The following is a 113,721-nucleotide window of genomic DNA, read 5'->3' as shown; positions in this document are numbered from 1 at the left end:
TGTCCCCCGACGCGCATCCCCAAGAGTCTATGCATAGCTTTTTCTCAAATATATAAAATTGCTCAATGGGGTCAACCTTCCCAGAAATTTAGAGTGCCCGGTCACATCTTACGTCGTAGGGTCAACAGAGTATCGAGTCTCGATCTGGAACACATGGTGACAAGCTACGGTACTTTACCCAAGGAAACTTGTATCTCAAATCAATTGAGTGTATAATGTCAAATAACATTCATAATCATTATAATCTTTGCATAACCATATCATATAAGCCATGGTATCATATATAGACACTCCAAATATACTCATTTCCATATTTACTTCATTAATTTTCCTACTTTACTTCGCCCCTAAGTTACCTCAATTTCCTATCTCCATCTTACTACTAGAGTTAATACTATTATTTGAGGCTAAGAGGATGAAAATAGGGGTTTAGAAGTTTGAAATTTGCCTTAAAAATACAAAGTCCATTTTTGCTGGAACAGGGGCCATGCATACGCGTGGGCGTGCGAAAAACTGTGCTCGCGTACGCAAGCTCCTTGCTTGCGTACATGAGTATCCCAACCCGAAGAGGTTTGTCGCGTCACGTGCAGGTAGTTGCGTACGCAACCCCTTAAAAATCAATGTTCGCATACGCAAACATACTGCTCGCATACGCAAGCAGCCAAACCCGAAGAGTTTGGTCGCGTCGCGTGCAGTGGTTGCGTACGCAAGCTGTGCAGAATCAGCAAAATGCTTAATGCTACAGAATTTTCAGTTTTACCCTTTGAACTTCTGACGCGCATAACTTTTTCGTTTTAAAACATTTTTCATCCGTTCTTTGAACGGCGTAAACTTCACAGACCCAATTTCATATAAAATAAATTTGAAACTTTACCGAATTTCGGCCAAAAATCAATTTTACACAAAAAACTTCAAACCTCAATTTTCATTAAACCAAACTTAATTCATACTTCCATTACATATATTTAACATAGCCACATACCATTTATGTTACCAAAGTCATCCACAACCTGCTTCAATCAATTATACATCAATATGTACATAATATCATACCTAAATTTCATGACCTTAGTCACAACATACACCAACATACCACCACAACTCATATTCATTCATTTTCCCACTTTACAAGCACCAATAAGTCATCAACTAGCATTCCAATTCCAACATCAACAATTAAACCAAAACTCAACATTTATCATTAAATACTAATCAATTTACATGCTCATATATTCATTCCTATCTTATAGTCAACTAGCCTAAGTCTTCACAGAACATTATATATTATATACGTGAAACCTAAACTATACATTGGCTGATTTCCACGTATTTCTTAAGACACCACCAAGGCACCAAACACAACCCTCAAGGTTCAAAATCTTCAAGGCAAGGTCTCCCAAGCTTCACCAAGCCTCCAATGTACTCAAGCAAGCTCCAACATACACATATACAAGCCTAATTCACATATATCACACATACACACCTAATTTCAATACCCAACACACTAAATCCAAGAAATTGACTAGGATTAGTGATTCTTACCGTACCCACAGACCAAACAAACCAAGTCCACTAATACTCGCAAGCTAGACCGAACCTAAAGTACCAAATTCAACAAAATCTCAACATGGGTATTCAAGATTTTTGAAATTTAAGGGGTAGAAAAACTAGGATGATAGAGTAGCTTACCTATAAAATTGTTTCGGTAGAATCGTAGAGCTCGATGCGGTGGTCGCGATGCCACAAATGGTGCGGCAATCGGAGCGAGAAGTTATAGAGGTTGGAATGGATTCAAGGGTTTGGAACCCTTCTTCCTTGCTCTCCCTTTCCAGGAACGTGTTTCCTTGGTTTGAGATGAAATGAGCAAAATCTCATTTGGTTAATGGGTTGTGGGTTGGGCCTTGGGCCCATTTTGGGTCCGGTTCGGCCTGTTTGTTCCAATTTTGGGCCAAATTTTTTAAAATTAGTATTAAAATTCTTGTTTTAATGAGTTCTATCTTAATTTAATATAAAATTCACATTTCTAATTTTCTTTATTAGAATTTAATTTATTGACTAATTATTTACTAATTTAACGAGATTTACAATTCTCACCTTCAATTATACACATTCACCTTTATGAGACTGATAGTATCAGGACCATCAAATAAAACAAGAAAAAAAAGGAAAAATTATTAATATGATATAGAGAATAAGACAATGGAGAAAATAATGAAAAAATTGAAAGGATAAGTCAAGCTAACACATCACCACGAAGCAACCATTTCTCACCCTCAATTATATACATTCACCTCTATTAGGCTGATAGTATCAGGATCATTAAATAAAATAAGAGAAAAAGGTAAAACTATTAATACGAGAGAGAACAAGATAATGAAAAAAATAATGTAAAAACTGAGCGGATAAGTTAAGCTAACAAATCACCACAACGCAACCATTTATCACACTCAATTATACATATATATTCACCTCTATCAGGCTAATAGTATCAGGATTATCAAATAAAATAAGAGATAAAAAAGAAAAAATCATTAATATAAAAGAGAACAAAATAATACAGAAAATAATGAAAAAACTAAAAGGATAAGTTAAGCTAATATATCACCACAACACAACTACTTTTCATCCTCAATTATATACATTCACTTTTATCAGGTTGATAGTATCAGGATCATCCAATAAAACAAGGGAAAAAGGAGAAACCATTAACATGAAAAAGAACAAGACAATATATAATCGTAAAAAAATTTTGTTGAGTATTTTTTATGGTCAATAAATATTAAAATAAATAGTATTGTTGATGGTTAATAAGTATCGTAAAAAAATATATTCTCAAATTTTTGTAACCAATTATTTTTTACGGTCAATAATTATTAACATAAGATTAAATTTTTTCATAATTACTTATATGTTAAAATACTATTTTTTTAAAAATATTTATTAACGTATTTTCATAGTTGAAATAGTGTCAATAATTAATTTTTTTGATAGATTTTATTGTAGTGCTTAAAATTGATTAAATAAAGTTATTTCTAAATTAATTAAACTCCAATTATAACATTAGTAAGAGAGAAATAATAGGACCATATTTTACTTCCATAACTTTTTCGATGCCTCACTTTTCCGCGTGTTGCTCCTTCTACGCTGACACGCAGCTTCAGCACCTAATGAAATCTTCTCCCACAAAAGAATAAAAAATTGTTAGATTTATTTAGTTTTTTGGATATCTATCAAAGAGAAAAATTTTATTAAAATGGAAGGGAGAATTTTCTATTCAGATTAAGAGTTTAATTTTGTTACACTGACAGTGTTAAAATATTGTATACAGTTGTGCAATCACATCTGTTCTTTTAGATGACCATTTACATGGTCAATGTGAAAGATAGTTATTTTTGTTAATGTGGTATTACGTAATTATTGAATACACATGTAAATCTACGGATTAACTATTTTTTCGTCTCTAAGGTTTGGGGTGAAAATCAAATTTGTCCCCGACTTTTTTTTGTTATTAAAATAATTCTCAACGTTACAAAACGTTATAAAATCGTCATTTTTTACTTCAATTTTATTTTTTTGACCAAATTACCCTTAACAATTAATAAAAATAATAAAACTAATATTAAAAAAACAAAAACACCCCATCCTCACACCCTAGTACCCCACCCTCATCCCTGATCTCTCTTCCCTCTTCCTTTTCCATCCCTTTCCTCCTACTCTCTTCGAATTTCCCCTTCCTCCCCCTCTCCCACCCAAAAAATCCCAATTCTTCTTCCCTTCTTTAGCAACAACAACAACCAAATTCAGCAAACAACAAATTGAGCAAATTCACAATAGCAAATTCAGCAACAACAACAACCATAAAAATCAATAGCAACATCCACAAAATAAATCACTAAAAATTTTATATTTAACAAAAATTCAACAATCATCAATCGCAACTTTAAATTCAAAATCAGCAACCACAAAAATAAAAAAAAAATGATGTTTATGTTCTTCAAAAAAAAAAAAGGAAGAACGAAAATAGGAGGTACGAAGATGAACCCAAAATCCCCTAAAACAGACAAACACCACCACTTGAACAAGCACCAAAGGTAAGGATTTTTACCCACTCATACACTTCCTCCACTTTCTGCGTGCCGTTTCAGAAGGGGTCTACGGTTGAAGCAGGAGGAATGATTAGGGGTTCGGAGCATCCGATGAACTGAATCGGGTTGGGGGAATTGGGACTCGGAGAGGTTGAGGATTATATGGTTAGAGGAAGAGGATAGAGGGAGTAGACACTACAAAAAATTTTGGTAAAAACGGCGGTTTTTTTGTATTTACGGCGGTTTGAACCGTCATTATTACCAATAATGACGGTTTCATAAAGCGATGTAATTCTGGGCGCCATTCTGGTTATTACAGCGGTTTCCTGAAAACCGCCACAATTTCCTAGGTTAAAACGGCCATTTTTTGAATAGGTTAAAACGGCGGTTCAAACTGTCGTTATTTCTAAGGTTAAAATGGCGGTTCTTGGATAGGTTAAAACGACGGTTTGAACCGCCATTATTACCCTAACAGAGTGGCGTTTTGGTTGGTTAAAACGGCGGTTCAAACTGCCGTTATTTCCAAGGTTAAATGGCGGTTTTTGGATAGGTTAAAACGGCGATTTGAACCGCCATTATTACCCTGACAGAGTGGCATTTTGATTGATTAAAACGGTATTTTTGAATCGTCATTTTTATCCTGACAGTAGCGTTTTGGTTGGTTAAAATGACATTTTGAACCGCCGTTTTACCCTGACAGTGACATTTTTTATCGTTTAAAAAAATAATTTTTACCGTCATTTTTATCACGTTGAATAAATAATTGTGATTAAAATTTTACAATAGCAAAAAATCATAATCCATAAATGAAATATTATATAACTCACAAAAAAATATTAATATAATATAGAGTAAAGTATCGTTTTTGTCCCCAACGTTTGGGGTAAGTCCCAAAGTTGTCCCTAACGTTTCAATCGTCCTATTTAAGTTCCTAACGTTTCAAAACCGACTCAATGTTGTCCTGCCGTTAGGGATCCATTAACAGAATTGACGGCGGGACAAAATTGAAACGATTTTGAAACGTTGGGGACTTAAATAGGACGAAAACGTTGGGGACAAAAATGATACATAGAAATAAATTTTAATTTTATCTTTAAATAATATCAATTTTTTACTATACATAGTATTCAATTATTTTTTTTAATCACATCTAAGTAAATTACACTTAATCATATTACTTTCATTTTAAATAAATTAATTTTTTTATAATTTCACTCTTAAAGATTTTTATTTATCATGAAATATTTGTAGAATGACTAGTATATAAACTTGTAGAAAAGAAAAAACTAATATATATATATATATATATATATATATATATATATATATATATATATATATATATATAAATTATATCTCTTGTCTCTAATGTATTAAAATTCTTTAAATTAAGTTATAAAAAATAAATTTATTTAAAATGAAAGTAATGTGATTAAGTATAATTTATTTAGATGTAATTAAAAATAATTGAATATTATGTACAATAAAAAATTAATATTATTGAAAGATAAAATTAAATTAAAATTTATTTTTATGTATCGTTTTTGTCCCTAACGTTTTCATCCTATTTAAGTCCCTAACGTTTCAAAATTGTCTCAATTTTGTCCCGCCGTCAATGCTGTTAATGGATCCCTAACGGCAGGACAACATTGAGTCAATTTTGAAACGTTAGGGACTTAAATAGGACGATTGAAACGTTAGGGACAACTTTGGGACTCACCCCAAACGTTGGGGACAAAAACGATACTTTACTCTATAATATATAATTTTTTATTATTGAAAATCAAAAGTAATAACTCCTATACAAAACCTTGTCTTACTAAACTTACCAAAATACAAGCACTGCAATAAATACTAATCAGTCAAATCTACCATCCAGTTTTCTAAACTATGTTAATATCTAATAATGTATTTAAACCATCTAATAAGTGTTGTTTTTACTACTTAGAATATGAATATACAAGACAAGTAGCTTAGCTAAGTGATGATGAATAAGATTTGGAGGCCAAAACTTTCCTCCTTTTGTAATTAACTTTAAAACAAGCATGCCTTAGTTTCTTGGTCTCTTGTGTAAGTTTCATCCCGGGAACTTGCTCCAACATCTTTGTTTCTTGCTCCAACACTCCAACTTCATTATCCAAACTCATCTCTTACAAAGATTTGTAGGAACCTCTCCTGTCAGGAAATTTCTATCAAGTCGGCTGTTATAAATTGAAATTATAACAATGAAAAGATGTCATTAGAAACAACATATAACTAGTCAAATAATATAAAGAGAAAAAATAAAATTAGATTGGTAGAAAGAGTCGAGAAAATTTATTAAAAAACTGAAATATGAGGCAATTACTTACAGAACCTCAAGTGTCTGAACTAGTCCTAATGTTTCTGGTATAGAACCAGATAAATTATTTCCATCAAATAATCTGCATGAAAAAAGAAAAGGTTGTTAAAAATGGTAAAATAGATGACATCACAAGCTTATAACAATAATTTTTGGAAAAATAAAATAAAATATATGAACTTACACATGTATGAGCACCATGTCAGAGCTGAAAAGTTTGGCGGCACCTGAAAGCTGGTTCTTATTCAAATGGCTGCATTAGATTACAAATACAATTCAAAACAGAGGGCATGCAGATACTTTCTATGGGTAGCTGGTTCTTACACATGTTATTTTGTAGTTGTTTTGTCAAATCTTTCTATGGGTAATCATCTTGCTTATACTTTTTTGGAGCTTCTTTGCAACTCTATTTATTGAACAAAACCTCGTGTTTAACCAAGTTCACTAACCTGAAGCAGAGGGCATGCACCCAACAATACATCAAGAGTTTGCAAGTGATACTCATCTGGGAAGACTTGAATTATGCAATCCATCAAGTAAAACTGGGCCAACTCATCTTTGAAATTTACAACCTGTCAAAGATAATCAAGCACAAGGGAAAAAGAAAGATTCAGTTAAAAAGTGAATAACGTCTTTGACAAACAAAATAGAAATAACAAAGCAACAAATAAGACTTGCTCTAATACTATGGGAAGCACAATATCTTTGTACATATCAAGATCAACACCCTTTACAAGATCGCACAGCTCACTCCTTTCTTTCTCCCGTTTCTCCTTCTCCCGGGTAGGCCCCTGCAGACCAGAAAGCCCGACAGCAAGCCTCAACTCAGGGTCAGCTAAGAGTATGAATGATTCGCATGCATTACTAAACCTGCGTGACCAGAAATCATGCCCTCATGACATGCAACTATTGTGACGACATGCATGTCCAAACATGAGAGCAGAAACACTCTACAGGCAATTTAACCAACCTGATATTGCATCTGCACCCAAAGTTTGTTCATTTATGTGAAATTTTGGAGTACAAACTCTACAGCATCAGATACAGTATTTGTATCCCTACAAATAACAGAGTAGACATTCACGTATCTGGTTCAATCTCAAATCAGTGCAGCATAAAATAAACTGAATGACAACACCACTGCCCCATATCTAAGTAAAACACATACTATTTTTTCCTACTAGATCATAAATAGTATGTAGTGAGAAGAAAAATCAAAAGAAGAAGATGAAATAAATACCTATTGGAAGTGACAGAGAAGGCGCAACCAAATTGCAGAACTCGTTCAAGGCAGCAACAACGACATTGTTTGCAGCGGCGAAGCTGGCGAGGAGATGAGGTGCAACAAGCGGCAGCAAAGAGATGTATGAGAGAGGTGGAAGATGAACGGCGACAAGAGATTAGGGTTGTCATTCACATCACTCTCCCCTTCTCAAATGCAACACTAATCACTTTCAGATTTATTACCTCCTCGGTTTGTGAATTAAGATATACAAAAATATAGTAAACAGCATCAGCATAAATATCAAATTATCAATTGACTAACAAAAGAATGATACAAAATAAGACATTAAATAGAACTACTTAAATAGATAAAATTATAAAATAAAATTCATACTTCTCTCCATTGAAATTGTTGTTGCGATAAGAGTTCCATAAATGCATCAGAAAGCTTCAACTTCTCTAGTGTAAGCATTTGCTTTAGCATAGGATGCCATGTCATTGATTGCTGCATTCACCTTCTCTAGTGTAAGCCTACCTCTCATCTATCTAATATCAGTCACAAAGTATTAGATAGTGTAGGAAAGAAACCTGGATAGATATAAATTCATTACCAAAAGCTAAAGCACAAAGGTAGCATCGATTAATCAAATAATGAAAACGGAAAGGAATTTCAAAACCTACTAGATTGCTCCAAGAGATTTCCATTTAAAAACCAGAAGCAATGGAAAAAAATTGAAAGGATTGAAGCTACAAGGGCATATAACAATAAGCTCAAATTACTTACGATGATAAGGAATCTAGTTTACTTGCAGTAACATGGAACATGTTGGTGAACTCAGTTATTCAAGGCAAGACCAAATACCAGATTTTGAATAAACAAATCAAAATCAAACTCTAGGTAATCAGGCATTTCTAGTATGAAATGTATATACATGCTAAATGAATAGAAAGCAAACTTATACCCAAAAATATTCAAAATCAAAATTAAAATAAGCACTCTAAAAGCAAATAATCAAGACAAAACAAGGATTGTAGTGAGGAATAGAAATTGACATGACCAAGTACACCAAAAGCTATGTAAAATTGATTTTTCATAAGATCCAATTACATTCTTGCAATTATATAAGTACATGCATATAGAAAGCAAATCAGGCAAGTGTTTCAACTATTAATTACTAAATCAAAGATCAAAACATAACATAAGATCTCCTACTTCAGCAAACAAAAATGCTCAGAAGCAATTATCTGCCTAATTTTATATTGAACAGATCTTTTATAATCACAAAATTTAATATTTTCAAAATATTTTTAAGCTAATAAGGCATTCTAGTTAGATTTTTGAGTGAAAAAATCTAAGAGCAATTATAGAAGATCTAACCGGAATTGTGATGATCCTATGCCTTCAGTAATACTGATATTATATATCTAAGAGCAATTATACAGAGAGGTTAATCTGACATTAGAAAATTTTATCAAAAGCCTAGAAATCAAGGAAATTATATTCTTAATTTGAAAGCAAACAACAATTGATACTAAATTAGGAATTTAAAAACCCTAAATTTCAGGAAAAAAAAAGTGAACAGAAGAAAAGAAGACCTAATGTGGCGCTAGCGGATCAGGACCTGGCGTGGTGGATTGACTTGGCCATGTTGGGATTGAAGACGAGAGTCTGGAGGTGGCGCTTGAGGAAGTTATCGACAGTGAGAGCAAGGACGTAATCACAAAAGTGAAGAGATTTGTCGAAGCTCGCTAAAGCAGCAACAATGTTGCTTGCGGCGGCGAGGTGATAAACGAAGCAGCAAGGTAGATGAGCGGCGATGGCTAACCTTTAGATCGAAACCAGAACAAGATCGTAGAAGCTCATTGAAGGCAGCAGCGAGGAGATGAACGATAGCGGTGAACGGCGAGGAGATTCTAGTCGGAGGAGAACGCTGCTGAGGAGATTCTTGGTGGAGAAAGTTGTCACTGAAGCAGATCGCGCCGGAGTAGATCCCAGTGGTAGGCGTCGTTACCTTACATAAACAGTGTATGCGGCAGCACGTTAGTTCTTCAATTAGGGTTGGAATCAGATATTGTGTGGTTATTTTTAAATTATGGCCCCAGATAAGGGCGGTTTTAAACCGCCATAATCATCGAAAACCGCCATTTTGCACAAACTCATTATGGCAATAACAGATTATGCCATAGTATCTGAATATTATGGCAGATTTATAAAATCGCCATTTTATTAATGCCATTTTAAACCTTTTTTTTGTAGTGAGAGGGTTGGTGGTGCCGTTTTCCACCATTATGCCTCCGCCTCATTCAGCAGATCCGCGAGCTTCTCTACTTTCTGCTCTGGCCGATTCTCCCTGTCGAAGTTGCGGCGGAGCTGGAACCTACATCGTCGTTGTGGCGTAAAAGGTAACCGTAGCGTGAAGTGCCGTAGCTAAGGGAAGAGCTTGCGGCTTCTGAAGGAGATGAGGGAGTATGGCGTGGAAAAGGGGATGGATTTGGTAATTGGTGGAACCCAGCTTTTAAAGCCTTTTTTTTGTTTAAAGGTAAAATCGTCCAAAAAATGTTGTTCCTGGACAAAAGGATGATTTTATAACGTTTTGTAACGTTGATGATGATTTTATTAACAAAAAAAGGTCGGTGACGAATTTGATTTTCACTCCAAACCTTAGGGACGAGAAAAGTACTTAACCCTAAAATTACTTTACACTGATAGTGCATCAAAATTAAAATTTTAGATTAATCTATATATAATTTAAAATGATAAGATTCTCAAATCTTTTAAAAATATAAATCATTAAAGAGTATTATAAATTTACCTAATTAAGAATGACTATATATGTCAAGAATTTTAGCATAAATTTTTTTCTATTTCTATTTATCTTATACTATTTTTTTATCAACATAGTCATATAAATTTTTGTATTATATCATAAAACTTTATTTTTATCCCAAAAATTTATGATGATAAAATAAAATACATGAATAATTATATTTTAAAAAATATTATTTATACATATAAATATTTTTTAAATTTATATAAAATATAGTTATTATTAATAAAATATATATTTAAATTATTTTTTAATTAACCAAATGAAAAAAAACACATATTTGTTTGTTAAATAAATTATCAAAATAATATTTATTATATTATAAAGGGTATAGATATAGTAAAATTGTGTTTGAAACAAAGAAATAAGAATGTATTATTTAATTGAATTGAACATTTAAAATTATGCTATGGTTTTTTAATGACTTTAAAATTATGTTATGTATATCTATTAATAGAATTTCAATCCATCACAAAAAACAGTTTCAATGTTGAAATAATATTCATATTAAAATTTAGGGAATAAGTAAAAATGGAGAAGTCAATATTGACACCAAATTAAATGCCATTACATTTATTGTTTATCAAAAAAAATAAGAGAAAAAAGAAGAAAATATTAATATGAGAGAGCAAAATAATGGAAGAAATAATGGAAAAAATGAAAAGATAAGTCAAGCTAAGTTAAAGAAGGACCAACAAGATTTGAAATAGCAATTATCATATTAATTAGTCTCTTCTCCTCTCCTTAATATTTGTTCCATATTTTCTCCTCACTTCCATCATTTTTATTGTCATTTTGTTTTTCCTTTCTCCTTTTCAGCACATCTTCTTGTCACTTTGCTTCTCCTTTCTCCTTTTCAGCACATCTTCATTTTTTTTTATTTGATCTATTAGATTCATCTTTTTGTACACATATACTTTTGTCATATTTAGGTAATTCTGTTTCTGTCTTTATCACTGATGGGACTCTTGCGATGAATTTCTCTCCGTCTCCAAGTTCTCCATGAATTCACTTTCTCTGGTGCACCATGCAAAGTTTGCCAAAATTATTAACTTTTTTTATGTTATAAAGTTTGATGGATTCTGTACTTTATCATTTGCTCTGTGTTTTCTCCTCACCTCCATAATCTCTGTTGTCACTTTGCTTCCCCTTTCTCTTTCTCGGCACATTCTCTTCATTTATGGTCTGATCTATTGGCTTCATCTTCTTATCCACAGATACATTTACTACACACTTTGGTGATTTTGTTCCTGTCTTTGTCACTGTGGGGCTCTTACGATGAATTTCTCTCCATTTATGAGTTTTCCATGAATTTACTTTCTCAGGTGCATCATGTAAATTTTGCCAAAATTATTAACTTCTTTTTCATGTTATGAAGTTTGATGAATTATGTGTTTTATTATTTGTTTGAATTGAATGGAAGAACCTATATTTACTTGTTTGACTACGATGAACAGAGAGAGATATCACCAAAGACCTATATATGTTCTATTTTAATTTCATTTTACTATTCTAAAAAATAAATAATTTACTTTATTGAGTATACTATCCGTTCACCTTGATTACAAATTGAAATAGGCACTTGACTGGAAGCCAAAGCAAAATTCAGCTAGTATTTTAAAAGATTTTTATGTCTTACGTTATATATGTTAGGAGAATTTAAAATTTTCAATCTCATATTCTGTATTTTGTTATTTTTTGTATTGATAATCTTTTATCTAAATTGAAAAACAATGTCTTACTCATGAAACTTGTATAATTATATACTTTGTCTGATATGTATAGTCGATTGTAACTTCATCATTTTGTTTTTAAAATTTAGGAAATGAAAAATCTTTCAACATAAGAAAATCTCCCAAATTATCAATTATAGTATATGTTTCTATTGTTAGCTTAATTATTTTATTTCGAGTTTAATAAAATTCTATTCTGCTCATCATCAAACGACTCTTCACTCTTGTCTATTGATTATTTTATTTTCATCTTATCTATGTCTCTGAGACCTAATTGTTATACTAATAAGTTAGAAAACTTCTAATAGTATTGGAAATAATAAATATTTTAAACCAAAATTTAAGCTAAGCAATTGGTAAAATATACTAACTATGAGTAAAACATGATAACTGCACAACTAGTTCAAAAATTTACAGCAAAGTTCTTGGTCTTAAATGTGAATAAATTAGTGACTATGATTTGAAGTTAACTATTTAGTGAAAAATGCTAATAAACTTTGACAGTAAATAATGTTTTCTTTAACTTTAGTGAGATTCTAAACTTTAATTGATGTAGATATTTTATTAATAATGTTATGTTGAATTTTCTTTTCAAATTACTTTTCATATTTCATTTGATGTGCAATTACAATCATTAGCCTATTTATAGCATTTTGTATCATAACTAAATTCTACTTCTATTAATTGGATCTATTAGGGCTAATATCATATCAATCTATATCTACAGATATGATGAAAAAAATCTAATCCAAGAGTGTTATGGTGTTTGACACTATATCATAACAAGTACAAAAATTCAAGAAACCAATTGCTTCAATTGAATTAGGTAATCTTCAGCTCTTCTTGAATATTAATTTTTAGTTGTTTTAGCTATGTCGTTTGGCACTAAACATATATATATATATATATATATAATCATCAGTTAAAATAAACAGTCTTATAAATTGAAAACATATTGAACAAGCATTTATGATAAATTAGCTGATGATAGATTGTTGTTACATACAAAGATCAAGAAAAGCAATCTTTTTAAAAAGATAAACAAATAAGAAAAAATATGAATAAAAAGACTTACTAATGGTGAATTAGAGATTAGAAAATTCACTAATAACAAATTATTGTTATAGATATAGGCGTGTAAATAAAGATTTGAATATAATAAAAATTTAAAAAAAATATATTTATAAAAAAATGAAAAGATCACCTAAAAATATATTTGTCTTTCTAAAAAAAGATTTAGTTATTCTCTCTAAATATTATAAAAATAAATCTTTTTTAATATATTTTATATTAAAAATTCTTTTTAATAATTAAATCTCTCTAATGATTTTTTATAATATTTTTTTAAAAAATAAAAAAAATATTAAAATAAAAAAGAGAGACAATAGAAAAAACAATAAAAAAAGGTCAAGCTAAATTAACACATTACCACAATATATATAATATTCCTCAAGACAATACTAAAGACACTCTTAAGAATCAAGGGCAAAAGAAGGGGAAAAATTTATAAAAAAACACTCTATTCTTCGTTACTGAATTACTGAAACACATCATAACACAATACAACTAATTCTTTAAAATTTGTCTCTCTCCAAAATGTCTTAAGTTTGAGAAAGTATAGGGAGCCAATGACCTAAGCGTACAATGTGTATAATGAAGGTTTAGAAAGTATTAGAGATATGATTATTAGTGTTACATTATCCTGTCAGGTTACGTTTTTGGGATGAGTGATTTCAGGACATGGTATTAGAGTTCCAAATCCGGAAGGTCAAGAGTTTGAACCTTGGTGAATCCAAAATTGGCTTTTTATAACATGAGATGTTTATTATCCCTGGTATCCGGATGATTATTCTGGATAGTATAGGTGGTATCCGGATGGTTATTCTGGATAGTATAGGTGATGTTCATTTTATTCATAAACCAAAGATTTAGTCCATTGTACACATTGTACGCTTAGGCCATTGGCTCTCTAAACACTACTCCTTAAGTTTTATGTGTGCAGTCTATTTTGACCTTACGTTGTAAATATAGATTTTATACAATGCACATGGGGTTAAGTATGTTTAACTAAAAGTAAATCTGTATATTTATTTTATTTAACCACTCGATTCACTGATTGTATACTATATGTTTATTACTCAAATACTCTAAAATTTATAAAACAAAAATGAATTACTTGAATAAAGTACAATAATAGTGAATGAAGATTTAAACCATTTATTGTAATTTTTTGTCAAAGTAATTGATGAGAGCATTCAATATAGGAATATCATCATCAAGTGTTCTTATTTATTTATATATTATTATACAAGAAAATATAAAAATTAACTTTTAATTAGTTACTATTAGTTAAAATAATGATATTGATTAAAAAATGATTATCTAGTATTACTCTTGTCTAGCATTACTCTGTTATTATTATTATATGGCATATAAAAGTATATTTGATAGATTACGTCAAAAACTAGCAATAGTTAATATAAAGAAAAGTATAGGGTACCAACATATTATCTGCCAATTTATTGCCAACAATAATTAATTATTATATTTTAAATACATATATAAAGAGACACATCCAGAAAATATATCTATAAAGACACTTCTATTAAACACAACTATAAAAAAGACATTTTTATTAGACACATCTATAAAGACACTTCCATAAAACACAATTATAAATAAGAGTTAGCAGAAGTTGGCAGATATGCTGTTGGTAACATAGCGGAACCGTTAATATAATTATCACCATTATTAACCATCGTTATTACCCCATTTTTTAAGGGTGCCTGAATCCCTTCCCTATTATTATTAGAGAAAGCTAATATATATATTATCTTCTTTTAAGCATAGTTAGACTACCTATTCTCTTAATAAGTAGTACTCGATCTCTCCATAAAATCTAGGGTCTCTTAAGAATATTGTAAGAATTTTAATTAAGATCTTTTCTATTTTTAATCTAGCGAAAACCTTTATGTGAAAGGTTTTAAAAATGTAATTTTATGGGTCAAATTAAACCGAATTTTGGTTTATACCTTATACTAATATGATTCATCACATTGTAAAGTAGTGACTAAATTTAAGCCTTCTATTACATGTTATTATTTAATCCATTATATATCTTGCTTGTTTAAAGGTCAGATCATAGGGGAATTGAAATATACTATATATCTCCGAATGAAGGACACTAGTATAAAGAGTAAGCAACCAAATTAATTATCATATACTTTTATATATATATATATATATATATATATATATATATATATATATGTATGTATATATTATTTAATTTTTTTAACGTATATCTTATATTTTAATATATATTTTATATTTATAACCGATTTAATAATTAATTTTCTATATACATCTAAGTGAGTCCTTCATATATTATGATCAAAATCTAATAATCTAAAAACCTATTTAATATATAAGCCTTATTATGTCTAACTCGGTTTACTACCGTGTTTATATATAAAACAATAAAAAAATGTTTAGATTTGTTTAATTTTAAATATCTATCAAAGAGGAAAAACTTATTCAAAAAGAAGGGAGAATTTTCTGTTTATATTAATCTGCATATCATTTAAAATGATAAAATTCTCAAATCTTTTAAAAATATAAATCATCAAAGAATGTTATAAATTTACTTAATTAAGAATGACTATAGATGTTAAAAATTTTAGTATAGATTTTTTCTATTTTTATTTATTTTATATTGTTTTTTATTAACATAATCATATAAATTTTTGTATTATGTCATTAAATTTTATTTTTATTCCAAAAACTTATAATGATAAAAAGAGACACAGAAATAGTTATATTTTAAAAAAAATATTATTTATATATTAAATATTTTTTACATCTATATAAAAATATAATTGTTACTAATCAATTGTGTATTTAAATTATTTTTAATTAACAAAATAAAAAAACACATATTTGTTTGTTAAAAAAAATATTTACATCAAAATAGTATTTATTATAAAGGGTGTAGACGTAATAAAATTGTGTTTGAAACAAAGAGATAAGAATTTATTATTTAATTGAATTATTGTACATTCAAAATTATACTATGTTTTTTTAATGATTCCAAAATTAATAGAATTTCAATTCATAAACAAAACAATTTCGGTATTGAAAAAATAGTCATATTAAAATTTAGAGGATAAGTATGAATGAATGAATTAACATTGACACCTAATGTCATTGCATTTATTATTTATAAAAAAATAAAACGAGAGAAAAATAAAAAAAAAAACTAAAAAAGAAGGAGGAAAAAAACACTAAAAAATACTCTATTCTTCATTATTGAAGAAATGTTGACTCATTTTTAAAGATTCAATTAACATTAGCTAATTAAAAATGAAACAGTACTTTTCTATGTATGCTGTGTGTTTTCCTTTATATTTTATTGACTGGTTATGTGAGTTTATTATACTTATTTGGGTGTCATAATTTTGTAAGATAAAATATTCTATTGAAAAGATAAAATTTTCTAGTAACAGTAAAATATTAATAAATGTAATTCTTTTAAAGTTATAATTTTCATTTTATGTAAAAATTATATAAATAAGAATCATATGTCTGTATATAAAAATGTGATTCTGTATATAATGCTTATTACTTGTTGAATGCGATTATTTTCATTTAAAAAAAAGTTTATTGTTTAACCAAATTTTCTTTTAAAAAAAAAGTTTGTTTTGTATACCGGTGTAGAATTTTTAGTATAAACATAATTGGTTTTTTTGGTGACTGTATAAACATAATTGGTTGAATATACATTTAAAGCGACATATTTTAAAATGATTGAAGATTGTTTTTAATAACATAGAAATGTACAAAAAGAGAAGAGAAAAACATTTGAATAATATAATATTAATTACAGTCAAACATAAAAATATTTTTTACCTTTTTAAAAAAAATTAAAATTATTATTTTCAGAAAAAAATCTAATCCAAATTAGCTCATAAATTATTTCGAATCTAATGGTTGAATTGCTTTTACTTCCTCCAGCAGATTCCAGAACATGGTTTTGTAGAAAACCATTATTTTAAGAATAAAACCATCGTTAAGGTTCAAACCCTAGTATTATAAATTCTCTTGCAGTGTCAATCAAATCTCATACTCAAATTTCATCATTTCTCTCTCTTTCTCTGTTCCTTTTGTATCAGTTTTTCATCACCAGCTACTACTATTGTGTGTGAGTGAGTGAGTGAGTGAGTAATTAAGAGCTAGGGTGCTGGTTTTGTGGAAGATCTTTTTATAGCTCTTCCATGTCGAAAGATTCATCAATCTCGAGTTCTGACGATGATTCGGTTGTGTTCTTGGGGGATGTTACACCCCAAGGTAACCGTAACCGTAACCGTTACCGTCGTGTGCGTCGACGCATGCTTGAAGGTGACAACGGAATACCTGCCAACCCTAACCCTAACGATAACCGTAGCCTAATCGTTGGAGGTCATGATCTGCGTGCGAGGAGGACCGTGACGGGTAATAACCAGCCTAACCGTGACGGCAACGCTTCTGAAGAGAGTACTACAGCGACTAAGAAGGCAGCAGGTCAAGTAAGAAAGAGTGGTGATGCAAACTTTCAAGTCGGTGAGAGCAGCAAAATCCAAAAGAGGAAGACGAAGAAGAGGGGGAGGAAGAAGAAGAAGAAGGAGAACGACGATGTTTTGGATGAAATGAGGAATAAGTTGCTACGCGCCGGTTGGGAAATTGGGATTGATGAAAAAGATGAAGAAACTGTTTTCTATGATCTGAAAGGGAGAGCTTATACCAATTGCATCATAGCTGCGTACGAGTGTTTGAAAAAGAAGTATGAGGAGCACAAAGGAAGAGGGATCTATTATTTGAAGAATTTCAAGTTTACTCCCATCAAGGATGATGATTTCGAGAAGCTTCTGTCATGGAAAGATGCTAAGAAGAGAAAAAGAAAAGATGAAGCTCATGACCCAAACCCTAATAATAACGATCGTAATAAGAGGGGAAAGAATAGCAGGGAAGACGCGAACAAGAAGAAGCAGAAACAGAGGGTGGAAACGAGCAGGAAAGGAAAAGAGAAGGTTGTTTACGATGAATCTGATTCTGATTCTGATTCTGATTCTGACAAGGATCCAAATGATAACACGTGTCTTCTCTGTGCAAATGCTCGAGAAGGCACTCTAGTTTGTTGCGACGGTTGTCCTTCTTCTTTTCATCTGAGCTGCTTGAAATTACCTGTAAGATTTCTCAATTTCTCATGCTTCTTTCAAACTTTGATATTGATCAACATGTTTGCTATATACAAATATTCAATCACCAAATTAGTTACTTTCATATTAATTAACATGTTAATTAATCACTAAATTGCATAACACTCATGGATAATAGAGTGAAGTAGTTATATATGTTAACAGGTTGTTACTCTATAGCTACCATAGATTTCGTTATATGTAAATATTATAATTTTTTAAAATGATAATTTAGTTTTGATGTCTTAATATTGTAAATAATTTCATAGGATTATACGTTATAATTATTATTATTATTATTATTATTATTATTATTATTATTATTATTATTATTATTATTATTAATTAGATGTAAGTAAATTTTTTTTAGTAGTGTATTAAAATCAAATTTATATATTATTAAAATTAATTTTTTATTCTCAAATCTCAATTGAATTAAGTCAAAAAAAATAATTTTTAGATTGGTCGTATGCATATTGAAAGAGTGATCAATATTTTAATTGTATTGATTATATTAAAATCTTAAACTTTTTTAAGTATATTCACAAAAGGTCAACTCAACTCATTCTTAATTTCATTCTTATTTTTTAGATTATTAGTTGTATGCATATTGAAATAATGGTTAAAATTTTAATTATATTAATTATATTTTTAAAATTAACAAAAATGTATTATACTACTCTGTTTTTGTCAGAATCAGATAACTCAACAAGAGATTAATATGATATATTTTTGTCAAATTTTAAAAATATAATTAATACAATTAAAATCTTAAACCATTTTAATACATTCACAAAGACCAGCTCAACTCATTCTCACTTTTATTCTTATTTTTTAGATTAGTTGTATGCATATTGAAATAGTGGTCAAAACTTTAGTTGTGTTGATTATGTTTTTAAAATTGACAAAAATGCATCATGTTACTCTGTTTCTGTCAGTATCAAATGATTCATCAAGAGATTAATATGATATATTTTTGTCAATTTTAAAAACATAATTAATACAACTAAAATCTTAAATTATTTTAATACGTTCAAAAGGACCAACTCAACTCATTTTCAATTTCATTTTTATTTTTTAGATTAGTTGTATGCATATTGAAATAGTGGTCTAAATTTCAATTGTATTGATTATATTTTTAAAATTGAGAAAAATGCATTATATTACTCTGTTTCTATCAATATCAATTGACTCATCAAGAGATAAATATTATATATTTTTGTCAATTTTAAAAACATAATTAATATAACTAAAATCTTAAACTATTTTAATACTTTTAAAAAGACCAGCACAATTCATTTTCTTTAGATTAGTTGTATGCATATTGAAATAGTGGTTCAGATTTTAATTGTATTGATTATGTTTTTAAAATTGACAAAAACGTCCTATATAACTCATCAAGAGTAATATGATATATTTTTGTCAATTTTAAAAACATAATTAATACAATTAAAATCTTAAACCATTTTAATACATTCACAAAGACCAGCTCAACTAATTCTCAGTTTCATTCCTATTTTTTAGATTAGTTGTATGCATATTGAAATAGTGGTCGAGATTTTAATGGTATTGATTATGATTTTGAAATTGACAAAAATGCATTATATTACTGTTTCTATCAGTGTCAAATAACTCATCGAGAGATTTATATGATATATTTTTGTCAATTTTAAAAACATAATTAATACAATTAAAATCTTAAACCATTTTAATATAGTCACAAAGACCAACTCAACTCATTCTCATTTTCATTCTTATGTTTTTAGATTAGTTGTATGCAAATTGAAATAGTGGTCGAAATTTTAATTGTATTGATTATGTTTTTAAAAGTAACAAAAAGGTCTCATATAACTCTGTTTCTGTCAATGTCAAATAACTCATCAAGAGTAATATGATATATTTTTGTCAATTTTAAAAATATAATTAATACAATTAAAATCTTAAAGTATTTTAATATGTTTAAAAAGACCAGCTCAACTCATTTTCAATCTCATTCTTATTTTTTAGATTAGTTGTATGCATATTGAAATAGTGGTCGAGATTTTAATTATATTGATTATGTTTTTAAAATTGACAAAAACACATCATATTATTCTGTTTCTGTCAGTATCAAATGACTTATTAAGAGATTAATATAATATATTTTTGTCAATTTTAAAAATATAATTAATACAATTAAAATATTAAATTATTTTAATACGTTCAAGAAGACTAGCTCAACTCATTTTCAATTTCATTCTTATTAATTGTATGCATGTTGAAATAATGGTCGAGATTTTAATTGTATTGATTATATTTTTGAAATTGATAAAAACGTATCATATTACTCTGTTTCTATCAGTGTCAAATAACTCATCAAGAGATTAATATGATATGTTTTTGTAAATTTTAAAAACATAATTAATACAACTAAAATCTTAAACTATTTTAATATATTTAAAAAAATCAGTTCAATTCATTTTCAATTTCATTCTTATTTTTTAGATTAGTTGTATGCATATTGAAATAGTGGTTTAGATTTTAATTGTATTGATTATGTTTTTAAAATTAACAAAAACGTATCATATAACTTTGTTTCTGTCAGTGTCAAATGATTCATCAAGAGTAATATGATATGTTTTTGTCAATTTTAAAAACGTAATTAATACAATTAAAATCTTAAACCATTTTAATACATTCACAAAGATAAGCTCAACTCATTCTCAGTTTCATTCTTATTTTTTAGATTAGTTGTATGCATATAATAGTGGTCAAGATTTTAATGGTATTGATTATGTTTTTGAAATTAACAAAAACGCATTATAGTATTATTTCTATCCGTGTCAAATAATTCATCAAGAGATTAATATGATATATTTTTGTCAATTTTAAAAACATAATTCATACAATTAAAATCTTAAACCATTTTAATATAGTCATAAAGACTAACTCAACTCATTCTCACTTTCATTCTTATTTTTTAGATTAGTTGTATGCAAATTGAAATAGTGGTCGAGATTTTAATTGTATTGATTATGTTCTTAAAATTGACAAAAATGTATCATATTATTCTATTTCTGTCAATATCAACTGACTAATTAAAAGATTAATATGATATATTTTTGTCAATTTTAAAAATATAATTAATACAACTAAAATCTTAAAATATTTTAACACGTTCAAAAAGACCAACTCAACTCATTTTTAATTTCATTCTTATTTTTTAGATTAGTTGTTTGCATGTTGAAATAGTGGTCGAGATTTTAATTGTATTGATTATATTTTTAAAATTAACAAAAACGCATCATATTATTCTATTTCTTTTAGTATCAAATGATTCATCAAGAGATTAATATGATATATTTTTGTCAATTTTAAAAACATAATTAATACAACTAAAATCTTAAATTTTTTTAATACGTTCAAAAAGACCAGTTCAACTCATTTTCAATTTTATTCTTATTTGTTAGATTAGTTGTATGCATATTGAAATAGTGGTCGAGATTTTAATGGTATTGATTATGTTTTTGAAATTGACAAAAACTCATCAAATTATTCTGTTTCTATCAGTATCAAATGACTTATCAAGAGATTAATATGATATACTTTTGTCAATTTTAAAAACATAATTAATATAATTAAAATCTTAACATTTTAATACATTCACAAAGACCAGCTCAACTCATTCTCAGTTTCATTCTTATTTTTTAGATTAGTTGTATGCAAATTGAAATTATGATCGAGATTTTAACTGTATTAATTATGTTTTTGAAATTGACAAAACGTATTATATTACTCTATTTCTATTAGTATCAAATGACTCATCAAAAAAATTTTAATATGATATATTTTTATCAATTTTAAAAACATAATTAATACATTTAAAATTTTAAACCATTTTAATACATTCACAAAGATTAGCTCAACTCATTCTCAATTTCATTCTTATTTTTAGATTAGTTGTATGCATATTGAAATGGTAATTGAGATTTTAATTGTATTGATTATATTTTTAAAATTGACAAAAATACTTTATATTACTCTATTTCTGTCCGTACCAAATGACTCATCAAAAGATTAATATGATATATTTTTATTAATTTTAAAAGCATAATTAATACGATTAAAATCTTAAACCATTTTAATACATTTATAAGGACGAACTCAACTCATTCTCAATTTCATTCTGAGTAGAAACATACATATGATTGATGAATTAGTAATTGAAAAAATGTGTTAAGATGCTCATATATACTTGCATTGCAGGGGGTTCCACCTGGTGACTGGTACTGCAGTTATTGCAGATGCAAATTTTGTGGGTTGATGACTGGTGCAGCTGATGATCCTATGTCACGCACATGTTGCTTTTGCGAGCATAAATGTATCATATTTTTCTTCTTGATTACTCATTGATGTTTCTTATTTTCTCATATGATGATTTTATTTTCTTCTTGTATGTAGATCATAGGTTCTGTTCACCCATGACTGGTGGTATCATCATTGATCTTTCAGATAATCCGTTACACTTTTGCAGTAACAAATGCGAACAGGTCAGGTTTAATTTATGGTGATACTACAATGAAGATTTTATAATTATCTTCGTGTGAATATATTTCTTTTTGACCCTTGGATGATAGATTGTATGGTTAGATTTTGATATTTATAAAAATGTTGTTTTTGTTTAAAGTGTGGCTAAATAAATAAAACACAATTTTAAACAAAGCATCTTTATGAGAAGATATTTTTACGATCTTCATTTGAGTAGTTGCCTCAATTTATTACTCTATCTTAACTATGTTTAATGTTTAATTAATTGTAAAATTGATTGAGGCCTTTCAAATCAAGACCTTTGTTTTGTTCATGAAAAGGATGATAATATGAGATTATTAAATAATATTATTTATTAGATTAGATTGTAATGTATGTCTAAAAATCTATCAAAGAAAGATTGTTTTTTATTGACAATACAATGTAATTAAATAACTTACAAGCCATATATTACTGGGATTTGGAAAACAACATCAACTAAATTTGCTATCAAGTATAAAGTTTATGCTTAGTAAAACCCTAAATCGTGAATCTATCCCTCTAAATTTTGTTACATTAAAAAGTATCACTTTTTACATTGATGATGGTATTATGACTATTATCCATTCAATTAAATGTAGTTAAAAGCTAATGTTCATTTGCTATTTTGTCCTCATAGTTGTTTGCGAGAGTTCAAGGGCTTCTTGGGATCAAACATGAAATTGGAGATGGGTTTTCTTGCACTTTTTTATCTGGATTTGAGAATAATCGTCCTTCCCAACTTCCAGAATGTCATGACAAGCTGTTTAGTGCACTGAAAATAATGCAAGATGGATTCAAACCTGGATATGATCATAGAACAGGAGTAAATTTGATACAAAATGTTGTATACAGTCGTGGGTAAGGGCCACTTAGCCTTTCTTTTCTATATGCCTTCAACTATTTCTCTAGGATATATATATATAGGGGTGGAAACTCAGGTACAGTTGACTTCACGTGAAGTTGATAACTGAGAATTGTTAGATGATTTGATTGATTTGACTAAATTTTCACCTACGACTTTCAACTATCAACTTCACGTGAAGTTGATTCCACCAGAATTTTCATCATATATGTTTATACCTATGGTTCATTAGTAACCCTCTTCTTGAAGGAAAAGAGTAGGTAGGGTTTCAAATCATCAATTTTAATTTGTGCCTTAAAGAGTAGTTATGGACTTATGGTAGCATCAATTTATTAGTTATCTAAAAGTTTATGAAATTAATTTATTCTTCGAAAAAAATTTAAAATTTGTTTTAAGTTAATTAGTTCAAGAGATTAAACATGATTAATTTTAAATCTTTCAGAAATTTATAAATTTTTTTAGCATCAAATTAGCATAAGGACTCTCTACATTAGAAAACAAATCTCTTAACGCAACCATTTCAAGAGCCTTGTTAAATGATTTCTGGCTAACAAAAAATTTGTGAAGGAGGTTGGTTTATTTGTTCATTGGAAGTGACAGTTATATATATGTATATGTATATATATATATATATTTTTTTGGGTCAGGTCAAAGTTCAATCGCATGAATCATACAATGTTCTTTACTGCAATTATGGAACGGGACGACGAGATTATATGTGTGGCATCTCTAAGGTAAAAATGTCTATATAACATAATATATAATATAAAATTTAAAATTGATTCGAATCTCTCAACCCCAATAATCATAGATATTATGCTAGATAGATTGATGGAATGCTTATCTAATTATTAATACTCTAATTATATATTATGAAATGTAAATTTTGAAGACTAAGTTCAATATTAATTAAATGTTTGTTTTTTGCAAACAGGGTTCATGAAAACAAAGTAGCAGAGATGCCACTCATTACAACCCGTGGTATGTATAGGCGACAAGGAATGTGTACCCGCTTCATGACAGTCATCGAATCTGTGAGTTCATACAATAATAATAATAATAAGGTGAAAACTCAGGCGAAGTCGATAGCTGAGAGCCGTTAGATAATTTGACTGCTTTGACTAAATTTTTATCCAATGACTTTCAGGTATCAACTTTACGTGAAGTCAACTTCATCTGAGTTTCCACCTAATAATAATAATAATGAAAATAAGGCCTTCTCAGTTTCATAGTTCATTCTACTAATTTGAAAAACATTATTATCTTTTTTTTTTTCACTATTAGTATATGTTTGTATCAGGTACTAAGCAGTTTGGGTGTTGACTTATTGGTCATACCATCAATCAAAGAACGCGAGAAGATTTGGGTTTCAGTGTTTGGGTTTGAACCCTTTGATCTGGAAACGAAAACTAGAACTGAAAAAATGAAAATTTTAGTTTGCCCTGACTCGGTTATGCTGAAGAAAAACATTAACAGGGTTGTTTGAGAAGAAGGTATGTATACATTTGAAACTGGACAATTTCTTCTTATTATTATTATTATTATTATTTATCAGAACATGTTTTTATATGAAAATAATAGTTGAAAGTCGTTAATAATTTAATATGTTTGATAAAAGGTGGAAACTCAGGTGCAGTCAACTTCACGTATAGTTGATAGCTGAGAGTCAAATCAGTCAAACTATCTAACGACTCTCAGTTATCAACTTCACGTGAAGTCAACTGCACCTGAGTTTCCATATTGATAAAATAGTTTGATATAAAATATATGTACGTTTCAGCTATCATCTCTATATATTCATGTGAGTAATCATTTTTCTTTTTTAAGTAAATTTTGTGTATATTCTCAATTTCTGAACTAATTGTTTTGTGATAATTTGATTGCAGTTCCTAATACTGAGAAGAACCAATTCTAATGCGAATCCTGTGTGTCCCAAATGATAGTGACATTGGAGATGCTGATGATGAACATGATGAGCAAACACATCTCCAAAAGAATAATAGTAATAATAATAATACTTGTTATCTTTAAATAAAATCTCAGACGATGGGATTGTTTTAATGTAAAATTAATGGTTAAAAGTTGTTGGATAATTTAATATGTTTGATAAAAATATTAAGACAACTGCATGTATAAGAGATTTTATCTGTTTTCAATAATCGAAGTAACTTCTTATGTTGTATGAATATTTTAATTATTTATGATCACATTTTAAATTATTTACTTACCTATAATTCTTTTCTTTTTATTAAAAAAAATATCATCAATGTAGTTAAAGTTGTCTTTATATAAAAATACAAATTTAACGATAAACACATCTTATGTTTCAGTTTAATTAAAATAAATTGGTTTCTTTTTAAGGAATGATTTGGATAAACCAAGTCAAATCAATCATTATGTATGCAGCAATTTATTTACTAACAGTAAACTCTTAAATTAAGCTTAGTACTGCAACATATTAGTCCAAATAATTTGGTATATACTTTGGTATTTTCAACATTTGTGGATTCATATATCTACTTTCATAATGTGAGACAAAAACAACACACATGGCATGTTTTGTTCATGATTGCACTTACGTGATGAGGAGCAATAATATTAATAGTCCAATTACTGTGCTTCAAACCCAACGACGACCCTCTTGTTAAAATCGTCACGTTTTCTGGTAATCTATATGAACCAAAGTGTAGCCATGATTTGTAACTTCAATTTTAGACACATTGTATCATTGCCGTGTCTTATTGTTGTTAAATATTCATTATTCCTCTTCGTTGAGTTCATGCATTCAATTATTCACATATCTATCGTACCTTAATCTCACCATTTTATGTATAATTTACTTTTGCCATAACAATTAACAATCACAAGTATTTAATTTACTCATGAAGAGATTTAATTTGTGCGTAGCACTTTATGCAAAATTTCAAGTCAAAAGGGTTTGAAAATTCTTATCAATTTAAAGTGAAAACTCAGGTGCAGTTTACACTGATAGTTGAGAGTTGTTAGATGATTGTTGATAGTTGAGAATCGTCAAATGAAAATTTAGTCAAATCAATTAAATCATTTAACATCAGTTATCAACTTTACGTGAAGTTGACTGCACCTGAGTTTCCACCATAAAAAATTCGTATATTATATATATATAAAATAAATATTTTATATAAGATTTTCATAGGCTTGTTTTAAAGGAAAAAGTATAAAGGAATTAAATTTTAATTAACCAACATTAACTAATTTTAATGTTTGAATTTATAATTTAAATTTTAAAAATAAAAGTTTAATAATTCAAAGTTTAAAATTTAAAATAAATAAAATAATTTTAAAATAATCAATTATTTAACATTACTCAATTTGAAAATATATCTGGCATTCTGGTGGCTTTTATATACTAATTAACCAATGCAATATCCAATACCGAACTTAAAAAGTTCTTGTTAATAATAAATAAAAAGAATTTGCTTCTCTAACACTCATTATTACGTTGTTTTTCAATGTTAACAAATTAAATCACTTCTGAAATTATAATACTATAAAATTTTCTTTATAATATTCTACACCAAAACGTAACCCAGCTAAAATGGTGTAGTGAATCTTTAGGGAGATAATAATTAAATAAAGGACCGTATATAAAATTCACTGAATCTTCTGCATATGACTTGTTATAATTTCATCATTCAAAATTTGAGATACTCGTAGGGAAGGAGGTACGGTTTTCAAAACGAGTTATGTTATATTATATGTCTTAATTTTGCTTTAATTATATTTTTATATTTTTTATTTTTAATATTTAAAGCGATCAATAAAAATAAAAAAATTATATGATAAAAAAATATATTTTTCGAAAACTGTATGCGATTCTCTATGTTCACCAAATTGTTAATTATTTTACTTTGATTGGTTTGGCATTTTTCTTATCATACTATTCACTGTCTGGATCGATGCATTGGTTTTGCACAAATCCAAAGATGATTAACGGATAAACTGGTACGTAGATCTTGTTTATTGATATAGACATTTCATCATCACAATTTTCACTACTGTATACGTCCAACAACCGTAACAGCAACTAAAATATAATTACGACAAATTAAATCGCCTCAATAATATAAATCAACAGTTCTTAATCATATTAGGCCACACACAACACCAGAATATGACAACAAGTTGCACAATAATGAAGGCAGAGTGATAATATAAGTAAAGTAAGATCATCGTGTTAATAATGATTCAAGATCAATAAAGAAACCATGGTTATTAATTGCAATTTGCATATTTTGAAATTAATTAATAAATCTTTTGACCAACAAACCTAAGTGGGATTTGGTGTATAATTAATAGCAGTGGTACGGTGGCAATCATAGAGGGTTCAGCTTAATTAATTAATTTGAATTTAGATCCTCTAAATTTTAAATTTTATTTTAAATAATAAAATATGATCTTTCATTATTTATTTTGAGATAAAAAAAATTATTCAATGATAAGAAGTCACACTTTAACTTCTAAAGTAAAAATTCAAAATTTAGAGGATACGAATTCAATTAGTGTTGTGCTCTTGTGTGGAACTATTGCAGATCACACATATATACCGTTGTTTTTGTATGGCTACAAATGGTTTGATAATAACTTGTGAATTAAATAACAAGCATACTTTAGCTAAATTGAGCTTCTATTAATAGACAATAATCATGTGTTTTAATTTCCCTCATAAGCCCAACCTAGCTAGTTAACTTACCAAGTTGGGGAAGTTTTCCGTATTTGTTTATCTAGGCACACCCTAAATTACATTGAACACGTCAAAATTAAACTAGTTGCACTATATATTATACATAAAGTGTGTATGTATAGACTATAATGGTCCCAGGCCAAAATTGGTGAGAAATAACAAGTGAGTACCCATGATTGAAGAGTTACGTTACCAAATACTAGTAATTTATATGACGTTTAAAAGGGGAGCTAACAGTAATATATAGTTTCTCCTTACAAGATTTAGTGTTAATGCATGTGATTGATGATGAAGGTAGGCCTTGTTGAATTTCCAAATTGTGAAATAAAACAAGAATTATAAATGAAATGGAGATGGAGGGATTGTTACCATAGTACAAAGAGTTTAGAAAAAAAACTTTTATTATTTATTTTTTTAATCTATAATTATAAAATTTTTACTAATATATAAACCAACAATACGTTAAGAGTACACTCGTTATGAAATAATATTCTAATAATTTACATTAATTTTTTTTAATCCTCTTTAATATTTTTTTGATTTTATTCCTTAATTATAATATTCTAATAGGGATAAAGGAGTAGTAGAAGACAAGAAATGCATGGCTACGGGGACCAACAACACAACTAAAATTGGGTTCAGGCTTCACATCGCAGTTCTACTCATCCACCCACAAAATGAAGAGATATATATATAAAAAACGAAAAAATAATAAAAAAGAAAAGACGTTACTTGGCGGTACATACTCACAATTGAATAATAATAATAAAATGGTGAATGGTGATTGGTGAAGGGAGAGCATTAATTAATGAGACAATGATTATCTGTCACCCACGTGTTACCTTCTCAACTTACATATGCAAGATAGAGTAATTACGTTACGTACCCACACAACTTATTATTCTTCGCCACCGCCACCGCCACCGTCAGAAAACGCCATGCGTGTAACGAGAAGATCAGCGAAGGCACCGAGAATGAATTTGTGCGTGCTCTTCGGGTTCAGAGCAAGGTAGCACATCAGAAGCTCCTGCAGCACGTGCCAGTTGGACTTCACGTCCGCCATGAGCTCCGGTCGAGCCTCCACCATCTCCTCCATGGATTGCCGGAAGTCCAAGTAAGGATCCGGCGAGTACGTCGGCACCGCCACGCTCCCCTCAAACAACACCGCCTTACTTTCGTCGCCGGCCGAAGCCAAGGAAGCTTCCGCCGGCGCAGTGGTGGTTAACGACGAAGTTAGTGATGAAGAGGAGGAAGAGGACGGGGTGGATTCGACGATGGAGTTGGATCGGCCGGGGGAGGAGAAGAAGAAGCGTTGGGAGGCAAATGCGGTGGCGAAGTCTGCAGGTTCGGGTTCGGGTTCGGTGGTGTTATTGTCGTAGATAGTGTTGAAGTTCTTGATGATTGAGGTTGATGATGATGGACGGTTGTGATTGATCTGGTGGCGATCGTGATTGACGATGGATGATGGCGGGGAATTATTATTATTAGAGGATAATTGAGATTGATGAAGAATGAAAGGGTTTATGAAATTTGAGAAGCATTGGTCCAAGTGCGTGAGGTTGTTCCTTCTCCTCCTTCGCATAGTTTGTGTCAGTTTCAAAGAAACTAAGAATTATGGAAGATTTAAAATATAGAAACTACTACTAACTATATATATTGTATAGCTAGTATTACTGTTGTTGATTTTCCCACACTAGAGTAATCTAATCAAATTAATGTAAACAACCCGATAGCAAGGCTAAGTTAAGTAGTAGAAGACCTTCTCTTTCAAATTTTAAAGATTGGTGAAAGAAAATCGGTAGTTTTTTTTTTTTGTGCGTACGAATATATGGATATTGTGAGTTCAACGGTGACGCGACAGCCGTAAAACACTGTAGTTTTCCAATTGGACCCCTGTTTGTTTCTCCACTCCCCTCCCTTGCCTCTTAAAGCGCGTACACACACGCTCCTAACTACATGTACAAAAGGGAAAGAAAGATAGATACTTCACTCATAAGTCATGATATGGATGAAGGGGTTGGAAGTTGGAAGTGGTAGCGAGCGCGTAACAGTTAATTACTACTAAAGAGAAGCCGTTTGGATTTTGAGCAGATTTTGTTTGGGATGAAAGCAAGAATAGCACATGGGGAACGGTTAAGAGGTATCAAACAAAATAAAACTCGCACACAAATCATTGCCATATGGTGAATCCGAATTATATTGAGGAATGACCCTCCACCAAAACAAATATACCACTATATGCAACACATGAAAATAAAGATCATCAATTCCAAACACTAGGAGACAATTTTAATGCATTGAAATGTGCTGGTCCACTTTATTTTGAAATCATCACACAGCAAAATAGTGATGATGTACATGTATTGCAAGATTTTATCGGAGTGAGGACTACTACATATCCTAATAATAATATAATCTTGCCGCATGCATGCATATAAGTTCAACCACATACCTACATATATCATATCGATCAAAATCATCTTTATCCATTATGACGACATTGTATTGTACACAATTCAATCGGGTGTTTCAACAAAAAGAAAAGTTTGTAAAAAATAATGAAATAGTAATAAGTAGGATATGGTATAGAGAGATCTAGAGTAACGACATTATTTGATGTCTTATCCATGTTGAAACACGATGATCATATAGGTTGGCCAGCTAGATCTGCATCTTCCTGCAATTTCCGTGACACAACAAAAACCGACCCCTACTTCGTTCTAAAGTCCGATGATATATTAATGTACGTGACACAACAGTAGTGGGAGCTGGATTGGAATATATAAACACACATACACCAGATGAAGAAATAATGAAGTAGCTAAAGACATTATCTTTTGGAGGAATATAATATCCATGCTACTGGTGATTTAATTTATATATATTATGGCTATATTTATCATGTATCAAATACATATATAGTTACTTTTCAAGGAAGCTATATAAACGACAGACAAACCAAATGCTCTAGTCACTTTGATTGGCCATGTGTGTGTTTATATTATGTGGCCTCAAATAGCATGCAGGGCAATATAAGTTTCTTAACTATAGAACCCTAGTATGGTACCACTCATCCACTAATCTACAAAACAGATTATATATTATTTTCATCATAAATGTTGTTTTCCATTCATATATAACTCTATATATAACATAATTAATTATATCTGTCGGTATGAAAAATTTAGAGGTAGACGACGTCTACTATATAATATACCAACAAAGAGTATGTACCACTGTGTTAAACTAAAAATAAATAAAATAAAAAATATCTTGATCAAATATATTCCAATTATATATTTTGGCTAATATAAGCTTAGTTTTTTATTTTTAATTTTAAACTATTTAAAATTTTAAATTCTTCTATACCTAAATTCTAATTGTAAAGAGAAAAATTAAAGACTAATTATAATTTTTTTAATTCCAGGAGAATTTATTGTTTTTTTAAATATTTTTATCAGTTTAATTTTTTTAATTTAATAATATATTTTTAATTCATACTTTTTAAACATTATTTTATTGTTGATAAAAAATAATAAATTTTACTGAATTTTTAACATTCCTAAATTATAAAATCTTAAATTTTCTAAAAATAATAGTTAAAAAAATAATTTTAAAAATAAAAAATCTAATCTTATCCATGTAAAAGTTAATTTCTTATATTATTTTTCTATTAGAAAACATAGAAAAAGTTTAAAGAACCAACTATAATATAAGCCAATTTAAGTCAATTTCTTATATTTTTAATTTTAAAATCCGAAAAATTAGAATAATAAAGAGTCTTTTCCTTTTTTTTATAATAAACATATTTTTCAAATAGTTAACTCTAGTTGTTTTTATTTCTAATTAATTCTTTAACGAAACTAAAAAACATATATACGTGGAGAATTTAAAGAGAAAAAAGAGAAATGTTACTTGTCTTTTAAATTTTCAGTTTTTAGTCAATTTTTTAATTTAAATAATATTATTTAATTAATCTAAATATTTATTTTTATAGAAAGTTACTTATTTTTTAGTTTTTTTTTTTAAAGATTAAATTATGGATAATTTTTAAAAGATATCTAATTGTAGCGGGGAAAACATATGCACGACCTAGTAGAAGTCCTGGATGGTCCAACTAACTTTATAACTGCTAATAGAGTAATAGCTATGTTCGCTGCAAGCATGTGTGTGGGAGTGTTTGGCTTGGTATTAACTACTAAGTTAATCTACCGTTTGGATGAACACACTTTGCTTCAATTTGCATCCAACATCTCATCTCACTCCTTCTGTTGGTCATAACCATCAAATAATCAAAGTTTATGCCACCAAGTCAAAACATTTTTCATAATAATCTTGTTAAACAGTTTTTTTTTTAAAAACGTGAATAATAGAAGTTTGGGTAAGTTTGTTGTCCGTATCATTAGACATTGATGATAAGGCTATTTTTCAGTTAGACATTCCGACGAGGGACTCGTGACATTGTCTTTTGATTTAACAATAAGTGCTAGCTTATTACAAAACTAATTACATATATACCATCTATTAAAAAAGCCTTAGATATATATTATCATTCCTATTTTTGATAATTTTTTATAATGTCACTTTACATATGCTTATATAAATTTATAAAAAAAAAAGTAATATTATCAAAATATAAATAGCAATATTTATTTATTTTGTATAATCTTTTTTTCAATTTTTACCATGTCAGTCAATTCTCATAGCAAACCACGGATTAAACAATTAAAAATTTAACTATGTATGTTAGAATATAATTAAGATCAATTAATATTATTTAGTATATTTGAATATTTATTATAGGAAATTACGTCTTTATTATTAAAAAAAAAGTAAAAATCTACGGTAATTTCACCGCAAGAAAAACAACTTATCCTCTTCAAGGAAAATACCATGGCTCTGATACCATGTTAGAAACAAGAGACTAAACTAAAAAAAAGATTTATGTATTATTGAGTGTATTCAAATTGTCTATTTAAATTGTATAAAATGATACAATATAGAAGGATATTTATAAATGCTAAGATAATCGAAATAATAAAGACGTAATCTCTATAATAAATATTTAGATATACTAAATAATACTAATTGATTCTAATTATATTCTAACAATGTATATAACTCGAAGTTAGTTAGCTTAATTTTTCTTGATTAATTATGTATATTTCAGGGCCTTAATTGTCTGTTTGATACGAACATAATAGGTGGCATGCCGTTTTCAATATGCACTGGGATTAATGAAGTATGGTATGGAGAAGGACATTAACCTGAGTACAGCTGGTAGAAGATAGAATACTCTATATTAATGTTTAACAAGGTGACGTATATAGACAATAAGATAATGTATACAAGTTATTCTTGTAACGATGAGGACATGATTTTTTTTGTTCCACATGATTCGGTTAATTAATTTATACTACAAAATCCGGTGAGGTTCAAAATAAATTATTAGAAACTTATTTTTCTTTGAAATCATATATATATATATATATATATATATATATATATATATATCTACTAGTATAATTTGATCATGATGAAGAAATACTTTGGCTCCAAATTAAACTATGCAATGCATAATTCATATTTTTGCTTTTCACACACACATATTAAGTTGGATTAAGTTTTGGGGAAAGACCGAAAGAGTGATTTGGTGCGTCAGCATTAATTGCAAAATGAAACAAACATAGGGCATGTGCGCGGTAAGTGAAAGAAATATGGTTTTCTCTGTTATGGGAAAAAAGGACACCAATTAATTAAAGATGGAAGGATGATTAGGACGGAAGTGTACGTCTTTCTCAATAACGTCAATATAAGGCCGTATTCACTTGTTCTTATATATATACATATTAATTCTAATTCTAATTGCCTCCTATCCACTTAAAATTACAGACTAATAAATCCATTATTCTTATTTTTTTTAAATAAATCAGCAACATGTAACTTGCAGTTTGAACAAACTAATTTCGCAATCCGTGCATCCAATAATTTTCAGCTTTAAAAAAATATCTTAATGTACGTGACAACTAAACCAAATGCTAAATCTCGATCTACCTACTCTCACTCATGGAGTCATGGGCGAAACACCTGGGCTACGGGATAAAGTCACCCAACATGGGCTTATGGGCCTTCTAACCGAAAGAATGGGCCCAAAACAAGGACAACTATATATGCAAAAATTTGGATGATACTTAATCGAGTATCTATATTTTCCCGTAATATGCTATATGTATGAAGGTAGCAATTAAAGGAATCATAAAATATACGGTAAAAACTCAGGTGAAGTCGACTTTACGTGAAGTTAATATTTGAGAGCCGTTAGATAAAAATTTAGTTAAATCAGTCAAATTATTTAATGACTCTTAGGTATCAACTTTATATAAAGTCGACTGCATGTCTGCACCTGAGTTTCTACCTAAATATATACAAAAGAAAAGTAATTAAAAACACCCTCATTTATTTATCATATATTATAAAATGTACACGCATAGAGAGAGAGGCACAACCAGATTATAACTTAAAAGGGCAAGGTAGAGAGTAATTAAGTTTAAGAAAGTGTGTCACTTATTTTTTGTGAGCCTGATGAGCGGTGGCCATGGATGCTCCCATGCCACCAGGTACGCTACTTGTAGTAACATTGGGATTCTCCTGCCCCCTGTTTCCATGCAATTGCCAAATTCATCAATATATATTGCTATTTCAAAAAATGTTCAAGTTAATAAAGCAGGAACAGAATAATTGATATACCGTTGAAACAGTAGACAGTAGTGTATTTTGTTGTAGGTGGTCAATGGCAGAAAGGCGCGGATTAAGAGAAGTAGTATCATCTTGGTTACTTATGAAATCGTACTCATCATCTTTCGTTGGTTTCACGTGTGGAGCTTGGGTTAAAGCACGGCCGCCGCTACCACCACCATAATTAACATCTAACTCATCCTTTGCCTCATCAGCTTCTTCGTACTGCCGCACAACCTATTTCCCAGAACTAAATAAATACTTGTCGTCGCTTTAGAAAATCAGAAATTAAAGTCTTGGAGGCTAAAAGATTTTAGTAATTTAATCCGGTAATTTACTAACACAAATATTAAATTATCATTATAAATAAATTTTATTAATTTATATGTATAAATTTTTGATAAATATAAATTATTCATGTTCAAATAGTAATTCAAAATAGAATTATATTAAGTGTATACTAAAATTAGTCACCAAAATCAGTTTATGTGTTGAAATATAAATACACATTAAAAATAAATTAAATTACACTTATATTTAACATTTTTGTTCAAAATAAAAACATTTAGTAACCACGTAACATTACTAATAATAAATATTTAGATAGTATAATAATAAAGTGATAAAGAGTGCTAGAGGCCAGCACCTTTTATGTTCTGTAACCATCAATTGGCCATTAATAATATTTTTAATGGTGAGAGATTATATCTAATGGTAGAAGATCACTCACTTTTTTTTTATGGTTAAGTGCTGACTACAAAACACAAAAATTACTAATCCCTAGACTTTTCCTAAAGTGATTGTTCGTTTTTATGAAATTTTTAACTTAGTATTTAGTTTGTTAAAAAAATAATATTTAATAAATTTTAAATATTTAAAATTTTTATTTTAAATAATAAATTAAACAATTTAAACATTAAAATAAAAACATTATAAAATTGTCCAACAAATAATATATAAGAACTATCTCTTTTTTTTTTCCTTTGAATTGATCAAGTAATTCAACTCTTAGCTTTCATCTACTTATGCTTATCTATACTTATGCTTATATACGAATGCTTAAACAAATATTAAAAATTTAAATTCTAACAATATCTATTTCATCAGGTAATTATGAATTTAATCAAATATGTTAAATAATTTAACAATTTTCTTTAGCATATATATATAAACCTGTTTAGCATATATATATATATATATATATATATATATATATATATATAAACCTGTCCACCAAGGGTTTTGGTGACGACACGGTTGCCCCTTTCATTTTTTTTAATCGATATCGTAATCCCTTCGTTTTGGACGATGTTTGTGACGTCTTTGCGGCCAACAATAACGGCTCTCTAGTTTTTTGCCGTCGCAGATTCCATCATGGCGGCAGGGCCACCCTTTCGGGTTTCCCTGAGAATTTAGCCTTCGATGGATTGCAACGTGGCTGCGTCTCTTGGGGTGATAGGCTTGCATGCTAACTCCCAAACACGTTGAACACTTCTCCATACTTGATTGCTTCATCCTCATCTCTCCGTGATTTCTGCTGGCTCATAATTATTATCAAGATATTCTATTCTAATAACTTTCTCTGCCTATATTTCAGCTATTTTATTTTCCTTCATCCTTGCCTTTTCTGCTGGAAATTGTCACCTTTATAAGAGGAATTGAAGTGGATAACTATCACATTATTCTGCACACATATATAGAATTATATATTTTGTGTTGTTGTGGAAACTTTAATAATAATAATTTTTTTTATGTATAAAAATTATTCAAATATATTATTTGTATATTAAAATTTTAACTATTAATAAATTTATATTTTAATATATATTTTATATTATCAATTAATTTTTATAATTAATTCTAATATATATTTCATATAATTGAAAAATTTATATACATATTTTTTAAATAGAAAACTAATTCTATTTATAATATATTTGTTAATATTTTAAATTTTTATAATTAAATTGTAGTTTATCAAATTTTCTAATAAACGGTTGCGTTTATTTTTAAGAATAAAATAGTACAAGACATTAATAGACAAAAATATAAAATTTTATATTCTTATATTTTATTTTGTAATAAATTAAAACAAATTATAAAAATTTAATTTATTTTTATTTTTTATTTAAAAAATTTAAGATAAAAAATATAATAATAAAAAAATATAATTATAAAAATTTAACAAAATTAATAAAAAAAATAAAAAATAAATTATATCCTTTATTATTCTGTCAAGATAAACATAAAATACACAATATCTCTATTCATATCTCTTTTACTAAATATGATTTGTATTTTAGTATCTCTATTTCAATATTCTATCTCTTATTATATATGCTTATTATGCAGTGTTAATTAGCTTTCTTCTCTCCAAAGATCAAATTTCGTCATCGTAGTTCGTTGCAGTCAAACAGTGGGTTTGACCGTTAAGGAGTTTCTAATTTTATGACTACCAACAAAATTCACGTGAGTCTATGTAAATTCCAAAGCAGAGAGCTACAATATCGGAGTTTAATTTCCACTTAGGCGATCAAATTTAAAGATATTGTTTGGCTACTTAAACTATATATTATTCTAAATATATTCGTATTCCTTCCCAAGAAGATCATGAACTTATAATTGAGAGTGTTAGGAGTTCATAGGTGTCGTATGATGTTGTGGTTAGAGTAAGCGGCGACCGAGAGCATTTGAACCGCATGCAGCAATGGTGACACCTGGTGACTACTTGGCAAATTTTCATTGATTGATTCATATCCTGATTCATGACTCATCACTTCTATATATAATAAATACCTAAAAGTTGAAATATGCATAGAAATTTTTATTAAATATATATTAAGTAGTATTAAAGCAACCTTTGACTTTTTTCTCTAAATTTAAAAGCATTTTAACTTCTTCTAAATTCTAATAGCGATTTACATACATCATATTCATGAAATAATATATGAGTAATAAGAAGCTATGTTGCTTTTTGTTTTATTTTTTTACTAGCTATTTATTATCCTTGTTTAAGTGATATCATTTATTATTATATTAACAAAATTTTGTTTGTGGGGACTGTCACTACAAGAGAGGCGGGAATTGGCGGCGGTTTTTTCTTTGATTAGCGGCGGTTTTAAACCGCCGCAAAATCAAATGCCGGCGGTTAATAGAATCGCCATGGATATGGGCGCCGGGATTGCGTTTGGCGGCGATTTTCACAAACCGCCGGTATAACCGCCGCAAAATCAAATTTTTGCGGCACACAATATAAAACCGCCGCCAAATGACTCTGACACGATTTACTTCATATTTACCGGCGGTTTTCGAACCGCCGCAAGTTAGCACGATATGTCCAAGTTGAAACCAATTTAAGGGCATTTTATAAAACCGCCGCTATATAGGACATTAGTTTCACTCAATGTTACCGGCGGTTGCAAACCGCCGCCAAATCTAGAAGTTTCTACACTTTTTAAATCCAAACAGAGGCGGTTTAAAACCGCCGCCAATTTAAGAAAAAAAAAATTTCGGTCTTTCAAAAAAACCCGTCCAATTTATTTAAAGTATTATGGAATTTTTTTAATTCTTTTTATATTTATTATTATTTTAAAAGTGAGTATTTTCAACAAACATGGAAGCTAAACTTGTAACAAAAACAAAATTGACTATATAAGCAAAACAAAGTTATTTATCCATCAAAATACGAAGTAAATAAATCTATTCTGTAGAGTTGCTCAGTCTAATTCAATAAAATGTTTGCTTCAATGCAAAATAAGGTAAAATCCTAATATTCTATTTTCACTCTATCATTCCACGAAACTCATCCCTGCAGCGATTTCTGGGGGAAGCTCCTCACCCTGCCGTTGAAACAGATAAATTAGAGCACTCTCCATCGCCTTCAACTTTTTCTTATCTGATGCTGCCTCATCCTCCATCGCCTTTCTCTTCAACTTCTCGCCTTCTAGCTCTGCCTGCAGTTCAAGCAGCTTCCTCTGGGTCTCCTCTTGTTGGACTCCGTTGCCAGATGCATGTGAATTCGGACCGAAGAGTTGGCTAGGAGTCGGTCCAGAACCCACACCACGTACTCTGCCCGGTTTCTCTTTTCCGAAAACCTGAGCAATGGAATCATTCTGAGACAACATTCTAGAAGACTCATCATGTTGCTCGATCTCCTCAATTCTTTCCTACATACACAAATTAGCAATCTCCTCAACTAACTTATCACTTACATCATGATAAAAAACACACAAATATAGCAGCAAAAAAATTTAGGATTACACATAACTCCCAATCAATAAAAAATCCAAAGGCGAATGAAAACAAAAATAACAAACAATCGAAAAATTAAATTTGATTTCTGATAGTAAATGAAATGCAACGTAAAGCTAATGATAGTGGATCAGAGAAGCACCAGTGGTTTCCGTAGGTTCTACGTAGAAAAATAAAAAGTGGCTATAGTAATAAAAATTCTAGTAGATTAAGATAATATAGTCAGTTAAATTATTATTTTATTTGTTCAAGCAAGACTACTAATTAACTAAAGACTAGACTCATATATGGTGGTAGACTCCCGTGTCATCCACCAAAACTCCTCGCACACCCAGTCAAACACATCGACTCTCAATATTGAAATTTAAAGAGATCACCTTAATTATAAATATACTATAAGTACACCCGTTAATAAATCACACACAAATATTTTTGCTTCGAAGATATTTAATTTCAACCTGACATGGATGTAATGCATGGTAATAATAAGCACGTGTGCCCAACTAACTATTGTCTGCACTTATTCATATCCTTAATACTTTAGATATATGTAATGTAAATAATTGGATACCGCCAGACATGGAATAAAAGATTGAGTTAATAGTCAAATTCGTTTTTGAAAGTTCACTTGTTTTTTTAAATTAGTTCTCAAATATTTTAGTCGTTATAAATTAAAAAAATTATTAAAAATATAGGCTGCAATTAACGAGTAGTACTTACACCAATTGCTCTCGCTTCATCATTGATATATGAGCCATCCTTTTTCTTGTGCACCTTGATCCACAACTCCCCTCTACCGACTATCCTTCCTTGTTCTTCCGACTGTAACAACAAAGTTTTTGCATTGAAATTTTTCACAAAATCAATAAAAATTAAATCATAGAGAGAGTTCAATAACTAAATAAAACAAGTAGAGTACCTCTTCTTCCATCCGCCGTGCGAAACTTTTCGAGCCGCCAGTGTGAGTATATTGTTGTTTTGATCGATTGACCGCGTTTTTCTTGCACTTCTCCTATTGGTCCATCCGAGACAAAGGGCGATTACAATATGATAGAAAAGGACTCAATGCAACATAATTGGTATTCTTGTGTAACAACGATACAGTATATTACCTTCGTCTCAGGTTTGGCGCGATAGTCAAGGTACCATCTCCAATGCTCTCGATCAATTCCCGGCGGTCGATTCTCAAGATTTTGTTCAGTCGTGAATGTTGGCTCATAAAAACGGTCATACAACCTCAGCCTTGTTTCCTTCCAAGACTTCCCCATACTTTTCAAAATATTTTTCTTTATAATTCCTTCGCTGTCTTCATCAAAGTGGAATATTTGCTACACAGATAATAATAATAATAATAATCAATAATTGTAAAAATAAGCAGATTTAATTTACCCGGGGTATAAACTTTTACCTTGACACATTCGTTATAGACCTTGTCTTTCGTAGTAATCTCACGCCAACTTGTTCTACAGATGGGAAATTTTCCAAAATCAGACCCCAACAGACCAAGCACGCCACTCAACAGTCCAGCTTCGTCCCCAATAGCTTGCTTTGCATTGTTGAACCTGAGCACGACCTTCCTACCGTTAGGCCGTTCCATAGCCTCCCTCACGCTTAATTTTGCCGGCTTGATTGTGCCGTCAGAATCTATAAGCCAAACATAACATTTACGTTGTAAACAGCATGTCATAAATTTATTATATAACATAATAATTTCAACATAATACCTTATTGTGCGCCTAGCAAAGGAAGCATGATGGATCAAACCAGCATAAAACATGTTTAAATTGGTACAGAATTGCAGCACTTGAAAAAAATTTAACAAAAACTGCTTGACTTTTATTGTAAAAAACTAAGTACAATGACAAACTTAAAATTAATTTTAAATGTGGGAGGCAAAAATTAAATTAGGGTAATAATTCAGAATATTTTTAAAATATTTTGATAGCCCACATAATATATTTTGGAATGACCGAATTAGAGTATATTGTAAGTTAATAATGGATGGAGCCTAAGTCATGTTGATGAAAGAAAAAATAATTAAATACCATACCGATGGTCTTAACCGCCCAAAACTCTGTAGTCTTGCGTCCTTTGCGGCTCTGAGCTCCAGAAGCATCATGAAGGTTGTCAACTTCTTCATCAAGAAGAGTTTCCTCATTTGCATTAGCGTCCAAGTTTAGATGGCCTGGCAGCGAGTTCCGGACACTGTTTGTGCTCATCTGTGGAGCAGGCCTTGGTTCACTTCGCGGGGGATGGAAAGGGCGTGAAGTAGCGGAAACCAAATCACCGCTTGCAGGGACACTATCCCCATTGTTCGGGTGAATTTGAGAGCCATCATGGTGGGGGTCCGAAGTCGCATTCGCTTCCGTTTGAGGTTGCTGAAACCCTGGTCCAAACTTTGATTTTTTTGTGAATCGACCTTTCCGGGCCATCTTACAATCCTGACACCAACAAGCACACAAAAAGGAATATGAATAGTCATGGTCCATAGTTGTTATCTCGGATTCATAATCTCAAGCAGCTCATGAGATCCAATACTTGTTTTTTAATCCTTGTTATTTTTATTTCTACGTAATCGGCAGAATTACGAGGTTTCCAAAAACAGAGGAATTTTTAGCAACATGCTCCTATGACAATGCAGGTTCATGAACTATACCCCTGGGTCATCTATGAGCAAATTATATCAGCCATGCATTTTGCCATGTCCAGGTAAACTCATGCTTCGGTCAAAATACACAAGAAATAATTAGAGGACGGACCCTTACCTGAGAAGAGAAAGCGAGACAGCAGTGCTTTGAAGTGGAAGGGTTGCGATAGACGAGAGAAGCAATAGGTTTGAGGCCTTCGTCAGGAAGGGGCTTCGACTGCTTGGGACTATGTGAGACACCGCTGGAGGTAGGTTCAAATGGAGTCTCGCAAGGATAAATAAGGATTTGGGCGCCGTTCCTTATTTCATCTCAAATTTGGCTTTAGCAATTTGTTAGTGTGAAAAATTGGGTTCCCACTCTTTTATAATAATAATAATAATAATAATAATAATAATAATAATACTAAAAGGATAATAATAAAAACAGCCATGTGTAACAAAGGCATGTCCTTATTAATTCACACCTGCACACCGCCTTAAGTACAAGTATCGGGGAGTGTTAATGTATATATAAACATAGGAATGATAATATAGGGGTTAACTATATCTGAACCAAAAATTAGTTGTCACATCTTTTTCAAGATATAATTTTCAGATAAATATAAATTATAGTGACCTCTATTACTATTAAAAAGGGGATATTATTCTCGTATCGAATATATCAAAAATGTCTTCTTATTGTACCAATTAATATAGCATCCCTATCTAATAGCTCACTCATTCAAACTTGTATTACTGCATAACTATAAATGCCATATTTCATACATAATTAGATAAATAAATTATCTGAAAATTAATATCATAATATTGACCAAGTTATAAACACAAGGACTACCCAATTATCCAAATACGAGTAACTTTGACGAGCCCTTGCTGCTAAGGCAAACCAAACCTCCATACCTATCTATCTATCTTTCTCCCTGTATTTCCCTGCTCTCTCTATGCATGTTTTGTTGTTGTTTTTGCATGTCTCATGAATTTTTTAGCTTCACCAACTTTGATATCAATCAAAGGAAAAAAGGGCAAAGAAGTTTGATTTGTATTGAAATGAAATTGAAACTGCCCTAGAATGCAGAAATCATAGAGAACAGGCCATAATTGTCACTGTTATGTGATTCTAGACCGCAATCTAAGTGAAGTGAAATTCATCCATACAAAAACAAGCACTTCTAATGCCATATTGAACAAGCACTTCTAATGGGAGAGCAACAACATCGAACCCTACCTACCAGACACAAAAATCATAGGAGTCCAAGTAGGCAACGAAGTTTACATAGATGAAATTACAACAATGTTTTAGCACCTTGTTCCAGCAGTGATCAACATCCAACATGCATGACTCTCAGCTTGGCCTTTCATCGAACATCCAAGTCGCGTCACCAAGCTCCCTTGCAGTTCTTCAAGAATCATACCCTCCTTCAGCTGGCACCTTCAAAAACGACATAAATGAAACCATGAAACAATTCTATAGGTTCTCATCGAAAACAAAGTCACCATTTTCTTTCAATGCATACCCTTTCTTTGCATACAAAAACAGCCCAAATGAAATCCCATTAGGTAAAATATGACAAAATAGAAATACCCAACAAGATGCTATATGCTCAGGTAGATGCAGTCACCCTTTGAAATTGCAAACTTAGTGTTCAATGATATTGAAATTAGGGTTCCAAAAAGAGGGTGGCCTTCAGAGGGGGACATTGATGTTGCAGAAGCAACATTGCAGGCTGCACCAACATACAATAGGAACTTATTTATGAGACAAATGGAAAATGAGGGAACACCATCGAACCGAAGGATGAGATTGGAGGCTTATTTGGTTGCATTGTGCTATGAAGAGTTGAAGCCAGGTGCAGCTTCTGAAAGATGTTGCTATTGAGTCGGTAAACCCGATTAAAACAAGAAGCTTGTAATGTTGGCCTCTCTGCTTTTGCAACTACTTTTAATCCCTCCACTTCGATTTCTCTTACCTCTTCTGCCACCCACAATAAGGCAAATCAACCATGCTCCTTTCTAATTTTTTAAATACCCAGCCATAATATTTTTAGACTATCTTAATTACAAAAACTATTATATCTTCTTTTGTCCATTTCTATAGAAATCAAAATTCATTGAAACAGGCAGCACCACCAAAGAAATACCCAAACTTGGTCTACTGGCTATGGCTGTGTTTGCTGAGATCAATACTTTGTGGATTTGTATAGAAGAATATTTTGATTCATATATATGTGGTTAAAATGTTCATGTGAAATTTTTCTTTCGAAATGAGTGCATGTTATTTAGGCTAACTCCTAGATTTTATTGTTAACAGGGAAATATATCTAGAAGCAGTAACAACTTAAAAAGAAAAAACTTAAAATCAGCACTTTAAGTTCTAAGTTCCTTCATATATTTACTTTTATTCTTCTTAAAATCTCCAAAATAGCCAAGTGCATTTAACACTCCAATTCTTTTTTTTTTTTCTCTTTGTATTAACGTAAAAAATTGGCTAAAATGATAACAATATATAAAGTTTGAGTATTTGAATATATTTATACGAAACCTGACAATGAGTATGTTAGATTTATATTGTCCATATAATTATTGAACAAAGAAAGTGTCAATTGTCGTGAGCAAGTTTAATAAGTATATATCTGATAAGTATTACTAACATACTTATTAGCAATGAGTCATCCATATTTCATGATATTGTTATAGTGCATGTATAGTAAATTAACCAAATAGTAAAATCTTTAAAACAAGAACTACATAAAAAATTAAATATCAGACAGTGGCATGATAAATTAGTTATGAAAATATAATCTCCTTAATTAATATTGCATAGTTTTGTCTCGGCTATCATATGCAACCGGCCTCGAAGTTCTTCACCTAAACCAAAGCTTTCCCCTTAAGGATTTAAGTATCTTGTTGCCCACATAGCCAAGTGCCACGCATTCTTCTTCTCGGGAGACATTCCACTATAAGGATATTCATTCTCTTCGGGTGTTCTATTGAGATCGTAGGACAACATTGAAGCCGTTCGTCCACCAGAATCTTCGCCCTCAGAGATATCGGAGGAGACAACATTCTCTCCTTCCAATGAATCTGGAACCACCTCCACCAGGTCTTCAGATTCCTTTTGTATATTGTCTCGAGACATTCCTGACAGGTGCAACGTAGCCAAACAAGCTCAGATTAGGAAGAATTAGTGTGTGAATTGACTAATCAAAAGGCTTAACATTTAGAATCAATTGCTACTTTAATCAGACAACATTGGGAAGCCAAGGGGTGACCCCTACTTCAAATAAGCTGCAGATTGGGATTGAGACTCTATGCAACTCAACTAGGCCTGGCACCTTTAGAATTGATATAAAAACGATAAAATCTTATATGTACATGAAATTAGTTAGAGTGATAATATATATATAAGTCTGAATTCATGTATGTATTAATTAAATAATTCTTAATTAGATTTGTTAAGCTTATAGTGGATTAGATAGAAACAGATCATATAAACATTACAAAATCCGAGTCTTTCTTACTATCCCATAGTCGCTCAAGACCATGTGCTATGAGTTTGAATTCCTCCCGTGCTGCAATATCCAGTTCAACAACAAGAGTGTTCTCATAGCGTGACTGCAGAAAGAAGCATAACTCAAAATGTATAAGTACTGCAGCTAGAAAAAAAAGAAATTTCACCTTTTCTTATTATAAAACATTGAGCAGTAAGTAGAACATGAAACCCAACTTGAGCAGGTGCACATCATGCCAAGGCAAAGAAAAGTAAAACATGAATATTTACCTTCACCTCGTCAAGTATTTCCTGTGAGCACCACGTTTCCGTACTTGTTCTAAACTCAAACCCAAATTTAGCCCGGTATTTTCGGTCCCATTGAAGCATTTCCTAAAATTTTAGAATAACCACATGAATATGGTTTCTTTCCACGAATAAGAAAAGGGTTCACAAAATGAAACTGGGCAGCAGCAAACAAACCCTCATCATTGAACCCGGTGCATGACTAATGGCTCGATAAAGGTGACTCTGTCCAGAAAACGCATCCAACCATGATTGTATACAGGACTCTTTGAACCACAACTGCCTTGCAAAGGAGGTTGCATGGTCCAACGAAGAGAATGGAGACGCATCTATCATCTTCTCTGCGAACAAATGGCTTCTGGTAATGAGAAAGAAGTCTCTGCTCTCCAATTTCCCTGATAGTCCACCAAAAATAGAAAGAATGTACAAGAACAATATAAAAATGTGATTATAAGAAGTCTTGAAGGAGACAGAACAGCATTGTGAAGACCTAGTTGAATAAAAGAGCTTTATATGAGAGGATAAGTTTTAAAAAATCTCAAATAACTCTATAAAATCAACATATTGTCTATTGATATGACTAAAATACAATCCAATATCTATCGTAGGTGAATCATGATAGTAGTATATATCCAGAACTCCAATGAATATGAGATACATGCATGATGGAGAACAATGTTTTAGGAATCGGCGGCCTCATCACAATCTTCAACCCTTTCACTAGTGGACTCCTCTAAATCGCCGTCTCTTGTCAACCGCAGGCCTTCGACATCAAATTCAGGCAAGCTAGTCATACAGGACTGTGGATTAAGGTCGACCTCACAATATTCATATTCTTCGCCCATGTCAAACAAATCTCTTGGCTTCACATGGACTACTACACTCCATCCATTCTCCACCACATCCTCCACGTAAAACACAAGACGCGCCTCAGATGCCAATATATACGGCTCATCGTCTTCTCGATCACCTGTGTGAATCGGAGTGGCAAAATTGACACAGGTGTGGCCCAAAACGTCTTGCCGGATGCCTCTGCCTGACGTGGTGTCTGCCCAAAGACACTTGAACAAGACTACAGTGAATTGACCACTGTAATTTAGCTCGATGATGTCTACTAATTTGCCGTAATACGAGACCCCGCCAACAGCAACATTGGCATCCCGTTTACTTGCATAACTTCTAGTATCCGAAGTGACATAAACCCCGCTATTCTGTGTTTTCATCCCTTCCTCCCTCGACATGGTTCTAAATTTAAATCCATTGACGTTGTAAGCCTGATAGCGTTTGGCTTGAGCAAGGGGACCGCAGGCGAGCCACTGCAACTCATTCGAATGATTGGTGCTTCCAAATGGGACCTGGCATTGAACCATTAGAGGCAAGATGGCATCGAATGGTAGTAGGATCCTGAGATATTAAAGATTACCTGATGTCTAAACCAGTTGGAAAATCCTCTGTGCACAGCACTATCTACCTGAGACTGGGACCTTGTTTTACTTCGCAGTTTTCTCTTTGTCATGGCTCTGTACTCACTGTGCATACAAAAAGTTTGTTCAAGTTTAGTACTACCAATACCAAGTTGGCTCACTGTATAATTTTAGAACTCAGTCTCTGTACTTACTCCAAGAATTTCTCTACAGCAATGCAATTGACCAGTACATGACGATGTGCTTGATGCTTTTCGGTTGCTGTTAGAGTAAAAAATGAAGCTGCCCCGACCGCCTTTCCAACCTCTGGGAACATATTGGCAATCTCGCACGGCGGAGCATCGGTCGGCCGGTCGTCAACGCGTGTCGGTCGGTTGATCCTAGTCTCGACGTTATCTAGGTATCTCGAACAGAATGTGAGAATCTCCTCGGATAAGTAGCCCTCTGCAATCGATCCTTCCGGTTGTGCCCTGTTACGCACGTACTGCTTGAGACGACATAGGTACCTTTGAGAACATAACATATAAATTACTATATGACAGCTGTCCTAATAAAACAGGTCGAGAAACCTTAAGTAGATCAATACCTCTCAATTGGGTACATCCACCGGTAATGCACTGGACCACCGAGACGTACCTCCTCGACCAAGTGCACCGTTAGATGAACCATAACTGTGAAGAAGGAAGGTGGAAATATCATCTCCATGTGGCACAAAGTATGGACCACACGATCCTGAAGGAGAGGAAGTTGTTGAGGATCTATGGATTTACTGCATATTAGTCGGAAAAAGGCTGATAACTCAGCCAAGACGGCGGACACTGGGGTGGGCAACACGTGTTTTGACGCAATTGGCAGTAAATGTTCCATTAGAATATGACAGTCATGACTCTTCAAGCCGAATAACTTGCGCTGTTTTAAATCAACACAGCGAGAGATGTTACTAGAGTATCCGTCTGGAAAGACCACATTCTTGATTGTCCTAAGAAAGACATCCTTCTCTGGATTCCGCATGGTAAATACTGCAGCGGGATACTTTCCACCTTCAAGTGGCCACATATCCTGCCGGATGCCCATCAACTGGAGATCTTTTCGAGCTTTTAGATGGTCTTTGGACTTACCGCTCTCGTTCAACATGGTGAAAACAATGTTGTCGCATACATTCTTCTCTATGTGCATCACGTCAAGGTTGTGACGTAATTCGTTGTTCTCCCAGTACGGCAGGTCAAAAAATACACTCCTCTTTTTCCAGGGAGACTCGTCTTGCACCACGGTCTGCTGTCCGCGCCTTCTTTTACCACCCACCGCTTGCACCTTGCCTTGTGAGACGGGAACACCCTCCAATTGTCTCAGGACATCCCTACCAGTCAATTTGGTAGGTGGGGATCTATCCTCTACCTTGCCATCGAATCTACTCCGATCCTGTCTGTATCTGTGATCGCGATTCAAGAAGCGACGATGACCCATATAACACCATTTTTGACTGAAGGTGAGTCGCATAGTCTCGGCATCCAAATTACACGTGGGGCAAGCTCTCCCGCCGTAAGTATTCCAGCCAGATAAATTGCCCAAGCCAGGAAAATCACTGATAGTCCACATCAGTGCAGCTCGCATCTTGAATGTTTTCTTCTCACTAGCGTCGTACGTATCAACACCGGCCCACAACTGCTTCAGCTCATCGATCAGGGGCTGTAGGTAGACATCTATGTCATTACCAGGCATTTTAGGACCGGAAATAATCATAGAGAGAATGAAGTTGGTTTGTTTCATGCAAATCCATGGGGGTAGGTTGTACGGAATAAGAATCACTGGCCATATTGAGTACTTTGAACTGAGGTTTCCATAAGGATTGAAGCCATCACTAGCCAGGGCTAAGCGAACATTGCGCGGATCACGAGAAAATTCAGTATATCTCCTGTCAAATGCTTTCCAACCCTCGCCGTCCCTGGGATGCCTCAAGGAACCGTCAGTGTTGGTTCCTCTCTTGTGCCACAACATGTCCACGGATGTCTTGCTGGACATGAATAATCGCTGTAACCGTGGAATCAGAGGAAAGTAACGGAGAATCTTCGCCGGCAGAGGTTTCCCATTCTTCTTGACAACGGCGTTGATCCTTAATAAGGAATTCTTCCGGGTCTTTTGCTTCCACCTGGATGCTCCACACCGTTTGCATTTAGACAGGTCTTGATCGGAGCCCTGATACAGCATGCAGTCATTTGGACATGCATCTATCTTCTTATACTCAATACCGAGCTTCCTTATGATCCTCTTGGCATCGTGCAACGTCTTCGGAATCCCTGCATGCTCAAAGGCATCCCTCAGTAGCTCTAGAATCAAACCAAAAGCCTTGTCGCTCACTCCGCACATGCACTTGATATGGTACAGCCTCACCAAGAAAGACAGTTTCGAGAATTTTGAGCATCCCGGGTACAACTCCTGCTCGCCATCCTCCAGCAAGTCGTGAAAGGCACGAGCCTCACGGCTAGGTTCGTCAGATAGGTACGGCAACCCCTCCGCAACGTCTCCGACATGCCCATTCATCGAGTCTTCATCCTCATTATGCAGTCCTGGCAAGTTGAATGCGTCGTGGACCATGTCACGCATTTGATCTCCTAAATTTACAATGGGTTCTATTTCTTCCCTACCGTTGGATCTCTCGTCTACGATCCTCTCACCGTGATGTAACCAAAAGGTATAGTTAGGGGGAAAGGGTTTCATCAAAAGATGATCGTAGGCGTCTTCTCTAGTTTGGTAACACCGAAACCCACACAAAGGGCATGGACAATGTATCATCCCATCGGATGATGCATTGGCAAATGCAAAGTCAAGGAATCTATTTAGACCATTCCTATATTCTACACTCCCTCGTGCCTTTGTAATCCAGCTCTTATCAATGTCTAAATAAATGAAATAGCAGAAATAAATAACAAAATAGTAAAAAAACATAGAACTTATAAAAAATAAGGGAAAAATGGGGTGTGTGTCAAGAGAACCAATAACAATTTATTACAATTATGAGATGGGAGAGTACCATACGTAATAAACTCGACAATATATTACAAGCAAAACCATGTAGGGAGCGACGGAATAACTCAAAATGGAAACAGAAATAAAATTTACTTGCATCCCAGATAACATGTAGCACACGAAAGATATTGGGGAGGAGGCTTACTCATTGCAAAATTCTGTGCTTTCTAAAAAATTACTGGGTGAAAGATTTGCTGGTTCCAAGTCCAAAAAGTGAAAAGAAAATAAAAGCTTCCTTAAAAATTAAAAAAAGAAAATAAAAATGAAAGTTAGATTTAAAAAATAATGAAAAAAAAATTATAACTAAACAGTCATGAAAAAAGAAAATAGCACTGAATTTTTTGAATTAGTATAAGCATAACAAATTGTCAACAGGCATCATGTATAGTGGAAAAATAAATTCAAGACTAATGTAATATACAAAGAATATATGCTGGAGTAGTGTTTGGAATTTGAAAGTCAAAAGTGGAGGTCAAAATGGATTTATCATGAAAAAGGAAACAGATTAGTTTATGATATGCTCTTGGTATTAACTGTTAATGCGAGAGATAGAAAGAATAGAATTTTTGTTCTTTACTATTTGAAAAGCTAAGCACTTGGTTTGGTTATGCCTATGGGATTATATATTAACTGAAACTACATGTGATCTAGTACATGATTGATCATTGATCTTAATCATAAAGCAATGAAAATTATTGAATAAAATTGGTCACGGATAATTAACTTATTATAAGATCTAAATCGTAACCTTAAATTATTGGCATAAAGTTATAATATTTGTTTAATTAAAAAAAATAATAGAATCTTCTTTACTAGCTAACTAAGAGTATTTAAAGATGGGTTCTTAATTAACTACTTATTTAAGAAAAGCCCCATTTTATGACTAACTTGATAACAATAGTACAGGAATTTAAAAATGGTAAATGATGAGAGGAAAGAAAGGCACAAGCTGTGTGTGAAGCCCATGCATCATGTAGATGAGCATTTCAAACATGTGTCATGACACAGATGTGTATTGTACTAACAGTATCTTCTATTCGCCAATTGAAAGGAAGCAAAAAGACACTGATAAAGCAGCTTGTTATATATAAGAATTGGGACACTATCACTTTAGCCCTTTGGCCCTTTTCCATCTGTTATTATATGCTTAGAGTTAACAGAGTAGCACTGTATAAGCATGGCACAAGTGCATTACTCTAAATTTGTCCTAAGCTATTTTAACCAATATGCAGCAAAATCCTATGTACCAATACATAATTAATGAAATAACAAATTCAGCTTCACAAAGTTTAATTTCACCTCTTCTAATGATATCAGCCAACTTTTTAATAATATATTTTTACATCACAGACCACTAATGTTCAACACTTCTCATGCAGAAAACATTCGTATAAAATAGCACCACCCAAAAAATCATGTCCACGATGTTGAAAACTGTGTGTGTGCATAAGTAAAAAACACCTTGAAATAGTTGTTATAAGATTACATTTAGTATTACATATAAAATAAATAGACAGCACAATAAATACCAAAAAAAGTCAACATTAGATCACTTTTCATGCTAGTAAAAAATCAGCCAAGTTGAAGGTAAAAAAAAGAAGGCAGTTTTAAGAAACACAGGAATAAAAAGAAAGGTTTTATATAGTACTGATTTATAAGTGTTAACCAAATAGATTTTTATTGTAAGGTTTGGAAAAAAACCACTTTGTTAATGCAACAGAATAAAATTAGTTGCTGCAAGAATCCAATCCAGGTAAAACTATATCAAATGCATCTTTGTTGAAATGCACTAGTAGTAGTAGATTTGAAAAACACATCTCAAGGTTCAAAAGGAATTTAAATGTTCTCACTTGAACTGAGATCAAACTGCGGAAGTAATATCACAGTTCATAAAAAAAAACTAACACCAATTAATTAAACGTTATAATCAAATAATCACAACTAAGTAACCAATTATTACTAAGTACTGAATTTATAAATACAAAAAAAAAAAATAAACTGCAGAAGAATCACATTATCACATTTGAGAAAACAAAAATAAATAATTCTTTGGTAAACATAAACATTGCTAATTTTATTTGGCAATCCACCAACCCTCCATCGAATATATTAGCCCTGTTTTTTTTTTGTATTCCATGACTTAAAGAATTTTGTTATAAAACTCCACAAATAGAAATTTAGTATTTGTGAGAAACACACTAACAACTTAGTTAATATTTTGACCAACAAATCTAACTGAAAATTCAATTTTCTGCAGGGAACAAGAATAATAGAATAGAGATAATGGGATTCACAGCTGATTATTGGGATACCATTATGAGGATTTGAGCCATGGAAGGAAAATGCTATAACAATGATAATTATAGTAACAATAAGGAAGCATATAACTGAGTTCAATTGAAATTTTGTCTTCATTTGCAATGAAACGGTAAACTGTATTAACCAAATATGAAAAAGAAAGAGGAAACTTTCGTGAAGGCAAAGAAATTGAGGTCAATTAAATAAATGATAAATTAAATTAAACAAGCAAGGTCTATACTAAGTCCATAGTAAAAAGTAAGTTATTAGGGGTAGACAACCATAGTAATATTAACAGATCAATTTATTCAGGCTGATCATACACAGATGTGCAGCTGTATGTATACTCTAATTAGATTAATCTTTTAACATAGCTAATTAACCATACTCAATTCTTGTTGATCATGGACAGAGTAATATGCTAACTCATCATACTCAATTCTTGCTAATCATACATAGAGTAATACACTAATTAATCATACTGAATTATCTATCTAGATAATCAACTCTCTATTGTTCAAATAGTTAAAGTAATGACAACAACAGATAAATGATTAGGCAGCTGAGCTTGCTCATAGTGGATCAAGTCACATGAATCAAATCCCTAACTCTAAACAACAGCAATTAACCCCAACACATAGAAGATATAGACAAATTATTGTTCAAAAGTCTGAACCAAGAATGAAAACACGAAAAAGAGGTCAATATAGATGAACGAACCAGTGAAGGGGGATATGCTCAACTTCAACCCCGGTGAGAGAAGCACTGATGGCAGCTGTGCGGCTCGACAACCAACACGAAAGCGCAAGGTGGAGCAAAGTTCAGGGATTTTGCACACAATGGCTGAGAGAGTATGGTTTCAGGACTCGTGGATGACAGGCAATAGCTCGAAAATTTTAGGGATTTCTGCAAAATTGGGGGACTCAATTAAAGGGTATAAGATGACGGGGGGGGAATAGACACAATGAATTATGATAAGATCCTCACCTGGGTGGGTTCCTGCGCTGAAGTTCACGGCTCTGTTCTTGCTCTTGGTTGGCGCGCTGCTAAAAGAAACTCGCGGGTTTCTGCACAATTGGGGGGAAAAAATTATTGGTTGTGATATAAAAGGGGGAATTGGAACACTGAATCAAAACTCACCTAGCGGCGTTTATGGAAGTAGTCGCCGGGTATATTGTGGCACAGGGGGTGGGTGTGTTTCGCGCCTCTGCTCTGCTTTGGTGCGCGCCAAGAATATAGGGTCAGATGAGGAATGTTGATGATATATATCCTGATTTAGCTGCGGTCTTCGCTGCCCAGCCGCTATCCAGGAGCGTTTTGCGTCATTTATCCAGACCGCCGGTCATCTCTGCAGCTATCCGTCCAATATGTGGCGATTTTGGCCACAGCCGCTGTTTCTCCGCCACTACTCTCCGCTTCTGCGGTAGTGTGTTGGGTTTTGCAACAAAAAGGATGGAATAGATCATGTATATTTGGATGATACTTAATCAAGTATAAGGTAGCAATTAAAGGAATCATAAAATATATACAAAAGAAAAGTAATTAAAAACACCCTAATTTATTTATCATATATTATAAAATGTACATGCATAGAGAGAGAGGCACAACCAGATTATAACTTATAAGGGCAAGGTAGAGAGTAATTAAGTTTAAGAAAGTGTGTCACTTATTTTTTGTGAGCCTCTGATCAGCGGTGGCCATGGATGCTGCCATGCCACCAGGTACGCTACTTATAGTAACATTCGGATTCTCCTGACCCTGTTTCCATGCAATTGCCAAATTCATCAATATATATTGCTATCCCAAAAAATGTTCAGGTTAATAAAGCAGGAACAGAAAATAATTGATATACCGTTGAAACAGTAGGCAGTGTATTCTGTTGTAGGTGGTCAGTGGCAAAAAGGCGCGGATTAAGAGAAGTAGCATCGTCTTGGTTATTTATGAAATCGTACTCATCATCTTTCGTTGGTTTCACATGTGGAGCTTGGGTTAAAGCACCGCCGCCACTATCACCACCATAATTAAAATCTAACTCATCCTTTGCCTCATCTGCTGCTTCGTACTGCGGCCACAACCTATTTCCCAGAATTAAACAAATACTTTTCGTCGCTTTAGAAAATCAGAAATTAAAGTCTTGGATGCTAAGAAATTTTAGTAATTTAATCCGGTAATTTACTAACACAAATATTAAATTATTATTAATAAATAAATTTTATTAATTTATATGTATAAATTTTGATAAATATAAATTATTAATGTTCAAATAGTAATTTAAAATAGAATTATGCTACATGTACACTAAACTCAGTCATCAAAATTAGTCATCAGTATAAAGTACATGTTGAAATACAAATACACATTAAAAATAAATTAAACTATACATATATTTATACATAAATAAATTAGTGATTAATTTTAGTGACTTATTTTAATGTACAAATAATATTTTTATTTAAAATAACTACATTTATTAACCACGTAACATTACTAATAATAAATATTTCGATAGTATAATAAATAAAGTGATTTTTTTTTTTTGGTGACTATAATAAATAAAGTGATTGTTCGTTTTTATGGAATTTTTAACTTAGTATTTAATTTGTTAAAAAAAATAATATTTAATAAATTTTAAATATTTTAAATATTTAAAATTTTTATTTTAAATAATAAATTAAATAATTTAAACATCAAAATAAAAACATTATAAAATTGTCCAACAAATAATATATAAGAACTATCTCTTTTTTTTTTTTCTTTAAATTGATCAAGTAATTAAGCTCTTTCATCTACTTATGCTCATCTATTCTCATGCTTATATACGAAAGCTTGAACAAATATTAAAAATTTGAATTCTAACAATATATATTTTATCAGGTGAATACTCTTATCTTTATGTAAATTAACAATTATAAATAATTTAACAATTTTCTTTAGCATATAAACCTGTCCACCAAGAGTTTCGGTGACGACACGGTTGCCCCTTTCATTTTTCTGTATCGATATGGTAACCCCTTCGTTTCGGGCGATGTTTGTGACGTCTTTGCGGCCAACAACACCGGCTCTCTGGTTTTTTGCAGCCGCAGATTCCATCACGGCAGCAGGGCCACCCTTTCGGGTTTCTCCGAGAATTTGGCCTTCGACGGATTGCAACGTGGCTGCGTCTCTTGGGGTGATAGGCTTGCATGCTAGCTCCCCGGACACGTTGAACACTTCCCCATACTTGATTGCTTCATCCTCATCTCTCCGTGATTTCTGCTGGCTCATAATTATTATCAAGATATTGTATTCTAATAGCTTTCTCTGCCTATATTTCAGCTATTTTGTTTTCCTTCAGCCTTGCATTTTTTGCTGGAAATTGTCACCTTTATAAGAGGAATTGAAGTGGATAACTATCACATTATCCTGCACACATATATAGAATTATATATTTTATATTGTTGTGGAAACTTTAATAATAATAAAAATTTCTTTTTATGTATAAAAATTATTCAAATATATTATTTGTATATTAAAATTTTAACTATTAATAAATTTTATATTATCGATTGATTTTTATAGTTAATTCTAATATATATTTAATATAATTAAAAAATTTATATACATATTTTTTAAATAGAAAACTAATTCTATTTATAATATATTTGTTAATATTTTAAATTTTTATAATTAAATGGTAGTTTACCAAATTTCCTAATAAATTCTAATGATGTGTTTGTTTGAGGTGAAAATGGGAGGAAGGAAAAAGAAGGGAAATAAATTGAAAGAAAAATAGTTATTTTTCTTTATTTGATTGAGGGAAAAAATGGAAGAAAAAAAAAAAATAAAAAAATATTGGTGAGACCAATCATTTTCTTTCTCTCCAATAATAAAAAAAATAAAAAAAAACTATTTCTCTCTCTACTTCTAATATTATCTATTTATTTTTTTCAATATATTTTATAATATAAGAATAAAATTATTTTTTTATATTATTTTTTTTATTTTTTTTATCTAAATACATCTAAAAAAATAAAAATTCACTTAATTTTTTTTTTCTTTCAACCAAATATAGCCAAAGTGTTACTGTGACTTATTATATATGCTTATTATGCAGTGTTAATTAGCTTTCTTCTCCCCAAGGATCAAATTTCGTCATCGTAGTTCGTTGCAGTCAAACAGTGGGTTTGACCGTTAAGGAGTTTCTAATTTTATGACTACGAACGAAATTCACGTGAGTCTATGTAAATTCCAAAGCAGAGAGCTACAACATAGGAGTTTAATTCATTAAAGATATTGTTTGGCTACTTAAACAAAATATTATTCTAAATATATTCGTATACCTTCCCAAGAAGATCATGAACTTATAATTGAGAGTGTTAGGAGTTCATAGGTGTCGTATGATGTTGTGGTTAGAGTAAGCGGCGACCGATAGCATTTGAACCGCATGCAGCAATGGTGACACCTGGTGACTACTTGGCAAATTCTCATTGATTGATTCATATCCTAATTCATGACTCATCACTTTTATATATAATAAATACATAAACATTAAAATATGCATTAGAAATTTTTATTAAATATATATTAAGTAGTATTAAAATAAAAGAAATATTATGGGCCAGTAATTTTTGTGATTTGTAGTCATCAAATAATCATCAATGATGATTTTAATGATGTGAGATTGGTGTGAGATTTTATCCAATAACTTACTTTTTTTTTATTAGTTATATACTAGCCAAAATTTAACAAAATTACTAATTCTATAGACTTTTCTTTAAAAAAAGCTTTGACTCTTTTCTCTAAATTTAAAAGCATTTTAACTTCTTCTAAATTCTAATAGCGGTTTACATATGTTACATACACATATTTATAAAATAATATATGAATAATAAGAAGCTATGTTTTATTATCCTTGTTTGAGTGATATCATTTATTATTATATTAACAAAATTTTGTTTGTGGGGACTGTTGGGTTTTGCAACAAAAAGGATGGAATAGATCATGTATATATGCATGTTAGTGTAATGGTGAAGCACAACCTTATTGCATCCTCAAAGGTTACGTGTAAAGAAGGCAAATAGTTGAAATTTATTGTGCATTACATGGCTGTAGTGTATCAGTGTATTATTGCTTTCTCTCTCCTGAGTATATATATAGTGGTTTGAACTTTGGTGCAAGGATGATTTGATACCAATACTAGTGGATTTCGTTATAGATATAGACATGACAAATAGAATTGAAATTTTAGATAGTATTTTGGTAAATGTGATATATTGTATGTACTAATTTGTGTGTAAGTTTACATGAAAAAAAAAATTACTTTTATAATTTTTTAGTGAGAAAGGAAGTTTCATTATTATTTTAATTATTTATTAACTATATATTAATTATGAATTTATAATAGAGTAATGTTAGGGGTAGAAATTTTGGTATTTTGTAACCATCAATTAGCCATCAATAGTGTTTTTAATAATGTGAGATTACATCTAATGGTGAAAAATCACTATCTTTTCTTTTGATGGTTAAGTGCTGGCCAAAAAATACAAAAATTGCTGGCCCTAGACTTTTCTTTTATGATATTATTCATTGTATAATAATATGACTCAATCTCTTAAAGTTAAGATGGTTGTTTATCATCTTTTTTTATGAGAAAAAGAGGATTGAATATTGAGGCTATTTTTTTTGGGATATGACATTTAGGTTGTTGTAATACTGAGTTATAAAAGTTAGGGTATTTTACACTGCTGTGACGATAGTTAATTGATGAAAAAAATTTGGACAGTTCAATTTTTTGGAAGTGAGAAGGGACACAAATCGGACTGTTTGATTTGTGCTGGATATACATTTTGATTGCAAAGAAATTGGATCCACTAATTTCATGCTTACAGAGTGAAATTTTTTTTGTCTAAAGAAATTAGATCCACTGATTTCTAGGCTATAGGACAAAATTTTTGTTGGACAATGAAATTAAACCCACCGATTTCATGCAAACAAATTTTTTGGCAGGTCGTGCCTCTAATCGGACTGTCCGGTTTAAGTTTTCAAAAAATGTGAACTGTCAAGAAGGCGGTCGAACGGTCCGATTTTAGTTTTATATATACCAACTCCATAACCGAGCTATCCACTTCATTTTCTTCTTTTCACACTCTTCAAATTTCTGAAACTCCTCTCTGATCTTTCTCTTCTTCTTTATTGTTTGAAAAAGATTAAAACCAAAGTTGAGAGTGTGCAATGTTAGTATATTATCATGGATCATAGAGTTATGTTAAAAGTGTATTATCATGGTCAAATTTTATTACAAACATCTGAAGGAGTAAAATTTGTGTGTGAAAATCCATTAGATATTATAATTCTATTCACACTGTCATTTGAAGAATTAAAAGATATGATTTATGAGAAGATGGATTCTCAAATATCTAGGAGAGTGTTGTGTATTCTGTACAGATATCCTGTATCTGTATTTGGTGGGTTCGTTCAATTTCAAACGAAATACGTGACCAATGAAGCGAGCATGAAAAAAATGTTTTCAGTGTATATATCTTGAAAGTCGGTCCTAAATATCATTCATCGAACTGTATATTGAGTTCAAGCAACCTGCAGCGGACCGAGATATTGAATTGGAAGAATACAAAAGTGATAGCGAGGAAGAGTTTGAAATTAATTATGAGGTCGTTGATCCGGGTGTAGACGAAGATCAAGCTGACGATACTATAGCGGCAGATATAGCGGATGTGGCAAATGCACTAGCAAACCAGCAGCCGTTTGAGGAGTCGACTTTCATGCGGTCGTTAGATTTTGAGGTCATGCATGCATCGAAGTTTTCTCAATATATAAATGCAGGTATGTAATAATTTTAAATTATGATTTATACGTAGGTTTTGAGTTTGAGACAAATATTTAAGGCAACGATAAATAGATAAAATATAGCGTATAATTAGTAATTGTTTAATTTTTAATTATCAAGTAAATATGTATGTTGATAAATTTAGTATTTCGCATTTTTGTGTGATTATTAATTTATTAAATAGCATTTGATAACCTAGTTGATTAATTTATTAACTTTTGAATGATTTATTCTTGATTTACGAATGATAGATAGATTTTATTAATGAGAAACGTATTTAAGAATTATTTATTGAAATATAAATTTTGTGGTGTGTTTGCAGCAGAACTTTCTGTTATGATGGATGGTGAATTCATCGTGGAAATGAAATTCAATTCTAGGGAGGTAGTAATTAAGGCGATGAAAGATTATACCATTCGTAGAGGTATAAATTATCGGGTACATGAGTCAGAACCGACGACATTCTATACTAAATGTACTTAGTACGGCGCAGATTGTGATTGGCTGATCAGGGTTAGTAAAATGTCCAGAAAATACTGTTGGGAGATAAAGAGGTACAATGATAGTCACACTTGTACTAGGGCCACAAATTTTCAAGATCAGCACGCTCCCAATTACGCCACCTGACATCAGATAATTCGTTAATTAATTTATTTATTATCATACCTATAATCTTAATAAAAATTATTACTATATTAATAACAAATTATTAATACAATAAATTTATTAATAACAATTAATAATAATTATATTATCATACCTATATCTTAATAGAAATTATTACTACAATCTATTAATAACAATTAATAATAATTAATTTATTATCATACATCCATAATCTTAATAAAAATTATTACTACACTATTTTACTAATTTCTAACATTATCATTATTATTTTAATTAAATCAAAATATTTAAAAATAAAAATTTATATAATTAAGATGATCAAGATAATTAGTAATGTAGAGTTTCAAACGATTGATGTCTTTTATTCTCCTTCTCCTTGGCATTATTAAAGATTGGTGGTCCAATTTCTTTTTTTTTTTTTTTAAAGATCTGATTTAATCAACAATGGAGAGTAAAATAAGTGGGGTTGAAGGTGGGGTTGGAGACTTGGGGTGAGTGAGAGAAGGTTGGAACGAGAGTGAAAGGAATGAGGCATTCAGCAGGAAGTATACAAACAGGAAGATTGGAGTGCATGCATGTTTGACGCATAGTTGGGATGCGCAAATCGAACAATCAAATTTGTGTACATGCCATGCCTCTAATTAGACCTAATTCAAATTGGACTGTCCGATTTTTTTATCACAACCGTCATATCTTCGTGAAGTCTCTTACACTCCCATAATCTGGTTATACTCTATATTTGTATATTAAAGGTAAAAAATAATAAATGCTAGCTACTTATTTTATTTTTTCAATAATATAGCAATATATCCACATAAGACCTATTTTGTTGTTCCTCATTGGTATCCACTATCCAAAGTCCATTTAACACAAAATTATAGAATACATAAATCAAATTCAAATTAATAAATTGGATATTTTCTTCTTTATTTTTAGGGTTTAAGGTAAAGGAACGAGTAAACAAAAGCTTGGTCAAGAAGATGGCATGACATTAGGCATTGGTTCACCTGGTTACATCATCTCCATTGAAAGCAAAATTAAAGTTCAAACAAGCAAACAAAAAATATCTAACTTTATTGGCCGAGAAACAAGGAAGTATGGGGGGCAAATATAGGATAGCAAAGAGTGGTCGTTTTATATGATGAGTGAGTGAGTAGAGTAGAAAATGGCATGTTTTGTAAATAGTCTCAAAACCTAAGTGCAATTTGGCAAACACTGAAAAAATATCAATATATATAATATCACTATTCACTGTTCTTCTCTTCAGAATTCAGATCCCTATCAAACCCTCTCTGTACCTCTTCTTCTTCTTCAAGGCCACCACCAACCCCTCCTCCGATCTACCGTGGCAGTTCCATCTGAAACAAACACACCACCAGCTCCAACAAAACGGAACAATCACCGACATCTACCCTCACACTCTCTCTTTCAGTCTTCTAAACTTTCATTTCTATTAGGTAATTTCGTTCTCTCTCTCTCTCTCTCTCACTTCGAAACAAAATTGTTCATATCCGAATTCAAAGTTCTGATCTTTTTTATCGGATTAAATCATTTCCGGGTTTTTTTGCCTCTTTTTCCCCCAACTGTTTTATTAGATGATGATTTACTGTTTGTTCATTTTTAATTTTTAATTTTTTTGTTTTCGTTTCTATGTTTTCAGTTCTGAAAAAGCTTTTTGTCTCTGGTTCCGATTCGTTACTTGGGAGATCTGGATCACTGAGATTCGTAACAATCTAGGGTGGTTTAAGAAACGGGGTTTTGGATAAATTGCATGTTCAGTTTTGGATCCACTTAGTGGGAGAAGATTTGTGTTGGTAATCGTGGCGACAACCGTTGGTTTTGTGAAACACTCTCATTTCTTGTTGGTGCTGTTGTAGCAGTGAGATCTAGTGGAAAAAAACACAAGTTTTGAATCTCTGTGAATTTGTGCTCTTTTGTGAACCATGGAAACGCTTGTTGTTGTGGCACAGCATAGGAACCAATTCCACAGGTCTAAGACCCAAGGCCATCCTAGGTTTGGTCCTTCTTCTCCTTCTAGGGATTTTAGGGGCATCAATTGTAGAACTTTTCAAACTGGGACTGGTATTCTACCAACACCATTGAAATCTGATACTATTTCACCTATGGCCAAAATGGCATCTCCACCATCACCTTCCCCTAGAACACCATCTAGTATTGTCCCAGATAACAAACCCCGCAGCAAAATTGCCACACCAAGGAGTGCCCCAGTTGCTATCCATGGCAAACCGTGTAGAAAGGTTGATGATTTCAGTGAAGGGCATCATTTTCCTGGTGGAAGATGCATTTCTCTCTCAGAGCTTTGGGCTGGACCTACCTATTCGAATTCGCCGCCACCTAGTTCATTGCCTATCCCGAAATTCTCAGTTAGGCCAAAGAGGACTGTGTCCCTCGAGCTGCCTCGGTCCTCCCCTGAGATTGAGCTGCATCCGGTTGCCAAGTCTGCTCCCTCATCCCCACGCAGGGAGTATTCCCCTTCCACCAGAGACATCTTTGCTAATGCTGATTCTGCCACGAAGACCCTGTGTCGAATTCTCAATCTTAACTTGGATGGGGAATGAGGTTGAAGGGGAAACTGGTTTCTTGTAAATATGTTTTTATTTTCAGTGAAGCTGGGTTAGTGTTAGATGTATATAGAGTGACCAAATAAAAGTATGTAGCTCTTGAGTTTGTGTAGTTGTCAGTAGTGGTGTGATGACAATGTTGATCGATGGCTGTGGTGTGGTGGGTTAACAATCTCCGGACTTTTGGGAATTGGATCAAGCTTAGTAGTGGAGAGAGGTATTCAAGGCTCTTATGGGGGGCACAGGGTTTACTATGACTCATGTGACTCAGGTGATGTGGATGGAAGCTTCCATCAAAATGGTTGGGAAGAAGCTGCCATGAAAATGGTTGGGAAATTATAGAAGTTGAATGATGGTAACTGGTTGGAGTGGCTTGGAATGGAATAGACTTTGGTTATACCTATCCTGAAGAAATTTATATATTCCAGCCGACTCATGGTTTCATGTTAGATATGCTTAAAGGCATAATCTCTTCATAGAAATGGTTAACTTCTAAATTGACATAGGATTTAGTACCCCTCTTATACTAAGTACATATTGTAGGGTGTAGAATCTCAAACTTTCAGAAACCCTTTAGGCCTCTCAACCTTTTCTAACATATATTTCAATATCCATAGGTGATCTAATGTTTAGATATCTAGTAGTTTATCACTTTATCTGCCTTTCTTACTTATTTCATTGTGTTTTCCTTCCTTCTCCTTTGTCTTAGTAGATAGTGTTTTACTACCTTGCTTTCTTTCTTGTCTGATAACTCTCTCTCTCTCTCCCCCTTGCTAGTTAGTAGTTTTATTCCCCTGCCTACTGATCCTCCTCTTCTAGTTATCTTTCACTTTGCCCCTTCACAATCTTTTCTGGTTTTTTTTTCAAAGAAAAGTTGGAAGGGTTTTCTACTTTAGTCATAATCTTCTATAGCTGATTGCTTTAGTTTTTTAGGGTCAATCCATGTTACATTACCTGTTAGCAATACAGTAAGTCCTTGATGTTCTTCCATTATTCTGCCTTTGGTAAATGCTTCTTTCCTTTAGTCTTCACTCGGCTTATCTTCCATGGAGAATGTTGATCATACCATGCTCCGGCATCAAGGTAAGATCTTACTTCGAGATCAATTTATATTCTGCTTTAATTGTTACTGCCATTTATTCATTCATCACTGTTGAATGATAAATCGTTTCGATATGTGAATCAGGTCGGCGAAATGGCATCAGCTGCTTTGTTCGAAGGTGTGGTCATGGCCTTCCAAAGTTGTTAGTTAGAATGCAAATCAGTTCAGTTATTTGTTTTGTTGTGTTTATTTATGTGCTTTATAGTTCGATAATCCTTTGGAAATAGAGTTTGTGACTATGATATCTATAATGCTACTATGTTGGTATTTGTAATTCTACTATGTTATTATCAGAATTAAGTACTTGTTATTTATATAGCATTTTCTTGGAAATCCATAAAACCATGGCTTAAGCATTTTGATAAAGGAATTATATCACTATGATTCGGGTATTGATATATAACTTGCTGCACGAGGAAATAAAAAACGGTACAAAACAATAGAAATTGAAGGCCAACTAAGGCTCTGATCTCATTAATTTATTGGAGTCCGATGAAAGTTACTGTTAAGAGGTGTGGATTTCTTACAATACCACGCACTTCAATTGAATTGTTTGGTTTTTGCCGAACTAATGGATTTTGGACTTTGGATTTTGCTAGTTTGTGCTGTAAGGGCATGAGTTAAGAACACCATATGAGAAAGTGTTTTATAGAAGTTGAAAAAATGAACGTTTTCATATTTCTAATGCATTTTTTTATATATTTCTAATGCATTGAATAGATCAAGTATTAAAAGGTTTTTATTATTATATTTTTAAAATGTGGTTTTAGTGTATAAATTAACTAAATCTTTATTTACTAGGGTAAATGACATAAAAAATCAAGATTTCTTAACAGAATGACTAGGGACGATTTTGAAAGAAAAAAAAATATTAGAAATGATTTTGATTCTAGACAAAAATAATTGAAGATTGAGCAATGGTTACCATTCCTAGTAAAGTCGCCATTCATGTTGTAGCAGGTTAAATTACATTTGTTGTGTGAGATTCTCTCTTTGGGTTCCATATAACTACTTCCTAGTCATAGTTATGATTTGAATCCTGATGCACTCTCCAGCCAGACATACACAAACCAAGCCTTGCAGTGCTGTGAGATCCTCTCTTAAGTGGCAGGTTACTTGCATACTCCTCAAGTCGGGTCAGGTGTCGAGTTTGGAGGACCCAAGCTAAAACCCAATTGTGTTGATGCGATCCAATTTTGTTTTTGGGCCAAGTCAGACACGTGTCCTTGGGCCTAAGTTGATTCCCTTAAAGGGTGTTGTTGGTAGTGAATAGATGGACTTAGTGGACCTTTGGGCTTTAGTCTTGGACCTAGATAGGAACAAGTGTGTTATCCGTTTTAAATGACTTAAAGTAAAAAAACTATAGTTTAAGTGACATAGGTCCTTTTGAAAAGTCCAAAACTACTTTTTTTTAGCTTTTACTTATAAAAAGTTATATTAACAGTGTTTGATACAATTTTTTAGATAAATTTTTAATTTTTCAAAAAGTTATTTAAGAGTTTTTGAAGAAGTTAAAAAATGTGACTTTTTCTATTTTCAAAAGCTATTTTATCACTCCTATTTAATGCACAACTTTAAAACAAAGAATTTTATAATAATTTTCAAACACAAAATAACTTATTTAAAAGTTGTTATTAATAAAAGTTCTTATATTTTAAACTCCTATTTTAATAGAATTTATTTAAGAAGTTTAGCCAAACTGACCCATAATCTCTGCCTCCTTACTTGAAAGTCTCAAGTTCGAGTCCCATCAGTATCAAAAACTAAAAATTAGAGGTTGTTCAATCCATCTGACAAAAAAAAAGACTTCAATTTATTTAATCTTATAATTTGATAAAGAATTAATTTATTGATTAAATTAAAGAATAAAATATGTTAAGAAATAAAATAAATACATACTCAATTAATGTATTTCTATCCGTTTTCAAAGTACACGAAATCATTCGAAGAGAACATGTCCTACTATATCTGGAATAGCTTTTATAGATACTCTTCATAAGGATCAAATCAATGAATTTTCTTGTTGAAAGTTTTTATTATTAAAAATTTAATGAGCATCTTAAAAGCTGATTAAGAAAACTCTTTCTTTTTCCTCCTTTGTCTTATCCATCATATCAACTAAAAAAATTTTGGCCCCCCCTCACTGATTTGATTTCCTGTCGGACTTTACCAAAGTCTGAATGCAATTATCTTATTGACTCAGCCGATTTGGGAGGTTATGTTAGTTACTACTACACCTAATGTTTACAAATTTAGAGCATAGACACTTGTTTAATTTAAAGCTTCAACTTACAACAACTACTCTAGTAGTGATGGTTTTGAATTGAATGATTGGTTTTATTTATGTTACCACCCTTGAGATGATTTCTCTTATGAAAATACATGAAGCATGTCCATAGATGTCAGAACGACATGCATTTAACTGTTTCTCAATCAATCTCATGATGTGTGTCAGGGACACTGAAAGATGCCAAAGGAGTCGCCATCTCTAAGGTTCCTTTTCCTTATTAGCTTGCCTTGTTCTTTATCATCATTTTCCTGAGCATCTTGGCATATTAGCATGCGTGCTTTTTTGCTTCCATGGGTCCCATCCCCATCCCAATGTGTTCACAGGGCAATTTTTACTTTTAAGGTTGCTGCTTGTTTTCCATAAGCTGTATTATAAGATCATTTGTTAGTTAAATCTTATTATATAGTAATTATATATATGTTGTCCCTTTTCTTTAGTTATTGGACACATGTGTGGTAACTCATGGTTTGCACTAATACCATTTTGACTGTGTTGTTTATATGTTTAAAATTGGATGTAAGTCAAAGAATGAATGATGGTTTGTATATTAACTTATTTCAAGAGTGCATTATGTTTCACTTGTGGCAGGCTCTAAATTAAGCAGTTATTTCAAATTTAAATCCAAATTACAAAATGTACTTATATTGCAGGAGATTCAAAGCCAAATATGATTCAATCAAAGCATAACTAATAATCAAATAAAAAGATGAATGAAGAAGCTTATTAAGGCCTATCATGGTATAGAGTATAGACACCTTTAACCATAACTCTTTTGGCTTTTTGCTTTTGTGGTACATGACCCTTTTTGCATTTTCAAGTCCATTTACTTCTGCTATGATGGTTCCCTTTAATGATGACTCCAGTTATTTTATACCTTTTTCTTGTCTATGCCTGATCAGAACACACAGTAATTATTCCCATCATTGTTTATAATGGCTTAGGAGTGAGGGATAATTTAATTAATCAGGAACTGCTTTTTAAGTCTTAACTCTTAACCCTCCCAAGTTTGAAAAATATATGGGGATCCTCTCTGTCATATACGTATCAAAGTTTCTAAGTATTAACCTAATATTCAAATAATTGGATAATGAAGTAATGGGTAAGGAAAAGGACTCATAACAAAATGTATATTTTTCTGTCAATGTCAGGGTTATTTAGAGTATTATATTAGTTTGCTGAATTCTCTCTCAACCCATAGATGAATAGTGAGAGGAAAGGGAAGATAATAATAGAGTTCATGCAAAGAGGGAATCTTTGTGAGAAATAATTAACCGGTCCCCATCTTAAGATAATAGGCAGCATCATCATTATCATCAACTTATAGCAGAAGAAAAAGATTAAAAAAGGAAAAAAGAAAGGGAAAAAAAGACACTGTTTTCAGTTTTCATCAATCACACATCATCATCTGCTTCAGCCGAAAACAATGGGGGCAAAAACCAGAAGCAATCAAATTGGTCATTACTTCACTTGGATTGAACTCTACATCCTCTCTTATCTCTTTATTTGCAGGGAGAGGCAAAAAAGATTTAAAAAAAAAGACTTCAAAAAGGGGTAAAAGATCATACACTGATTACATGATGAAACATATATATACTACAGGTCATGAAACCCATGATGAAGAAATGGGAAAAATTTTGACTTGACTTTTTCTGCTGTTGCTGCTGGTTGGTTATCTTATTCTTATCCTCCTCAAAATGCAGGACTTTGCGGCAAAGGTGCATGTAAAGGATGTTGAAGTCAAGAATAATAACGTCCGTTACTATCAAAATCCTCCTACTAAATATTTTCTACACCATCTAACACCATCTCTTTGTGGCGGCATTCAGGGCTGCAAAAAGCTTTCTCTCCTCTGCAAAAAGTAACAAAGATAATCTAAGATCAATAAAACTAATCAATATATAGTAGAAAATATAGAAGATCACATACACAATTATTTTCATTTTGGGATAGTGATAAACATATATATAGAACATTATTAAGAACTGAAAATAAAGTGGAATTTTTTATACCTATAGATAAAAATGTCTTGTGTATGATCAAGGTGTTTGTTGCAAGTGTAACAGAAGCTGAGGAAATTCCCAGAAGGAAGTGGAGGTTTTCTGGGTAGGGAAAAATAGCCTTCTACAATGCAATTGTTGAATATGTGGGTTGTTCTTGGGTTAGGTCCATGGGATATGACACGTGTGTACTCCTCAGAAAGCTCCATCTCACTCAGAGACAGAACACCATCCTTAAAAACAACCTTGGTAGGAGGAGAATCATTTGCATAGATTCCTGAATTTTGAGAATCCTTGCTGGTTCTGCCTCCAACCACAACATCATCAGCATCACATGTTTGTGGGGAAAATGTGGAGGGTGGTGGAAGGGGAGGGATCTTCACTCTAAGACGTGTCCCAAAGAGGACATTCCCTTTGTTTTGTTCAGCAGAATTTTTTACAAGAGCAAGGCCAATGCCTCTGGAATCATCAGCAGAGGCTGTGTTTTCCGATGAGGCATTTCGGTGAACAGTTTGTGTGCACTTTTTTTTGGTGTTGTTTTCATGTGAAAATGGGTTCCCAAAGGCAAAAGGGGACACTGCCCTTGCATCAAGGATTGAAGTTGGGCTCCTCAAGGATTCAGTTGGCGGTGGTGGTGAGAGAGAAAGGCACTTTGAGGTGAAATCTCTGATGAACTTTGGTGACCCAAAAAGGGAAGGGATTGTCCTCTTTGAAAAGCTTTGATTTTGAGAAGATTGCTGTGAAGAAGAGCTGTGATCAGCCATCAAACTTGGCTTGGTCACTGCCCTTGATCTGTTCCTCAGCAGCATAAGGAACAAACTCAGTCCTACAAAACCCAAAAACAATAACAATTATATAAATAATAATTGAATAAGATATTTATTATTCATCCATCCCCATGAAGAAACTCACTCATGACTCACCCAAAATTGGTCTTTTCAGTTTGAAATTGAGGATCAAAGTCGGATACTTTTTTGCGAGAATCCTATAGAGCACTGAATACTGATGAGAATGTCAAGAACAGAGAAAAGGGACTTAACAGAGAAGCTATGTTATGTGATCTGAGAGTAGTGTCAGGGAAACTGAATTGCGTATTGGTTTTTAGTGAATGTTAATGAACAAGAGAGGAAACAGTGTGAGACATGTGATCTAAGAACAGTTCAAGCACCATAACACCATTGACATGTGTTTTCAGGAACCAATAGTAGATCACAGAATAAGAAGAAGATAAAGAAACGGTTTTTGATGGATACAAGGCACCATGAAACGGATACTCAAAATTATTGAACCCTTTCGTTTGGTTTTTGTTACCTAGCTAAGCTAAGTGCAACTTCACGAATCACCATAATTCATGTTTTTTTTTTGGAGAGAAAAAGAGAGAGAGAGAGAGAGAGAGAGAGAGAGAAAAAAGAGTTTCAATTTTGATGCTGAGAAAGTGTGCAGCTTTATGGAGAAAAAACAGAAAGAGAGGAAAAAAGAGAGAAACTTTGAGCTTAAGAGAGAGAGAGAGAGAGAGTCGTGTGCATGAAAATCAAAATAATTGTTAAACACGAATTGGATCTGGTTAAACTGAGAAATAATTGTTAATAAGGCCTATAATATTGTTTTCTTAGTACAAAATATCTCTTATGGATTCTAAAATAAGTGTTTTATTTTTATACATCCTTAATATTATTCATACATTTTTACTTTTTACTTTTTTTTTATTTTTTTATAAAAATATTATCTGTACACTAAATTCAACTACTAAAATTAATTATAAATATAAAATACATATTAATTATAAATATAAAATACATATATTACCATAGTTATTTTTTTTCTCTTATCTTTAATTTTTATAAATATTTTAATTGTACACCTATGTATTTAACTGCACAATTGTCATCATTATTTATATTAGTAAATTAATTAACTAATACTATTAATTAACATTTTTAATTATTATATATAATAATAAATATGAAATTAATTAAAATATAAATAGTAATGTTTTAATTAAGAAGTCTTGAATTTAAGTTTTTTTTAAAAAATATTTTAATGGATTAATATATAACAATAAAAAGAAGTTTAAAAACTAAAATTTGTATACAAAATTAATTTTTTTATTCCTTTTATAGATAATACATAATAGATGGTAAGTTATAATATATAATTTGACCACTACTTAATAAAATAATAACTCATCTTTTGTATACTCTCATAATTAGACTGTATATTTAACTTAATATTCCAAATAAATATTAATTTAAATGTATATCTAGGATTATTTTAATAAAAACTTATTATCTTAGTCCTATAGAGTTGGATATAAATTACATTAATAACAATGTGATTAATTATAAATGAGCACATATAAATAAAGTGAGTGGCATGGGCATAACTTTATCTCCCATTTTCCAATCTGAATTGTTTTGTATTTCTTTCTCTCTCTTGTGATCATAAGTGTGTCATTAAACAGCCTAGTTTTTGTCTTTTTCTAATTCTTTCTTCATTTGATGGAATGTATTTTGTCCATATTCGCTTCAATAGTGACATAAGACAAGGGAACGGAAACGAAAGCTCTTCTCCTTATTTATTTATTTATTTATTTATTGATGAGAAATGCTATTTCTACACCAAAATTAAACACTAAAATCAGTTATCAATGTATTTGTATATAAATATATGTGTGGTTTAATTTATTTTCAATGTATATTTATATTTTAACATATATTTTATACTGATAAATAACTTTAATGGTTAATTTTAGTATACACAAAGCATAACCCTTTATTTATAAACAACGTACTTTATGTAACATTAAATTTATTTAAGCGCCTCTAATTAACATTACCATTAAGATTTAATTTGTATACACAGTTTTATCCTAAAAAGTTCTACGTAGATATTGAAAAGAAATTTACACCTAAACCTAACTAATTAAACATATTTTCACATAGTTAAAAGTAATAGTTTTTTTTTTAAAAAAAAGAATCTACTTTTAACAAAATGTGTAAATTCTTTTTATATCTCGAATTCAGTGTATCCGACGTATATGTATATTTATCTTATATGTATTGCGTCTAAAATGTATATTAGATTTTAAATTTGTAAATAATATAAAAATTACATATTGATAAATAAAAAATTTATTTTATTTATAAATAAAAAATCCTACTTTTGCCTAGATACTAGATAGAAGAGCACTAAATAAACACACGAATAGTAGTGCATTCATCAAAACTAAAATCTAATGGATTTGTACATTTTTTCCTTCAAAGTTCAAAGAGATGTTCTCATTGAAGATTATTTTGTTTGCATAGGTACTTATTAAATATGCATTATTTTTGCAGTTGAGATGACATATTAGAATATTTTTTTATGTGTGAGTAAATAATATATAAGTTTGTGATGTAATATTTTGGATTGGAGACGGTTCAATCTGTCTCGCAAAAAAAAAAAAAAGAATGATTCTTTTAATTAAAATTTGTTCATAAGTCATGTAACAATTAATTAACTATCTTTTAAATAACAGGTCTGCTATATATACAAGCTTTTTTGGCTTGTAAGCTATATAAGTTGGTCCAAGTTCAAGAAAAAATACGCGCACCACTCTTTTAGAATCGAGCGTCCAACGCACGCGCCTTAATCACCCTTCCACAACACGTTCACTCTTCCTCTTCTTACTCAATCAAAACGCAAACCATCAAGATTCAAGCAACATTTGAAACAAACTATGATTTTGCAGAAACGTTCCAACTCCTTGCGAAGAGTAGAAGAAATCAAGAAGAAAAGATACAAATCTCCATAAAAAATCACCAGAAAAAACGAAGAAACATTATTCAAGGTATTGTTTTACTGTTTTTCTAGGTTTTTTTTTCTAGATTGTCTCTGTCATGTGCCTCATCCTTAACCAGTAAAACATTAAAAGATTTCAAGAAGAAATATACTGTCTCTCCCATGTTTTGGTTGTATTTTTGTAATTCTTTGGGTGTATTTCTGTAACCGTTTGGGTGTATTTTTGTAATCGTTTTGGTGTATTTCTGTAATCGTTTGGGTGTATTTCTAAGTTCCATTATCTTCAAAACGATTTCAAAGCTTGATTTCAGAAAACCATGAAAATCGAAAAAAAAAACTAAGCAAGAATATAGAGAGAGAAAACGCACGTAAATAACGAAGAAGAAACCAGTGATAAACGCTGGTAAAACAACGAATGAAAAGGCAAAGAGAAAACGCACGAAGGAGATCCAACAAATTTGACAAGAAACTCGAAAAAAGAAACGAAATCTTTTAAAAAATAGAAGTTATATATTTACGCGTTAATTAATTTGAATTGATTTAAAAGTCTGTTAAAGATGCATATAACATAAACAACACGTTTAGTAAATTTCGTTCTCTTCAAGTTTGTAAAGCTTGTAATTACAAAACACTAGATATTTTCTCTTTAAATAAATATTGTATTTCGGCAAAAAGGTAAAATAATTTTGGATCTAGGAACAAAATATCTGGGTGCTAGTCCCGGATGGATAAGTAAAAGTAAATGACATGATTCATGACAACGTGTCTTATCATGACTTTATTTACAAATTAGTTAGTTAGATTAATTAGATTAAAATAAAATTATATATAAACACGCAGCTCACGCAATTTTAACCGAAAACTTAGGTCAACCAAACCTGTCTTATTTTTATCTTCTTCATAATTCAGTACATGGATCGGAGCATCATCGTCATCGCCGTCATAATGTCGTACAGGTTTTATCTTCTACCTACCATCAGTTTCAATCTTTCAATTACTTGTTATTTTCTTAGAGTTGTTTATTTTTTAAGCAAGTTATATAGTTTACACTTTATAATATACACTCTTCAATTTCATCTTAATATATAACGCGTATTACATTTATTATTTTAAAATGTATAAATGTTTTTCTTGAACTTTCTAATTTTTTTTTTTGAAAGAATAATATGTCACCCCTTAAATACCTTACAAAATATTCCAGCTGACACTAAACTAGTAGACAAAAATGAAATTATTTCCATCCTTTCATATCGTAGAATGTTTTCAATTGAAAAAATTAAATTTATTTCACATATATACACTCCTTTGATTTTAAGAGAACACTCCCAAAATAATCGTTGGTAGATAGTAATTAAATAAAATAAAATAAACACCTATGAGTATAAATCTATAACTATATTACGTGTACATTAAAATCAGTCATCAAAATCAATTACTAATATAAAATATATATTAAAATATAAATACACTAAAAATAAATTAAACTATACATATATTTATATACAAATATATATTAATAATTAATTTTAATAACTAATTTTAGTGTACAAATAATATTTTTATAAAACTATATATAAATGAATCTCTTAAGGTAGTTAATTAGTTGAGTTAATCTTTTAAATAAATGCGTGAAATATTTGCATGTTAATGACTTGGGCGAATAATTTGTTCTCAAATGATGATTCAATCATGCCACAACCCTGTTTCTTCACTTATAAGTCTGCGATTGCGGCAAAGTGTAAAATTAGATATTGGAAAAACCAGAAGATGGAGCAAGAAACAATTATTTAGTAAGGAAACACCATGGATGAGAAAACTCCCATTTAGTATAATTTTTTTATTAAGAAGTATTTTGTATTTTTAAAAAATACAAATACTTCATTTTATATTTGAGAAACAAAAAGAATCATGTATATATGTTTTTAATTTTGAAAATTTAAAAGTAATCTTGAAAGCATTTATAAAAATGCTTTTTAAAGCACTATTAAAAAAAATTATTTTTAGTAATAACAAAAATAGTCACTAATATATTTAACAATAATAAGACATTAGCCATCTTATATTTTGTCCTTAAAAGATTTTAGCGACAATTATATAATTGTCAAAAAAGACCTTTTTAATAGTCGCAAAAAATATATAATTTATATTATATGTTATAATAATAACGACAAATATATAATTGTCGTAAAAATATAAGTTAAATAAGACATATAATGACTATTATATTATTGTCACTAAAAATTTGCCACCAAAAATAATTTTTATTATAGCGAAACCAAAAATCTAATATAACTTATATTAATAAATATCTACATTTACAATTCTTTATTATATGTATATCTATCTACTAAAATTATTTTAATATTTAAAAATAAAATTTTCAAGTATATTTTTTTATAATTTGGACTTATTAAAAATATTTTAATTTTAATTTACAAACAATATTCTTGTTACAACTTTTGAAAAGATAAAACATTACCAAACTCAACCAAAACTTAAAGGTGTTTGGTCTTTTGCTGCAATAAAATGTCATTGTTAGCATTCAATCAACGCACTGTTGCATGCAACAACAAAAATGTCTATGATCTATACATTACTAAGCTCTCTATCTATCCTTATAATGCATGTGTGCTGTTTTCCTTCTTATATATACTAAATGTACACCAAAAATTAATTACTAAATTACATAATAATATAAAATATAGATTAAAAATAAATTAAATAAAATATTTAGTAATTATTTTTTATATGCATATAATTTTTTTATTAACTAAAAATATTATGTGTATACTATGCATATATTAGCTACTAAATTAATCATGTAATTATTATTTTTAATATATATTTTATATTAATAAATAATTTAATTATTAGTTTTTTATATACATATAAGCATAATTGAAATTTGAATGTAATTGTCAATGTGTAATTGCATCTTTAATCATCGAAAAAATTGTCGTAAAAATAAATAGAGTCTTATATTAATAAGCATCGTAAAGACACTTTCTAATGCATTAAATGCATTACAAATGTATTAAAATTTAAAAGAGTTAAAACTTTTTTTTTACTCTCTTAATCAATATCTTTAGAACACTTTTTAAGTAAATCCATTTCAATATAAATTAACATACGTAGCAATAAGTAATAATTTGAAGCATAAAAAATTAATAAGTCATCACAAGTTTTATTATTAAAACATACACCATTTAAAGGATTATATTATATGAGTTTAATTTGAATGTACTGACAATATAAAACGTTTTACACAGTCGTATAATCACAACTATTTTTTTAAATAAACATTCACCCAATTAATATAAAATGTAGTTATTTTTATTAATATTAACGTTATATATATGGTTGGATATATATATATATATAACGGTTTTATACTATGTTCGGTTCTCGGGTCCCAAACGGATCAGGTAAGTGGAATGGACAAATGAGATGAGGAGGATCTGGACCTAGATGACGAACGGACGGATTTTTTGAGTTGTGGTGTTGGAGAGTGGAAGACAGAAACTTGACGACCTCCCGAGCTGTGGTGTTGAGAAAGGGGAGAGTCACCTGCAATGACACTCCAACGCTCTAGTCAGGGGTCGTATAGGTGGCAGTAAAAGTAACGGGTTAGTGACGTACCTAGGAAGAGGGGTAGGGCGCTCCCCTTATATATTCTGTCAGTTTTTCCCTTCTGGCTGTAATGAACAATGCTAGAAGAGAGGAGGTACTTGAGCGTTCTTATCAGGTCGTTTGTCAGCCACTCGCTGAATCGGCCACTCGGGCCGGGACGCTGCATCAAGCGGGCCGGACTGAAACACACTAATAACGCATTAAAATTAAATTTTATATTATATATGTATATTATTTGAGTTGGATCGGAATATTCCAATCCAGCTAAACAAAAATTATATGGGGAGTCAAATCTAATTCAAAGTGTTCAAGACAAGTAAGGTTTTTGCTTTGGATCAATTTGGATCAGGGACATCCCTAAATTATTGTATACAAAATGCAATAATAGTTCTGATATTTTTAGCAATATATGTAACACTTCTGGTTTCTTATACTCCATGCTATGTCCAAACTCTAAAATATAAGATTAGGTAAAATAGTAATCCTGAATTCCAATTACAATATTTTTCTTTGTTTTGTTTATTTATTAATTATTATATTTTCTTATTCAAAGATCTTGTGTTGTGTCGTTATCTCATTGCTAATAAAAAAAAAGGCAGTGAGGCACTAGTGAGCCCCATTTGATGGGGAGGGGCAGCAACTTCACTGCACCATAGAAAGAGATTTACCAAGTTTCAGAAAAATGTGTTTTTTTTGTAATTAATTTTCTTAAACTAAAAGCCGACAGTAGAGGAAATTAAAACAAAATTGCCAATACAGAAGTCTAAATTTAATTAATTGGTCAAACCTATTTTTAAGGATATTTTTGTGCTTGGGAGGGATTATCCATTGGAAGATGTTATGTGATATTAATTTTAATATTAAGAAATAAAATATTCTGATATTATTAAAATATTTTGAATAAAAGTTGGTCGAACTCATATACAAATTATATCAGAGTTATTATATATATTTCAATGAATAAAAAAAAAACATAAAAATTAAATCTGAGATGCTAAAACTAAATAATCAAATCAATTTCAAACTTAAATTTAGATAATAACAAAGTTATATATTATTTGGCACCCTTTATATACATCTTATTGCAGAGGCCAAATTCATATATAGACAGCAGCAAGAAATAACACTCGTTATTTATATTTTTTTAATTATTATATAAAAAATAAAGATTCATATTTAAATACTTCTTATTGGAAAATAAATGTCGTTTTTTGTTAATTAAATAAATATTTAATTTTTCATTTATTATATTTTATATTAATAATTTAAATCTAAAATTTAAAATGTAGATTCTAATATTCTAAGATTTAGAATTTATAATTTTATAATTTAAAATTAAGATCTGATTTAAAATTTTAAAAATATTATAGTCTTTAGAGAGAATGACAGATCGATCCTGACTTTTGGTCCGTAGAAATTTAAATTCTTGGGGATTTAAAAATAACACGGATTTAAAAATATATTTAAGTCTCTGACCTCTTCAAATTCTGAACATATCGATTATTGAGTTTCATTTGTTCAATTTTAAAATCTCTCTCACGTGTACATTCGTATAAACCAGGTCAGTACAACAGGAGTTACGCTTGATTTTTCCGTTGAATCTGACAGACCCAAGTGAACATGAAAAATCAATATGTCTAGGTTTTGAAAAGGTCATAAACTTAACTGTATTTTCAAATTCTCGAAGATTTAAATGTTTGCGAATCAAAAAGTTAGGGACATATTTCTACTTTTTTTCTACTATTTATTTATTTATTTTGAAACGCATTAGGACTCGCCAAGAATAAGACTTATTTATTTTATGTCAATTTTATAGACAACATTTTGGTAAAGAATACTAATGTGCTCGTGGGAAGGGACCCACCATGTAACCTACCTGCCCCACATAACGTACTTTTTTCACCCATGGGCCCAATATGGGCCCCACCAAAAGGGAGCCATCTTTATGATTCATAGGCCCACATTTTGCCTTATTGGGCTGAATGTATATCGGGTGATGTAGTAAGACAAAAAATATGCTTATTATGTTTCTTGAATTTATTCCCCCATGTTCACGACCAAAATTAACACTCCTATTATTCTCGGTTCTTTTTACAGTGGAAAGAAAACTTTATTTTCTTTATTATTAATTTATTTTGATGTATGTCTTTTCTTTAGTCAGTTTTATGTCTCAAAATTATTAACTCTGTCGAAAAAAGTTTTAAATTATTAAATATACTATAGAAGGGAACTATTTATAATCAATTGAGATGCATTTATTAATTTAAGAATCATGTGGCAAACAACGAAATGATGTTACAACCAATTTTACTAGTGGGCAATAGAGTTTGGTCAAATCAGTTATTTCTTCTTTTTTCTTTTACTTTTTGGTATGGATTTTCTTCCTTTTTTTTTTTTTTACTTTTTGTATGTGACTGTTTTGGACAAAAAATGTTCTTAAAGAGTTAAAAAAAATCTCTTCGTGTATGATCCTTTTATCAATTTTATTGCATAAGGACTGCATAAAAATTTCAAAAGAGAAAAAAAAATCATATATAGGATACTACATTAATTGTCAAGGTATGGTTATGTTTTTCTTTATCAAGAAATTGTTTAAAAAATAATATTCTAGGTTTCTATTAAGGTGAAAATTCAGATGAAGTCGACTTCACGTGAAGTTGATATTTGAGAATTGTTAGATGATTTGACTTATTTGACTAAATTTTCATCTAACGACTCTTAAGTATCAATCTCACGTGAAGTCGACTTCACCTGAGTTTTCACCTTCTGTTAAACATGCATCAAAAAAATAAAGTAAAATTTACGGTTGGAGGATAGAAAATAGAGTTCTCTCTCTCCGGCATTTTTCTTCATACATTTTTGGATAACATTAACGTGTGTGTTGCTTGGTCATATACGGCACATAATTAAGCAAATTAAAATTATACAAGAGATAAGTCCAATAGGCAAATAATTTCGGGTAGGATATTTCATTTTCATTTTGAAGGAAATAAGTAAAATATTATCATCAATTCATCATCATTATTTTTGAATTTTTCTGCAGGGGAAACCAACAGGTGGCTATGAGGAACTAGGTGGAGCCTATATAGAGTTGTTAAATTGTTGATTGATTAAGAAATCTAAGATAAAATATTTTGAAGATATCAACATATTTAATATATCAAATAAGATTAATTTTAATAAACTAACCATATAAAATATTGTACAGTTATTCAGTTATATATGTTCATTTAGATGATAATTCATGTAATAAATATAAAAATTAATTAATTTTGTTGATGCAATAATATGTAATTGAAATGTACATGTAAAATTAATTTATACTGACAATATATTTAAAATTATATTAAAAAATTTAGTTTAAAATAATAAAATTACTTGTTAGAGGCTATGGTTTTTATTTAGTATCAGTGGTAATTTTAGCTAGAGTGAGTCACTAACTTGAATTTAGTGGAAAGTCACAAAGTGTGTACGACTGTAATGGTTATTGTGAATGTGATGGTTACGTTAAATTCAGGATAAGCCTTATCTACTACCAATTAATAAATGAACAATTACACATGGTGTACCTACAACAAATGAATGAGATTTTAGCTTTACATTTCATGGTTAATCTGACAAAATAAATTCAAGTTTCTCATCGGAAAACTTATTTTTAAATCAAATTACAAGAAGTTCTATCTTGACGCGATAGTCTATCAACTCTAATTACCAATTTGCCATGATGACGACGGTCCAAAATGCATCACTGATGTGTAACTCATCACACTAATTACACTGGATCAGGTCTAATCATACCACAGTTAATATAGTTAAAATGCTTGCGACAATTACTAGTAAAAGAGCAGACAGAAAATTGATGGCAGTTTGGTTTGAAATTTTCGGACTCACTGATGAGAAAATAAATGAAATGGGTCACAAGGAACCAATAATAGAACTAGTGATAAAATCAAATCAAGGAAATCAACATTTATATTAATAGAAACAACAATTAACGAAAAAGGAAAAAATACTGTCACATTTTCAGTTTTCTATCATTTCTAGTTTTCTTCCTAGATTCTCTATTATCTGCAGGGTATTGCTTTTTAATCAATAGGTTGCGCATTGCTGTTTTGACAGCTTCAGCTGCAGCCAAGAAAGCACTCTCATCAACAGAAGCACTTCCTTGCAACGTTTCTAGCAGCTTCTCTCCACCAGGTATCTCATCATCTCCCAAAACTACTGGCTCTTGCTCAGCATCAATAGCAGAGATTACTCGCACGCGAGACAACGGCGGGTAGTTACAAGCAGGTAAACTAGAAACACCAGTTACCATCCACAATTTCCCTTCGGCGGGGCTGAACCCCAAGCAGGTAGGAACAAAGGCCTCTCCCGCAATAGAAACCACCTGCAGTGTTCCCATCAGTTTAAATTCCTGTCTCTAGAAAAGGTTTTGTGGTTGCTACACTCTTACACAGATAATGCATGAGTTGATTTTAGAAATCTAACATTATACATGAAGAATAGATCACAAAATGAAAGAAGGCACACTAAATATGACAGTAATCATGCAAATGAGTGTCATTTGAAAAATGTGTTATCATATTTCTTACCTTGGAAACAGAAAGTGTTTGTGCAGAAACATCACAGCTCAACAATACTAGTCCTTGCAAGCTAGAGTTGTATCAAATATAAACATGTCAGGTAATGAACATAAAACTATACCGGACTAATATGGCATGACTGAAGAATGAAAGACTTACCTTTGAATGGCCACAGCAATAAGCAAACCACTGATGGTGGTGCACAAATCAGTAACAGCATGGCCATGCTCCTCTGCTTCACCATTAGACTCTAGAAGTCCTGCCTTTAGAAACAGAAGGTGAGGATCAAGAAAGTCAGACTCATCACCCCGGGAAATAGTAAGTGAGCGGAGCCTTATTTAATCACCAACATTATTTTACAAATTTTAATGAGTATTTGACAAGTCAAGCAATAATTAACAAAATGCATTCATAATTGACTAAGAAATAAAAAACATACAACCCTAGGATCAACGGGATATATACAATAGCTATACCTTAGCAGCAACCTCACAAGTATCTAGGAGCACCCCAGAGGAGATATCCCACAATCGAACCTGCAGAAATCAGTTCCGCATTACTTTTGCCTAACACGGAACAATTTAAGTATAAGACATAAAAACAATGTCTGAGTCCCTAAGGATAGAATTGGTTACTGACCGTTGAATCACCACTGCCAGAGACAAGAAGGCCTTGAGGGCATTCCCGAGCATGAACAAAGGCAAGGCAGGATACAAACCTGCAAATAGGGACATGTCAAAATCTACGAATAGGAAGAAACCTCCCTCCTTAGGATAAAAAAAGAAATGTCAGCTTCACAATTTTGTTAGGATGTAAAATTCTAAAAGTAAAAACTGCATAATGGAATCTTAATCATTTGACATGAGTTATAACCAAATGGGCAGAAAGGTAAACTAGTCCTTACGATCATACAAAGTGAGCATTGTGAATCATCAAGAAATCAAACACAGCAGTAAGCATGATGATTAAATAGAATCAAAACTCACTCTGTATGACCAAGGCAGAAACTTTGTATCTCGTGAGCTCCATTCAACGGCTTCTTGGGAAAATTAGTAACCTGTTGCATTCACACAATTACACAAAGTACTCTAAACAAAAAGCAGCATAATCAATCAATCATAAACTAAATTAGCTTACCCGAATTTTAGAATCCCGATCAGCACTTAAAATAAACCTGCCATCAGGGGAAAATTCCTGCACAGCACAAATAATAACATAAGAAAATGAAATAGAAAACATAAGTCACATTGTAAAAAAGAAAACAAGTTGATAAAAAATCTGACCAAGCTAGGGATGATACTGCAATAGTGAGAAAGAAGCGGCGTCGGTTTCCTATCACCTAATGCCACGTGTTCATGGGACCCAGCCACGTCCACAACCCACACAACACCGAACTTGTCAGCGAAACACACGTGGCAACCGTCCTCACTTATCGCAACCGCACTCACCCTCTTCTCCGACGACACCGTGCAGACGCAGCGCCACGATTCCGTGGACCAAATCTTGACAGTTTTGTCGTCGCCGGCGGACACGAAGAGCTTCCCTCTGGAGCCAAATCTGATAGCTCTGATTGAGTCCTTGTGGAAGGGTGCACCGCACTCGTCGACTAGAGAAGCAGCGGAACCAGCACTGTGCGTGTGTATGAAAAAAAGTTGAGAAAACGGTTAGGTTTGTCGTTACTTGGGGGTTTGGGTTGGGAGAAACTTACAGGAGGTCGAAGACACGGAGGTCGGGTCCAACGGCGACGGCGACGGAGGTTTGTTCCGGGTGAACCGCGATTAGCGCCGGAGCTACTTCAACGTTGTCTCGGTTTGATTCTACTTCTGCTTCTGCTTCTGTTTCTTCCATTTCTGTTTGTTTTCACTGACTTTTTTCAAAGTTGGATTTACGAACGAAAGAGCGTGGATAGCAGTTTCGTCATTTCCGCAAACACGTAGTATCGTGTTAGGGTTTTCGCGCTTCACTACTCCTTCTTTTGGGCTTTCGTCACTCTAATTAAGCCCAATCAACGTCTTATATATGGCCCAAAATGAAAAATATTCTGACAAAAACTCAATATCCAAATTCCATTGTACAAAAATATAATTATCTTACATGTATATAAAAAATTAGTTACCAAATAAATTATAGACTATATATTGAAATGCAAAATATATATTAAAATAAAAAAATAATATATATTCATACACAATATAGTACACATAATATTTTTTGAAAAAAGTTTATATTTAAGATATGAATTAGGTAAAGAAAAGTAATATTTTGACTATTCCTACAATTAAAGTCATTTTGATACACTTGTTTTATATTAATTAGAAGAATTTAATTTTAATAAAAAATCCAATTACATATTGACATGTTAGTAAAACTATTTAGTTTTCACATATTTGAAAAAAGTCAAAAACTCGGCTAAAATTTTTATATATGAATAATTTTAATGTGAAATACAAAAATATTTGATGATTTTGGTGTTCTACAGGGTTGTGGTAGTAGCACAAAACGTCACTGACGTTTTGCAATAAATTTTTTTTTTAATCATCAACGAACAAAACTTCACTGACGTTTTGTAATAAAAAATATTATTTTAATTATTAAAACAGAAAACGTCACTGACGTTTTGTTAGAAAAATATTATTTTAATTGAAGAAACACAAAACGTCATTAACGTTTTGTAAATGGCCATAGTTGTGTTTAACACACAATTTGGTTCATGACGAAGGATTTCACCTCTAGTGATACAATATTAAAAAGAAAAAGTTCCAAAAACTCATGTAAATGTTATGACTATATGAAAAATTTTATTCTAGTCCATCAAAATTAAAAGATTATAAAAAATTTAAATAGTTGTTGTTTTAGTGATTTACAACACTATCTTTTTTAAACTTTTTTTTCAGTTTTCAAATCAAGTTTGTCTAACAAATAGTTACTGCATGCAACCGACACTTGCTTAATGTTTGTACGGATGAATCAAACAAGATACACTCCTGTGCACCACAAAAAAAAATAACACTTGGTCACCGTCTAATTGAAATATATATATCATCATAGAAAATCAGAAATAAAAGTAACTTCTTTTTTAAGACCAAAAAGTTAAACACCAAAATACAAAAATAGATATACAGCTGAAATGCAGAACTCAAACACACGAACACAATTTACAGAAATAATTTGCAAAGTGAAACTCCATTTTCACTGCTAGTTTAATTGTCACATTTTATCGGTTGACCTGGTTATGAAGTTTACGAACATTAACCCTATGACTATGAGTCTATGACCTATGACAAAAAGGAACTATGAACTATGAAGTGGTCCTTTTTCCTAAAGAAAGGTGACAAACTTGCAATTGTTGTAGAACCGGCTTGTTCCTGCCTAACTGATGGTCCTTCACCTACTGTTTTGTTTCGAACAGAACAGACAAAGGGCTTGCCTAATTTACCAGCATGTAATCATCACAAAGACAAGGATAAATATTATGGCTTACATACAAAATAAGGAAGCCATTGAAACAACTAATTCTTTGTCTAGTTTAGGGGACCCAAATCCCCCATGAGCCACAAATTACACAAAGGCCTAAGAAAGTTGCCAAGGTCTAAATTCTCAGCAGTGTACAACCAAGAATAGTACCACGACATCTTGTCATTGGAGCTGCCTGACGCCAATTTGGTCTCTCACTCCCAAGTGTGAGAATATCGACATCTGATAATGGCTTAATGTCCCAGTCCCATCTGTCAGGGCCAATGAAGCCTCCAATCACGTATAGATCATCAACCACCCCTATCATTGCAAACCCAATTCTCCTTCGGAACTCGGAAGCTGAACCTACCACCTTTCTCCCTTCTTTGTCCTGCTTGAAGATGAATCCATGGCTAATCACATAAAGTGCATCTTGAACAACCGCCATAGGACCTTGGAGCCACCCGCATTCCTCAACAATCCATCCAGGCCCCGCATTGTCTAAAACTTGAACTGTTGACATGTCCTTGTGCAGCACATGCACCTTTCCACCTATCACTACTCCTGAACAGGCTGAATTGTGGGTGCGATGAAGATCAGCCATTGGAATCCATACATCCTTCTCAGGGTCATACATTTCTGCTTGAGATATTGATTTTCGGCAGCTGGTGAAGCCCCCAGCCACAACAATTTTCCCATTCAAAACACAGCATGCAAACATAGAGCGCGGAACCAGCATTGATGCTCGAGGGGCCCACTGCCGGACTACCGGATCATATGACCAGACTTCATCTGTTGCAAAACAGCCGTCTTGGTCACCAGTCAAGGGATCAACTGCGTCACTGCCACCGCCAATCACAAACAACTTTCCAGCAGTGGAAACAGCACCAAAGTGCGAAAGATGCCTTATTTTTGAGGGAAGAACCGGAAGTGTAATCCACAGATCTCGTAGAGGGTCATACAGCTGCCACACATTCTCTGGGTCAAAAGCACAGACACATAACAACTCCTCTGATGAACCAACCTCCTGCCGAGCTTTAAATAGTTCAGGGCTACGAACAGCTGCTTGCCAAGAACGGCAGACAACCTCTAACTTCGGATGGAGGTAGAAGGGAACCCGAGCAAGGCACCTTATTGCAACAGCATCAGGGAGTCCTTCAATAAGTCCAGCCATTGTAAGTGGATAGCCACTCTTTCATCCGACACAGATAACTTTCCAACTGTGATTTCCTGCTATAAAGGAAGCCACCCCTGAAATCACAATATATATCCAGCAATGTATACAAATTTTGTAAGCTATACTTGAGAAAACTCAAATCCAATACGAAGTAGAAACATTAGTAAGTATAACCAAAGAATGCAGTTGAATATAGTTTTATGATTATATTGTGTTGTTTCATCAAAGAGTACTTTTATAAGTAAACTATATATATATATGAACTTCAGAAAAGATGCAGATCATTGAAGTAGCAACAATGCTAGGAAATAGAATGTTTGAACTGGATATAGAAACATATTCAACAAGTTTTATCATTGGAATGATATACCATGACTAGTAAGGCTCACATAGTGACAACAAACATAAAGCATTCCAAACTCATTGTGAATGATAGATGAGATAATAACTAGTAGGTCTCATATAGAGACAATAGAGATAAAAGTTTTCAAATGAGTGGTCCCTGCCTCAACCTTATAGGCTGATGGTAGAAGACATGATGATACTGTAGACACTCAACATAATAGTTTGAGATATCTCTTATGTTTTTTTTTTTTTTTTTTTTTTTTTCATCACACAAAGCAATTGCCCCATGTTGGGATGTTCTACAATACTTTTCAGTTAACAGCTTGCATTTTATGTGTTTGCCTACCACCATTGTATAACTGAGATTGCATATGATTTGCAGAAAGTTCTTTCTGTCTCATTCTCTCCAAAAAAATAAAAAAACATAAAAAATTAGCAAGCAGATTAAAGTTGCTGCTTGATTGCTCAGCCTTTAAAAAAAGCATGAGTTAAGTGTTTAAATCAACCCACCCAACCCTTGCTTGATTGCTCAGCCTTTAAAAAAGCATAAAAAAGCATAAGTTAAGTACTTAAGTGTTTAAATCAACCCACCCAACCCTCAAAGTTTAAATGGTTTACACTTACACATCTAATATTAGGGACATTAATTCATTCTAGACAAATGAATAACAACAATCAGAGGCTATTCAAGATTTTAAAGGAAATGAACTTGAGAAGCACAATAGTGCAACCTAGCAATTTATGTTGATAGTTCTAATATGAAGGACACAAAAAAAGAGCTAGCTTAATGGCTTAATAACCATCTGTTACTGGACTCTGACATGTGTTTTAACTTCCAACTTCATTTTTTCAATATTGACATTGTGGTGAACCTTGGCCCCAGCAGAGGGGAGGCAACTTAATATATGAGATTATGGAGTATGGATGGGTTATAACTTATAAACAGACCAGTTACATTCCCATTCCTATAAATAGGTCCTCTCTACGCTGCATTAACTTGAACTGGACACAGCCAATGCACTTGCTCCAAAATTAAAAGTCAGGGATTATGATTATATTCATCTCTTAAAACTTTGAGTACCGAATGTCCAACTCTAAGAGAAAATAAAAGGCGAAAACAACTGATAAATCAGCCACGAATGGAAGAACTAGGTCAGAGACGCCTAAGTCACTGAAATTGCAAAAGAGTAATATTCATACCACACACCCATTTTCTAATCAGGCACAAATTAAAGCACAATGTTTAATAGGGAACTACGAATGGCATAAATCCAGCCACATAATGCAATATACCTGATGTTCCAAAGCAAAGTCAATGGCAAAGAGGATATCGATGATTGATCTGTAACAAGACAATAAAGAGAGAAATAAATAAAATAAATACATCCATGGGTAAATGTAAAAGGAAAAGCGAGAAACGGAAGCAAATATGATCATCATCTGAATTCACAAGATGAGGAAAATGCACTAGCTTTGCCAATAGTGCTTCCCACGGTTTTTCTAAAACATGATCCAAAACCAAAACCCGTGAACTGAAATTTTCCGAAAATGCATTCACCCCAAACGCGCCTCTTTCCTCCCAAAACAAAACTGAAAAGAAAGTAAAAACCTTTGACATGCAAAAGCAGTAGAACACAAGACAGCTGATGGAATTCAAATTAGGATTCCAGCCCTAACATTTGTAAGTACTACAATTCTTAATTAATTTGAACAAAGGAATACAAGTAGAAGAAGGATTGTGAAGTGGTAAAGGGGAAACTGAGTTGAAATTGAGGAACAGTATTAAGTAAGGGGTAATCGATCAAGTGAAAATGAGAAAGAAAAGAAAAACGCATAAATTAAGCATCTTGTGAGGGTAAAGATTCGAAGAAAAATTGAAAACGAGAAAGGGAAAGATAGTAGAGAGAGAAGGAGAGAAGGAAAATTTACCTAACAGCGAAGAAGGAACGGAATCGAGTGTACGGAGAGAAACAAAGAGGGGAATATGAAGAGAGAAGAGAGAAGAGAGGGTAAGGAATTGGGTGCGAGCGAGGCTATGGAAACGGCAACGATGAGTTATGGTTGGTTACATGAATGATTATACAAATTGCATTGCATTTGATGAATGAATGAAACCCCAGTGACAGAGAGGCCAATGCAATTATCAATCAATGTGAATCAATGCTCTACGCTATGCTGCTCTTTACTTGCCAAATCCCTTCCTCCATTCTCCATCTCACTAATTTCTTAATTCTTATAGCACACTATTTATTTTTTAACTTAGGTATTTACAAAGTTGAATTTTACAAAGTTGAAAATTCAGTGCTGTTAATTTTAAGTAAAATTGATAATTGAAAATAATTAATAATTTAATTAATTTGACTAAATTTTTATCTAACAATTTTCAATTATCAACTTTATATAAAATTGATTCCACTTGAATTTTTACCATTTACAAATTACTAGTTATTTATTCGGTTCCGCTGGAAAATAACAAAGAGAATAGCCAACTAGAATTAAATAGTTGAAAAATAGGAGATTTGTTATTAAAAGAGAAAAGGACAAATAGGTCCCTAACCTTTTGTCCTGCGGACATTTTCGTCCCTGACTATTGAAAAATACTTTTAAATTCCTGACCTTCACAAAATTTGGACGGATCAGTCCCTCCGTCCAAATACCTCCATCAGGGACCGATCCGTCCAAATGCCTCCGTCAGGGACTGATTTGTCCAAATTTTGTAAAGGGTCAGGAACTTAAAAGTATTTTTCAATAGTTAGGGACGAAAATGTCCGTGAGGCAAAAGATCAGGAATCTATTTGTCATTTTCTCTTATTAAAAAGAAAAAAAATTATTTTCTACTATCTTAATTTTTCAAATTTTAAAATTAGAAATATAAAAAGTTGACTTATATTATAGTTAATTCTTTAGATTTTTTTATTTTTAACTTATGTCAAAATATATAATTCAATATTTTTGTATTATACTATTAATATATGATATTAAATTCTATTTTATATTATTTCTACAATAAAAATTTACATATATATCATTATGTGAAATTAATAGTTAAGAAATTATTTAATAATTTTTTACTATTAACTTTATATGCGTACGAATTTTCATCTATTTTGATTATTATTGTGTCTCAATAGTTCATCCAATTTCATTAAAAGATTTATAATTCATAAGAAAATTTGATGAAAAATGCTAAATTATAATACACAATAAGTTTAATTCATCATTGCATTTATAAGACTTCCTTCTAATGCAGATAAATTAAACTTAGAGATTGTTTTACTGGTAAGCAAACTTATTTGTCAAAATAAAAATTAATTAAAATAATACACAATATGTTTAATATTTTTCGTTTTATCATAGATAATAATTGAAAAAATGAGAGGGGTCTCATAAGAAGAGTTTGCGTATAAGAAAAAAAAAAGAATAATTTACTGGCTAAAGTAAAATTGTCGAATATTTTGTTAACAAAATTATTTGAGAATTTAGTTTAGATTTATTGATAATGTAAAATTGTATCTAAAAGTTAAAAATTAAAATGTTGAATTTGCAAATTGCATGGGGGGTTTTGGGTTGGGTTGCGTGCCCGGGCAGCCTCCTCACTTGTCAATAGAGAGAAGAATACATCTTCGCATATTCTAAATTCCTTTTTTTTTTCTCTCTTTTATATTTTCTTCTTAATTCAGAAAATGAAAATCAGTTTTAATCAGAAAATAAAAATCAGTTGAACAAAAACAAAATTATATGACACTGACCCATTCAACCTTAGCTGGCTAATTTGGATCTTGACTCTCGGTTTCGTACGGACCACGGATTAGATTTTTCTCTCTTACTTTTCTTTTGTATAAATTATAAAATATACTTCTAAAAAATTTAGAAGCTAATGAAAATCAACACTCATCGACACAAATAAAAATAAAAATGTTGAAAATGAACGACTTCTTGTTTTTTTAATGTTAGAAATAAGAGATTAAATTAGAAAAAATATTTGTATATTATTGAGTGTGTTGTAGTTGTCTATTCAAGTTGTTTAGAATGATACAATATAAAAGGGTATTTATAAGTACTAAAAGAATCGTAATAATAAAAACGTAATCTCTTATAATAAATATTCAGATATACTAAACAATACTAATTAATCCTAATTGATCCTAATTATATTATAATATCCCTCCTCAAACTCAAGTGACAAATTGAGTTTGAAACTTATTTAAAACAACTAAAAAAATTGCATAAATTGATAAAACGTCTGAAGGAAGCACAGACGGAACTGCCACGAGAGAACGCAGACAGAACTGTCGAAGGAGAGCGAAAACTATATGATTTCTTCATGCCGCGGGTGACAATGGTGTTTGATCATACGACTTAAAAAAAACAAGACAGAGAAAATAGGCTAGTCGCTGAGGTGAAAAACCATCAAAAGAGTGACAAAAGGGAAAGAAAAATGGCATAGAAAAAAATACAAAAACTACGGCGATTTCATCGCAAGGAAAACAATCTATCCTCTTCCAGGAGGATATCATGGTTCTGATACCATGTTAGAAACAAGAGATTAAACACGAGAAATGATTTGTATATTATTGAATGTGTTGTAGTTGTCTATTCAAGTTGTTTAGAATAATACAATATAAAATGGTATTTATAGGTACTAAAAAAATCATAATAATAAAGACGTAATCTCTTATAATAATACTCACATATACTAAACAATACTAATTGATCATAATTGATCATAATTATATTCTAACATTTAATAGATGGAAAAAATGGATCAAAATGTTTTTATACAAAAATATGAAAAATGAGAAATTGTTAGAAACGAAATGTAATTAAGTAATTATACTAGAAACAAAAAATCTATTAACTCTGCTGCTGTTAATTCGTGTTTTTAGTTCTTACATTAAGAAAACTCTTTACTCCAACAAATTTCAGGTTTTTATATATGCGGGAATCACATCATGAAAATCATATTTAGACATACACACCCACCATCCTTTCGCATTAAAATTTTTTGGCCAATCAAATGATAAACCTATAATGATTTGAAAAGCATAGGATGAAAGCATGACATTTCGCTCATTGTTATCAATACAACGATAACCATCAAGGCACATAATTTGATGGTCCCTTAATATTTTGGACCATTTGAATTTAATTAAAAAAATATATATTTTCTTAATTTTTTTAAACCATTTCATAAATGGATAAAATCAATTTTACAGCTAATTTTTTTTATTTTTAATTGGAAGTCAATATGACTTTTTTCAAGGAAAAAAAAAAAGCAACAAAAGAGATATCAATATAAATATATTACCATTATAGTCCGACTCTTTTATTTTATTTTAAATTTATTTCATAAGTTTAATTATTTTTAATTATATCCAAATTTGTATTTTTGTTTTAATTTTACTTTTAAAAATGAAAAGTCCAAAACACTTCTAATCACAATGGATAGAATTTGATTTAACTCTTAAAATTTTTTGATATTATAATTTTAAATAGGTCAAATCAATTGTCTAAAATTTGTACTAGAACTTATGATTTTAAGATTTGAATCTTGTTATAATATTATGTTTTATATATTTAATTTATTTTTTTATTTTACTTAAAATTTCGATTTTTTTTATCATACTTTTTTCTTCTTCTTCTTTTCGCTATAAAATTCCATCCAACTGTACCATTCTCATAATTTTCTTTATCAATTTACGGCAAATAAATTATCATTTTCACTCATGAAAGGTCAAAATACTGACAAATCTATGAATGAAAAAATAAAATTGACTTTAAATTTATGAAAGATAAGATTTTATTAAAAAATCTATTTAAATCGTAAAATATTATTTAAAATTTTCAAACTACCTTATTATATAACCTAATCTTAAATTCTAATTTTAATTCACACCACCACTATCACCCTCATTCCAAAGTCCCACCATCCAAATTCTCTCTCACCACTCTTTTAGTTTTCAGTTGCCACTATTACTGTCTCTGTTGCCACCACTTCCATCATCCCATTATCTCATCTCCCTCCAATTCACTGCCATTGAACTCATCTTTTGCCTCATTTGGAATAAACCACAAATCTTCTTAGTATCATGTGGGAACAAATTACAAATTGAAAATTTTGTTAACTTCTTACATTACTGTGTTTTTCTCTCTTTTCTCTCACAACAATCTTTAAACTATTATTCATTATTATGATAATTATTATTTTGTTCATCATTATCATCGTCACAAGCCAAAATTCTAACTATGCTTCTAAAACAATCCCTCTCCAACATCAGTTTTTCATTACTCGTTAATGAAAAACTCGTCTAACATCTTGAAGTATACGCAGTAAAATTTAATACACTCTTCAAATCATTAAACAAAGTCATTTTGATTGTTCTTAAAATTTGCTTCTTCCTCAATAACGATTACTACTTTTGGATTAAACGATCTGAACATGCAAATAAACAATTTTCTTTCTTCAACCTCGATTCTTCTCAACGCTCCAATGCAATTTACGGCCATATTGAGATATCCGAAGGATAGAAAGAGATAAAGACCAAATAGAAAAAATGAGAGAAAAAGAAAAAAGGAACGATGGTGATGAATAAGGACGACAATGACAGAAGGAGTCATTATCGCTACCGTTGAGGCGAAGAGAAAGAACGTTGTGTAATGAGAAGAAGAGAATATATATAAGAAGAGTTGCTATTTGGGAATGGCGAGTGAGATTAGCCACCACCATATTCATCCTGTCCACTGCAGAGATAGACAACAGCAATGACAATAGTAGTAATTGAGAATGAAATTTGGATGACGATAGACTTTTATATTAATGGTCAAGGATTGAAAACTTGAGCATTAGGAATGAAGGATTAAGGATTGAGAGTGGGTTAAGATAAGTAAAGAGGATAGTTTAAAAATTTTAAATAATTTTTTAGAGTTTGAATTGTTTTATTAACAAAAGTCTATTTTTTATAAATATAAAATTAATTTTAATTTTTTTGAATAAATTTATCAACATTTTAAACTTTTTGAATAAAAATAATAGTTTACTCATCTAGAGCGCATTTTTTTTTTAACTTTTTTTTATCAATTATTATTTTTTTATCATGTTTTGACCCTATTTATTGACAAAATCTGAACAAATAAATATCGAATCAATTGCCTTGAGACAAAAAGAGTCCAAATTGTTGTATTAAAATTAAATTGGATGTCCATTAATATGGGTGGTTAATTTTGTTTTTAATATTGAATGAAGTTAAAAATGTAAATTTCAGAGACCTATAAATAGAGAAGTAATTGAGGAACAATACAATCAACAATAAAATCATTCCCTCTTTCTTTATATACTGTTTTTTTCTTTCTCTCTTTTACAAATAAGTTGCTACATATATTAGTAGATATATATAAATTATCTTTATTATATTGAGATAATTATATTGGCTAATATTAATACTAGAGTCTTCTTTTTATATTTATTTATTTTATCTTTCTTGTTTTTTTATTTTACAATACGTTATCAGCACGAGACTCTAATCAAATTTTTGGAAGACTCAGGTAATAAATTTTCTTTATGTCGAAGTTCTCTCGTCTTGAATTTAATACTCTTGATATATCTGAAAATAACTATTTATCATGGATACTAGATGCTAAAATTCATCTTGATTTAATGGATCTTGGAGATACTATTAAGGCTGAAAATAATGTATCCCAAAAGAATAAAGTCAAGGTCATGATTTTCCTTCGTCGTCATCTTGACGAAGGATTGAAAAATGAATATCTCACATTAAAAGATCCTGCAGATCTGTGGAAAGACCTTGAAGAAAGGTACAATCATCAAAAGACGGTAATACTTCCTCAAGCCCAATATGAATGGACGCACTTGCGTCTACAGGATTTTAAATCCATAAATAAATATAATTTAGCAATGTTTCGAATTACCTTACGAATGAAATTATGTGGAAAAAAGATATATGATAATGATATGTTAGAGAAAACTTTCTCGACCTTCCATGCCTCGAATGTACTCCTGCAGCAGCAGTATCAAGAAAAAGTATTTAAAAAGTATTCTGAGTTAATTTCTTGTCTTCTTGTTGCTGAAGGAAACAATAAGTTGCTCTTAAAAAATCATGAAGCGTGCCCAACTGGCGCCGTCCCATTTTCTGAAGCAAATGCGGCAAATCATTCCCCCAAGAGAGATAAATGGCAAGGTTTTAGTAACAAGAAAAATTATAGAAGGAAGAAGAATTATATATTCACAATAAAGGATCTCACCAGAAGTGGGATAAACAAACAAACAATTGGCAAAATAAATCAGCAGAGGATAAATGTTTCCGTTGTGGTGAAAAGGGTCATTGGTCGCGTACCTGTCGTACACCAAGACACCTAGTCGATCTTTATCAAGCATCTTTGAAAAAGGATGACAAAGGAAAGGAAACAAATTTTGTTTCAAATGATGCTGAAAATTATACCATTCATTATGATGTATCTGATTTCTTTGAGTGTCCTGAAGGAAATATTGGTCATTTGATCAATGATAGAATAGTTTAATATGTGAGATTGTTAAATATTTATGTAAATAATAACGTAAGAAATTTATTGTTAAGTTTTATTTTTATGCATCTGAATTTTAAATATGATGTATAATAAAATACTTATAAATTTCAAAATTACTGAATGTGTCAAGATAATAATAATAAAATTTTTAGTATATATTATACTTCTTAGAAAAATATATTTTCAATTAAGGAAATAATTTTACTGCGTAAATATTTCTATTCATTTTATTATTATTTGTCTTTGAAGAGAATGACAAGGACATATAGTGAAGATGTTTGCCTTGCGGATAGTGCAAGTTCACACACCATTCTCAAAAGTGATATATATTTTATCCATATTGTGTCCAAAAGAAGAATATGTTAATACTATTATTGGCTCAAGCAATGTGATAGAATGCTCTAGAAGAGCTATAATTGTATTTTCCGGAGAAACAAAATTCATAATAAATAATGCACAATTGTCTACCAAGTCTCTAAGAAACTTATTGAATTTTAAAGATATTCGCCGAAATGGATATAATATTGAAACAATGAATGAGGAAAATCATGAGTACTTATGTATCACAACTCATGATTTAAATAAAAATGTGATATTAGAAAAGTTACCCTCACTTTCATCTGGGTTATATTACACTAAAATTAGTGCAATTGAATCACATGCTATTGTAAACCAAAAGTTTACTAACCCAAATGAATTCATAACTTGGCATGATCGATTGGGTCATCCGGAAACAACCATGATGCGGAGAATTATTGAAAACTCACATGGACATTCACTAAAGTACCAGAAGATTCTTAAATCTAGTGAATTTTGTTGTGCTGCATGTTTTTAGAGAAACTTAATTTTAAGGCCATCACCAGTAAAGATTGGATTTGAATCCCTTGAATTCCTAGAAAGGATTCAAGGTGATATATGTGGACCTATTCATCCACCATGTGGATCTTTTAGATATTTTATGGTCCTAATAGACGCATATTTGAGATAGTCACATGTGTGCTTATTGTCTTCTCGCAACTTGGCGTTTGCGAGATTACTTGCTTAAATTATTCGATTAAAAGCACAATTTTCAGAAAATCCAATCAAATCAATTCGTCTTAATAATGCTGGTGAATTTACTTCTCAAGCTTTTGATGCTTATTGTATGGCTAATGGAATAAGTGTTGAACATCCAGTAGCTGGGTTAGAAGAATTACTTATTAAACGCCTCCAATTAATTGTTAGACCCTTACTTATGAGAACAAATCTCCCAACTTCAGCTTGGGGGCATGTTACTTTACATGCCGCAGCACTTATTTGTTTGAGACTAACGAGTTACCATCGGTTCTCTCCTATGCAATTAGCCTTTGGCCAGTAGCCAAATATTTCCCATTTAAGAATATTTAGGTGTGCGATATATGTTCCCATTGCACCACCTTCTCGCACCAAAATGGGACCCCAAAAAAAAATTGGGGATATATGTTGGATATGATTCTCTCTCTATAGTGAGGTATCTTGAGATACAAACTGGAGATGTATTTAAAGTCCGGATTATGGATTGTCATTTTGATGAATCAAAATTTCCAACATTAGAGAGAGAGAATAAGCTTCCTGAAAAGGAACTTGTTGAGTTAAGTAATTAACTAAATTAATTGATGATGACAAATATTATTTTATTAGGCAAATTACCCAATTAGTGTTGATTATTTTTGATTCAGTGATGCAGGCCATAATAAGCAAACATAGCAGCAACCTAATATGAAACAAAATGAATCTGCTCGTGGGCTGTCAAAACAATGGAATCCCAAAGAAAACAAAGCAAGAAATTCAAATGGGCTGAACCAGAAAGAAATCAACCCAAGCCCGAATTCATCTCTCAAGCCAATCCCTCCAAATTGCTTCCACTAAAGCAACGTTCACCTTTTTTATTCAATTAGAACTCAGAGAGAGAGAGAGAGAGAGAGAGAGAGAGAGAGAGAGAGAGAGAGAGAGAGAGAGAGAGAGAGAGAGAGAGAGAGAGAGAGAGAGAGAGAGCTTCGTCCCTAAGCCATTCATCAAAGAAGAAAGAAAGAGAAAGCTCAATCCAAAAAATAAAAGTCTAATCACCAAAAATCAAACCATATCAAGCTAAAGGTAATTTATTTTCCTTTGCATATATCTAATTTTCTTCTCTTCTTCTCAAACTCTCTACTACTCTAAATTGAGATAAATGAAGAAAGTGATCTCTGTTCACCACTGCTGTAAATCAATGGTCAAATTTGTTTCTTGGGGACAAAGTAATATCTCAAGGATTCATATGTGGGATTGCCATTAAAATACTGTTCTTGAATGCTTCCCTGAGACTTTCGGTCAAGTAAGAGAAAGTCAGACTTAACTTTCTAATTTAGGAATTAACTGAAAAAGTGATGTGGTAAGTTGGTAGCACACAGCTCAAGGAGTTGACCTAAGAGAGAGCAACTCAACAACATGCAAAGAGATACAAAAGAAAATTTGTTCATTTTTCTGAAGACAAGGAGAGAGAACCAGTATTTTGAAGTTTATGTTCTGAGAAGAGTTTTCTGAAGAAGTTCATTAACTTGGACAGTGCTTCCTAGTCAAAGGAGCATTCCGCCAGAATGAGGAACTAAATCAGAGGCAAGTAAATTTGGTTCATCACATAGCAAAGAGGCTGTTGAAGCATCAATCTCCTTCATGTTTTACAGATTGTAATTTTCTTTTCAATGTTTATTTTTCTGTAATTTCTTGAGGTAAAAGGCTGAATGAGAGAGTTTTTGAAAGAGCCTAAGAGTAGAAAGAGGCAGAGAGAAACACTTGAGTGAAAAGCTTAGAGTGATTTCAGATTTCTTTAGGTTGGTTAAGTGTCTTGTATCTTGTACCAGTGAGGTACCCCTTTTTTTGTTGGGTGAGCACTAAGAGTGAAGAGTTAGGTATTAGCATAACCAAATCAGATTGGTTAGAATTTGAGAGTGAAAGGATTGTGTCAATCCTGTGGAATTGGTGTATGTAATACTTTAACTATAATGGAAATTTTACCACTGTTGTAGTGGAGACTGGATGTAGGTTGCATTGCACAAGGCAACTGAACTAGGATACATGATGGTGTCAGCTTCTCTCTTCCCTTCTCTGTTCTGTTTTCTGATAATCATGAGACAAAATGAAATTGTCTCATAAATTTTTCGCTGCTGAGTTCAAACAGAATCAGACTAAAAGTTTGTTTTGAAAGGTTATTTTATTAAAGTTAAAGAAGGTCATAAATTCAACCCCTTGTCTAAGCCTTATAAAACCTTCAGAACTTAATTGGAATGCATCATCCTTAATGCATTTAGATCCTCGATTAGGGCAATGTGAACTAGAAGTTCAAAAGCTTATACATTTGCAAAGAATAGCAAATAAATTGCCTGATGCATTTTTCGATACAAAGAGGATAACCAAATCTTATATACCAGCGAAAAATGCCCCAATTTGAATTGATGTCCCAGTCGGACAAATAGCCACTGAAACAAATTCACACCAGAAGCGTGGCAGGCATGTCGGTTCCAAAGACAAAAATTCTCGAAAAAGAAAAGAGGTAAATACTATTCTTGTTAAAAAAGATATAGTAGAGACACCTGCAGTTGTCCAAAATTTTGATATAGTTTTAATGCCAAAAGACGTTCAGGTACATAAAAATTGTAAAAATAACGAGATCTCAATAAATTATGTCTTTACAGGAGAAAAATAGGACCGAAATAAGACAATTGTTAATGAAATATTTGCCTATGATGTGACATTAAATATCATGCATGAAAGTAAGAATATTGATCCAAGAACAGTTGAAGAATGTCGACGAAGAAATGATTGGCCAAAATGGAAAGAAGCTATGAAAACTGAGTTAGACTCACTTGCTAAACATGAAGTCTTTGGACCTATAGTCCGTACACCAGAAGATGTAAAACCTGTTAGATACAGGTGGGTACTTGTGGGAAAACGAAATGAGAAAAATGAAGTTGTACGCTACAAAGCTCGACTTGTGGCACAAGGTTTTTCACAAAGGTCCGGTATAGATTATGAAGAAACATATTTCCTTGTAGTGGATGCAATAACATTGTGTTATTTGGTCAGTTTATCTGCATACCATAAACTACATATGCATTTAATGGATGTGGTAACATCTTATTCATACGGATCATTAGATCGAGATATCTATATGAAAGTCTCTGAAGGACTAAAGATATCTAAACCATCAAATGAATATTCACACGGGTTATACTCAGTCAAATTGCAAAGATCTTTATATGGTCTAAAGCAATCTGGACGATTGTGGTATAATCGTCTTACTGAGTATCTGACCAAAAACGGATTCAAGAATGATGATATCTGCCTGTGTGTTTTCATAAAGAAATCTGCATCTGGATTTATTATAATTGCTGTGTACGTTGATGATTTAAATATCATTGGAACTCTTGAAGAGATTTCAACAATTATAAAAACTCTAAAAGAAGAGTTTAAGATGAAAGATCTTGGAAATACTAAATTTTGTCTTGGCCTACAAATCGAGCATACAAAAAATGAGATCTTTATTCATCAAACAACATGCACAGAAAAGATCTTGAAGAGATTTTATATGGATAAGTCGCATCCATTAAGTACCCCAATGATCGTAAGATCTTTGGATGTGGAAAAGGATCAATTCCGTCCTAAAGAAGAAAATGAAGATATCATTGGTCCTGAAGTACCATATCTTAGTGCCATCGGAGTACTAATGTATCTTGCCAATAATACAAGACCTGATATATTATTTGCTGTGAATTTACTAGTAAGATACAGTTCCTCTCAAACCAGAAGATATTGGAATGGAATCAAATAAATCTTTCGATATCTTCATGGAACGGTTGATATGGGATTGTTTTATCTATATGGATCCAAGTCACAACTAGTTGGCTATGTGGATGCAGGATACTTGTCTGATCCACATAAAGGGAGATCTCAAACAGAATATCTGTTCACATATGGTGGTACAGCTATATCATGGAGGTCCATGAAATAGACGATTGCAGCAACATCCTCTAATCATGTTGAAATACTAGCGATACATGAAGCAAGTCGCGAATGTTTTTGGCTTAAGAGTTTAATCCAATATATTCTGTCATCATGTGGACTGATTGATCATAAGATAGCTCCAATTGTCCTATTTAAAGATAATACAATATGCATTGCTCAACTTAAGGGTGGATACATCAAAGGTGATAGAACAAAGCATATTTCTCCCAAATTCTTCTTCACTTGTGATCTTCAAAATCAAGGGACAATTGATATTCAACAGATCTGCTTAAGCGATAATCTGGCAGACTTATTTATAAAGTCACTTCCAAAATCCTCCTTTGAAAAATTGGTACATCAGATTAGGATGCACCGATTTCGAGATATTAAATGATGTTGACAAGAGGGGGAGACTGTACTCTTTTTTCCTTGGTCAAGTTTTTTCCCATTGGATTTTTCTTGACAAGGTTTTTAATTAGGCAGTCCCTATCACAAAGGATATTATACTCTTTTTCCTCCACTAAAGTTTTTTTTTTCTATTGAATTTTTCTTTAATAAGATTCTAATGAGGCATAATCTTAAATGGACATCAAAAGGGAAGTGTTGTGATAAGATCAAATTGGATGCCCATTAATATGAACGGTTGATTTTGTTTTCAATATTGAATGAAGTTAAAAATATAAAGTTCACATGCCTCTAAATAGAGAAGCAATTTGAGGAACAATACAATCAACAATAAAATCACTCTCTCTTTCTTTATATACTGTTTTCTTCTTTTTCTCTTTTACAAATAAGTTACTACATATATTAGTAGATATATATAAATTATTTTTATTATATTGAGATAATTATATTAACTAATATTAATACTAGAGTCTTCTCTTTATATTTATTTATTTTATCTTTCTTATTTATTTATTTTACAATACAAATTACTTTGTAATAGTTAGTGATAGAGTATATCTTTATTATTAATAGAGTAATTACTTAAATTAATTAAAAAAAAAGATTGGACATTTTAATATCTAAAAGATTTTTATTATTTAATTTTTTTTGAAGAATATTCTCGTCAAACAAATTAATTTTTTATCGCTTTCAATTAAATTTTTTAATATACGTATTAGCTAGATAACTAAGTCTCTAATAAATTTTATTATAACACAATTAAATTTTAATAATTAAGACAAATTATTCTTTTTAAAATAATAAAGAGACCAATTTATATAAAAAAAATTAATTTTCAAAAATTTGTAAAGAATAAAAAGTTGTTAGAGACAAAAACTTCTAATAAAAAATTTCTGGAGAATTAATTTATTCTGTGATATTAATTTTAAAAATTATAATAGAACTAATGCTGGGAGAAGACTATCATTTTGTTTGATATACAGAGTGTCATATATAGTGATATTTAAAAAAGAGATTGGATTATATTGTTCAAAAAGTTTATTGGTCAATTTAGCTTGGCTCCAAAGTAGTGGCATATATAGGGCCAAACGTTTTTTCGCAAATATGTTATGCAATCTATATTAAATCAGCTACACGGCGTAAGAACTAAGAATAGAATTCAGATAATAATAATAATAATTAATAAGGTTTAAGAAAATTTACATACTACATTGAGATTAACGTAGGTAACCTTAGTCTAGGTAATGGTCGTGAAGGCGAAAGTCAAAGACAAAGTCGTTGCAAAGAAAAACATGACAAGCAGCAAAGAAGGTAATTTAGCTGTGGAACTTGAATTCCAGTGAAATGAACCACCGCCAACTCCACCGTTCGTTGATGAAATAATTGTTGATCCAATCCCTATATGCCAAAAAAAAAAAATGGTCAATTCCATTAATTAATTCGCGATTAGAGGCAAAATGAACGACTCAAATATTTTTTTAATTTGGAAATTTTCACAGCGCAATCTATGGAAGGATTAAGACATTTCCCTTTGCATTCGTAAGTGTGTCACACATCAACTTTATGTCTTTTGATTTACTTACCAATACCATAAATAATTGATTTAATTATTCTATTGATTTTAATACCATAAATAATTAATTTAATTACTTTGTTGATTCTATAATTTCACAAAATTTTTAATTAGATTTCTATATTTTTTTTTAATTGAGTTTTTATACTAATTTTTTTTCAATTGAATTTCTATACTTTTTTTTATTTGAGTCTCTGCATCAATTTTTTTTAGTTAAGTCCCTATACAATTAAGTCTTACTACTAAAGGGGACCTAATTAAAAAAAATTTAGTGTAAGGCCCAATTAAAAAAAAAATATAAGAACTTAATTAAAAATTTTGCGACTATAAAAATCAATAGAATAATTAAACCTAAATAATTATACTTTATTATAATGTGATACTCCCTCAATGATCTAGAATAAGAGAAATGTCTTAGTACTAATTAAAGAATTATTCTTTCTTTTGTTACCTGCTGCAGGTGAATTTGGAATGTTGGGCGCATAATAAACACCTGCCGGCGGAGAAACAGATCCTAAAAAGACACAATTCACAGCATAAAACAATCTTAGTCGTATAAATCTGTGTTAGTATATACACGAATTTACCCCTAATTTTAATGTAACGACGGATTTGATAATATTAAAAATTCACCCATATTATACATATACCAAAATTAATTATTAATATAAAATATATATTAAAAATAAATTAAATAATACATATATTTATATATTTTAAATTCGTTCTTGAAAGATTTTTTCAATCAAATTGGTCATTAAAAAATTACAAATTAATCATATCTATCCTTCAGTTACTCCACTCATAATTTTTGTCAACGATTGATGATGTGAAATGTTATAGCATATATATGACACATAACATGTTCAATTAGACGTTGATTAAATATATTTACGAAAATTTATCAATTTAGTCACTAGGTCATATTATGAATATGATTTTTGTAATTGAAAAAAATGATTAATTTAATAAATTTTTATAAACATATTTAGTCAATACCCAATTAGACATATCATGTATTATATATATTATCAATTAACGTTTTACAACATCAATCTTTGAAGAAAATTGTTAATGAAGTTATTGGAGGACAAATATGATTAATTCGCAATTTTTGAAGGACCAATTTGATTAAAAAAAATCATTCAAAGATGAATTAAAAAAATGTCTTATCTTTGAGGGACTAATTTGACTATTAACCCAAATACTAAATTATCTTCAACAAATATATTTTACTAATTCATGTATACAAACTCTGAAAAATATGAGCGCAAACTACATTAACTCATGTATACAAATTCTGATAAATATAAGTGTAAATTATATATTTATTCTGTAAATATATGTGCAAATTATTACTAGCTAAATACGGGTTCAAAATAATAATATTTGCTAATCATATAACATTGTTTTATTTTGATGGCTAATTTTGGTGTATAAATAATTTTTTTTATAAAAACTTAACATTGTTGTTCAATGAAATTTCTGTATTTAAAAACAATCCCGTTACGTTATTAATAGCGTTTCTGCCAACTCTTGTTTATGACTGTATTTAATAGAAATGTTTTTGTGGATATGTCTAACAAAAATACTTTTTTTTATGGTTGTATCTAATAGAAATGTCTTTATATATATTTTTTGGATGTGTCTCTTTATAGATGTGATTAAAATATAATAATTAATTATTGTTGACTATAAGTTGGCAGATAGTATACTGGTATCCTATAATTTTCCATTTAAAAAAAATGTTGAGTTACCTTTACTAACATTATAGAAATTAAATATAGATATGAAAGATTTTGAGTAAGAAATTAGAAGTGATACCAGTAACAGCACTGCAGATGGTAATTGGAGGAGTTTGTAATCTGCAGGCATTAGGAAGGCCCAAAGCCTGAGTCTGATTGATGTTGAGGGTGGCAGCAATTGAAGAAGCACCACCATTAACAACTTCACACAGGCACTGTGGCTGTGACCCCACCACATATGCAAGTTGTGAACAACAACCAGATGATGGTGTTGAAGCACTTCCTGTTATGTAATCTAGGCACGGAGAAAGACTTAGCAGAACATTGCTGCAACTTGAAGAAGTACTAGTCTCAGGATATTGTTGTGTTTGTTGTGCCATTGTTGTTATTCTCATCATCACCAACAAGGACATACAAAGCAGCATCTCAATCACCCTTCTTGATGCCGCCATTGAATTCATTATATCATATAAAGTGCATGCTAAAAATTGAATGAAAAAATTTGGGGTGTTTTCTTTGGGTTGGTGTAAGAATTAGGTTACAGAGAGTTGAAGAAATTAAAGGCACAAGAGAATGGTTTATGAAGAAGGAATAAAGAAAAGTGTGAATAAAAAGAGTGGTAGCTGGCTAGCTTATCATGGTGCATAACTTGCTTTTTTTTTTGTTTTCTTTCTTTTTGCTTTATGTAGAGAGATTCTTTGCCAAGAACCTTATTAATATTGCAACTTTATAAATTTAATTTAATAAAATTGTCTCGTCTTCGTCAGTTATATTATTCGTATTCATTTTATTTTATACGTTTCTTATGTTTTTTGTTCTGCATTGCTCCTTTTGCTATATATGTTATGGAAAGTGCCTGAGGCATATGCATACACTTTTCATCATGGGATTTTTTTTATAGCATGATTTGTAACCAAATAAAGTAGGAGGTAGGAGGAGTTTTAGGGACCAACAGAAATTATGATGTTTAGTCATTAATTAGTCATTATTAATATTTTTAACGGTGTGAGATGATATTTAATGTGAGATGATATTTAATTAGCTAATAGAACCCTCGCCCTTGTTCATGGATTTATCGGAGGAACCAGCTGGATTCGCCGGTAAATCCGTAAACGAGAACGATAGTTTCGGTGACGGTTGCGGGGTAGCGGGAGTCACCATTGAGTGAAGAGCTTGAGGGGTGGTGGTGGGTGAAGGGGGTAGTGGTGGGATTTGAGATTAGAAAGGGAAAAAGGGGTGGTGGCTAGGTAAAGAGGGTTAGGGTTAGAAAGGTGACTGGGTGAAGGAGGTGGTGTGGTGGTGAAGATAAGGGTAATTTAGGGATTTTAGGTAATTTTTTAGTGTTTTGATAATTTTGTTGTGCGAAACCCATATTTCATGGTACAAATGGTAATTTCCGTTTTCTATAGGAAGATATGTCAGCGTTTTCAACTTTCGTGGGTAGAAATGATAGTTTACTCTTTTTTTTAATGGTTAAGTGTTAGTCAAATTTTAATAAAAGTGCTGCCCCTAAACTTTTTTATAAAGTATTCATTCACAAATTATTGGAAAATTTTCAAGTGTACCGTCATACCGGTGTTTCAGTTATTTTTAACCGTTGATCTTAATTATAAAAAATATATAATATATATAATTAAGATCAATGGTTAAAAATCACTGATACACCGATATAACAGTACACTTAAAAATCTTCCCAAATTATTTTCACTGTAACAAAAAAAATAAAAGCAAATGTTTCTTGCTTTTTGTGCACCAATTATGATTACATGGGGAGTGGCCTACTAAGTAGTAAAGGGGGTTTGAAATTTTTATTCAATTATGATGCTTAACAGAGAAGGCATGCATGTTATTAACCCACCTTGGAATGATAGATACTTTTTTCTTTTTTCTTTTTCCTTTTCTTTTCTTTTTCCTTCTCTCTTTTAGATTTATTCTATTACCTAAATTTCCATATATGGCGCTAAAGAATACAAAAGAAAAGATTGAAAAGAGAAGTACTAAAATATAAGAGATGCAAATTTACTGTTAAAGTCATGTATACATAATATATGAGAGCATAATTATTAGATGGTGTCTCTCCTCTTGGCAAGTTACTTAAAATTGTTTTGAAAATCAATTATTTAAGAATAATATACTCCTATGTTCAATTTGTTTCAACTTTTTAAAAACTATTATATTTTTAGATATTAATGAAATTTTATTTTATAATTCATTTAATAAATTCAATAATACTGGTCCAAAAATTTTGATTTAATGTGTACAAAAGATAGACAAAAGGTATATTTTTTTAACTCTCTTTCTATCAATATTGACTCTCTTAACTCTATTCTTCTCAAGATTTCTTCATTTGATGTTTCTTCCCACAGAACATTTTGTTCATGGACGAGTTTAAATCTTTTCCTGTGATAGAGATTAAAAATAGGACCACCTTTTTTTTAAGAGGAAATAAAACACAAAAATTGTTACAAAGAACCTTAGAATTAAATAAGTCAAATTCACTCCAAAATTAATTCAAGAGATATTCAGTTATGACAGAGAGACAAAAAAAAAAACTGTTAAAACTTATTTTATTTAGCATTTGTTATTTATTGTAATAATTAATAAATATTAAATAAGATAAATTTTGATTAATTTTGATTAAATTTTTTTAATTATTAAATATTTCCGAATAAAAAATACCGTCTCATGCTTATAAGTTCTCTAAAAATTATATCCTCAAAATATATGATATTTGTAATAAACGAATTAGTTGCAATAGATTAAGGAATCTATGAGAAAATTAAATTAAATATTGGGATTGAGATATGCGATTACTTCAATTTTTCTTTGTGTTTTTGTACAACAGAAATATTTGATAACAACAAAAAATTTAACCAAAAATATTAAAATTTATTTTATTTAATATTTATTAATTAATATAATAATTAATAAATATTAAATAAAATAAATTCTGATTATATTTTTATCTTCTTAGCATTACCGTTGATGTATCATACTCATTGATCTTTGGATAAGTGAGCAAGCCACGCAACTTTATTCCATCTAATAGATATTACACTAATCTTTTTTTTTTTCCACCAAAATATTGAAGCAAGTAGTGGGATAACTTGTTCTAGAGGGTACTTTTCCGGTTCTAACCCATATTCCTTTTCTTTGCAGTCTTGTCATCCCATGACTCTCTTTTCAGCAGAGAAAGGCAACAGCTTGTTGAATCATTGAGCAGAAGAGGAAATTTGTCCTAGCTAGCTTCCTTTCTTGGGTGAGTTTGGTATATATGGAAGAAACGAGTTTTCAATTAAACTATTGACCCATAAAATTATGAAGAGTTTCTGTATTATCATATTATGTTCATGTACTGCACCTTTTAATATATGGATGGTCTTCTATACAAGTTATTATTATGTATTGAGGTATAGAAAAAAGATTTATTCTTTCTAATCAAATTTATGTCACAAACTTTAAAGTGATTTTGTTATAAATACTTATTAGTGACTTGTTAGTCAATTAATATTTCAGAGTTATAACAAGTGAAACCCTCATGGCACATGAACATGCATTTCTTAGCAAGATGCAAATATGGAAAGTTGTTCATTATATTCTAGCCCACCATACCAAACTTATAACTCATTAGACACTAAAATGTATGTTAGCTAAGGCAGTTGAACTCCTCATTCAAATTCAAATCTAATTGAACATTGCATTATGTATATATAAAAGTCATTTCCTAATTAACTTGAATGCCATTCACTAACAATGAAGATGATGCTATCATCAGCAATAATAACTACCTTTTTGTTGATGACTTCAACAATGAAAATGGTTGATTGTCAGACTCAGAATAGCATAGCATGCACAATCTCCATGATGAGCAGCATCACCCCATGCGCCAACTTCATCACCGGAAGCGGCAACAACAACGGCGGTGTGACGCCGCCATCAAGCACGTGCTGCGATTCATTGCGCGCTCTGATGAGTTCAAGCATGGATTGTGCTTGCAAGGTTTTATCTGCAAATGCTCCAAATCTCCAACTTCCCATCACACAAGCTGTTGCCATCTCCCTTGCAACCGCATGCAATATTAATGGACTCTCCGCACACTGTAAAGGTACTTATCTATTGAATCATCCGCCTTGAGAAGCACACGAAGAAATTTAAAATTCAAAATTCTGTTAGTTTGTTAACGTAGTTTATACTGAGAAGTGCTAGAGAATCAGCACTTTTGTTAAATTCTAACTAGCACTTAATCATCAAAAGAAAATTGAATGATTTTATACCATTAGATACAATTTCATACCATTAAAAACATTATTGATGACTAAAAATCATGATGACTAAAAATCACAAAATCTACTAACCCCTAAACTTTCTTATCACGTTTTATTTCTAAATAAATTTTATCAGTAAAAATAGTATTTATTTACCCTCTTCTCTCTAAAAAATTCGGCAGGAGAGGTGGTGGAAGCAGAATCGGCGGCAAAAACACCGTGAATTTCTAGACCGGTAGCGATGACTCATCTTCCATGGCACGTTTATCATGATCCTCTGTTTTCCACATTTATCTAAGAATGTACGACGAACATTATCATGATTCGTGACTTTAATTGCATTATTACGTGACCATCTTATTATTTCACCGATTTACATTACGGCCTCAGTTTCTACACATATACACACACCATTTGCATGATTATACATATATATTCACGCATAAGCTGTAACGGATCAGTGGTCATAATAGTCGTCATGATGAGGGCCACGGAAGAAGAAAGTCTCTGCTCTGCTGAAAATCTCATCAACCTTCTCCGCCGGCTGCATGAAAGTGAGTTGCTTGGCATCCTTGTCCATTGCACTCATCACGTTATTTTTCCCCGCAAGAGCATGAATCTTGTTCCCTCTCGCATTTACCTCGTAACACACTATGTGAAGATCGTCTTCCTTCTCAGCTCCAACCAAGAATGGATGCCCCGCTGGAACCACAAACACCATTCCTTCTCTCAGCTCCGAACTAAACCTCTGGTATAAAGCCTTATCCTTTGCTCCTCCTCCTCTTCCTCCAGGGTAGCGTGAAGAAGACACGTAGTGTGGACACACTATCTCCACATACCCTTTCCCCTCTCCCACAATGCATATTTTTGTTGCCCTCGTTACATAAGAGGGAGCCGTCATTGAACCCTATAAGCAACTTGTTAGATATATAAATTAGGTGAAAATTCGTGCAGTTAATTCACGTGAAGTTGTATGAAATTGATATCTGAGAACCGTTAGATGATTTAACTAATTTGACTAAATTTTCGTCTACCGATTCTCAGATATCAATTTCACGGAGAGCCGTTAGATGATTTAACTGATTTGACTAAATTTTCATATAATAGCTCTTAGATATTGACTTCACGGTAAATTTTTATCTAACAATTCTCAGATATCGACTTGACTTCACGGAAAACCGTTAGATGATTTACCTGATTTGAAATTTTGAAATTTTCATCTAACGGTTCTCAGATATTGACTTCACGGTTCATTTAACAGTTCTCAGATATCGACTTCACGGAGAGCCGTTAGATGATTTAACTTATTTCACTAAATTTTCATCTAACGGCTTTCAGATATCGACTTCACGAATAGCCATTAGACGATTTAACTGACCTCTTAAATCTCACAAATAGCCGTTAGACGATTTAACTGATTTGATTAAATTTTCATTTAATGGTTTTCAGATATCAACTACTTCACGTGAAGTCACTGAATTTTCACTAAAAAAATGTTGGAAACTAATTCAATTTATGAGAACATTTTAGTTTACCCGGGTGATGTTGGAGAAAGTGAGGACGAGGTTGAGTTCATTGAGCTCGAAAGGCTTATCAAGAGAGGATTGGTAGAGTCGGCCATATTGGTTGGAGATGTAGGGACGGGTTCCCAAAAGATTGAAGGGACCACCCGATTGGGTGCTAAAGGGCCAAAACCCTTCCTTAACCTTGCTCAGTGCTTCCACTTCCTCCCTTGCTATCTTGAATATGGTTCCCTCTAATTCTTCATGGAAAACCCCCTTTATCTTCTCCCTTGGAGTCTGATTTAATTTCACTTCCAATCAAAACATTATTCATAACAAAATTATTTTTAAAACTAGTTTATGTGTGTCTACCTGGAGTGCAGCTTCAAGTTTGTCCATACTGAATGCTGTGAGAAATAGTTCCGGGTTAAATGCCTGCAATGCCATAACTTGTTTTCATCTTATTCTTATGGCTTATAGTAATGAGTTAAAGAGAATTAATGAATGAACCTTATAGTCTCCAGGTGTTGTGAGAGGTATAAAGAGATTGGCAAGGACAAGGTTCTGATTCTCATTTTTGTTAACGAAATAGACTAGTGTGCCTGCTGCTACCCTCATCATGTCTCCATCTTCAAGGTTGAACCTATCCGTTTTCTCTTCTCTCACCAACCCAATTACCGCTCTCCCTATAATTAACAATTCCACAATATAATTAGAAAAATTACGAAGAGTCAATAGAATATTTATACAAGGTGTATAATGGAGGTTTAGAGAGTATTAGAAATATAATCATTAGTGTTACATTTTCTTATCAGCGAAAATTTTTGGATGAGTGGTATCATGACATGGTATTAAAGTTCTATATTCAAAAGGTCAAAAGTTCGATCTTTTACTAAAGAAAGAAAGAAAGAAAGAAAAAGGTACCTTTGAGTACAAAGATAACGGCATCGGAATCAAAGTAAGTTGGAGAGGTGAAAGTGTGTCCCTTAGCTTCCATAGTGACCAAAACATAATTGCTAATGCTTTTGAGGACCTTGGATCTTCTACTGAACTTGTTCAGAACCCGAACTCTTCCGTCTTGTGTTTCCAACCTGGTCCTAAAATCTTCATTATCAAACACATAAGGATTCTGAGTCTCCATCGTGGTTCCCTCTTCTTCTTCTCGCTCCTTCTTCATTTGATGGTACCTCTGGCAACTGCGAACGCATGCTCGCTTGTCACTCTTGGAATACTGTTGCTGCTGGCCACACTGGTGCATGCATGTTGTGAGCTCAGGGTCTTCTTCTTCCTGCTCCTCATCTCTGCTGAGAGCAGATAATAAGTTGGTGCATAGAGAGAGCAGAATAATGAAGAGAACAAGCTTGGTTTTCATAGGTTGCAGTCCTAGACTCCTAGTTATTAAGAAACAAACACATTTCTAATTTGAAGGGGTGTATGTGTGTAGGTATTATATATTGTGTGGTAGGTAGTAGGGACTAAGGATGAGTATGCAATACAGGAATAATAATGCTGGCACTTGGGACTTGGGACTTGGGAGTGGAGATGATTATAACATGCACAAGGACAAGTGTATACCAAGCCTTTAGGTGTCACAAAATTGAAAACTAAATGTCTAAATCATCAACACATTGCCAACTACTTTGCTACAATGCACAAAACCATCACAAACAATAATAAAAAAGTTTTTAAATATACCGATATATCGGTATTTTATTAAATTTTAACTCTTAATTATATATATATTTTTTAGTAAATATTATTTTGCTCTCTTTAAAATAATATGTAAATTATTTTTTTTAATATGTCATATTTTAATGTTTATTTATTTTAATTTTTTTAGTAAAATTTATTAGATGACTAATTTATCTAATAAAATAAAAAATAAAAAATTGATTTTGAATCATTAAAATTTGTTAGAAATTTAACAAAATATTTGAAAAATAATGTTATATATTGCTCTTTTATTTTTTACACAAAATCTCTTATTTCTAACAAAAATTAAATAAAAATCCAGATTTTCATAAAAAAAATTACAAACTAACTACATTAATTTTTAAAAAACAAGATATAAAGTGTTTCAATTTTTTTCTTTTTTTTTTCATATAATTCGAAATCAAATTGTATAGAATAAATTTTTAAATTTAAAGATCTATTTGATACAATAAATTTTTTAAATTAAAATTTTTTACGGTGACACTAATTTGTGTTTTTATTTTTAATTTGTCACATTAATATTTTAATTTAGAATTTAGTTAATATAAAAAAAATTTAAATTAATATTTTAATAAATATATAACAAATATATTAAAATAAATATCGAATTGAAATGTGACACATCAAAAAGAGTAACTTATATGTTACTTTAGAAAAAATAGGGTAGTATTTACCATTTTTTATAATTAAGATTAATAGTTAAAAATCACTAAAATATCAATAATATATAAATATACTTAACATTTTTTCCAAATATATCTATGCATCATTCTATTATGCATATATTAGGATAGTTATAATGATTATGGTATTTTAAAAATATTATTAAAATATAAAAGAAATAATATTACCAAAATATCTATTGACATTAAACTATCAAAAAACAAATTTTAAATGAAAAATTATTAATATATAAAATAATAAAATAAGTGATTAATTGTCATTAAATTTGTTACTTTTATTATAATTTTTTTCTATTATTTTAATTTAGAAATAATCAAATATATTTTTTTTTCATTTTACCACCAACCTTGTTGGGTTTATTCGTTAGTTTTATAGGAGGCTGATCCAAAAATTAAACCACATGTTCCTTGGAGAGGAATGGTTTCCTCTTCTTCACCAAAAAGGCAAAAACACATTATTTTCTCTTCTAATATTGTATTTTTCATAAAAGAGAGGAAGACAAATGGTATTACAGTAAGGCTGCAACCTTGATGGGACCATATCTTAGGTTATGACAACTTAATAAATGTGAGACATCTCGGTAAGTAAATGATAATAAATGCATTGTTTGAAGTCCTTGATGGTCCATGTCTTATGTTTGACAACTTTAATGAGAGTCATTATCATGAAACTCAGAATCTCTTATATCTCTAAGTGGATCAAAATCGATTATTGTGTCACTCTTCATTACAAGGTTAACTAACTAACCACTTTAGAAAATACACTTTTTTTTTTGTGTTAATGAATAAAATCAATATTATTTGGATCTGAAGCTTGCCAGACACAGTTCAATTCTTCAAATCCTGCAAAGATCACAAACAGTAACAAAATTAATTTTCCTAAACCAAGTAACCAAGTACTTGTTCAGTTGTGATTCTGTAATTAGTAGTAGCATGAGTTCATATACATTATCTTGTTAATGAGAATTCAGAATTCAGATGCTATTTTCATTGAGAGCCTCAGGTATTCAAGAGTTCTCTGCAACTTCCACAATGAGGTAGTGAAGAAAAACAAAAATTGATGCTAAGAAAAGGAAAGAGGCCGGTAAAACTTGAAACTAACCTTCTATGGAAACATGATAGTAACAGCTGGACCTGCCAGCAAGAGGAGGGGACCATGTTCAAATTCAAATGCATGCTTTTTTAAAATCCAAATTACCTTGCATGGCTATCTCATGTTCATAGGAACTTGTCAAAGGAAATTCAAATCAGTGTAGTCATAATTAATTGGAGTAACTAGAGCTTCTTTGATCAACTTCTGCTGAGAATATGCTATACACAGGTCTATGATCAGAGAATCTTGACTCCCCACGAACATAAGATAATTGGTGAAGGCCTCTCCCATGCCATAAGATTCTATCACACCTTGAGAAAAAAAGCATGCATTATTTTGATTGTTTTGTATTTCCATTAACCACTTCTCTGATTGATAAGAACTAAGAACACTACCATGCTGGAGTTCTCTTTTGTTTTGAATGTCTTCCATCTCCTGCATACCTGTCTGAGTTGTTTGAATACTTGTATGTGGGAGGGAAGTATATTTTCCCTTCGTTCCATCCTTCGAATACTCGACCTTGCCTCTGCTCTATTCGCAGCTGAAAGCAAAAGATATCAAATGGTGAGTAAGGTAAGATTTGAGAAAGGAGCAAAGGGGGACAAAGAAAGTAACATACTTGATCATTCTCTAACAAGTCCTTCCAGTTATGCATCTCAACAAGAGCTTTCGCCGCACGATAAGAAAGGGCTACCCGATAATTTAAATCCCCCAGCCAAATTATTCGGCTACACAAAGTTAAACCAAAAGTTAAATTTAGATTCAGAATTCCAAAGACTAATGATAGGATCATAGAGGTGAAGAGCTTACTCGTGTTCCAGAATTGTCTGAGGCGAATACTGGTCGCTCGTGCCTTGGACAAGGGGAAACCTTGTCTTTCTCAGAATTTCCATTACATCTAAGTTTCTCCTTAGCTCATCACCATCCTTTTGCCCTGAAGTCAAATGACTACAGATGAAACAAAAGCTTGTTTGGTGCAAAGACATGCTAATTGATATTGAACCCTGGACATAACAATATACAAGACTATGAGATTTTCTTAATTTTTTCCCTTAATTCAGCCATGTTAGAATAGAATATGACCAAGTCAAATGCACCTTGTTTCCAAGATATCCCATCAAACCTCTGCCAACAGAAGACACCTTCAAGCTGTGAATATAATCTCTGATATCACTTTTCACCCAAACTGTTAGAAATATCCCCACCATTTGCTTACTAGCAACCAAACAATATCTCGGTTGCCCTGTCTGCTTCTCAACATCCTCCATAGGGAAACAACCGCTATATTGCACTGGCGAATAGGATGCCGTAACTGGGGAGTCCCCAGCTCCATTTTCATCATCTGAAGAACCCCATCGGTAGTCACTAGGCCTGTGAGCATATATCATTCTATCACAGACGCTGAGACGCCGATCAAAGCTCGGTTGTGGCAGTGAGATGTCACTATCCATTTTCATACTATGACTCAAGGATTGAAAAGACCTTCTATGGAGGAAAGAGGTTGTCTTCTGCCTCATTGATCCCTCAAAATCAGCTTCAATCTCTATAATAGGATCAGAGAGTGGTGATGGAGTGTGGCATCCACCACTTGTTCCTGGAAGACTGTTAAGGGTCTTCCTAATAAGTGCAAGCCATTTCCTTGCAGGGCCATTGTCTTCTGTTCCCAAAATGTTACCAGCATTAAGAGGTACAATTTCTTGAAACCTGAGGCCAAAAAGAAAATGCAAAAAGTTTCTCAGCAAGAAACCTTGCAGAACAAAAGGTGACTTACACATTATACAACCGGCATTAGTAATTTACCCAAGAACATAGATATCAGCGGGTGGAGAGGTGTGAAGCCAATCTTCAAGGTTCAAATAACTTGGAGGTGACTTCCCTGCTACATTCCAAGTGGCAACAAAGATTCTGCATGCAGAAGGAATAAAGAACTCAATAAAACAGAAGATCCTTAGTTCTTGTTGTTATAACAAGATAGTTTAGTACAACAAAGAGCTACATGAACCATACCTATAATTATACACTTCTGTAATCTGAGCTTGATCAAGGTCATTCTTACCTCCATGAA

The 113,721-nt window shown here is 31.4% G+C and overlaps 13 protein-coding genes and 1 pseudogene across 18 annotated transcripts in view; 3 read left to right on the top strand and 11 right to left on the bottom strand.

The window, feature by feature from the left end:
• Positions 1 to 6,228: 6,228 nt before the first annotated feature.
• Positions 6,229 to 6,931, bottom strand: LOC107645187 (leucine-rich repeat receptor protein kinase HPCA1-like). Its single transcript, XM_088489736.1, has 4 exons — positions 6,876 to 6,931; positions 6,611 to 6,679; positions 6,437 to 6,508; positions 6,229 to 6,286 (listed from the first exon to the last, which is right to left on the bottom strand). Exons 1-4 carry the CDS (start codon positions 6,929 to 6,931, stop codon positions 6,229 to 6,231), a joined length of 255 nt encoding a protein of 84 aa, XP_088345862.1.
• A 4,765-nt stretch (positions 6,932 to 11,696) lies between these two features.
• On the top strand, positions 11,697 to 25,832 carry LOC110263090 (uncharacterized). Its single transcript, XM_088491991.1, has 10 exons — positions 11,697 to 11,803; positions 12,939 to 13,037; positions 17,383 to 18,432; positions 22,690 to 22,804; positions 22,885 to 22,973; positions 23,630 to 23,850; positions 24,502 to 24,588; positions 24,789 to 24,888; positions 25,155 to 25,347; positions 25,741 to 25,832. The coding sequence occupies exons 3-9, from the start codon at positions 17,485 to 17,487 to the stop codon at positions 25,338 to 25,340; spliced, it is 1,746 nt and encodes a 581-aa protein (XP_088348117.1). The 5' UTR covers positions 11,697 to 11,803; positions 12,939 to 13,037; positions 17,383 to 17,484; the 3' UTR covers positions 25,341 to 25,347; positions 25,741 to 25,832.
• Positions 25,833 to 29,191: 3,359 nt separating this feature from the next.
• Positions 29,192 to 30,288, bottom strand: LOC107647873 (transcription repressor OFP16-like). Its single transcript, XM_016351920.3, has one exon. It carries the CDS (start codon positions 30,157 to 30,159, stop codon positions 29,476 to 29,478), a length of 684 nt encoding a protein of 227 aa, XP_016207406.1. The 5' UTR covers positions 30,160 to 30,288; the 3' UTR covers positions 29,192 to 29,475.
• Positions 30,289 to 35,017: 4,729 nt separating this feature from the next.
• LOC110263089 (uncharacterized) lies at positions 35,018 to 43,486 on the bottom strand. 3 transcript variants are annotated; one of them, XM_088489802.1, is made up of 7 exons: positions 41,614 to 42,299; positions 40,972 to 41,207; positions 40,676 to 40,891; positions 40,483 to 40,575; positions 40,284 to 40,385; positions 35,325 to 35,549; positions 35,018 to 35,232 (listed from the first exon to the last, which is right to left on the bottom strand). In XM_088489802.1, the coding sequence occupies exons 1-7, from the start codon at positions 42,050 to 42,052 to the stop codon at positions 35,200 to 35,202; spliced, it is 1,344 nt and encodes a 447-aa protein (XP_088345928.1). In that variant the 5' UTR covers positions 42,053 to 42,299; the 3' UTR covers positions 35,018 to 35,199. The 3 variants fall into 3 exon arrangements, with proteins under 3 accessions (XP_088345928.1, XP_088345927.1, XP_088345926.1); XM_088489801.1 differs by lacking the exons at positions 35,018 to 35,232; positions 35,325 to 35,549 and adding exons at positions 38,942 to 39,478; positions 42,329 to 43,486 and having other exon boundaries at positions 41,614 to 42,004; XM_088489800.1 differs by lacking the exons at positions 35,018 to 35,232; positions 35,325 to 35,549 and adding an exon at positions 38,942 to 39,478 and having other exon boundaries at positions 41,614 to 42,302.
• Positions 42,199 to 44,919, top strand: LOC148554406 (glucan endo-1,3-beta-glucosidase 14-like; annotated as a pseudogene).
• A 1,486-nt stretch (positions 44,920 to 46,405) lies between these two features.
• Positions 46,406 to 54,411, bottom strand: LOC107618945 (uncharacterized). Its single transcript, XM_088489799.1, has 7 exons — positions 53,890 to 54,411; positions 53,737 to 53,816; positions 53,470 to 53,655; positions 48,014 to 50,686; positions 47,622 to 47,933; positions 47,427 to 47,532; positions 46,406 to 47,358 (listed from the first exon to the last, which is right to left on the bottom strand). The coding sequence occupies exons 4-7, from the start codon at positions 50,368 to 50,370 to the stop codon at positions 46,684 to 46,686; spliced, it is 3,450 nt and encodes a 1,149-aa protein (XP_088345925.1). The 5' UTR covers positions 50,371 to 50,686; positions 53,470 to 53,655; positions 53,737 to 53,816; positions 53,890 to 54,411; the 3' UTR covers positions 46,406 to 46,683.
• LOC148554405 (late embryogenesis abundant protein D-34-like) lies at positions 54,412 to 56,013 on the bottom strand. The gene is made up of 3 exons (XM_088489774.1): positions 55,693 to 56,013; positions 54,602 to 54,811; positions 54,412 to 54,507 (listed from the first exon to the last, which is right to left on the bottom strand). Exons 1-3 carry the CDS (start codon positions 56,011 to 56,013, stop codon positions 54,412 to 54,414), a joined length of 627 nt encoding a protein of 208 aa, XP_088345900.1.
• A 5,285-nt stretch (positions 56,014 to 61,298) lies between these two features.
• LOC107645191 (flocculation FLO11-like protein) lies at positions 61,299 to 64,225 on the top strand. Its single transcript, XM_021103697.2, has 3 exons — positions 61,299 to 61,656; positions 61,860 to 63,864; positions 63,968 to 64,225. The coding sequence occupies exon 2, from the start codon at positions 62,143 to 62,145 to the stop codon at positions 62,776 to 62,778; it is 636 nt and encodes a 211-aa protein (XP_020959356.1). The 5' UTR covers positions 61,299 to 61,656; positions 61,860 to 62,142; the 3' UTR covers positions 62,779 to 63,864; positions 63,968 to 64,225.
• A 3,374-nt stretch (positions 64,226 to 67,599) lies between these two features.
• Positions 67,600 to 69,798, bottom strand: LOC107645192 (FCS-Like Zinc finger 8). The gene is made up of 3 exons (XM_016349161.3): positions 69,094 to 69,798; positions 68,183 to 68,996; positions 67,600 to 68,022 (listed from the first exon to the last, which is right to left on the bottom strand). Exons 2-3 carry the CDS (start codon positions 68,977 to 68,979, stop codon positions 67,950 to 67,952), a joined length of 870 nt encoding a protein of 289 aa, XP_016204647.1. The 5' UTR covers positions 68,980 to 68,996; positions 69,094 to 69,798; the 3' UTR covers positions 67,600 to 67,949.
• A 9,704-nt stretch (positions 69,799 to 79,502) lies between these two features.
• On the bottom strand, positions 79,503 to 82,125 carry TRM82 (Transducin/WD40 repeat-like superfamily protein). Its single transcript, XM_016349162.3, has 9 exons — positions 81,872 to 82,125; positions 81,447 to 81,792; positions 81,301 to 81,357; positions 81,150 to 81,220; positions 80,803 to 80,881; positions 80,640 to 80,699; positions 80,323 to 80,426; positions 80,173 to 80,233; positions 79,503 to 79,967 (listed from the first exon to the last, which is right to left on the bottom strand). The coding sequence occupies exons 1-9, from the start codon at positions 82,009 to 82,011 to the stop codon at positions 79,596 to 79,598; spliced, it is 1,290 nt and encodes a 429-aa protein (XP_016204648.1). The 5' UTR covers positions 82,012 to 82,125; the 3' UTR covers positions 79,503 to 79,595.
• Positions 82,126 to 83,330: 1,205 nt separating this feature from the next.
• LOC107645194 (Galactose oxidase/kelch repeat superfamily protein) lies at positions 83,331 to 87,350 on the bottom strand. Its single transcript, XM_016349163.3, has 3 exons — positions 87,068 to 87,350; positions 86,432 to 86,480; positions 83,331 to 84,867 (listed from the first exon to the last, which is right to left on the bottom strand). The coding sequence occupies exon 3, from the start codon at positions 84,788 to 84,790 to the stop codon at positions 83,753 to 83,755; it is 1,038 nt and encodes a 345-aa protein (XP_016204649.1). The 5' UTR covers positions 84,791 to 84,867; positions 86,432 to 86,480; positions 87,068 to 87,350; the 3' UTR covers positions 83,331 to 83,752.
• Positions 87,351 to 100,240: 12,890 nt separating this feature from the next.
• Positions 100,241 to 103,000, bottom strand: LOC107645198 (non-specific lipid transfer protein GPI-anchored 15). Its single transcript, XM_016349168.3, has 3 exons — positions 102,480 to 103,000; positions 101,107 to 101,169; positions 100,241 to 100,480 (listed from the first exon to the last, which is right to left on the bottom strand). The coding sequence occupies exons 1-3, from the start codon at positions 102,859 to 102,861 to the stop codon at positions 100,320 to 100,322; spliced, it is 606 nt and encodes a 201-aa protein (XP_016204654.1). The 5' UTR covers positions 102,862 to 103,000; the 3' UTR covers positions 100,241 to 100,319.
• A 3,992-nt stretch (positions 103,001 to 106,992) lies between these two features.
• LOC107645197 (sucrose-binding protein) lies at positions 106,993 to 109,685 on the bottom strand. The gene is made up of 5 exons (XM_016349167.3): positions 109,092 to 109,685; positions 108,678 to 108,853; positions 108,540 to 108,602; positions 108,201 to 108,464; positions 106,993 to 107,572 (listed from the first exon to the last, which is right to left on the bottom strand). The coding sequence occupies exons 1-5, from the start codon at positions 109,537 to 109,539 to the stop codon at positions 107,123 to 107,125; spliced, it is 1,401 nt and encodes a 466-aa protein (XP_016204653.1). The 5' UTR covers positions 109,540 to 109,685; the 3' UTR covers positions 106,993 to 107,122.
• A 1,459-nt stretch (positions 109,686 to 111,144) lies between these two features.
• LOC107645196 (type IV inositol polyphosphate 5-phosphatase 7) overlaps positions 111,145 to 113,721 on the bottom strand; it is a 4,041-nt gene continuing 1,464 nt past the window's right edge. The window contains exons 4-12 of one of the 4 annotated variants that reach the window (XR_015885812.1): positions 113,664 to 113,721; positions 113,457 to 113,561; positions 112,754 to 113,360; positions 112,467 to 112,660; positions 112,276 to 112,384; positions 112,052 to 112,197; positions 111,646 to 111,967; positions 111,511 to 111,581; positions 111,224 to 111,406 (exon numbers count right to left, since the gene is read on the bottom strand). The exon at positions 113,664 to 113,721 is cut by the window's right edge and continues 30 nt beyond it. Coding sequence is in view for 3 of the 4 variants with exons in the window: in XM_088489797.1 (XP_088345923.1) it covers positions 111,826 to 111,967; positions 112,052 to 112,197; positions 112,276 to 112,384; positions 112,467 to 112,660; positions 112,754 to 113,360; positions 113,457 to 113,561; positions 113,664 to 113,721 (1,361 nt within the window). In the remaining variant the exon portion in view is untranslated. Of the gene's footprint in view, positions 111,968 to 112,051; positions 112,198 to 112,275; positions 112,385 to 112,466; positions 112,661 to 112,753; positions 113,361 to 113,456; positions 113,562 to 113,663 lie in introns of all 4 variants that reach the window. The other 3 variants (XM_088489797.1, XM_021103693.2, XM_021103695.2) reach the window with 3 other exon arrangements.

Source organism: Arachis ipaensis, chromosome B6 (assembly GCF_059453495.1).
Source record: "Arachis ipaensis isolate K30076 ecotype BB chromosome B6, ASM5945349v1, whole genome shotgun sequence".
Taxonomy (NCBI): Eukaryota; Viridiplantae; Streptophyta; class Magnoliopsida; order Fabales; family Fabaceae; genus Arachis; species Arachis ipaensis.
Note: the sequence above shows the minus strand (reverse complement) of the source record. Positions and strands in the feature narration are given on the sequence as shown.

What these genes read in the sequence shown, in the direction of transcription:
- TRM82 (XM_016349162.3), bottom strand. Translation starts at nt 82,011, where the DNA reads ATGGAAGAAACAGAAGCAGAAGCAGAAGTAGAATCAAACCGAGACAAC. An exon ending in CTCCGTGTCTTCGACCTCCT is followed by an intron (nt 81,793 to 81,871) that starts GTAAGTTTCTCC and finishes ACACACGCACAG; the next exon opens with TGCTGGTTCCGCTGCTTCTC. An exon ending in CTTGTGAGGTTGCTGCTAAG is followed by an intron (nt 80,427 to 80,639) that starts GTATAGCTATTG and finishes CTGTTTCTAAAG; the next exon opens with GCAGGACTTCTAGAGTCTAA.
- LOC107645198 (XM_016349168.3), bottom strand. Translation starts at nt 102,861, where the DNA reads ATGAATTCAATGGCGGCATCAAGAAGGGTGATTGAGATGCTGCTTTGT. An exon ending in CATCTGCAGTGCTGTTACTG is followed by an intron (nt 101,170 to 102,479) that starts GTATCACTTCTA and finishes GTGTCTTTTTAG; the next exon opens with GATCTGTTTCTCCGCCGGCA. An exon ending in TCCAAATTCACCTGCAGCAG is followed by an intron (nt 100,481 to 101,106) that starts GTAACAAAAGAA and finishes TTTGGCATATAG; the next exon opens with GGATTGGATCAACAATTATT.
- LOC110263089 (XM_088489800.1), bottom strand. Translation starts at nt 42,052, where the DNA reads ATGGACCATGACTATTCATATTCCTTTTTGTGTGCTTGTTGGTGTCAG. An exon ending in TCTATAACGAATGTGTCAAG is followed by an intron (nt 40,892 to 40,971) that starts GTAAAAGTTTAT and finishes TTATCTGTGTAG; the next exon opens with CAAATATTCCACTTTGATGA. An exon ending in GCGCCAAACCTGAGACGAAG is followed by an intron (nt 40,576 to 40,675) that starts GTAATATACTGT and finishes ATGGACCAATAG; the next exon opens with GAGAAGTGCAAGAAAAACGC.
- LOC110263090 (XM_088491991.1), top strand. Translation starts at nt 17,485, where the DNA reads ATGTCGAAAGATTCATCAATCTCGAGTTCTGACGATGATTCGGTTGTG. An exon ending in AATGTTGTATACAGTCGTGG is followed by an intron (nt 23,851 to 24,501) that starts GTAAGGGCCACT and finishes TTTTTGGGTCAG; the next exon opens with GTCAAAGTTCAATCGCATGA. An exon ending in TCATGACAGTCATCGAATCT is followed by an intron (nt 24,889 to 25,154) that starts GTGAGTTCATAC and finishes TGTTTGTATCAG; the next exon opens with GTACTAAGCAGTTTGGGTGT.
- LOC107645192 (XM_016349161.3), bottom strand. Translation starts at nt 68,979, where the DNA reads ATGCTGCTGAGGAACAGATCAAGGGCAGTGACCAAGCCAAGTTTGATG. An exon ending in CAAGACATTTTTATCTATAG is followed by an intron (nt 68,023 to 68,182) that starts GTATAAAAAATT and finishes TACTTTTTGCAG; the next exon opens with AGGAGAGAAAGCTTTTTGCA.
- LOC107647873 (XM_016351920.3), bottom strand. Translation starts at nt 30,159, where the DNA reads ATGCGAAGGAGGAGAAGGAACAACCTCACGCACTTGGACCAATGCTTC.
- LOC148554405 (XM_088489774.1), bottom strand. Translation starts at nt 56,013, where the DNA reads ATGAGCCAGCAGAAATCACGGAGAGATGAGGATGAAGCAATCAAGTAT. An exon ending in CCGAAACTCTTGGTGGACAG is followed by an intron (nt 54,812 to 55,692) that starts GTTTATATGCTA and finishes TTGTGGCCGCAG; the next exon opens with TACGAAGCAGCAGATGAGGC. An exon ending in CACTGCCTACTGTTTCAACG is followed by an intron (nt 54,508 to 54,601) that starts GTATATCAATTA and finishes GCATGGAAACAG; the next exon opens with GGTCAGGAGAATCCGAATGT.
- LOC107618945 (XM_088489799.1), bottom strand. Translation starts at nt 50,370, where the DNA reads ATGTTTTTTTACTATTTTGTTATTTATTTCTGCTATTTCATTTATTTA. An exon ending in TGGATGTACCCAATTGAGAG is followed by an intron (nt 47,934 to 48,013) that starts GTATTGATCTAC and finishes ATGTTCTCAAAG; the next exon opens with GTACCTATGTCGTCTCAAGC. An exon ending in CCAACTGGTTTAGACATCAG is followed by an intron (nt 47,359 to 47,426) that starts GTAATCTTTAAT and finishes GTTCAATGCCAG; the next exon opens with GTCCCATTTGGAAGCACCAA.
- LOC107645191 (XM_021103697.2), top strand. Translation starts at nt 62,143, where the DNA reads ATGGAAACGCTTGTTGTTGTGGCACAGCATAGGAACCAATTCCACAGG.
- LOC107645187 (XM_088489736.1), bottom strand. Translation starts at nt 6,931, where the DNA reads ATGAGTATCACTTGCAAACTCTTGATGTATTGTTGGGTGCATGCCCTC. An exon ending in GACATGGTGCTCATACATGT is followed by an intron (nt 6,509 to 6,610) that starts GTAAGTTCATAT and finishes TTTTTCATGCAG; the next exon opens with ATTATTTGATGGAAATAATT. An exon ending in GTTCAGACACTTGAGGTTCT is followed by an intron (nt 6,287 to 6,436) that starts GTAAGTAATTGC and finishes AATTTATAACAG; the next exon opens with CCGACTTGATAGAAATTTCC.
- LOC107645194 (XM_016349163.3), bottom strand. Translation starts at nt 84,790, where the DNA reads ATGGCTGGACTTATTGAAGGACTCCCTGATGCTGTTGCAATAAGGTGC.
- LOC107645197 (XM_016349167.3), bottom strand. Translation starts at nt 109,539, where the DNA reads ATGAAAACCAAGCTTGTTCTCTTCATTATTCTGCTCTCTCTATGCACC. An exon ending in CAACACCTGGAGACTATAAG is followed by an intron (nt 108,603 to 108,677) that starts GTTCATTCATTA and finishes ATGGCATTGCAG; the next exon opens with GCATTTAACCCGGAACTATT. An exon ending in CTTTCTCCAACATCACCCGG is followed by an intron (nt 107,573 to 108,200) that starts GTAAACTAAAAT and finishes AGTTGCTTATAG; the next exon opens with GGTTCAATGACGGCTCCCTC.